This window comes from Anomaloglossus baeobatrachus, chromosome 3 (genome assembly GCF_048569485.1).
Source record: "Anomaloglossus baeobatrachus isolate aAnoBae1 chromosome 3, aAnoBae1.hap1, whole genome shotgun sequence".
Taxonomy (NCBI): Eukaryota; Metazoa; Chordata; class Amphibia; order Anura; family Aromobatidae; genus Anomaloglossus; species Anomaloglossus baeobatrachus.
Genome location: NC_134355.1, coordinates 78444826 through 78589004, shown reverse-complemented (window position 1 = coordinate 78589004; position 144179 = coordinate 78444826). Strand labels below are relative to the sequence as shown.

The following is a 144179-nucleotide window of genomic DNA, read 5'->3' as shown; positions in this document are numbered from 1 at the left end:
GTGTCTTGAGCCGTTTCACCATTAAAAAAAAAACAAAACACACATGGACCGTACAGATAGCACACATACATGCTATGTGTCACGAACGTGTCACACAGGCACGGACCTATTGACTTTAGCGGGTCCGTGTCTGCGTCATGCCGGCGAAACGCGGACATGTCCTCCGTGTTAACAAAACGCACACATACAAACCACACGGACACACGTTCCGTGTGGCTTTACGTGTGTGTATCAAAATTAGGGACAAAGCCCGGGAATATTTATGAACAGTAGAAGTACGTTATTCCCATTAACAAATTTTTATTAAAGATATAAAAACACACCATCAGTGTAAAAATAGACCATCAGGTCACAGTGAAATAAATACAGTGAACACATGCAGAGTATAAAATTCCAATTTCTGTGGGACCAGAGGGCTCAAGACTTAACTTGGAAACAGAGATACATTCAGGCAGCGCCACAAATAGGAAGTTTTGGATGCTTGCTGTCCATGAACGTCCAAATAAATGTAAGCCAGTGCTCTCCAGGCGTCCCCTTGTTTCTTGTAAAATCAAGGAATGGCAACTATTTCATTCAATTTAGCAGAAGTGAGCCATTAAATTCAAGATTTACATCAGTCTCCACCTCGACGCGTTTCCCCACATAATAAATATGTGGTTCATCAGGAGGCTACAAAACAGATAAGTTCTATCAGCAACAGGTTGGAAAGAATGTTCACCTAGATTGCACACTCATAAATTACATCACAAATAGGCATGTAAGATAACAGAACAACACAGTGATACAAGACGATAATACAATAGTACTTGCCCAGGGAGAAAGGGGTATTAGATGTGCAGATCCATGGCGCCCATCACACAGAATCCACGGCTAGTCAGACAATGCTGAAAATGTACTGCCATAGTCCAGAGAGGCGTCATGGAACTGCACAACAACAAGAGGTTTAAATAGCCCACGGTCTTCTGATCAGCTGTAGGCGGTCAAGGCAATCATGCTGATGCCGATATCGCCACATGTGCGCATGCCTGATAGAATGCGCACACCTGAGAAAAACCCAGGAGACTGAAATATTCTGGGGCGCCTCCGTCCGCATCACAACTGCGCCTGCCCAGAATCTCATTGGCAGCATGCATGTGCCGACGGAGGCCCTCATGTGCCAAAAAATAGGTGGATGTAAACAGAAGAACAGCGCATGTCTGAGGATCATGGAAATCGTGACGCCCATAGGAACGCCGCCGTCCACATCACCACTGCGCCTTCGCCAATCAACAGGCAGCGCGCACATGTGGACGGAGGCCTCAGGATGCCAAAGTTAAGAAAGGTAAATAGAAGCATAGCGCATGCGCAAAAACCAACGGAGCCTGCATATAGATATTAAGATAGTGCAGAAAACCGTATATATATGCGCAGGCGAAAGTAAAAAAGTACTTAGTGCTTCTTCCATGGATGCAATATTAGCCTTTAGCCCCCATTAATATAGATATACCCTTAATTATATTGATAACGATAATAGTGATTAGGGGGTCCCTTATTCGGGGAAAATATAGATTAGAAAGCTAATGAAGAGGACGCCACGACAAACATGACCCTCATTTATAACAATATATACCACATGGACGTCCATGATCATAAAAAGACGCCATGTCAGATCAAACCCCTAGTAGGCACAAAAAATACATAGGCATAGTATGGAATTTGATGAACAAACTGATAACATAGTGTTACATCAAGTACTGTCAAAGAAATTCAACAGAAATACAATCATTCCTAGTCAGACATATCCCCCACTAGGTGAGGGTAAATCTGTAACCAGGCTCCCATGGCAAGGACTGAGATGCATAGATATTCACCAACAATATGGTCCATTCCAAAAGGAAAGGAGGTTTGCAAAGTAAAGCAAATCAGGTTTAAACTAAACAAATTTTGACACCGCTACAAAGCTACGTGGGAAGGAAGCAACCAAAGGAGAGCTGTTCGTTCAGCCCCCCTGGGGTTAAAGATCCCATTTTGAATATCCAGGCAGATTCCTTCTGCAATAATGTCCTATCAAAATCCCCTCCTCTAAGGTTGGGTTTCACCACCTCCAAAATGGAAAATCGGATTTGGGCTATATCCCCCCCATGTATCATATTAATATGGCGGGAAATTGAGGTGTCTCGTTCATTCCTAATATCCGAAAGATGTTCACCTACCCGCCTCCGGAGTTCTCTTAGGGTCTTACCTATATAGTCAAGGGGACAAGTACAGGTAGCCCTATAGACAACTCCGGAGGTTTTACAGTTGCCAAAATCACGCAAAGGGAAAATCTTCCCTGTAGCTGCACTGATCACCCTCTTACATTGTTCCATAGATCCACAGTATTTACAATTCCCACAGCGAAACATCCCACAGATGCGTCTATCTAACCAAGTCCCCTGTGATCTAGGTCCCTGGTACATGCTATGTACTAGCTTGTCACCTAAGGTACGGCCCCGCCTGTAGGTGATGCTTGGAGACTTATTAATATGCTTCACCAGATCAGGGTCAGCCCTCAGAATCTTCCAGTGCTTTTTTATCACTGAGAAGACTCTTTCGGACTGTACATCATAAGTACCAATAATACGTGTGATGTTTTGGTCATTATCACGCACTCGGGGGACCATGATGTTATGCCTCTTGGTATTCTTAGCAAAGGCATAGGATTGCTGAATGATCTTTTTTGGGTAGCCACGGTCTAAAAATCGACCGAACAGGTCAGTGGCCTGTGCCTTAAAGTCTTCTTCCCTAGAGCAGTTTCTGCGTATTCGCAGAAACTGCCCTTTCGGAATACCCCTCTTAAGGGGAATGGGATGGTGGCTGTCCCATTTCAAAAGGGAATTGGTCGCTGTGGGTTTCCGGTGGGTCAATGTGTGAATCTTACCCCCCTCATCTTTTTGTATGACCAGATCCAAAAAGGTAATGGATGTCGGGTCACAGGTGTGGGTGAATCTCAGGCCTAGGGAATTGTTATTTAGGCCCTTCACAAATTTCTCAAACTCAAAAATAGACCCTGTCCAGAGGATGAGAATATCATCAATGTATCGGACCCATAGTCCGATACATTGATGAGGTTCCCCATCCTCTCCCCCAAAAACTACTGTTTCTTCCCACCAGCCCAGGTACAGGTTAGCATAACTGGGGGCACAAGGGCTCCCCATTGCTGTACCCCTGAGCTGGTGGAAATACTTAGTGTTAAATAAAAAATAATTATGATAGAGGGTAAAGGACAGGAGCTCTCTAACAAACCTATTATGCCTCACACAATCCACAGCCCTTGATCTCAGAAAAAAATCAACTGCCCTGAGTCCCAGGTCATGGGGAATGGAACTGTAGAGTGCCTCTACGTCAATGGAGGCCAGGATTGTATCCGGGCCCACATCAACGTCTTCAAGGATCTGCACATCTAATACCCCTTTCTCCCTGGGCAAGTACTATTGTATTATCGTCTTGTATCACTGTGTTGTTCTGTTATCTTACATGCCTATTTGTGATGTAATTTATGAGTGTGCAATCTAGGTGAACATTCTTTCCAACCTGTTGCTGATAGAACTTATCTGTTTTGTAGCCTCCTGATGAACCACATATTTATTATGTGGGGAAACGCGTCGAGGTGGAGACTGATGTAAATCTTGAATTTAATGGCTCACTTCTGCTAAATTGAATGAAATAGTTGCCATTCCTTGATTTTACAAGAAACAAGGGGACGCCTGGAGAGCACTGGCTTACATTTATTTGGACGTTCATGGACAGCAAGCATCCAAAACTTCCTATTTGTGGCGCTGCCTGAATGTATCTCTGTTTCCAAGTTAAGTCTTGAGCCCTCTGGTCCCACAGAAATTGGAATTTTATACTCTGCATGTGTTCACTGTATTTATTTCACTGTGACCTGATGGTCTATTTTTACACTGATGGTGTGTTTTTATATCTTTAATAAAAATTTGTTAATGGGAATAACGTACTTCTTCTGCTTTACGTGTGTGTGCCTGTTACCATAGGTTAACATTGGTGCACGTGTGCTCGTGCCGCCAAAGAGTCTCAAACACGTACCGGCAGCACGGATGTGTGTTGCAGGCCTTAAGCGGGCTTTACACGCTACGATATCGTTAATGAATTATCGTCGGGGTCACGGTGTTTGTGATGCACATCCGGCATCATTAACGATATCGCAGTGTGTGACACTTTTGAGCGACCTTAACGGATTGCAAAAGCGGTCAAAATCTTTGCCGCGGAGAGGTCATCCTGAAACAAAAAATTGTTTTCTGCTTATTAGCGATGTTGTTCCTCGTTTCTGCGGCACCACACATCACTGTGTGTGACACCGCTGGAGCGACGAACATCTCCTTACTTGCCTCCACCGGCAATGAGGAAGGAAGGAGGTGGGCGGGATGTTACGTGCCGCTCATCTCCGCCCCTCCCCTTCTATTGAATGCCTGCCATGTGACGTTGCTGTGACGCTGCATGAACCGCCCCCTTAGAAAGGAGGCGGTTCGCAAGCCAGAGTGACGTCGCAGGGCAGGTATGTGTGTGTGAAGCTGCCGTAGCGATAATGTTCGCTACGGCAGCGATCACACAATATTGCACGTACGACAAGGGTGGGTACTATCGCGCTCAACATCGCTAGCCGATGCTAGCGATGTCGCAGCGTGTAAAGCCCGCTATAGGGAGTCAGGATGTAGTTGTATTTCACACAAATATGACTCCCAAGTGAAAGATTGACGCAGACACGACAGGGTTACCATCAAATACCTTTATTCAGAATGATACAGGCAAGCTTAGCAGCTACAGGCACTCCGTCAATGCAAAGCTTAATGCTGTCACGCAGTGACTACTGGGGTTCCGCTAGGTACACGGGAACCCTTGGCAAGTGCCCCATTACACAGAGTATACGATACAACTGTGGCCTTGGCGCTAGGGAAAGGGGAGCAGGGTCACCTTCTAAAATTCACCTGAGGCTGATCCCAGCATTCCCTAACATTCCTATACGGGATCTTTCACTCCATTGCCGATTACGTGCCTATCACTGTCTTTCCCTTGACTTAGGGGTACTTCTCACATAGCGAGATCGCTGCTGAGTCACGGTTTTTGTGACGCACCAGAGACCTCATTAGCGATCTTGCTGTGTGTGACACTGAGCAGCGATCTGGCCCTTGCTGTGAGATCGCTGCTCGTTACACACAGTGCTGGTTCATTTGTTGGACATTGCTCTCCCGCTGTGAAGCACACATCGCTGTGTTTGACAGCGAGAGAGCAACGATCTGAATGTGCAGGGAGCCGGCTTCTGGCAGCTTGCGGTTGTCACGCTGTACTCTAAGATGTACAATAGCAGTACAGTGCAGTAATGTGGGACTGAGAGGATTCCTGAAACTATCTGAGAAGGTAGTTAGCTGGTAAACCACTAGGGGGCGTAAAAGTGGAGGAAACGTATGAGCAGGGAATTCCCTAGCAGAGGTAATACTAGTCAAGCCCACCAGATGGCAGTAGAATCGTCAGAAAGCGGTGTCACAACATGAGGTCTTGTAGGTACACAAGGGCAAAGTCTAAACGTAGTCAGAGGGAAGCAAATAGTCAGTAGCCAGTAAATCAGAGCCTAGAAGCGAGGGGGAGTGGGAAGACAAGACAGAATAGAGGTAAACAGATAAGGAACAAACAGGGAGACAGCGGGAGAGACACTGATGGAAACAGACAACAGAGGAGGTTAACAGATCAGGTGAACACGGAAGTCAGGAGGAGGCAGGGCAGACAACAGGTCACTCAAGAGCAGAACACAGCAGAGCCAGAAGTATCACTGGCGAAGTCCAAGACAAACAGTGCCCTAATAAAGCAGCCTGACCTCCAGAACGAGGCAGAAAGGATTAACCCCTAACGTGACTTGCATCAGAAGTGAAACTAAAAAAAAAGGCTCAGCTCCAGCTGAGCCAGGAGTCAATCATGACAGCGGTAAGCTGTAACCAAGGTAAATATCGGGTAACCAAGCGAAGCCCTTTGCTTGGTTACCTGATATTTACCTTGGTTACTAGCGTATGCCGCTCTCAGGCTGCCAGTGCTGGCTCCCTGCTTCCTGCACACGTAGCCGGAGTACACATCGGGTTTGCACAAGCGGTTTGCTTATTAACCCGATGTGTAATCTGGCTAGGAGTGCAGGGAGCCAGCGCTAAGCGGTGTGCACTGGTAACCAAGGTAAATATCGTTTTACCAAGCGAAGTGCTTTACTTGGTTACCCGATATTTACCTTAGTTACCAAGCGCAGCATCGCTTCCACGCGTCACTGCTGGCTGGGGACTGGTCACTGGTCACTGGTGAGATCTGCCTGATTGACAGCTCACCAGCGACCATGTAGCGACGCACCAGCGATCCTGACCAGGTCACTCGCTGGTGGGATCGCTGGAGCGTCGCTAAAGTGTGACGGTACCCTACGTCCTCTATAGTACACAAGGCAGTGGGAACACTAGTAAGACTGTAGATTAAAGACCCAGATAGGATTAGACAGACAGCTGTAAAATAAACAGCAATCATACAAGCCACTCTAAACGACAAGAGGTAATATTGAGGAACGGACCAGAGGTGCAAAACCAAAAAAGGACTAAGGAAGGAAAAAACTCAACACAGCTTTCACACAGTAAATGTTCTCTGAATGGCTTCCTGGTCCACAGCTCACAGGTTTCCTCTAGAGGCACGCTAAGCAGAAACTATCACCGGCAGTTACCTGGGCTAGGAGAGAGGTCTTTATAGCAGAGGTAATTAGAAATAGAGAACAACTGGCTATAGCTTTCATTCCGACTTCAGGAGATAAGAGGATCTACTTAACCCTAACAGCGTTGGATAAAGGAGAATCTGCACACCCAGCAGTATTAACCTGAGCAAGTGTGTATGAAGCCCTGGTCTATGATCTCTTGACACAAGAAATAGGAGGGACCACTCTCTGTCATGGTACCCTTGTGACAAATGCTTACACAATAATATTGGTACAGTTCATTTTGGTTATACATCAACAATAATAATGATAAGTTTTATTTCTATAGCGCCAACATATTCCGCAGCGCTTTTCAATTAAGAGGGGACATGTACAGACAATATGAGACAATACAAAATAACAAAATTAAGATACCAGGAGGAGTGAGGGCCCTGCTCGTAAGCTTACAGTCTATGAGGAAATAGGGGAGACACAAAAGGTGAATGGGGGGGAGAAAAGCTTGTCATATACGGTCCAGCCATCGATTTAATAGGGTATTCAAAAGCAGCTGCATGAACCCGTCGGTGAGAATTTATACAGGTACAGGGGATGAGAACTGGAAGTAAGTTTTTTGAAGGGCAGAAAGGGACTAGATTAGATCAGGGCGGGAAGTTGATAGGCTAGTCTAAAGAAATGCATTTTTAGGGCCCGCTTAAAGGTGTGGATGTTGGGAATTAATCGGATTTCTCTTGGTAGTGTGTTCCAGAGCATAGGCGCAGCTCGTGAGAAATCTTGAAGACGGGAGTGGGAGGTTCGAATTGTTGAGGATGTCAGTCTTAAGTCATTAGCAGAGCGGAGGGCACGGGTGGGGTGATAGACAGAGATGAGGGAGGAGATGTAGGGTGGTGCAGAACTGTGGAGAGCTTTGTAAGTGAGAGTGATAAGTTTATATTGGATTCTGTAACGGATAGGCAACCAGTGCAATGACTGGCAAACAGCAGAGGCATCAGTGAAGCGGTTGCAGAGGAAAATGATCCTGGCTGCGTAATTCAGAATGGATTGGAGAGGGGAGAGTTTAGTAACAGGGAGACCAATTAGTAAAGAGTTACAATAATCCAGGCGAGAATGAATGAGAGCGACAGTAAGAGTTTTTGCAGAGTCAACGGTAAGAAAAGGTCGAATTCTTGAGATGTTATTGAGGTGGAAGGGACAAGAACGAGCAAGTGAACGAATGTGGTGAGTGAAGGAAAGATCGGAGTCAAATATAACCCCAAAACAGCGGGCGTGCTGCTGGGGCGTAATGGTAGAGCCACACACAGAAATGGTAATATTGGGTTTCGGAAGGTTAGGAGAGGGAGGAAACAAAAGAAGTTCAGTTTTTGATAGGTTCAGTTTTAGATAGAGGGAGGACATGATGTTGGAGACAGTGGACTGACAATCGGTAGTATTTTGTAATAGTGCAGGGGTGATGTCAGGAGAAGATGTGTACAGTTGGGTGTCATCAGCATAGAGATGGTACTGGAAACCAAATCTGCTGATTGTTTGTCCAATAGAGGCTGTGTATAGAGAGAACAGGAGGGGGCCTAGGACTGAACCCTGAGGAACCCCGACTGTAAGGGGAAGAGGAGAGGAAGAGAATCCGGCAAAGGATACAGTGAATGAGCGGTCAGAGAGGTAAGAGGAGAACCAGGAAAGAACGGTGTCCTTGAGCCCAATAGAGCGGAGCATAGTGAGTAGGAACTGGTGATCCACAGTATCGAATGCAGCAGAGAGATCCAGGAGGATCAGCAGGGAGTAGTGACCATTAGATTTAGCTGTTAGTAAATCATTAGAGACTTTAGTAAGAGCAGTTTCAGTAGAATGTAAGGAGCGGAAACCGGATTGTAGAGGGTCAAGGAGAGAATTATTTGACAGATAGCGGATTAAACGGGAGTGGACCAGACGTTCCAGGAGTTTTGAGATGAATGGGAGATTAGAGACAGGTCTGTAGTTAGCGGCACAATTTTGGTCCAGGGATGGTTTTTTAAGTAATGGGTGTATGCTGGCATGTTTGAAGGAGGAGGGAAAAACACCAGAGGAGAGAGGGAGAGATTGAATATTTTAGTTAGGTGAGTGGTGACAGGTGGGGTGACAGATTTAAGGAGATGTGAGGGAATAGGGTCACTGGTGCAGGTAGTAGGGCGAGAAGATGCGAGGAGCCTGGTGACTTCTTCTTCTGTGACTGGATCAAAGAGTGAAAGTGAGCTAGATGAAGTGTAGGAGGGCAGACAATGTGTGGTGTTATGAGGCTGGGAGGAATTTCCTGGCGTATATGGTCAATTATTTCTTTAAAATAATTGGCCAGGTCATCTGCACTGATGTTGGTGGTTGGGGCCAGAACTCTTGGTCCTAGGAGGGAATGGAAAGTATCAAAGAGTCGTTTAGGATTGTTGGCTAGAGAGGTGATGAGGGTGTTAAAGTATGCTTGTTTGTAGAGGTGAAGGGCAGCATTGTATGTTTTGAGCATAAACTTATAATGGATGAAATCTTCGGCTAGATTGGATTTTCTCCACAGACGTTCAGCACACCTGGAACACCACTGGAGAAAGAGTGTTTGCAACGTGTGCCAGGGCTGCTGCCGTCTGCACCGAGTTGCTCTGTGTGTAGCAGGTGCAGCTTCATCTAGGACGCTCTGTAGGGTGTCATTATAATATTTTACAGCAGAGTCAGGACATGAGAGGGAGGATATTGGGGCCAGTGATGACTGCAACTTCTTCAGAAATTCCTGGTTGTTAATGGCATGTATATTCCTATATGGGAGGTAAATGGGGGTGTCCTGAGTGGGTTGACAGCTCTTGACCAAGAATGAAAGAAGGTTGTGGTCAGAGAGTGGGAGAGGGGAGTTAGTGAAATCATGCACGGAGCAGAGACGGGAGAAGACCAGGTCCAGCATATTCCCACCTTCATGTGTAGGAGAGTTAGTTAGTTGTGAAAGGCCAAGAGAGGAGGTTAGAGATAAAAGATGAGTGGCAGCTGGGGAGAGGGGATCATCAATAGGGATGTTAAAGTCCCCCATGACAAGAGTGGGGAGGTCACAAGCTAGGAAATGTGGAAGCCAGGTGGCGAAATGATCCAAGAACTGACTGGTTGGGCCTGGAGGGCGATACACAACTGCTACTTGCAGAGAGAAGGGTCTGTAAAGCCTGACAGTGTGGACCTCAAAAGTAGGGAAGATAAGTGATGGAACAGGAGGGATGACCTGAAAAGTGCAGTTTGGGGAAAGCAACAGACCAACACCTCCACCTGATCTGTTGTCAAGTCTAGGGGGTGTGTGAAAATTGTAGGCCACCATATGAGAGAGCAGCAGCTGCGGTGGTGTCTGACTGCTGAATCCAGGTCTCAATAAGAGCCAGGAGGTTGAGGGAATTGGAAAGGAAGAAGTCATGGATGAAGGAGAGTTTGTTACATACTGAGCGTGAGTTCCAAAGGGCACAGTTAAAAGAGACAGAAGGTATGCAAGGAATATTAATGAGATTTAGGGGGTTTCTGAGAATGCCAGGGAAGGAATTGAGCTTGCTATTATAAGAAGGTCTTAGATTAGGTGCAATATCTCCTGCTAAAAGGAGAAGAGAGAGAGTGAGCATGTGGTTAAGAGATTTATGAGAGTGTCTGTTACGTTGCATGGTGGGAGTGAATTGATCTGGATGGTTTATAATTTTGAAAAGAGCATGAGAGCAGTACATAGGAGAGGAGAGGAAAGGAGAGAAGGGCTGATATAGATGGAGTGCACTGGGTGTGTGAAAGAGCGGTAGAAATAAGGGATTGAAGCAGCAAGCATATAAATGGTACAAATACATAGGGTGGAAACATGTTGCAATACACAAAAATTTGGAACAAGTTTGTTTGTTAGTCTTACATGTCTTACCTGTCTCCTGCCCTGTACAACTGCCATGAATAACTGCAGTGCACTTATCAAAAATCAGCACTTATAAAATCTGCACAAATGCCCCCTGCCTAAATGCTTCCCCTTAGCTAGGTTTACTTATATAGGAAAGTTTGTGCTTAGATGTGGGTCAATTTAGCTCATTAATCAATCAGCTAACTTGAGACACAAAGAGGCAATGACTTGTAATAACAACAAACAGGCTTGCATACTAACAAGATCATAAAACTCATGAGCAAGTGAGATACATTTTCTACATCTAAGTACAAGCTTAGTTAGAACTAATGATATATCATTTCATTGCTATAAGCAGAAAGCGGAGTTAGAATTTAGCAGATGAGAGGAGATGAGATGATCATATATACCATTTCATTGCATTCCAATGCATTGAACTTGATGGTTAGACCAAAGAACAGTCTTTAAAGAGAACCTGTCATCTGATACAAGCTACACAAACAGTAAGCAGCAGGAATCAGAGCCTGGCAGAAAAAAGCCAGGTATGTTTTACCCCAAAACACTATTTTACACATAGTGGGCTCACATGGTGAGGTGCATCTACTAAGTCCATGGTCCAGGTGGGCACATGGGCCACAGGCATTGGTGCAGCAGGTCAGTGTCGCACGTGGGAGATATCCGGACCTTGGGCTTAGCGGATCCCCCTCACCATGATCCACAGGATACCTGAGACCCTGGCAAACCCTGTAATAACCTTGGCTAGTGAGCTGGCAGGTGATGGACGCTAGTCCCACTGTTGCATTAATAAAACACCAGGGCAAGGAAAGACAGACAGGAGAAAACAACAACAGACAGCTGCAGTCAGCAGCAAGAGAGCAGCTTACACAGAAACTTGCGAAGAGGGCTTGACCAGCTCCTTCCACCTCCAGGCCAAGCATCCAAATGAATCATAATAACCGGCACCCTCTACAGGAAGCAGAGGGTATATATAGTGATTTGGAGTGGTCCCAAACTGGAAACGCCTGAGGCCAGGAGTCAGAAGCTGCTGGAAAGCAAAACAGACATTAACCCTTAGACTGCTGAAAGACAGAAAATACATTTAATATTGAGAGTCTTGCATGAAAATGACTCTTTAACCCTGAATCGATCACTAGTCTCATAATGCAGAGAGACAGCCATGATAAAAGGTTGATGGATATTGCCATTATTTGAAGGTGATGGGCATGGTCACAGAGCGGCTGCACCTGACATAGACTGCTAGAAAGCTGCTGGCAGCAAAACTAACATTAACCCTTAATACACCAAAGAAATGGAAAACAGGTTTAATCATAAGAGTCTCAGAGCACTGTGAGACTCGGGACCTGAACCTATCACAAGTCTCTAAATACAGAGAGACGGCCATGACAGGAAAGCTACAAAACAACAGGGGAAAACTCAACAACCACACCAAGCAATAACCACAACTATCTCTAGAAAGTCCAGGACGCCACACCACACAGACCAATTATGACAAACTAAAGCTGGCATAGGTGGAAAGATGCAACCAGCATAAATACGAGGGGAGCAAATGTGATAGGCCTCCTCACAACATGTCATCAAAGGAGCACGCAAACCAGCAGAGATTAACTCTTGCTGGCCTGCCAATGAATCAGCACACAACAGTTCAACCCTCGAGTCTCCATGTAATGATCACAGATCACAGATACCAGAGAGTGTCAGAATCTGCAATCTGAGTCCAACGTCGCCATAACAGTCGATGAAATTTGTGCAAATCTCTGTGTGAGAGTAGGTCATAGGAAGCTGAATAAAATTATACCTTGACGTGCAATATGATAAACTGTTCCTGAGAAAGCCACATTTTTCAAATATGCAAATGAACTGAAAAAATCTCTGTGCCAGATTAATCTTCCAAAGAGATATTTTCAGCTCATTTGCATATAAGAAAAATGTGGATTTCTTGGGAATGTTCATCGGATTACAGAAATCAAGGTAACATACAGTGCCTACAAGTAGTATTCAACCCCCTGCAGATTTAGCAGGTTTGATAAGATGCAAATAAGTTAGAGCCTGCAAACTTCAAACAAGAGCAGGATTCATTAACAGATGCATAAATCTTACAAACCAACAAGTTATGTTGCTCAGTTAAATTTTAATACATTTTCAACATAAAAGTGTGGGTCAATTATTATTCAACCCCTAGGTTGAATATTTTGTGGAATAACCCTTGTTTGCAATTACAGCTAATAATCGTCTTTTATAAGACCTGATCAGGCCGGCACAGGTCTCTGGAGTTATCTTGGCCCACTCCTCCATGCAGATCTTCTCCAAGTTATCTAGATTCTTTGGGTGTCTCATGTGGACTTTAATCTTGAGCTCCTTCCACAAGTTTTCAATTGGGTTAAGGTCAGGAGACTGACTAGGCCACTGCAACACCTTGATTTTTTCCCTCTTGAACCAGGCCTTGGTTTTCTTGGCTGTGTGCTTTGGGTCGTTGTCTTGTTGGAAGATGAAATGACGACCCATCTTAAGATCCTTGATGGAGGAGCGGAGGTTCTTGGCCAAAATCTCCAGGTAGGCCGTGCTATCCATCTTCCCATGGATGCGGACCAGATGGCCAGGCCCCTTGGCTTAGAAACAGCCCCACAGCATGATGCTGCCACCACCATGCTTCACTGTAGGGATGGTATTCTTGGGGTCGTATGCAGTGCCATCCAGTCTCCAAACGTCACGTGTGTGGTTGGCACCAAAGATCTCGATCTTGGTCTCATCAGACCAGAGAACCTTGAACCAGTCAGTCTCAGAGTCCTCCAAGTGATCATGAGCAAACTGTAGACGAGCCTTGACATGACGCTTTGAAAGTAAAGGTACCTTACGGGCTCGTCTGGAACGGAGACCATTGCGGTGGAGTACGTTACTTATGGTATTGACTGAAACCAATGTCCCCACTGCCATGAGATCTTCCCGGAGCTCCTTCCTTGTTGTCCTTGGGTTAGCCTTGACTCTTCGGACAAGCCTGGCCTCGGCACGGGTGGAAACTTTCAAAGGCTGTCCAGGCCGTGGAAGGCTAACAGTAGTTCCATAAGCCTTCCACTTCCGGATGATGCTCCCAACAGTGGAGACAGGTAGGCCCAACTCCTTGGAAAGGGTTTTGTACCCCTTGCTAGCCTTGTGACCCTCCTCGATCTTGTCTCTGATGGCCTTGGAATGCTCCTTTGTCTTTCCCATGTTGACCAAGTATGAGTGCTGTTCACAAATTTGGGGAGGGTCTTAACTAGTCAGTAAAGGCTGGAAAAAGAGATAATTAATCCAAACATGTGAAGCTCATTGTTTTTTGTGCCTGAAATACTTCTTAATACTTTAGGGGAACCAAACAGAATTCTTGTGGTTTGAGGGGTTGAATAATAAATGACCCTCTGAATAAACTTTTCACAATTTAAAAAAAAAAAATAAAAAAAGAAATAACATTCTTTTTTGCTGCAGTGCATTTCACACTTCCAGGCTGATCTACAGTCCAAATGTCACAATGCCAAGTTAATTCCGAATGTGTAAACCTGCTAAATCTGCAGGGGGTTGAATACTACTTGTAGGCACTGTATGATTAAACTTTCCATGACCTGCCTGCCCATATATACAGATTAGGAGGGATGATACTACTGACAGATTCCCTTTAAACCGTGCCTGATTAAGTTTTAACATTCCTTTTAACATTCCTGAAACCCTCTATTTGTCATAATTTTTTCAGTTAGTTGCTCAAAGTTATCAACCTTGGACTAAAATTTTTATTTTTAATACATGATATTTAGAATTTCAACACCAGGAATGATATTAATCAAATCAAATAATAACAATAACAATAACAATAATAAAATATTATTATTATTATTAATAATATTTATACAGATTTTTTCCTGTAATTTATTAAAATACATTTTTATACATTGTATCATATTAAGCATGCACACCAAGCAAAATGATAAAAATTGCGGATAAATAGGACTACCTGAATGTTAAATCTGGGAATAATACAATACTACCACCTAGTGGTCAACAATCATCTTGCATATACTGTTGTGTAGCAGACTTCACCCCTGAAATGAACATATAGGGTCTCCCATAGGAGGGAGAAATTAGGCAGCGTATGCAGCCGGACGTGACAGCTGACAATCCGATGGACTGGTGGGGACACTGATGTTTGAAAACCAGGGTTGTCAACTTGACTTCTTATTTTTTCTTAACAAGTTTTCAAAAAATCAAGGACAGACAATATTTTTACAGACACACTGGAAAACCATAATAAATCATTATGATTATAAGTGATCCATGTCTACAGCCCATAGTTCTGATATGTAGACCTTAGCTGCCGTTCACTGTAGACTGTAAAATGATATTTCCAGTCCCAATAATTTGTATACGTTTGTACAATTTAAAAAAAATCATGGACGCCTTCAATTTTTTTTATGGTCAGGGCAAAAAAAAGGCCTTATTTTTATGGACTGTCCTGGAACTTCTAGACGACAGTTGACAACCCTGGTGAAAATACAACGTAACAAATGTTAGGGCTGGTGAGGTTCAGTGACTACAGTGTGGCGCCCTGGACTAGCCAGGTAGCCACAGACGAAACACACCCCCCCCCCCAGACAGTTACATTAGTCAGACAAAAACCCTTGTTGCCTCCCTCCAGGGTCTGATGTCCACACCAGGTGGGGCGGAGCCAGGCGGTTGGCCCCACCCACTGAGGAGTTCACAGGCCTGGAGGCGGGAAAAGCAGAGAGTAGAGTCTAGGAGGTGAAAGTGAAAGGTCACGTACTGCGAGTGTCTGGGTTGGAGCCCAGGCACTGACAGCAAGGTTGGCAGATGGTGGTGGCCGTCTGCAGGAGTTGGTGGAACTCTGCAAAGCCGTAAGGACCGGGGCTGGGCGGTGGCCCACCAGTACCGAACCGGGGAGCGGAGTGAAGCTAAGCACACACCAGCAGGGCCATCGGACCCCGACCAGGCTTGGAGCCGCCGTCAATAGTCAAATCCGAATGTGACAGGAACCCTAGGGGTTTCCTAACAGCCAAGTCCTGATTGAAGGCAACCGTCCGAACCGTGAGGATATACAGCCACCGCCACCGGCTAGAGATCCAAGGGCCAGCGCCTGCGGGCAAAACGGGCTCCTCCGGCACCGATACGCCAGGGAGCGGACTACCGTTGGGAAGCCAGCGGAGTCAACACAGTACATAAAGGTGCAGGGAAAGACAGCCACCATCACCTGTCCGGGGAAAGACACTGCAGCCGGCTGCGGACCTGTCCATTCAGCCGTTTGGTTTACCGGAGACTTTGTGCATTTGTTGCTGAGTGAGTACACCAGTGCCATCTGGCACCGCGCCGCGCTGTCCCTGCAACCCTGCACCTCACCAACCCTGCCTCCCCGTCACACCACCGGGCCCCGGGACCACCAACCCCTACCCACGGAGGGGGAAAACAACATCCCAGCTGCTCCCTACCATTGCTCCCGGGATCCCCGTCACCAGCAGCGGTGGTGCCCATCTTCACCACAATCCGTGGGTGGCGTCACGGACTAAATCCCCAAACAAACCACCCCCTTTTTACTAACGGGCGAGGAGCACCGCTCGAGTCCCCGGATCCGGCCCACCGCTCGAGCCACCGAGCAGCAGCCGCAGCGCCGGACCCGAGCGTTAGCGAGCGCAGCGCCCCGCCGCCCGCGACAACTGTACAAAAGCAGAAGTCAGGATGGGCAACAGATAACAAAACATGGTCTATATGTCATACGTTTAATGATAAACCTAACAAGTAATATAAACCCTTCCAAGAATACAGGGAAGAAATGGACCCCAATGCTCAGGCAATGGTGTAGCCTCCATTAGCAATAGGTTATGAACATATTTGAGGTACCAAAGCAGCAGATGGCAATTGTAGTCTGACAGGCCAAGGGCAGGGCAGGTGAATAACTTTCTCAAAAGTTTACAGTCAGTTGGTAATTGCAGGCGACACACAGTAAAATTTGGTAAGAAACAAGTCAGGTCAATATTAGAAAATTCATCCAGAAAAAGACTCCGATATCTCAGGCTCCGGTAAAATGGGCAGTGTCATTAAAAAGTTTGTGAATAACAGGGAATGGCTGGTATATAGGGACGAGTGTACCTGTGGAAGTTCTGGTTTTGGCTAGTACAGCCTGACTTTAACTAAAAGTTCGGTTTTGACTGGTCCCTGAACCCCATATAAGTCAAAGGCGGTCCCGAACTTTGGTGCTGTAAAAAGGCTGTAAAATTGGTCATAGAAAGGGCTGTGGGGCTGAAAAAAGAGGAAAAACGGAGGTAAGATACCGTGTTTCCTGGAAGATAACACTGCAGTCAGAATCTTTTCTGGTCTTGCCCATTAAACTTCATGAATATTCACTGCTTCCCCCGTCCACCCTCTGTGCCAGCATTTGTGATTTGTTACAGACTGCTGTACAAGCCCCCCACCCTCTGTGTCGGTGTCTATGATTGGTTGCAGACCATTTTGCTGTATTGTAGTGTAAATAGAAATAAATACAACCAGTGAGGGTAAAACAGACAACTAACCGTGGCTGGTTATAAAAAATAGAGGGGACCCCATGCCATTTTTTTTTTTTAAATTATGTAAATAAATCATTTACAAAAACGGAATGGAGTCCCCCCATTTTTGATAACCAGCCAAGATAAAGCGGACCGCTCGGGGCTGTTATTATCAGGATGGGAAGAGTCATGGTTACTGACGTATCCCAGCCTAAAAATACTAACCCATAGCTGCTCCAGAAGTGGCGTATCATATTAAATTCTGGCACTTTACCTGGCTCATCCCGAATGCTCTGGTGCAGTGGTATTAAACCCATATATTACCCTGACTGCCACCACACCAGGGCAATTGGGATGAGGCGGGTAAAGCTCCAGAATTGGTGCATCTAATATGATGTGCCACTTCTGAGGTGGCTGCGGCTAGCAGTTTTAGGCTGGGATGTGCTAATATCCATGGCTCTTCCCACCCTGATAATAACAGGTTCCAGCGGTCCACTATCTCTTGGCTGATTATAAAAAATGAAAAATGGGGGACCCCACGCCTTTTATTTGAATTATTTATTGAAATAATTTTAAAAAAAGGGCTTGGGATCCCCTCTATTTTTGATAACCAGCCACGGTAAAGCAGACCGCTGGTGCATGAAGCCTGTAGCTGCTCCTTTACCCATGCTGGCCATTCACAGTCATACGAATACTTGACATGGCTGTGATGGGGCCTGAAGTATCCACACCGGAAAAACTTGCTGATTGGCTGCTCTGAAGCCTTTCAAAAAGCTTTATTTGGGTGACAAAATCAAAGAGGAACCGGATGTATAGTTAAACGTCTGTGCTCAGGTCCGACACTTGAACACCCGGTGTTAGGTATGAACCCTGAGCTTTACAGTTTGGGTTCACTCAACCTTATTCCCAACACCTTTCCTCTTTCCTCAGTTGGGTTAGTGAGAGGTTATTCTTATTTAATATAATATTCTCCTTTTTTGTGCATGTGTTTTAAGTTTCCTCATCTTGGGTCTCCTTATATATCTGTTCATTTCCTATCTCATAGTTAAATGTGTGTAGAGACCTTCCGCTAATGGCTCAACTCCATCTCCTTTCAAAAAGTGGAAGGAGCTGGCCAGTTTCTGGAGCAAAAAAATAACAAAAATTAAAATTTTGTGTGTAGCTGAAAGTCAAGCAGTCTTACTGCTGATGAAACTGTGACGTCTCACCTTTCCTTTCTCTCTTGGTTAGCACAAACCATGCTCTGCACTGGATATAAGTTGACTTGTGCTTAGTGTAATGCTCGCCGCTAAAGATGGTACTGCGGCAAGCAAAAGTGGACCCACTGGACCACAGGGAGGACCCAGGCTTGCCCTTTAGTAGGAGGGGCTTGACTAAGCACCCACCATGAGGCGGATGCAAGGTACTACTCCCAGGGCAAGAACCGGGACTGTGGTAGATGACCCCTTGAGCAAGGACGGATACAGGTACAGACTGGTAGAGTCACTGATGTAGCAGGTAAAGCCAGGATGGTGAAGTCAGACACTACAGCCAAGATGGACGTGAAGAGACACTTGTGCTACAAGAAGCAGAGGGGTAGACACAAGGTTACACGGAGCAGGCAGGGGAAACAAAACATTGGCGGGGAACTCCTAGCAGACAAGGAGATCTGACAACTAGCTGCCTATGGCACAGAACCACTAACTAATATCATTGATCAGGCACCTCGTCTAGTGGGAGAATGCCTTAAGTACTCAGTGTCTCTCAGCAATAGGCTGAGAAGCACTTCCTGGGAATGATGTGCTGGCCCTTAAAGAAGAGGGCAGCGGTGCATGCGCAGCCCTAGGAGCACAGGCCCCAAGAGGGGGAAGGAAGGAGCACCCACGTGGAGGACCACGGGGAAGCCGGACAGCGTGATGAGACCCGGCTACGGCGGTAAGAGCACATCCCCTGCAGGGAGGGGAGTGAGGAGTGCAGGGATACTAGCGCTACACTTAGCCTGCTATTTTTTTTTACAGATCCAAGTACCTGAAAAACTTTTTTTTTTCTCCAGACAACTCTTTTATTCAGAGTACAAAGATGCCATGTCTGGAGACCTTTAGCCTATTGCCAACCTGATCATGCTTTGGAGCAATTTGGTGACAGATAGTGATACCCTCCTCCTGCTAACCATCCAGATACTGCAGCCATTGGTGGACATATAGCCGGTGCAGCTGCACAGGGGCCCAGAGGGGAGAGGGCCCCCCCTCACAACCAGGGTCTAACTGGCCTGGAAAGAAAGTGTGGGCTCTGGGTCCTCGGTAGGCCTGTGCTTGATATAGAGGAGCCCGCTGCCAATAACAGCGATTGGTTGAACGGACCTATGGGCTATGAAACGTCACTGCTATGCACCGACGAGCACTGACATCCCCATGCAGTGCATAGCAGTGATGTTTAATGGCCGCCGGCCTATCAAGGATCGTGCATGTTTCCAAGCGGAGTCTGATGGGCCAGCGGCCATTAAACATTAAAGCTATGTGCCTGGAAATGCATAGCAAAGATGTTTAATGACCACCACTGCTTACCATTGTGCCGTGGAGGCTGCAATGACTCGGCATCAGACTGCAGAAACTGTGAGTACACACTGAGGGACAGTGTGAGACAGAGAGCAACATGAGGTGGGTGGACCTCATGGAAAACAGGGGGCACAGCATTAAGAAGTGAAAGAACAGTATGAAGAAGGGGGAACAGTATAGAGAGGTAAGAACTTGGGGGCACAGTGTAGATAAATGGGAGCAGAGGGTGTACAGTATGGAGAAGTGGGAGCATAGGGGGCAGTATGGATAAGTGGGAGCATAGGGGGATCAGAATAGATAAGCGGGAGCATAGGCAGGTAGTCTGAATAAGTGGGAGCATAGGGGAACAGTGTGGATAAGTGGGTGCATAGGGGTACAGTATGGAGAAGTAGGAGCATAGAGGGGATTGTATGTAGAAGTGGGAGCATAGGGAGCAGTATGGATAAGTGGGAGCGCAGCAGTCGCCAGCAGGACACTGCGTGGACTTCTCTGTAGGGACCCTTCTGGCAACAGGTATGTCAGGTTCACTTTCATAGGAGTCGTGACGCCACTCTCGGCTTTGCGGTCAGGGCGATGGGGGACCGCCACTGCAGTTTAACGAGCGTCTGGGGCTGATGGTGTCTGCAGTCTGGTGTTATGACCTTACGAGAGTGAGGCTAGCCCCAGGGGCTCGGGTATATGTGTGTGGAACCACAGGTTGCAGAATAACTCAGTTGCAGTCCAGAAAGTCTTTTAACTTGTTTACTCACTTTTAGTTGGTTGGTGAGATACCCAGTCGATGCTGAGATTATACCAGGTGGAACCAGGAATTCCTACAGGCCGTTCTGAGGGTAGCTGTTAACTCGCCTTCCTTGCACTTCTTTTGTTTCGGATAACCCCTGATTTGCATTATCGTGGGATTCATCCAGGGAAAGTCGCTACTGCCTCTCCTTCCCTTTCTAGCCCATTTGCCGGCAGCGTGGACCAGGTAAGATGGCTTCTGGCCCTATCTCCTTATGTTGCTGCTGAGGCTCGAGCTCTGTATCTTTGGTGAGGAACCTCTAGTCCCCTCACCGGCAGGTTTAGCAGATGAGTAAATCGATGTCTGGCTCTAGGGACCTGTTCCCTGTGCGTGTCCAATCACCAGCAATCCCCGTATTCGACTGCATCTCTTCAGGTGTCTTTCAGGCTGACTTCGTGGTCACTGTACATCCCCGCTAACGGCTACCACACCTGCAGGGTCTGGCTAGCGTGGCTGTATGTCTGCTTCCTCCAGCAACTTCTGTACACTCCGCTCCAGACTAGCTTGCTCCTCCTCCTTTCCTTGCAGCCTCTGCACCTTAGATTCCAGGCCCTCCACTCCACCCCTTGCTGAGAATTGAAAGTTAACCCCTTCCAGAGGCTACCCAAGGGTCCCTTCTGAAGGTGTGGGAGACCTGGTTGCTATTCGTCTGTGTGTACACACCTCATTCTGGCCTTTTGGAATTTCCTGGAAGCACTGTCCCAGCATGGGTGTGTGACGCCCTGGGCAAGCCAGGGGTCACAGGTCATGACACCACCACACCCTACACCCCGGATAGATACACCAAAGCTACACAAAAATCCTTGTTGCCTTCCTCCAGGGGCTGATGTCCACACCAGGGGGTGGGCCAGGCGGTTGGCTCCGCCCACCGAGGAGTTCACAGCCCTGGAGGCGGGAAAACCAGGCAGAAGAGTTTAGGAAGAGTGAGAGTTAAGCTAGGGAAGTGAAGGAGTGAGGAGAACAGTTAGTGAAGTTGAAGTGAAGTGGTAAAGGAGCAAGAGAGAGGAGTAAAAGTTGAAGAGAAAGTGACAGTTGAGAAAGCCTGAAGTTGGTCCGGGTGTGTGCCCCGGACTGAGACAGCAAGGTCAGCAGATGGCGGTGACTGTCTGCAGGAGAGGCTGCTTGGAGGTTGCTGAAAGGACTGTGGACGGGTGGTGGCCCGGCCGTACCGGAGCGGTATACGAAGAGAAGCCAGCACCATTGGCAGGGGCCTTTCGGATCCCAACAAGGCTAGGAGTCGCCGTGAATTTGCCAAATCCGTCAGTGAAGGGGACCTCTGGGTCTCCCAACAACCAAGTCCCGATTGAAGGCAACAGTCCAACCGTTAGAGAGAGACACCACCACCGCCAAGGCACCAGTTTCTCAGGGCCAGCGCCTGCGGGCAAAGAGGGGCTCCTCCGGCACATATCCAAGCCGGGGAGCGGGTTACCGGTGGGAACCCATCGCTACCAACATAGACTTAGGTGCAGGAAAAGGGACCGTCACCGTCAACTACCGGGGAAAAGCAACAGCAGCCGTCCGTGGGAACCGTCTTTCCAGCCGTGTGTTTTACCGAGAACTGTGTCACCGTCTCAGGCTGAGTGAGTACCACAGTGCCGTGAGGCACAGCGCTGCCCCCGCGTCCCTGCACCCCACCAAGCCCTGCACCGACCCCGCCATCCCTCATCCCCCAACTCATCACTGGGCCCCGGGACAACCACCCCCTACCCACGGAGGGGAGAACTAACAACTTTGCTGCTCCCTGTCACCGCTCCCGGGATTCCCATACAGAGCAGCGGTGGTGTCCATACAATCACCACAACCGTGGGTGGCGTCACGGACAATAAACTATCCCAAAAACCAAACCCCTTTCACTCACGGGCGAGGAGCGCCGCTCGAGTCCCCGGGATCCGGCCCATCGCTCGAGCCACCGAGCAGCAGCAGGCCGCAGCGGCAGCCGGACCCGAGCAGTGGGAGAGCGCAGCGTCCCCTCCTCCGCCCGCGACAACTTGGCGTCACGAACAGGATCTTACCGCTCTGCCGTTGGGTAGAGGTGCGCCTTGTGACCGCCGGAGGTGTCCGGCCGGAAAATTCCAGAAGCCGCCATCTTTGGCGCGAAGAGTTCCCGCTTGAGCGTCTTCTCGAGTAGCAGAGGCGCGAAGGCCAAAACCCCGCCCCGATAGAGGAGGGGCTGGAAAGAGGCTAAGGGGGACGGAAACAAGATGTCTGCGCCTGACGGAGCCGCTGGAGGAGCGGTGGTCGCAGCCGCAGTGGCACCCGTGGATAGGAATGGGCCTGCCCAGGTCCCGGCCGTGCTGGCGGGAGGTGCCGCGGCCCCCGCTCTCGCTCAGGTGATGCCGTTCTCCTTGCCCTATGTGCCCGGAGCTACCTGGCTACCGCAGTATGACGGGAAACCTGATGCTTTACAGGTCTTCCGGAAAAAGCTTAATCCGCTTTTGGAATTCTACCCCCTGACTGATAAGCAAAGTGCTGCGGTAGTGCTGGGCCAGCTAACCGGCGCGGCTGAGCAGGAAGCGGAGACCTGGGCCGAGGGGGACCGGCTCTCTGTAGCCACCATCTTTGAGAAGCTAAAGACTGCCTTTGAGACCCGTACCGAAGCTGAGCTGAGTGAGGATGCAGTTTTACCAGTGCCGGCAACGGTCTGTGGATAGCATTCGGGACTACGCTTTACGTCTGCAAACCGCCCTTCGCACCCTAAAGCGGGTAGACACTAGAGATGAGCGAACCGGTCGCGGTTCGGCTCGAGGTCGGTTCGCCGAACGGGGGTCCCGTTCGAGTTCGGTTCGTCGAACGTTCGACGAACCGAACTAGAACCAATAGGCTATAATGGGAGGCAATCACAAACACATAAAAATGCATGATAAATGTACACAAACAGTTAATAAACATTGCCATAACACTTACCGGTCCTCGCGATCCCTTCTGCACTCTGTCTCCTGCCGCTATTCCATCCGATGATCGCTGAATCCTCCCGTGACCGGCACTGCCAGCAGAGATGCAGGACCTGTCGTGACGTCAAAATAGCCATGTGACCAGTCACGTGGCTATTATCTCATTGGCTACAGACTGGTCACATGACTATGACGCGTCATGTAGGACCTGCGAGTGCATCTCTCCGGTACACGGTGCACATATGTGTATCGCCGTGTACCGGCGACATGCTCTAGCACACGGTCGACTCCCAGTTCCGTTAGGGACCGACTGACACAGCCGGTCATTAACGGAGATCACCGTTGCCATAGCAACGCAGTTAGCGGTGACATCACCGCTAACCGCAGCTCCGAGAGCACCGTTGCTATGGTAATGCGTCTGTCAGCGTTACCGCTGTTACCGCTGACAGTCAGCACTGATCACTCACGGAGTGAAGGCTGCACACTGCTTCCCGATTGTAGTGAGGATTGTACTGAGGATGAGGTTCCCCAGCCCCAAGTGATGGGCTGGTGAACCTCATCCTCACTACAATCGTCACTACTACTACACTAGTGAGGATTGTACTGAGGATGAGGTTCCCCAGCCCCAAGTGATGGGCTGGTGAACCTCATCCTCACTACAATCGTCACTACTACTACACTAGAAAGAAAGAAGACAGAAGAGCAGGATCGTGGAGGGCTGACAGGGGGTAATAAAGATGGAGTCTCTAATGTGTCTGTGTATTTATTTCTATTAAAGTATTTTTTCTCTGTGTGGTGTCTTTTTTTTAACCCTTTATTGGAGATTCTTAATGGCCGGGTCAAACGTGCCTGACATTAAGAATCTCTGGCGTAATACTGGCTAGTAAAACAAAGCCAGTATTAACTCATGATTACCCAACAAGCCACCCGGCTCCAGGGCTGTTGGAAGAGTTGGATACAGCGCCAGATGATGGCGCTTCTATGAGAGCGCCATTTTCTGGGACGGCTGCGGACTGAAATCCACAGCAGAGGCGCCCAGAAACCTCGGGCTAACCTGTGCTGCGGATTCCAATCCCCAGCTGCCTAGTTGTACCCGGCTGGACACAAAAATGGGGTGAAGCCCACGTCATTTGTTTTTTAATTATTTCATGAAATAAGTGAAATAATTAAAAAAAACGGGCTTCCCTATATTTTTGGTTCCCAGCCGGGTACAAATAGGCAACTGGGGGTTGGAGGCAGCCCGTGGCTGCCTGCTGTACCTGGCTAGCATACAAAAATATGGCGAAGCCCATGTCATTTTTTTGGTGGGCAAAAAACGTCTGCATACAGTCCTGGATGGAGTATGCTGAGCCTTGTAGTTCTGCAGCTGCTGTCTGCTCTTCTCCATACAGACAGACAGCAGCTGCAGAACTACAAGGCTCAGCATACTCCATCCAGGACTGTATGCAGAAGTTTTTTGCCCCCTGAAAAAATTATGTGGGCTTCGCCATATTTTTGTATGCTAGCCAGGTACAGCAGGCAGGTACGGCTGCCCCCAACCCCCAGTTGCCTATTTGTACCCGGCTGGGAACCAAAAATAAAGGGAAGCCCTTTTTTTATTATTTCATGAATTTCATGAAATAATTAGAAAACAAATGACGTAGGCTTCGCCCCATTTTTGTGTCCAGCCAGGTACAACTAGGCAGCTGGGGATTGGAATCCGCAGCACAGGTTGGCCTAAGCTTTCTGGGCCCCACTGCTGCGAATTGCAGTCTGCAGCCGCCTCAGAAAATGGCACTTTCATAGAAGCGCCATCTTCTGGCGCTGTATCCAACTCTTCCAGCACCTGCCTGCTATACCTGGCTAGCATACAAAAATATGGCGAAGCTCACGTCCTTTTTTTGTAGTTTTTTGGCAAAAAAGGGCATGCCTAATCAGGAGAACTACTGTAGAGGAAGCTCTGCTCACTGGTATATAGGTGCTCAGAGGTAATAATAGATAAAATTAGTGAGTAACCTCGGCACTCTAAATCTCCCAGACTAAGTCAGTAAGTCACAACGGATAGTAATGCAAAATCACTCTTTATTGGTCCGTATTAAGAAAAACATTTTTTCATAAGCATATATGTTTTTGTCCAAAACAAGTTACAAATGACGTTTCGGCCTCAGCCTTCGTCAGATTGGACTTATCTGCTTGTAATCATGAAAAATGACAATAATCAGTATCACATAAGAGTGAGAGAACAATAACATAAACTCGAACAATGTAGAGGTACAATTGGGATGCAGCAAAAAAATTGCAACACAGCAAGAAATGAAACACATGATACAAATGTCATAATACAGTACAAGGACAATATAGTAATGACAAATATGGGGTCAGAGTAGGCTTAGACAGCTCTGGTACGAAAGAGATGTCAATCATAAAGTAACATGTGCAGTAGGTGTAGAGCTACAGTATGCATGGCAGAGCTAATGGGTAGACTGACCATAGAAAAAGAACGGAGAAAAAGTGGAGAAAAAGTGGAGAAAAAGTGGAGAAAAAATGGAGAAAAAGTGGAGAAAAAGTGGAGAAAAAGTGGAGAAAAAGTGGAGAGAAAATGGAGAAAAAAATGGAGAAAAAGTGGAGTAAAAGTGGAGAAAAAGTGGAGTAAAAATGGAGAAAAAGTGGAGAAAAAGTGGAGAAAAAAATGGAGAAAAAGTGGAGAAAAAGTGGAGAAAAAGTGGAGAAAAAAAGGATAAAAAGTGGAGAAAAAGTGGAGAAAAAATGGAGAAAAAGTGGAGAAAAAGTGGAGAAAAAAATGGAGAAAAAGTGGAGAAAAAGTGGAGAAAAAGTGGAGAAAAAGTGGAGAAAAAAATGGAGAAAAAGTGGAGAAAAAGTGTAGAAAAATGGAGAAAAAAATGGAGAAAAAGTGGAGAAAAAGTGGAGAAAAAGTGGAGAAAAAAATGGAGAAAAAGTGGAGAAAAAGTGGAGAAAAAGTGGAGAAAAAAGTGGAGAAAAAGTGGAGAAAAAGTGGAGAAAAAGTGGAGAAAAAAATGGAGAAAAAGTGGAGAAAAAGTGGAGAAAAAAATGGAGAAAAAGTGGAGAAAAAGTGGAGAAAAAGTGGAGAAAAAAAATGGAGAAAAAGTGGAGAAAAAGTGGAGAAAAAGTGGAGAAAAAGTGGAGAAAAAAATGGAGAAAAAATGGAGAAAAAGTAGAGAAAAAGTGGAGCACCCTTTGGTGCCTTTCATGTGGCACTAAGGGGTGCTTAGCTTTGTAGTTAGCCAAAAAAATGAAAAAAAAAATGACGTAGGGTTCCCCCTAGTTTTGTAGCCAGCTAGGGTAAAGCAGACGGCTGCAGCCTGCAGACCACAGCTGGCAACCTCACCTTGGCTGGTAATCCAAAACTGAGGGCACCCCACGGTGTTATTTTAAATTAAATAAATAATTAAAAAAAAAAAACACGTAGGGGTCCCCCAAAATTGGATCACCAGCCAAGGTAAAGCAGACAGCTGGGGCCTGATATTCTCAGACTAGGGAGGTCCATGGTTATTGGACTCTCCCCAGCCTAAAAATAGCAGGCCGCAGCCGCCCCAGAAGTGGCGCATCCATTAGATGCGCCAATCCTGGTGCTTCGCCCCAGCTCATCCCGCGCTCTGGTGCGGTGGCAAACGGGGTAATATATGGGGTTAATACCAGATGTGTAATGTCACCTGGCATCAAGCCCTGGGGTTGGTGAGGTCAGGCGTCTATCAGATACCCGACATCACCAACCCAGTCAGTAATAAAAAAATAGACGACAAACACATTTTTATTTGAAAAAACACTCCCCAAAACATTCCCTCTTTAACCAATTTATTAGAATGAAAAACAAATCCAGGTCTGCTGTAATCCAAGGGGTTGCCATGACGATCCACACTGTCCCAGTCAATGAAGAGCAGGATGTTCCCCATTGGCTGGGAGAGCAGTGCAGTGACCTGAGCTAACATCAATGGGTCAGCCCAGGTCACTGCAGGGCATGACAAGTGCTGCTGTCAGCAGCGAGGTACATTACCTGCGCTGATCTCCAGCACTGCTGACAGCCCGTGTCACTGAGTTCAATGACCGCCGCCTTCACACCAAGTATCGCGAGACGCCCGTGACGTCACCGCTAGTCAGTCTCGGGTCGGAAGCGAGAGAAGGTGATGTGACAAGCGGCGGCCATGGAGGACAGTGACAGCGCTGAGGTCGGGATGGCGGGACTTCATCACCGCAGGTAAGCCGAGCGGGACCATGTGTGTGTGTGTGTGTGTGTGTGTGTACGTGTGTACGTGTGTACATGCCGCGTGCAGGAGGGGGCGGAGTGAGCTGAGCGGGGAAGTGTCTGCTTCCTGCACGTAACTAGGATAAACATCGGGTTACTAACCAAAGCGCTTTGCTTGGATACCCGATGTTTATCTTGGTTACCAGCTTGTGGCAGGCTGCCAGCGATGGCTCCTGCACACTGTAGCTGTAAAAAGCCCTGCTTTTTGCTGCTAGAACCGTTCTCGAACGTATCTAGAACTATCGAGCTTTTGCAAAAAGCTCGAGTTCTAGTTCGATCTCGAACAACCCCCAAAATCACTCGAGCCTAGAACTGGAGAACCACGAACCGCGAACCGCGCTCAACTCTAGTAGACACTATCAATGAGGCGGACAGCAACAAGATGTTAGTAGAGCAATTTGTGCAGGGGATGAGGCCCTCTGAGGATCGCAAACAGCTCCGGCTGTGGGCCCTGGAACACCCTGATGTGGACTTTGCTGTGTTAAAGGAACGGGCCATTAAAGCACTGCAACCCCCAGCTTCAGAAATCTCGGAGCCAGCCCCGTGGCCAATTGAGACGGCCCTCGTCGTGGTGGCCCCTGCCCCACCAGCCTCTCCAATGCCTACAGCTCCCAGCAGCACAATGGAAGAGCTGGCAGCCCAGGTCCGCCACATGGACGGAGACCTCGCCAAGATTCTCGCTGCACTCCAACCTTTGACCAGATCCCGCTCGGGTAACTGGTTCAGGACTGGGGTCAAGGGGTGCTGCCTGTTTCCTAGAGGCAGCATCAGGGCCAGGTTACTTGGGTGGGAGAGAGCGGCAGCAGCAACCATTTTAATGTTCCGTAACGTTTAAGAAAAAGTGCCTCCCGCTGTGGGATGAAGTTATTATGCTTGTTATGTTTTTATCTTTTCAGAAAAATAAAACCGGTGTTGGACGGGCAGCCCGCGGACGGTCTGCATTTTGCTAAGGGGGAATGTGACGCCCTGGGCAAGCCAGGGGTCACAGGTCATGACACCACCACACCCTACACCCCGGATAGGTACACCAAAGCTACACAAAAATCCTTGTTGCCTTCCTCCAGGGGCTGATGTCCACACCAGGGGGTGGGGCAGGTGGTTGGCTATGCCCACCGAGGAGTTCACAGCCCTGGAGGCGGGAAAACCAGGCAGAAGAGTTTACGAAGAGTGAGAGTTAAGCTAGGGAAGTGAAGGAGTGAGGAGAACAGTTAGTGAAGTTGAAGTGAAGTGGTAAAGGAGCAAGAGAGAGGAGTAAAAGTGGAAGAGAAAGTGACAGTTGAGAAAGCCTGAAGTTGGTCCAGGTGTGTGCCCCGGACTGAGACAGCAAGGTCAGCAGACGGCGGTGACTGTCTGCAGGAGAGCCTGCTTGGAGGTTGCCGAAAGGACCGTGGACGGGTGGTGGCTCGGCGGTACCGGAGCGGTATACGAAGAGAAGCCAGCACCATTGGCAGGGGCCTTTCGGATCCCGGCAAGGCTAGGAGTCGCCGTGAATTTGCCAAATCCGTCAGTGAAGGGGACCTCTGGGTCTCCCAACAACCAAGTCCCGATTGAAGGCAACAGTCCAACCGTTAGAGAGAGACACCGCCACCGCCAAGGCACCAGTTTCTCAGGGCCAGCGCCTGCGGGCAAAGAAGGGCTCCTCCAGCACATATCCAAGCCGGGGAGCGGGTTACCGGTGGGAACCCATCACTACCAACATAGACTTAGGTGCAGGAAAAGGGACCGTCATCGTCAACTACCGGGGAAAAGCAACAGCAGCCGTCCGTGGGAACCGTCTTTCCAGCCGTGTGTTTTACCGAGAACTGTGTCACCGTCTCAGGCTGAGTGAGTACCACAGTGCCCCGCGTCCCTGCACCCCACCAAGCCCTGCACCGGCCCCGCCATCCCTCATCCCCCAACTCATCACTGGGCCCCGGGACAACCACCCCCTACCCACAGAGGGGAGAACTAACAACTTTGCTGCTCCCTGTCACCGCTCCCGGGATTCCCATACAGAGCAGCGGGGGTGTCCATACAATCACCACAACCGTGGGTGGCGTCATGGACAATAAACTATCCCAAAAACCAAACCCCTTTCACTCACGGGCGAGGAGCGCCGCTCGAGTCCCCGGGATCCGGCCCATCGCTCGAGCCACCGAGCAGCAGCAGGCCGCAGCAGCAGCGGCAGCCGGACCCGAGCAGTGGGAGAGCGCAGCGTCCCCTCCTCCGCCCGCGACAGGTGCAGTACCCAGTGGTGCCTGACCAGGTCAGGGGCGCCACAGGAGCATGGAGGTGATTGTATGGAGAAGTGGGAGCATAGGGGGAACAGTGTGGATAAGTGGAAGCATAGGGGATTAGTATGGAGAAATAGGAGAGCTAGGGGAATAGTATGGATAAGTGGGAGCATAGGGTAACAATATGGATATGTGGGAGCATAGGGGTAGCATAGAGGTAGCAGTATAGATAAATGGGAGTTTAGGTGGATTAGTATGGATAAGTGAGAGCATAGGGTGCCAGTATGGATAAGTGGGAGCATGGGGGAATATTATGGAGAAGTGGGAGCATAGAGGGATCAGTATAGATAAGTAGGAGCATAGGGGAACAGTATGGAGAAGTGGGAGAATACGGGGATCAGTATAGATAAGTGGGAGCATAGGGGGATTAGTATAGATAAGTGGGAGTATGGATAAGTGGGACCATAGGGGGAACAGTGTGGATAAGTGAAGCATAGGGGGTTAGTATGGAGAAATAGGAGAGCTATATGTTGAAGTGGGAGCAGCATAGGGGGTAAGTATGGAGAGGTAGATCTGTTTTCTGGTAACAACCTTACCATTGTTAAAGAAGCCTCTCATTATTTTTGTATTCACTAAATGTGTGTATGTACATGTAATGTGTGATAATATACTCCCCTATCGCTGCTCTCTCTGGTGTCCAGCACTGTGTGATAATATACTCCCCTATCGCTGCTCTCTCTGGTGTCCAGCGCTGCCTCCTCTTCTCAGTGACGTCGCTGTGCTATAGACTCTCCGGGACACGCTGCTCTGTATGTCCCCAAATTTACTTTTTGCCTTGGGGAGGAGGGGGGGGCACACACAATTCTTGCACAGGGGCCCTTTGTTCTCAGTGTCCGCCCCTGACTGCAGTCATTATTAACCAAGACAAAAAGGTTAGATGGCTGAGATCAGTTATCACCAATCCCAGCCTTAGCAAGAGTTGGGTATTGAAGCCGGCTCCAGCTACTTCCTGACACTTTCCGCCATAAATGTATGATAGGTGGTGCCAAGGAGTTAGGCCGCATTCACACATTTGTGTGACACATCCTAGTGCTGTACATTTTTTAAATGTAAACAGCACATGGACCCATACACTTTAATTTGTTCCATACACACATGCTTTTTAAAAACAGATGCATGTCTCTGGACCACGGGACTCAGAGCATGTCCTAATCTCATTTGTTTTGCCAATCAGAATTGGCCATTAAAGTTTATGAAGATTCATTATGCATGGTTGAAAAACAGAAGACAGATTATGTACTTCAGGCTTCTGTACATGTTTCAACCATTTATTAAAAGTCAATGGAGTAAAAAAAAAGTGCAGACGGTCTACCTGCTTCAGTTTTTAAAAATGGACACAACACAGAAAAAAAATCTATTTTATACAGATGCAAAAATGGAAATGGATGATGAATGTAGCCTTAAAAGTATATTTAATGTAACAAGGCTATCATTATATCCAACACAAATGCAGGACTCATCATTGAAGAGGAAAGACCTCCATTGCCCCATTCTGGCAGCCGGTCTCCATCTGAGGGTGCAGCACACCAGTCCTGCTCCAGGGTTTATGATATGGAGCGGCATAATGCATGGTTTCCAGACCCCTCTAGTCTCATTCCAGATACACTAACAAGTCAGTGTTACATTGATTTTGTCATGGAGGCAATCGTATAGCATTTTCTTCAAAATATCCCAAGAGCCTTTTTTCAAAATGACAACCCCATGCCACATGTTGCTGCCTCTAATGTGAGCAGGGTGTGTGGCCAAAATGTGCTACCATGGCCTGCAGCATTTCCACACTTGTCTCCTATTGAGCACATCTCACAAGATCTCCTTCTCTACTCCCCTCTCATCTCCTCTTCCCAACACCACATCCAAGACTTCTCCCGTGCCTCCCCCATACTCTGGAATGCTCTGCCACAACATATCAGACTCTCGCCTACCTTGACAAGCTTCAAAAGGAGCCTGAAGACCCACCTCTTTTGACAAGCCTAAAACCTGCCGTAACCCTCAGTCTGCTATAACGCCGCATAACCAGCTCTACCCTCACCTACTGTATCCTTACCTATCCCTTGTAAACTGTGAGCCCTCGCGGGCAGGATCCTCTCTCCTCCTGTACCAGTCTGTGCCTTGTATTATTTATGATTATGGTACTTGTCCCTATTACGTATACCACTTTCACATGTAAAGCGCCATGGAATAAATGGCGCTATAATAATAATAATCTATATATATAATTGCCTTATTCTGTCTGTCTGTCTGTCTTGCTCCAAAATTGTGTCCGCTGGCCTCGCCATGGCCCCGCCCCCCCACATGGATTGGCTGCTCGCCTCATCTCGGCTCCTCCCCCACACGGATTGGCCGCTCGCCTCGCCTCGGGTCCGCCCCCCCCGCACGGATTGGCCATGTCCTTACAGTGACAAACAGCGGATTGGCCGCTGGCCTTGCCATGGCCCCGCCCCCCCACGGATTGGCCGCTCGGCTTCACGGATTCGCCATGGCCCCGCCCCCCCGCACGGATTGGACGCTCGCCTCAGCTCCTCCCCTGCACGGATTGGCCGCTTGCCTCGGCTCGGCTCCGCCCCCCCCGCACGGATTGGCCGCTCGCCCAGGCTCCGCCCCCCCACACGGAATGGCCTCTTGCCCCGAGGTGAGCGCATCAAGATCCTGCAGCGGCGGACACACACACACACACACACATCAGATCACACTCACTCTCACACACACCTCACACACACATCAGATCGCATCCACGTCCTGCAGCGGCGGAACACACACACACGCACACACACACACATCAGATCACACTCACTCTCACACACACCTCACACACACATCAGATCGCAACCACGTCCTGCAGCGGCGGAACACACACACACACACACGCACACACATAAGAACAGACACACACACACATCAGATCAAACTCACTCTCACACACACCTCACACACACATCAGATCGCATCCACATACTCACAACATCCCGTGATATCGCTTGCTTCTCGGCAGCGATCCTGTGCGTGCAGTGATCTTCCAGGACCTGCCGGAGGATCACATGGCCGGAAGCATGTGGTATCTCCGGATGTTGTGATTGTGTCAGCGCGTATGTGCGATATCGTCAATGTGTGTGTGTGTGTGTGTCTGAGTGTATGCGGTCAGATGTGCGTGAGTGTGTTCTGATGTGTGAGTGTGTGTGTGAGTGTATGCGATCGGATGTGCGTGAGTGTGTTCTGATGTGTGAGTGTGTGTGCGTGAGTGTATGCGATCGGATCTGTGAGTGTCAGCAGAGGAGTATGGCGTGCAGCACAGCTGCTGGGACCGCACACCGGTGGGCACAGGGAGAAGTGGGGTGTGTGTGTGAGTGTATGCGATCAGATGTGTGCGTGTTTACTGTCTGATGTGTGACTGTGGAGCACGATGGGGGGTGCGCAGCATGGGGGATGGAGCACGATGGGGGGTGCGCAGCATGGGGGATGGAGCACGTTTGGGAGTGCGCAGCATGGGGGATGGAGCACGATGGGGAATGCGCAGCATGGGGGATGGAGCACAATGGGGAGTGCGCAGCATGGGGGATGGAGCACGATGGGGGGTGCGCAGCATGGGGGATGGAGCACGATGGGGGGGTGCGCAGCATGGGGGATGGAGCACGTTTGGGAGTGCGCAGCTTGGGGGATAGAGCATGATGGGGAGTGCGCAGCATGGGGGATGGAGCACGATGGGGAGTGCGCAGCATGGGGGATGGAGCACGTTTGGGAGTGCGCAGCATGGGGGATGGAGCACGATGGGGAATGCGCAGCATGGGGGATGGAGCACGATGGGGAGTACGCGGCATGGGGGATGGAGCACAAATGGGGAGTGGGGATGGAGCACGATGGGGGGTGCGCAGCATGGGGGATGGAGCACAATGGGGAGTGGGGATGGAGCACGATGGGGGGTGCACACCTCCCCCCAAAACACACACACACACTGCCACACACACACTGCACAAGACACCACACACACACTGGGAAACACAAACACTGCCCTACACAGACACCCACACACACAGACAACGCTGCACACACACAACACCCAACACACAAACACCGCGGCACACACAAATACACGCACATACCGCACAACACACACATTGCACAAAACATACCTCCCCCCAAAACACACACCCCACACCCACACAAACCGCGCAACACACATACACAACGATACAGACACACAGCGCTCCACAAATAACGACACACAACGCAACACACAAACACCGCTCTCACCCCCCGCCACACCCAGACAACACCCAGAACATGTACAGCCCCTACACAAACACTTGGTAACTACAGACAACAACATATATATATATATATATATATATATATATATATATATATAACAAAAATCATACATTAACTACACAATACGTAAATTCTAGAATACCCGATGCGTAGAATCGGGCCACCTTCTAGTTAATAATAATAATAAAAATAATATGGGATGTTATTGGTCGGTAATTGCAACGGTTGCTGCCAGTAGTGGATCTTGTTGATTTTCATGCCCAAGTGCATTTAGCATGGCAAAATAATTCTCAGACAACCATTAATAACCGCATTTATAGGAGCCAAGAAGTTTAAGTGCCCATATTGCTATGTATGGCTCTCATACCTTTTACTGAATAAATGAAGATGTTAATTTAGTTCCCATATTTTATATAATTTGTATATCATTATCATGTCTATTGAGGCTGCAATTTATGTAATTCCATGACTTTCCATTATCAGTATTTCAATTTCAGTGTTGATGAGTTTATATTGGCTATAGATGAACTCATATCTGTGTTGGAGGTTCCATTTGGTGCTTAAAAAAAAAAAAGTTTCAATGTATTAGTTTTCTGTAATGTGTCCAAACTTTGTCTTGCAGAGGGTTATCAGCTTATCCATGAACATATGGCATGGACAGGAAACATGCTATTAACTGATGAAGTGCAAGGGAAATAAAATAATGGCTTTATCTGTGATTCAGCAAGAATCAGCAATATGAGGGTATTTTAGTCTTAGAGGAAATGAAAATGACTTCAGCAGAATTTCAGGGGTTTTCTCACAAAAAAAACAACCCAGTAGTATAGGCAATGAATGCCTGATCGCACAGAACCTCTGTTTTTGTTAGCTGCAATCACAAACTAACAACGCGGCATGGTCAGCTCCATTTGTTACCTAGAGGAATAATGGAGATATAGCCTTTGGAAGCTAGGAAGAAAAAGGGCTGAGGATCCCCACTCTTGTGATTGGTAGAGCTAGAGGTCCCAGCAATCATCCAGTTATTATCTATCTTGTGCATAGGTTGTAGGTTAGACGGCGGTAGTCGTGGGTGAGTACTGCGTAGTCACATCTGTATCACACCCTGGCATGTTACAGGCAATACATGTTCCAGATTAAAATGAAACTGTCAACAGGTTTTTGCTATGTAATCTGAGGACAACATGCTGTAGGGGTTAAAAAACAAAAATCAACTGTGCTTCTCTTATCAGACTCTGTGATATTGTTTACTTAAACGAAAGGCTTTATCATTTGGTGATTATCATTGCTGTTACTAGTTGGTTCGTGCAATGTTGTCCAACACATCCCCTCCTCTGACTGACACCTCACTGTCAATGTACAATCTTTAATGAGAGCCTGGTGTGGGCGAGGACAGTTCTCTCATCTCTGCTGCTTTGCTAAATCTAAAACCTCTGATTATATCAGAACGGCTGGAACCAGTAATCTAAGTGATACCTCGTCGGATTCCAAATCTCTTTGCCTACATTATGCTGCTATCAGATGATATAGAAAAAACCTACTGACAGATTCCCTTTAACTGTGCGGGGTACTGTACACTTACCGATTAACTTCTGCTTTCAGCCTCCTTGGTCTCAGGTAGTTCACCACACACAAATCAGGCGACACTTGGTTTCATTTTATATAAAAACTATTACTCGATAACAACAATATTGTTCTCTGGAAACACATTCACCACAGGTCCATACACTTCAATGGTTCAGTTTCAAGTAACAACCACAATACACTTCACTGGTTTAGTTTCACTCACAGAGTTCTCACCACCTTCAGAGCCCCTTTTCTCTCGCACCAGTAGCTCCACATCCTGTACTCCTTCACTAGGAGTCAGTTCAGGTACCTCACTGGCAACCTTTCTTGACCCTTTTGCCCCAACGTCTCACAGTTACTGTGCTAAAGAAGTGTGACGACTCTACTACGCTGAATGTAGTTTATTCACTAACACTACCAGCCTTCACTCTCTCGGTCTCGGGCTCCCTGTCTCTCTCTCCTGGCAACTCCTTGTCTCATACTACTATATGGAAGAGGGCTTTTGGCTGTCTCCTTATCACCATCTCTGAGCCTTATGCTCCAGATGTCCAAAAGCCCTCACACCCAGGGGTTTGAGATTTCTCCCCTACTGACACTGGGCACACCTTGCCATACTCAGCTCTCTCTGACCTAGCTCCAACTACTTCTAAGATGGAATCTCTCCTCTATACACAGGAGCTAACTGCTCCCCTGTGGGCTACACCCTCAGTTAAAGAGGTTGTCCAACCACAAAATCTACCCCCAAAATTTAAGCTAATCTGTGTTGTATTGTCATCTAAAACCTCCCTATATATTTTTTTGTTTCTAACTTTTGTTCCTTTTGAATTATCACTTTATTCTCTACTCTCACTTTGTTTACCTGTGGCTTAACCAAACTTGACACCTACCTGTGCTTGTTTGCCAAACTTCACAGTTAAGGCCCCTTTACACACTGAGACTTTCAGCGATCCCACCAGCGATTCCAACCTGGCCGGGATCGCTACAAAGTCTCTGGTGAGTCTCTGGTGAGCTTTCAAACAGGCAAACCTGGCCAACGACGCAACACGGATCCGGACCTGCAGAACGACCTAGCTAGTCAAACACTGGAAACGAGTGATGTGTCACAATATCTGTCAATCACTATTCTCTGTCAGTCGGTCTCTCCCTCTCGGTCTCTATTCTCTCTCTGTCGGTCAGTCACTATCTCTGTCCCTCTCTCACAGTCTGTCGGTCATTTTCCCCTCCTCTCTCATACTCACCGATCCCCGATCCCCTTCGCGGCGCTGCACGGCATTCACACTGCTGCGGCGGCTTTTACTATTTTGAAAAAGCCGGCCGCTCATTAGGAGCGGCGGTGTCTGCTGCAGCTCCGGTCACCTTCATGCAGCACAGCTGGAAGTGACGCTGGAGGTCCGTGGATTACGCCGGACAAGGAGGGCTTTTTGGGGCTTATTAAATTGGTGATGAGGGAATGTGTTTGTGTTTTTTATTTCTAATAAATGATTTTTTCGGGTGTGTGTGTTTATTTACTGTAATTTACAGATTAATCATGGAAGGTTTCTCGGGGAGACGCCTGACATGATTAATCTAGGACTTATTGGCAGCTATGGGCTGCCAATAACTCCTTATTACCCCGATTTGCCAACGCACCAGGGCAAATCGGGAAGAGCCGGGTACAGTTCCAGAACTGTCGCATCTAATGTATGCGGCAATTCTGGGCGGCTGCTGACTGATATTGTTAGGCTGGGGGGCTCCCCATAACGTGGAGCTCCCCATCCTGAGAATACCAGAATTCAGCCGTATGGCTTTATCTGGCTGGTATTAAAATTGGGGGGGACCGCACGCCGTTTTTTTAAATTATTTAATTATTTATTTCACTGCACAGTATAGACACGCCCACCGGCTGCTGTGATTGGGTGCAGTGAGACACCTGTCCCTCAGCGTGGGGGCGTGTCTCACTGCAACCAATCATAGGCGCCTGTGGGCGGGGAAAGTAGGGAATACGAAATTGTTTAATGAGCGGCCGGCTTTTTCAAAAGAGGAAAAGCCGCCGCAGCAGTGTGAATTCCGTGCAGTGCCGCGCCGGGGATCGGGGATTGGTGAGTATGAGAGAGGAGGGGAAACTGACCGACAGACTGTGAGAGAGGGACAGAGATAGTGACGGACCGACAGAGAGAGAATAGAGACCGAGAGGGAGAGACCGACTGACAGAGAATAGTGATTGACAGATATTGTGACACATCACTCGTTTCCAGTGTTTTAAGTCCCCTTTAGTATGAAGTAAATGGTGTGCACTCTGCCCTAATGGGGAGGAAGGGTTGAGGTGCTAGTGAGGGGACCGAGGTCCGAGTTACAATATATATGGATCACTGCACTCTCATAGATTTGAAAAGAGTATCAACAGATTCGTTTTTGTGCCAAAATTTTTTTTTTTTTTATTAATAAATATTTTTTCATATATTTGATTAATTAGTAGATAGACTAAGTGAAATGGAACGTTTCGGCCCAGTGACGGGCCTTCTTCACGCCAATACACACTCAGTTATTGCGAGGTGGTTTATTCAGGTTCTGTGCATGCAGAAAAAGAAAGGGGTTTTTTTGGGGGGTTGTTTATAGAGGAACACCACTTCAATTCATTAACTCTTGCATTGGGAGTCCAAAAGAACAAGTCCTCGTCGGTATTTATATAAGGATTCACGAAATGAATATTTTGAGTTTCTAGAAACCAGGCTATCACACGATTATGTGGACACACCTGGGCTAGTTTTATAACTTGCAAACCCTAGCCACAGTCTGGGAAGACGGCAATGAGAGGAACTTATCACCCATTACTTGTTACACCAGGAAAGTCCAGTTCAATACAAGTCCCATTGTGTTACTAATAACCTTCCACATTATGCGACTCCTGATGCACACCACTGTTTTAAGGGTTTGCAAGTTATAAAACTAGTGAACGCTGTCTCCATGTGGATTTTGCAGAGGCTGGGCACGCTCTGAACAACACAGGGAGCCCCAACTACATGCTGGTATATAGTTTTAAACTTATTTGGACCAGGACATGCCAATTGCAACCTGCGGGGACTCTAGTCCATTTATCTACACGGACACTGAAAAGGAAAAAGCTTGCTGAAGGGGAATTATGAATAGGCATGTTTTTAATAGGTGACATCATCATTCACCTTGAAAATACAGCCTTGTCCCGAATGAGATGACAAAAATTGGTAAAATATTTCTATAACGGGAATTCTCTGTTCGGTAATATCCACGCTAATATTTTGTGGAACTCTGTGTTACCTGGCAATTCTTGGAGACTAAAGATACGACAGCACCAGAGGAGACTATAATAGTCATTTGTACAATCTGAAGATCATTCGTTTGATGTACTCTGTTTGGGGAGATTACAAAAACTATGTCTGTATTCACTGTATGATTGGAGGATAATGTATAAATTAATTGTATTTCTCTATACTACTTTTTGATGACCCCTGAAGAACCTTCTATTTGAAGGGGAAACGCGTCGGGTCGATTAGGGGTAGAAGGTTGACAGCCTCCTCACTAATATAGGAAGTGGCAGTATATACAGAATTATATCTCAGTGCAGAACCGACTAATTTAGGGTAAAAAAAGTGCTGCTTTTAGGGATCTTGACTGTAGGACCCTTGACTATTGGACTGTTTAGGGATATACTTGTATACTGCGCCTTACTGACATTTGTTCTTGCTCCTTAATTGGGGTAACACATAGGACTAGAATAATAAGGGGGATATATGTTGGAATCTTTGTATGGCACCAATTAATATTTTCTATATAATGTGGAAGTGTTTTTAAATGCTTTTGTTAATAAAACTGATATTTTTTATATTAAGGAGTTTTTAGTCTGTGAACCAGTTTTGAGCTCTCCTTGTATTACATTTTTCGTGACAAGTTATAAAACTAGCCCAGGTGTTCATATACAAGGGCGAAATAGGCTCCTACGATAACATTAATAAGATTACATGTTTCATGATTATTCTTGATGGCTCAACTTACCTGCATCTTACTCCAACTACGACCATACTGAACATTTTAGTATACAAGGGACCACGAGATAAGCATAATCGTGTGATAGCCTGGTTTCTAGAAACTCAAAATATTCATTTCGTGAATCCTTATATAAATACCGACGAGGACTTGTTCTTTTTGACTCCCAATGCAAGAGTTAATGAATTGAAGTGGTGTTCCTCTATAAACAACCCCCCCAAAAAAACCCCTTTCTTTTTCTGCATGCACAGAACCTGAATAAACCACCTCGCAATAACTGAGTGTGTATTGGCGTGAAGAAGGCCCGTCACTGGGCCGAAACGTTCCATTTCACTTAGTCTATCTACTAATTAATCAAATATATGAAAAAATATTTATTAATAAAAAAAAAAAAAAAAACTTTTTGGGCACAAAAGCGAATCTGTTAAGTCCCCTTTACACACTGAGACTTTGCTGCACAGCGGGAAACAAAGGACCAAAGAATGGTCCTGAACGATTTGTAGCGATCAGCAACTTCACAGCAGGGGCCAGGTCGCTGATGTGTTTCACACACTTCAATGTCGCTGGGGAGGTCGCTATTACGTCACAAAACCGGTGACGTTACAGCGATGTCGTTTGAGATGTTGCAGTGTGTAAAGCCACCTTTAGAGTTGGCACTGCTAGGCCTAGGTGTCCAATCCCACCCTCTGCACACTAATTGGCTGGCAGTAATCTGCCCCAGCACTGACCTCTATCATCACCATACCTTACCCCTTAGTAGAAAAAGAAGGAGAATTTCCAGCGCCAGGAAGGAAAATTAAAAAATCCTTTTTTATGAAATAAATATAATATAAAAATCCAGCAGGTACAGCATGATGTCAAGAAACCAACAGAACAACGCGTTTCGACGCTCAGGTCTTAATCATGTTCGGAACATGATTAAGACCTGAGCGTCGAAACGCGTTGTTCTGTTGGTTTCTTGACATCATGCTGTACCTGCTGGATTTTTATATTATATTTATTTAATAAAAAAGGATTTTTTAATTTTCCTTCCTGGCGCTGGAAATTCTCCTTCTTTTTCTACTATTGACTGGTTGCCATACCATTCTCCGTGCGCAGGATTTGGATTACCAGCAGTACGGATCAGTGAGCTGCACTACACCCTTTCTTTGTATACCTTACCCCTTAGGTTGCTTTCACACTACGTTTTTTTAACATGCCTCATGAACGTTTTTTTGCTACAAAAGCAGATCCTGTTTTTGCAAAGAGAAACGCATATGTGACGCCCTGGACTGGCCAGGTAGTCACAGGTGGACCCCCGCATTACAACTGTCCCCTAAAAAGAAGTCATCAGCCAACCACAAAAACCCTAGTCACCTCCCTCAGTGCGTGATAGACACACCAAGGGGCGGAGCCAGGCGGTTGGCCACACCCACCGAGGAGTTCTGAGGGCCTGAGTCAGGAAACAGAGTGAGTTCAGTTTTAGTGACAGGAGTGAAGGAGTGAGGAGGAAGCAGGCCTGTGCCCAGGCCTGTGACAGACTGTCAAGTGTGAGGGTCGTAGCCTGAACACCTTGGCTAGGAGGCAAGCGGTGGCCTCAGCCTGCAGGAGCCGGGAAGACTGCTCGGTGGAACCGTGGTGGACCGGGACAGGGTAGTGGCCCGCCGGTACCAACCCAGGGAACCGACTTGGAAACCGGAGCACACAGGGGGGTACTCAGACCCTGAAATGAGGTCGTCAAGAATCCACTGGACTGAGTTAATTAACTGATGGTAGTCTGGACTATAGGTCCTTTCCCACCCAAGTCCTGACTGAAGACAACAGCCCACCGAGGGGGATAGAAAGCCACCGAACAGGCAGAGAGATCCCACGGGCCAGCGTCTGTGGGCAAACAGGCTCTCTCGACATATACACAGCCGGGGAGCGGACTCCCGTCGCTGAAGCGCAGGCAGTCTACATCTACACAACACGGTGCAGGAGAAAGGCAGAGATCACCACCCGGGTGGGGGACCCGACCGTAGCCGGCTGCGGGCACCGACCACCATCAACTTGGTTTACCAGTGACTTGTGTGTGTCAATAACAGTGAGTATAACAGTGCCTTCCGGCCGCGCATATCGCCCTGCACCGCCCAGCTACTCCCCAACGGGTCCCGGGGGCCATCATCCCTGCCCACGGAGGGGTTTACATCTGTCTGCACTACCATCTTCCCCGGGTGACCCGCAACTGCAGAGGTGGTGTTTACCTTCACCACATCCCGTGGGTGGCGTCACGAAGTCAAGCGCGGCTCCGGCCGTGCACCTACCTAACCCCCCACCGAAAGCGCCAGCATCCCCTTTCAGAGCAACGTGATCCCGGGTCCAGAGGCGCACGAGCCACCCACCAAACGAGCCCGGATCCGAGCGGCTCGGCTGCGGCCGAGCGCGAGGCAGTACACATGCAAACGCATGTGTTATTTTACAGGATCCTGTGACTTGGAAGTTTATGGGCGGGCATTGGAGTCATGTGATCGGGAGTGAGGGGAACTGAACATGACAGACTGGAAATTCAGATGCAGCTGGGAGCAAAAGAGAGAGAAGAGAGAGAGGAGAGAAGAGGAGAGAGCAGAGAGAAGAGGAGACAGAAGAGAGAAGAGAAGAGAGCAGAGAGAAGAGAGCAGAGAGAAGAGGAGAGAGCAGAGAGAAGAGGAGAGAGCAGAGAGAAGAGGAGAGAGCAGAGAGAAGAGAGGAAAAGAGAGGAGAGGAGAGGAGAGAGAGGGGAGAGATGGGAGAGAGAGATAGAAGAGAGGAAAAGAGAGGAGAGAGGAGAGAGGAGAAGAGAGGACAGAGGCGAAGAGAGGAGAGAGGAGGAGAGAGGAGAGGGAAGAGAGGAGAGAAAAGACAGGAGAGGAAAGAGAAAAGAGGAGAGAGGGAGAGAAGAGAGAAGAGAGGGGGGTGAGAGAGAGAGAGAGAGAGAGAGAGGAGAGAGAGAAAGAGAGAGACTGTGATCACGCCAGGCTGGTTTCTGGTCAAGCAGGATCCTGTCTATCAGCATACCACCGTTCACATGCGTTTGCGTGCTGTTTAGTCAGGATCCAGCGACTTGCAGTATTTAGACGCAGCTCAAAAACGCTACAAGTAGCGTTTTTGATAAAAGTAAAAAAGCTGCAAGTCGCTGGATCCTGATTAAACCACACGCAAACGCATGTTACTGCAAGTCCATTGCAAATGCATTGAAATGAAAACGCATTTGCACTGGATCTGTTTTTGCGTTAAAAAAATGTTCAGGACGCATGTTAAAAAACGTAGTGTGAAAGCAGCCTTATAGATAAATGAATACTGTGGAATGAAAGCTATATAAAGCACCTAATGTTAGTCTATAGCAGATTCATACATGTGTGTAGGGTGTATATTTATATGCATACGTATCCATGTATATATATATATACACTGTATATATATTTACAGTATATTTTTTATTATTTTAACCCTAGAACGCGCAAGCAATTCAATCTACCATAGAAAACAAATGACCTCGCAGGCCTGCGAGGCCCCAGGTATGCGTTCTAGGGTTAATTGCTGAATATCTGGCTCAGTTCTATCTGTACTTATTGGTCTATTCAGCAAAAGAAAGGAACAGAAAAAAATAATTTTATATATCTATATATACTATGTGTGTGTATATATATATATATATATATATATATATATATATACTCTCCTCCCAACGTGCACTCTCTTCTCCCCCCGTGGTCTCTCTTCTTCCCCGTATACTCTCTTCTCCACAAGTGCACTCTCTTCTCCACCCGTGCACACGCTTCTCCCCTAGTGCACCCTTCTCCCCCTGTAGTCTCTCTTCTCCACCCCCGTGGTTTTTCCGTTCCACCCTTGTGCACTCTCTTCTTCACCGCCATGCACTCTCTTCTCCCCCTTGCACTCTCTCTTCACCAACCCCATGCTCTCTCTTCACTACTCCCATGCTCTCTCTTCTCCCATTATGCTGTCTCTTCTGCCCCGTGGTCTCTATTCTCCCCGCGTGGTCTCTCATCTCCCCCATGCTCTCTATTCTCCACCCCCGTGCATGTTCTTATTCCCCTGTGCATTCTCTTCTCAGCAGTGCACTCATTCTCCCCCGTGCACTCTCTTCTTCTCCTGTAGTCTCTGCTCTCCCCCCGCAATCTCTCTTCCCCTCCCGAGGTCTCTCTTCTCACCCCCCGCTGTCTTTCTTCTCACCCCTCGCTGTCTCTCTTCTCACCCCCCGCTGTGTCTCTTCTCACCCCCGCTGTCTCTCTTCTCACCCTGAAGTCTCTCTCCTCCCCCTGAGGTCTCTCTTCTCCACCTGCGGTCTCTCTTCTCCCTCCGCGGTCTCTCTTCTCCTCCCGCGGTTTCTCTCTTCTCCATCCGCGGTTTCTCTTCCCCTCCCGAGGTCTCTCTTCTCCGCCCATGGTCTCTCTTCTCACCCCCCGCTGTCTCTCTTTTCACCCTCCAATGTCTCTCTTCTCACCCCCCGCTGTCTCTCTTCTCACCTCCCGCTGTCTCTCTTCTCACCCCCGCTGTCTCTCTTCTTACCCCCGCTGTCTCTCTTCTCACCTTGAGGTCTCTCTCCTCCCCCTGAGGTCTCTCTTCTCCCCCTGTGGTCTCTCTTCTCCCTCCACAATCTCTCTTCTCCCCTGTGGTCTCTCTTCCCCTCCCGAGGTCTCTCTTCTCCCCCCGTGGTCTCTCTTCTCACCCCCCGCTGTCTCTCTTCTCACCACCCGCTGTCTCTCTTCTCACCACCCGCTGTCTCTCTTCTCACCCCCCGCTGTCTCTCTTCTCACCCCCCGTCTCTCTTCTCCCCCTGCGGTCTCTCTTCTCCCCCTGCGGTCTCTCTTCTCCCTCCGCGGTCTCTCTCTTCTCCCTCTGCGCTCTCTCTCTTCTCCCTCCGCGCTCTCTCTCTTCTCCCTCCGCACTCTCTCTCTTCTCCCTCCGCGGTCTCTCTCTTCTTCCTCCGTGGTCTGTCTCTTCTCACTCCGCGGTCTCCCTCTTCTCCCCCTGTGCTCTGTCTTCTCTCCCTGCAGTTTCTTTTCTCCCCCTGTGCTCTCTCTTCTTCCCCGTGCTCTCTCTTCTTCCCCATGCTCTCTCTTCTCCCCTGTGCTCTCTACTCCCCCTGCTCTCTATTCTCTCCCCTGAGCTCTCTTCTCCCCACCCCCTGCCCTCACCCCCTGCACTGTCTTCTCCTGTTTGCGCTGTGATGAGAGCAGCGACTGGACGGTTTGCGGGATGCAGGAGATCAGCGGCGCCCGCAAGTGATGCTGCTGCTGGATTGTTACTATTGATAAACCCACAGCAGTCAGGGCGCTGAGCTTATCACACAGCGCAGGGGGAGAAGACAGCACACAGACAGCTGCTCACAGGGGGTGAGGGAGAAAGAGAACAGCATGTGGGGAGGGTGCTGGGGAGGACGAGTGGGAGAGGGGGGCTGCATCGCATTGTACCTGGTCCCTAACTCAGCGTGCCTGCGCTGAGTTAGGCAGCAGGGCGGCAAGATGAAGTTGTCTGTGATGCCTGTCAACAGGGTGAGGGATAAGCTCCTGCCCTGTTGACATGACATCACAGGAAGTAGCAAAATCCCAGCAGGAGCGGTCACATGACTACTCTGAGCCAGGGAGAGGGTCTGACAGCAGTTAGGTAGTTGGACCTACATGCCCCTGTGTAGTCCAATAGTGAAATAAAAAAAAAAATAAGCCGGATAACAGGTCTAGAAAGGAGTTAAAGGGGTTATCTGTTACTATCAGCACTACCTAAACTGTCCACTAGATGGCATTTCCCACAAACATTATTATTTTCAACATCTCATACTCTATACATCAAAATATACATGAATATGATTGTGGCCTCTGGGGGTATAAATTCGGCCACCTCATCACAAAGTAACAACTTGCAAAGGAATATCCTTCATTATCAAGGTCTTCGTGGGTTAGAACATAATGTGGCCAGAAAAGTTGTTTCGAGTCTCAACAGAAAATTAAAGGGAACCTGTCATCAGGATATTAGTCTACTAACTAAAGTCATGTCTTTAAAGGCATCTTAATGCTTATTAATTCAATTCTTCTTTAATTGGAAATTGTAGAGAAATCCAGCCTTGAAGTATTAATTGCGATTGTAGGAGGTGGACACAGCACTTCCAGTTTTCATGCTTCTCTACTTATTTCCGGACACTCTTCGACAGACAAGTAACTCTTCTTTCATTGATCACCTCCGCTGCCCGAGATTCCGAGGTCGTCATTACAAGGGGTCGTTTCATCAAAGTAAATTCTGAGAGTCGGACTTTAAGTTTGCACATGCACTGCCCCCTCTGACAAGATGACCATGGGCAATGATGGCACCTATGCACAATCTCAGGCACTGGAGCAGTGGCATAACTTGAAGTTCATGGGCCCCGAACCAAAAGCTCCAACAGGGCCCCCAATTATTGCATGTCTTTAATAGCATTGATCTTTTCATATAGGCATGTACATCGGCAGATCCAGTATTTTGAGGATCTTGTTGCCGTGGTTATTATTCTGGCCTGTCTTGGCATTTATCTATATGTTTGTCACTGTCTGTTTTTTATTTGGGTTACTATTAGGTGACCTTGTTAAATGGTGATTAATAAACGTTACATTTTAGGCATCATGAAGAGGGACCTGTCCATCAGAGACTGGAGGTCGGATGTAGGCGGCAGGAAAATAGGGAGAGAGGCAAGAGAGCTAAAAATTCAGTGTCCGCCCATTGCACTTGCGATTATAACTTCAAGACTGGCTTTCTCTACAATTTCCAAACAAAACAAACAAGTAAATTATGGATTTAATTGTCACGTTGGTCTTTTTAGAGACCAGTGACAATCTTTGGATAGGAGCCTCTCATCTGCCTCTTTACATTTAAAGGGGTTTAGTTTCTTTTTATACTGAAATGCTTAAATGTCAGTTTTTGTCTTGCAGCTTTTCCAAGCTGAGGGATCAGCATTGCTTACTAAGTAGTCACGCCCTTCAGGTTTAAATAGTGGGGTTTCCCAGCAATCCCTGCTGAAGATACAAAGTCATTTGGTTTTTGGCCGTTTTGGAGGAAAGTTCTGCTGTGGAAGATTCCTGCTCTCAGGTGTTATCCTTTTGTTACTTTTTCCCCCCTGTTTGTCTTACCCTACCTTGTGTCTGGTTGGTGCAGCGGTGAGGTCTAGTGTACCTCATCTGCTCTCCACTAGTCAGGGTACCTATAGGGCTTCTTAGTGTCTCAGACTCCTGTTCAGCGACAGTTGCGGAGACTATATAGGGATTGGCTTGGAGAGTAGGGACAGCTGCAGGTGAGGATAGGAGGTGTCCCACCATTCCTTCTCACTAATTCCAGGGCCTCCTGTTGTTTTTGTGTCCACCGGTGTCCCCTATTTTAACTGCATTTTTACGCGTCAGATGCATGTAGGTCTGAACGTTCCCCGCCACGCTTGTATTACCCGTAACGTGTGACATTAATAAGCATTAAAGGGGTTTTACACACAAGCTTTTAGTTACAGTTCTAATATCCTGATGACAGTTTGCCTTAAAATGTTTGTGCAATATACAGACAGTCCGTTCCTTTCAATAGCCATTGATGTGATATAGTGCTTCATTTCCCCTGTGATAGATGCGTTACCTCTATGGATAAGAAATAAGGACAATGAAACTACATGAATTCATTTCCACAAAATTTATTATGCTACTTTTCAAAAGTGCATTAAAATGAACCAAAAGCATATATTTTGTGTCTTGTACTTTGCAAATATGGTATATTTCTTATTTATTTAAGATTTGTATTTATTTATTATTTCCTGTCCACAGTTGTGAGAATTATTCATTAACATCCAGTAGTTTAGTAAAGAATGTGGCCTCTATCTTTGGTTGTCCGAGTTTATTTTCCGATTTTGGAAACTGTCTGAATGGCTTTAATCCACTCTTTCCGCTCCTCCGCTGATGCAGCCTGCACAAAGTAATGCACTTCAGATGCTGTGATGATTTCAAAAAGGTTTCCATCCACGTCTTGCCTTTTTGCTATAAAAAGTCATAAATATAAGATGTGTCATCCAAGCTAACAGATAATATAATGCATCATATCACTTAAAGGGCTTCTCCTCTTTCAGCAAACTTCAGTTAAGTGAAGAAAAAAACAACAAAATTTCCTTTACTTCCCCTCACTGGGTCCATGGGTTGCATGGCTGCAGTGGTGATGGCATGCTGCAGCCAACCACTGAGCTCAGCGGCTCATGGTGTCTATATTGGAGAATAAATACCGTAAATCTAAACTGGGCTTTTTTTTACCTCTATCTGAGCCTGAAGTTTGCTGAATGAAGACATCTTAATTCAAAAATAGTCTTAAATAATACCATAGCTGTAGGAATAAGTCTATATAAATTGACAAATACTTGCAATGTCTGAGCCACTATGAAGGACATTGCCTCATTATAATGTTAGTGTACCGCCACGGTGTTGGTCGGGCTGCTCGGATCCGGGATCGTGGTGGCTCGAGGGACCCAGACCCGAGTTGGCGGACACTTTGATCCGTAAAAGGAGGTATTTACAGGGGAGACGTTCGTGACGCCACCTGTTGGTTGCGGTAATGGGAGTACCGCCACTGCTGTTAGGAGTACCGGGGCAGATGGAATTAAGCAGCCAGATGTTAGTCCCTCCACAGGTAGGGAAAGCCCCGGGCTCAGGGTGCTTGGTGGGTATTTGGGAGCGCAGGGTGCCAGAGTACTCACTGTGGGTAGTCGTGGTGCTGGATGAGGATTATAAAGTAGACACTCACACTGAAGGTAAACCAAATCCTCTTTGTACCACATTCACTGCGTGGAGCCCGTCCAGGTGTCCACTTCCACCGGTGTCACTTAGTAATCAGGAGCCCACCTCCATGCACAATTTAGTTGTCTGTTTGTGGTCCCTTGGCTTGAAGCTGTTGGGGCCTCGCTCACTATGTGTAGTGTAGCTGAGCTCTTGATGGCTGGCACTTGGGATTTCAGTGGGCTGCTTTACTGGAAAATCCTATCCCCCGTGGTGTGCTGATGCCTTTAATCTCTGAGCTCTTAGGGAAGTTCGTGAAGATACTCTCCCTCCCAGGTTAATTATCAGTACGTTGAATCGGTTCCTGACCTAGGGTCCTGTACCCCGTCGTGCTCGGTAGTTCTTTTGGGTTTTCTGATGCCGAAAGTCCTCCTAGACTATGTCCGTCGCGCCTTTTTCCAATGTCACTACTACCGGTCCCCGACTCCTCTGGTCCCGGCCCACCATCTGCGACCCAACCTTGGTCTACCTCCCAGGAGCTTAATCTCCCTAGCTCCTCTCTCTTTGAGGGCTCTCACTCGACTCCTCTATTTCCTCCCACCAGTTTGCCTGACCCCTAGGTGGGTGGCCCTTTTCCAGCTAGACCAACCCAATGGTGTGTCTGGCAGGTGTGAGGTGTTGATTGGGATTTGTGGTACTGATGGTAGTGACACCAGTTTCTTAGGAACTTGGAACCATGGGGGGTAGGTCCTGCACCCTGAGTGACAGGATGCAGTTCCCTGTGGCACCCTGATATACTCAGGGGCGCCACATTAGTACGAGGGGTTGCTGATAAGTTTTTGGCTTTACCCAGAAAGAAACAAGATAGGGTGGTGAAACTTCACATTTATTCCACATACTCTCCACTGATGTCAACACACTTCGTACATCAGTATTCCAAGTTCTGTAAGCCTAGCAAAAATAAAGATTTTGGTTGTGCCTCAAGCCAGGCATTCGTAGCAGCCATGGCATCAGAAATGGTATGAAATTTGGTACCCTTGAGGTGTTTCGTCAGGTTTGGAAACAGATGATAGTCGGAAGGAGCTAGATCTGGTGAATAAGGTGGGTGGTCAACCAGCTGGAAGCCCAGCTCTGCCAGTTTTGCTGTGGTCGCTTGTGCAGTGTGAGCGGAGGCGTTGTCTTGCAGGAACCAGACTCCTTTGGACAGCTTGCTGCACCTTTTCGTCTTCAGACTTGCCTTCAATTGGTCCAAAAGTTCAATGTAATAACTTGCATTGATGGTGGAACCCTTTTGAAGGTAGTCCACTACCAGTTTGCCCTCCTTATCCCAGAACACAAACGCCATCACCGTAGTGGCTGATTTTTGCACCCTGAACTTCTTAGGATAAGTAGAACCATTGTGCCTCCACTCTTTTGACTGCTCCTTGTTTTCAAGGTCATACAAATAAATCCAAGTCTTATCCATAGTGACCAGTCAATCCAGGAAGTTCTTATCAGTCCAAAAACGCTGACAAATGGACCGAAAAGTTTTCACTCGCTGCTTCACTGAACTGTTGTGAAACATTTGGGGACCCACTTTGCAGATTGCTTCCTCATGACCAAATGTTCATGGATAATGACACAAACATGTTCACGAGAAATCCCCATGATGTCTGCTATTGCTTTAGCTGAAATTTGTCGATTCCCCAGTGTGAGGTTATGCACAGCATCGACGATCTCCAAACAACAACCACTCTCGGTCGTCCAGGACATTCCTCATCATTGTTGCCGAAATGGCTCATTTTAAATTTGGCAACCCAGTTCTTAACTGTGGAATATGAAGGGCATTGATCCCCCAATGAATATTCTTCACAGACATTCCTTGCAGAAACAAGAATTTTATCATTCCTCTGCTCTCAGTTGCTGAGGATATCGCATTAGACTCCGCCATTTTGTTTTCCCACGTGCGTAGAACACTATTACCATAAGCAACAAACACACAATTTTGAAAACATATATTAAACACATAAGGCTTTCATGTGATGTAACATTCATTATCATAGAAACAAAACAAGATCACAAAGCCAAAGATCTATCAGCAGCCCATTGTATCAGGAATTAACTTTCTTGTGGAGGGACTATTCCAGTAATACACATATGTAGTGCCCCTGAATACATCAGGGTGCTACAGGGAACTGCATCCTTTTCCCACGGTGCAGGACCTACCCCCACCCATAGTTCCAAGTTCCCAGAAACCGGTGTCACCTCCATCAGCACAACAAATCGCAACCAGCAACTCACATCATGACCTGTCGGACACACCAGTGGGTTGGTCTAGCTGGAATAGGGCCACCCACCTAGGGGTCAGGCAGACTGGTCTTAGGGACGAAGTTTGTCTAGTGAGAGCCTTCAAAGTGAGAGGAGCTGGAGTGTTAGCTCCCGGGGAGCTAGACGAACCGAGGTTGGGTCGCAGACAGTGGTCCGGGACCAGAGGAGTCAGGGACCGGTAGCAGTGACATTGGATAAGGGTGTGACGGACATAGTCTTGGAGGACTTTTGGCACCAGAAATCCCAAAAGAACTGACTGGTACCGAGCACGACGGGGTACAGGACCCTAGGTCAGGAGCCGATTCAACGTCCTGACAATTGACCTGCAGAGGAAGGGAACCTTTAGGGTCCTTCCCAGAGAGCTCAGAGACTGAGGGCATCAGCACACCGCAGGGGACAGGGTTTTCCAGAGAAAGCAACCCACTAAAGTCCCAAGTGCCGGCCCTTGGAAGCAAGTCTTCACTTAAAAACTGAAGAACGGGACCTTACAGCTTCAAGCTATAGGGACCCACACGGACACAAAACTGTGCACTGAGGCAGGCTCCGGATTACTATGTGACACCGGTGGGACCGAGTACTTGGACGGGCTCCCCACAGTGGCAGCGACAGACAGAGAATTTGGTTTACCTACAGCGTGTGTGTCTCCTTTATAAACCTCATTCAGCACCACGACTACCGACAGTGAGTACCCTGGTCCCCTGCACCCTGCTCTCCCAAATAGCTACCAACACCCTGAGCCCGGGGCCTTCCTTACCTGTGGAGGGACTAACATCTGGCTGCTTCACTCCATCTGCCTCGGTACTCCTTACAGCAGCAGCGGTACTCCCATTACCGCAACCCACAGGTGGCGTCACAAACTTATCCCCTGTAAATACCTCCTTTATACGGATTAATGTGTCTGCCAAGCCGTGTCCAGATGACCCCCTCGAGCCACAATCCCGAATCCGAGCAGCCCGATTAACACCGGGGTGGCACACATACTCCAGTACCGAGGCACTGTCCGGCTTCCCTTCCAATGCCAGTCTCTATCTGGTTCCTTCATCCCTGGTACTTTTATTATTTCGCTACAATCTTGGTTAAGAGTATTAGAAGTACATGTGTGTACAGTCCTGAATATTTTGGAACTGTTACAATATTTCAGATATAATTCCAGCAAACTTGGAATTTTTCTGGGTGAAAGAGAGTGTGAGTTATGTAAACTTTGCCCCAAAGTGGATGATTCACTTAGTTTTTGGTTGGAGCTTTCACTGGCAGAACTCAAACGCCTCTATGATACCAACAGCATTGGCAAGTAAAATGTATACTGAAAAGCTTTGAGCTTGTCCATCAGGTTAGCAGGTAATCCTACTCTTGGTCTTGGGCCATGTGCACACGTTGAATATTTGGGGAGTTTTTTACCTCAGTATTTGTAAGGCCTCTTGTGATGACATTACAGACGATCAGGAGGCCTGGATGCTTTGAGAGCTGTGTTGAAGCCCTGCTGAGACTGATGGAGTCACTGGCAGAGGTAGCTTCTATTTTTTATTACATGTGGTCAATGGTCATATTCTATTTTTGGCTCTCAAGTTTTGCATTCAACTCTTATGGAAATTACGGTGGCAATTTACCATAGAGATTTCCAATATCTTACTATGTCAAAGCACTTCAGACCTGATCTTAGACAGCATCTACTAACATGAGCTATCCATCATAACATCTCATCAGACACTTACCTTCTTCCACAGCAGTCACAACACAGCCTCGCAAATGTATAGATCCCAATGGATCTTCATTCCCCTGTAAAAAAAAAATGACATGGCTTACTGGGAAAATTGCTATTTGTCTTACACTAAAGTTGTTTCTGGAAGTGGTATCACCAGGCAAATGCACCATAGGGGCATCAGTTAGGTGTCCTTATGCCCAATACCTATGGAGATGTGACCTACTGCAAGGTTCCCCATTGTCACAATCATAGTAACATTACTATATAAGTGACCTTGTGATTTATTTGTTTTTGCATTGTGACCCCAATAAACCTGGAAGTTATCTTTATGGGGCATTTTAGCATTGCATTATTGGTTTACACTAATTGTCCCTATAGCTGAAGCTGACATATTGCTTGCCCCCTGAAGATGCTGGGCAGTTCACAACCCCTAAAGGAAACCTGTTTCTTGCTAAAACAATATTTACTTGCAGATATAATGTTAATCTGCAGATAAATAGTATTAAAATGCTGCCTGGTCACCTTACTAAAAGTGCGGCTTTCAGTCATATAGGTGTGCACAGAGCGCTTAAAGTTATCACTCACTACTAGTGATGAGCGAGCATGCTTGTCACTACTCGGTACTCGCACGAGTATCACTGTACTCGGGCTGCTCGGCGGGGACCGAGTAATCTCGCGATACTCGTGCTTTACTCGTGGTCTTCATTTCTGCATGTTGGCGCTCTTTTGAGAGCCAGCCCTCATGCAGGGATTGGCTGGCAGACCACTGCAATGCCACAGCCCTGTTAGTTGTGGAATTGCAGTGATTGGCCGGCCTGCACAGCGTCACCGAGCCTTTATATAGGCCGGCGCGCTGTGCTCTGCTCACAGCTATTCTGACAGTGAGTGTAGGGAGAGTGTCGCTGATTCAGGGAAAGCTTTGCGGCCCTTTATAGTTAGTTCCGGAGCAGGGCTGCAAACAGTGTGACCAGAAGTCCTTCTCAGGACTATTCTAGTTGTATACAGGCAGGCAGGGTATAGCCAGGTCGGAGTACAGTAGCAGAGTCCTTCTCAGGACTATTGTTGCTATATACAGGCAGGGTATAGCCAGGTCGGAATACAGGCTAGTGACCAAAAGAGTCCTTGTCAGGACTATTGTAGCAGTATACAGGCAGGCAGGCAGGCAGGGTATAGCCAGGTCGGAATACAGGCTAGTGACCAGAAGAGTCCTTGTCAGGACTATTGTAGCAGTATACAGGCAGGCAGGCAGGGTATATATAGCCATTCCTAGTGGTGACCGTATACCAGCCTTCATCATATCTGGGGCTGGTGTACACAGTGTAAAACAGTCCAGATAGTGTCAGACTTCTCAGTAATTGTCGCTCCTAAAAACCAGTTAGGTTCTTATTGCGTCCGTGCTTGCATTTAAAAACAGCACGTGTGTGGCAGTCGGTGGCAGGGTACAGGTGCGCGTTTTGCACAAACTATTATATAACGCACAAGTCTAGTGTATAATACACGTCAGTCAGCAGTGTCTGATAGTGTCAGACTTCTCAGTAATTGTCGCTCCTAAAAACCAGTTAGGTTCTTATTGCGTCCGTGCTTGCATTTAAAAACAGCACGTGTGTGGCAGTCGGTGGCAGGGTACAGGTGCGCGTTTTGCACAAACTATTATATAACGCACAAGTCTAGTGTATAATACACGTCAGTCAGCAGTGTCTGATAGTGTCAGACTTCTCAGTAATTGTCGCTCCTAAAAACCAGTTAGGTTCTTATTGCGTCCGTGCTTGCATTTAAAAACAGCACGTGTGTGGCAGTCGGTGGCAGGGTACAGGTGCGCGTTTTGCACAAACTATTATATAACGCACAAGTCTAGTGTATAATACACGTCAGTCAGCAGTGTCTGATAGTGTCAGACTTCTCAGTAATTGTCGCTCCTAAAAACCAGTTAGGTTCTTATTGCGTCCGTGCTTGCATTTAAAAACAGCACGTGTGTGGCAGTCGGTGGCAGGGTACAGGTGCGCGTTTTGCACAAACTATTATATAACGCACAAGTCTAGTGTATAATACACGTCAGTCAGCAGTGTCTGATAGTGTCAGACTTCTCAGTAATTGTCGCTCCTAAAAACCAGTTAGGTTCTTATTGCGTCCGTGCTTGCATTTAAAAACAGCACGTGTGTGGCAGTCGGTGGCAGGGTACAGGTGCGCGTTTTGCACAAACTATTATATAACGCACAAGTCTAGTGTATAATACACGTCAGTCAGCAGTGTCTGATAGTGTCAGACTTCTCAGTAATTGTCGCTCCTAAAAACCAGTTAGGTTCTTATTGCGTCCGTGCTTGCATTTAAAAACAGCACGTGTGTGGCAGTCGGTGGCAGGGTACAGGTGCGCGTTTTGCACAAACTATTATATAACGCACAAGTCTAGTGTATAATACACGTCAGTCAGCAGTGTCTGATAGTGTCAGACTTCTCAGTAATTGTCGCTCCTAAAAACCAGTTAGGTTCTTATTGCGTCCGTGCTTGCATTTATAAACAGCACGTGTGTGGCAGTCGGTGGCAGCGTCAGGCTCCACGTTGTCCCTGGATAGAGACGTGCATGAGGGCCTCAAAACATTGTTCCCATTGCAAAGGAGTGGGTCTCCTGTCGTTGTAATGTCCATTCTGCAAAGAATGGGCGAAAAAATTTACCACTGGGGGTATACCTGAAACAAAGGCCTAAGTATTGCAATTTGTAACGGTCATCATCATGGAGGCGCATGAGGAGAAGGAGGAGCAGTCCAGCGATTAGCCAAACTCCAGAAGTGTGTACCCATGGGTGAGTGGAGGTACATGGCAAACTTTAAATTCCGCTCTCATTTGCTGGTGGTGTGGTGAAGTCTGGCCCAATCCAACCCTTGTTCATCTTGATCAGAGTCAGCTTGTCAGCATTTTCAGTTGACAGGCGGGTGCGTTTATCTGTAATGATTCCACCTGCGGCACTAAAAACACGCTCTGACAAAACGCTAGCAGCAGGGCAGGCCAGGCCTTCCAAGGCGTAGAGAGCCAATTCATGCCACGTGTCCAGCTTGGATACCCAATAATTGTAAGGCACAGAGGAATGTCGGAGTACAGTTGTTCGATCTGCAAGGTACTCCTTCAGCATCTGGGCAAACTTAGGATTTCTTGTGGCACTACCCCGCACCTCAGGGGCTGTGGTACGTGAGGGGCTGAGAAAACTGTCACACATCTTAAAGACTGTTCCCCTACCTCTGGCGGATTGGACTTGTGCCTCTCTCGGCTGTACGCCTCGGTTGTCCACTGATTCATGACCTATGCCGCTAGCGTTTTGTGAGGGGAATGCTTTGCCTACTTCCGTGACTATGGCCTTCTGGAACTGCTGCATTTTGCCTGACCTCTCCGCCTCGGGAATAAGAGACATAAAGTTCTCCTTTTAGCGTGGGTCTAACAGTGTTACCAACCAGTAATGATTGTCGGCCAAGATGTTCTTAACGCGAGGGTCACGAGACAGGCAGCTTACCATAAAGTCAGCCATGTGTGCCAGACTCTTAACAGCCATCACTTCAGTATCCTGACCGACACGATGACTGAACATGCTGTCCTCCTCCTCCTCATCATCTACCCTGTCCTCTGGCCAGCCACGCTGAACCGAGGATATGACTGCATGTCATATCCTCAATTTGGCCAGAGAGTTGCTCCATGTCTTCATCCTCCTCCTCGTCATAGTCCTCCACTGCACGTTGTGATGAGACGAGGCTGGGCTGTGTGTTATCATCACCCACACCCACTACTGTTTCTTGCTGAAACTCATCGCGCTCCGCCTGCAATGCATCATGTTTGTTTTCTGAGCAGAGACCATTTTAGAAGGCAGAGAAGCGGTATGGTGACGCTAATAATGTCGTCATCGCCGCTCACCATCTTGTTGTAGTCCTCAAAGTTTTGGCGGATGGTGCATAGGTCGGACATCCATCTCCACTCCTCAGGTGTTATGTGTGGAGTTTGACCCATTTCCCGACGGCTTAGGTGATGCAGGTACTCAACAACTGCCCTCTTCTGCTCACATATCCTGACCAACATGTGCAGAGTTGAATTCCAACGCGTGGGGACATCACACACCAGTCTGTGTGCCGGAAGATGCAAACGGCGTCTTAAGGCGGCAAGGCCGGCTGAAGCAGTAGGTGACTTTCGAAAATGTGCAGACAGGCGGCGAACTTTTACCAGCAGATCAGACAGCTCTGACTATGACTTTAGAAACCGCTGAACCTCGAGGTTGAGCACATGGGCCAAGCATGGAACATGTGTCAGCTGGCCTCGCCTCAAAGCCGCCACCAGGTTCCGGCCATTGTCACACACCACCTTTCCTGGCTTTAGGTTCAGAGTTGTGAGCCAGTGATCTGCCTGCTGTTTCAGAGCTGTCCACACCTCTTCTGCATTGTGGGGTTTGTCACCTATGCAGATTAGCTTCAGCACTGCCTGTTGCCGCTTCGCCGAGGCAGTGCTGCAGTGCTTCTGTGTCGCCCTGGACAAGCCAGGGGCCACAGAGCACAACACTTAAACACCCCACACTCCCTGCAGGCATATCATAGTCAAAACACAAAATCCTTGTTGCCTTCCCCAGGGGCTGTTGTCCACACCAGGGTGTGGAGCCAGGCGGTTGGTCTCCACCCACCGAGGAGGAGGGAAAACACAGGCAGTGAGAGTTAAGCTAAGGAAGTGGAAGGAGGAAAGTAGTAGAGAGGAGAAAAGTGACAGCAAAGAGCCTGAAGTTGGTCCGGGTGTGTGGCCTGGACAGGACAGCAAGGTTGGCAGGATGTGGTGACCGTCTGCAGTGGAGGCCGATTGGAGTCTGCCGTAAGGACCGTGGACGGGTGGTGACCCGGCCGTACCGGACCGGTATACAAAGCGAAGCCAGCACCATTGGCAGAGGACTTTCGGATCCCGGCAAGGCTTGGTGTCGCCGTGAATTTGCCAAATCCGTTATTGAAGGGGACCTCAGGGTTTCCAAACAGCCAAGTCCAGATAGAAGGCAACCGTACAACCGTGAAGGGGAGACACAGCCACCGGCAAGGGCAACCGTCTCCCAGGGCCAGCGCCTGTGGGCAAAAGGGGCTCCTCCGGCCCATATCCAGGTCAGGGAGCGGGTTACCGTTGGGAAACCATCACTACCAACACTTAACTTCGGTGCAGGGAGAGACAGTCATCACTAACCTGCAGGGAGGAACAACCGCAGCCGTCCGAGTGACCTGTCCATCCAGCCACTTGTTTTACCCTGAACTGTGTCATCATCATTGGGCTGAGTGAGTACCTCCGTGCCGTGCGGCACAGCGCTGCCCCTGCGACCATGCACTTCATCAGGCCCCGCAACCCGCCTGTCATCCATCTCTACCCCATCACCAGGCCCCGGGACAACCAACCCCCCTACCCACGTAGGGGAGAAATAACAACAAAGCTGCTCCCTGTCACAGGCTCCCGGGATCCCCGTCCAGAGCAGCGGTGGTGTCCACACAATCACCACAACCGTGGGTGTCGTCACGGACAATATCCCCAAAACCCAAACCACCCCTTTTCACTCACGGGCGAGTAGCGCCGCTCGAGTCCCCGGGATCCGGCCATCGCTCGAGCCAACGAGCAGCAGCAGCCGTAGAGCTGCGTCAGCCGGACCCGAGCAGTGGGAGAGCGCACCGTCCCCTCCTCCGCCAGCGACACTTACAGCTTGGGACTGGTGTGGAGGGTAAAGTGGATCAGGATGCGCAGGAGGAGGAGGAGGCTGAGGAGCATGACATTCCGGAGCTGTAGAGTGTGTGTGAAACCCTGACTGAGGTAGGGCCTGCAAAACTTGGTGTGTGAAGGACGTATTCCGTCCCTCGCTCAGACTGGGTCCCAGCTTGCACAATATTAACCCAGTGTGACGTCAACGAGATGTAGCGGCCTTGCCCACATGCACTTGTCCACGTGTCTGTGGTTAGGTGGACTTTGGCTGAAACAGCGTTGTTCCGGGCACGTGTGATGTTTTGTGACACGTGGTTAGTTATGCAATGCGGGGACGGCACACAGGGAGAAATAGTGGCGGCTGTGGACCGAGTAACGTGGGACAGCTGCCACCATCAGTTCGCGGAATGCTTCTGTCTCAACCAGCCTAAAAGGCAACATTTCCAGCGCAAGCAGTCGCGAAATGTTAGCATTTAGAACTGTGGCATGTGGGGTGTTGGCAGTGTATTTGCGCCTGCGCTCAAAGGTTTGCTGAATGGATAACTGAACGTTGCGCTGGGACAAGGACGTGCTTGATGATGGTGTTCTTTCTGCGTAGGCAACTGCAGGTGCAGGAGTGGAGGAGGCTTGTTCGCAGGCAGCATGGACAGGGGATTGGCTCGCATGCACAACCAGCGAAGACGTAGCAGTGACATCAGCAAGCACTGCTCCTCGACTCTGTTGTACTTCCCACAAAGTCGGGTGCTTGGCTGACATGTGCCTGATCATGCTGGTGGTGGTCAGGCTGCTAGTTTTGGTACCCCTGCTGATGCTGGCATGGCAGGTGTTGCAAATGGCCTTTTTAGAATCATCTGGAGCCAACTTAAAAAACTGCCAGTGTCAGAGTTCCTGGTTTTCCAGTTTTCTTTTGAAAGAGCTTGCCCTTTGTTAACATGGAGTTTTCTGTTATGTTGCCCTACTTCCTGTCCATCTGTTTAAAAGCCGCCCCTAAAGCTTAGTCCAGTGCCTGAGTATACTGCTTCCTGTGTGCTCCTGCCCTGCTGCTTTTGGTTCCTGATTGTTATTCGGATCCTCTTGGAAAACAACCGACACCGACTCTGGACTTCATCTGGTATCATCTAGCTGTACCTGGACTCCGTTTGCCGTCTTTGGTCGGAACTTCTGCCCGGTTCCTTCCGTTTAATACCACTCTGGACTCACATCACGTACAGACATTTTTCGACTTACCTATTGCCCTTTTGTGTCCCGGCTGCTGCGCATTTAGGGCTTCTGGGGTGATTGCCAGACAGTCCCTGTATAGGGGTTTGCTGTTGGTGGTCTCCCTGGGGGAGTCCGGTGCGCGGTACCGGGAATTCCCTTTCGCTCAGTCCCTGGAAGGTATTTCCTGTATTTATGTTCTACTGTGTTTTTGTTCCGTTTATGTACATATTTGCTGGTTGCATATTATAAATGTCTTGCACCAAGAACTCGTCTCTGGTTGTCATTGCCCTAACGCAATCGAAATCCTCAATACATACAATAGTATTACAGCCAGACTCGGGAAGACCTAACATTTGTACAGGCACCTTGTGTCGTGTTGTTCCGGGGAACAGTTGACTGACGTCTGCCTGGGGCCACCACTCTGCTTCTTACTGCCTGTTGTGATGCTACGCCTCCCTCCCCCTGTGCACTGCTGTCCTCGCTCTGCATATCCTCCTGCCAGGTTGGGTCAGTTACTGGATCATCCACCACGTCGTCTTCCTCTTCCGCACCCTGCTCCTCCTCCTGACTTCCTGACAATTGTGTCTCATCATCGGCCACCCCTTGTTGAGACACGTTGCCAACTTCGTGAGAACGTGGCTGCTCAAATATTTGTGCATCTGTACATACAATCTCGTCATGGCCCACTTCAACAGGAGCTGGCGAGAGGCCAGAATTTGTGAATGGAAACGTGAACGAACAGCTATTCCGAGTGTCCAAGTGTGGGATCAGTAATGTCCGTGGACGTGTACTCGGCCTGGTGGTAGGAAGGAGGATCAGGTTCTGAAATGTGCGGTGCAGTATCACGGCTACTGACACTTGACCGTGTGGAAGACAGAGTGTTTGTGGTGGTGCCAATCTGACTGGAAGCATTATCCGCTATCCAACTAACAACCTGTTGACACTGGTCTTGGTTCAAGAGGGGTGTACTGCTGCGGTCCCCAAGAATTTGGGACAGGACGTGCGAGCGACTAGATGTGGCCCTTTGTTGTGGCGAAATTAGAGCTTGCACACAACCTCGGTGTCTGCCTGCACCACCATCACGTCCACTTCCTTGTTCGTTGACAACGCCCTTGCGCATTTTGCAATGCTGTGCTGATGTGTATTCACTAGACTTGTGTGTTATATCCAAGTTTGTGCAAAACTCACACAAATGCAGCGGAAAGCTGCCACCAACAGGCACACACGTGCGGTTTTTAAATGCAAGCACGGAGGCACTAAGAACCTAACAGGTCTCTATCCAGGGACAACGTAGAGCCTCCCAATGTTTGGCTTCCCTGCCTAAGGGCTATACTATAATACACCCACTTCCTTCCAATGGGCACTTCAGGTTTACAGGCCTTCATGCACGTCTCTATCCAGGGACAACGTGGAGCCTCCCAATGTTTGGCTTCCCTGCCTAAGGGCTATACTATAATACACCCACTTCCTTCCAATGGGCACTTCAGGTTTACAGGCCTTCATGCACGTCTCTATCCAGGGACAACGTGGAGCCTCCCAATGTTTGGCTTCCCTGCCTAAGGGCTATACTATAATACACCCACTTCCTTCCAATGGGCACTTCAGGTTTACAGGCCTTCATGCACGTCTCTATCCAGGGACAACGTGGAGCCTCCCAATGTTTGGCTTCCCTGCCTAAGGGCTATACTATAATACACCCACTTCCTTCCAATGGGCACTTCAGGTTTACAGGCCTTCATGCACGTCTCTATCCAGGGACAACGTGGAGCCTCCCAATGTTTGGCTTCCCTGCCTAAGGGCTATACTATAATACACCCACTTCCTTCCAATGGGCACTTCAGGTTTACAGGCCTTCATGCACGTCTCTATCCAGGGACAACGTGGAGCCTCCCAATGTTTGGCTTCCCTGCCTAAGGGCTATACTATAATACACCCACTTCCTTCCAATGGGCACTTCAGGTTTACAGGCCTTCATGCACGTCTCTATCCAGGGACAACGTGGAGCCTCCCAATGTTTGGCTTCCCTGCCTAAGGGCTATACTATAATACACCCACTTCCTTCCAATGGGCACTTCAGGTTTACAGGCCTTCATGCACGTCTCTATCCAGGGACAACGTGGAGCCTCCCAATGTTTGGCTTCCCTGCCTAAGGGCTATACTATAATACACCCACTTCCTTCCAATGGGCACTTCAGGTTTACAGGCCTTCATGCACGTCTCTATCCAGGGACAACGTGGAGCCTCCCAATGTTTGGCTTCCCTGCCTAAGGGCTATACTATAATACACCCACTTCCTTCCAATGGGCACTTCAGGTTTACAGGCCTTCATGCACGTCTCTATCCAGGGACAACGTGGAGCCTCCCAATGTTTGGCTTCCCTGCCTAAGGGCTATACTATAATACACCCACTTCCTTCCAATGGGCACTTCAGGTTTACAGGCCTTCATGCACGTCTCTATCCAGGGACAACGTGGAGCCTCCCAATGTTTGGCTTCCCTGCCTAAGGGCTATACTATAATACACCCACTTCCTTCCAATGGGCACTTCAGGTTTACAGGCCTTCATGCACGTCTCTATCCAGGGACAACGTGGAGCCTCCCAATGTTTGGCTTCCCTGCCTAAGGGCTATACTATAATACACCCACTTCCTTCCAATGGGCACTTCAGGTTTACAGGCCCTCATGCACGTCTGTATGCAGGGGCATTGGTGAACCTCACAATTTAGGACTGCCCTGGCAAAGGAAAATACTACAAAGACTCACTTCCTCAAAATGGGCACATTAGACTCAAGAGGCCTTCATGTACGTCTCTTCTCAGGGACATCGGAGTGCCACACAATGTTTTCACGTAAAATCTTTCATGTATTGATCTCAAAAAGTAACATACACCAGCTCTATCTCACTATTGGGTATGTGCCCTTAACATTTCCGCCATGAAAAATCATTTTGGGGTCATTTTGGAAGGTTTTCTGGTGAGTCCGTAAAAATGGCGTAAAACGCGGACAAAATTGTTCACAGCTGTGACTTTTGAGTGATAAATGCTTCAAGGGGTCTTCCCCATGCTGTTGCCATGTCATTTGAGCACTCTTCTGAGACTTTTGTGACATTTTTAGGGTTTCTCCATGCTGCCGGGAGGTCATTTCACAAAAATACTCGGGTCTCCCATAGGATAACATTGGGCTCGTTGCTCGGGCCGAGTACACGAGTATCTTGGGAGGCTCGGCCCGAGCTTCGAGCACCCGAGCTTTTTAGTACTCGCTCATCACTACTCACTACTGTTAACTACTGCTGTAATCACTCTATGGGACTTTGATTGATAGCCCACTATGCACAGATGCACTGTTGAAAAGCGAGCTGTCAATCAAAGTTTTGGGGAAAGATTACAGCTAAAGTAAACAGTATAGTGACTGATAACTAACTGCTCCATGCACACTCCCATGACTGAAAGCCAGCAGCTATTGGCAGGATATAAGTTAATTTGTCACAGTAGTTGCACCTTCAGAAAGGGGGCCAGGCAGCATTTTAACTCTTTTTACCTGCAGAGTGACCCAGTGTCTGCTTGTATATAGTAATTTTTTCACATGGCAGGTTCCCTCCAACCTCCTAATACTCCATTATGGATATAGCCATTATATGTCAAGAACTTTGGAGGGAGCTCAGCAGCAAAGCGAGATCCACACAGGGCAGATGCCGGCTATATTATAGCCGTCATCTGCCTTTAACAACAGCAATCGGCAATTGACAGTGGCATTTAAGCCCCATGTTCCAGCCGATACTTTAGTTTGGGTGACCATCAACTTCATTATCATGCAATCTCATAGGAATAGGGAAACGATAGGCTCCTATGACAGCTGGGGGACGGTCATATAACATCCAGCTTGTGGCTGAGTGTATAGAAGACAGTAATTTTTACTATATACACAGTGATACTTTGGTATTGGTGTATATAGTAGAAGCAAAAAGTTAATCACAGATTAAGGCCCTCTAAGGCAACTAACAATGTAAAAAAGTAATGAAAAAAAAGTTTAAAAAAAAATGTAAATAAGAAGTTATAAAAATTTGAATCACCCCATTGTTTCAAAGTTAACAATACAGAAATGTAAAAAAAAACCCAAAACATATGTGGAAACATTGTGACCACAAAAGTCGGATCTATGAAAATATAAAATTTATTTAACTAGATCTGTAAAAACTGTAAAGAGAAAATTTCACTTCACTCGAAGGGTTTTTATTTTCCAGAACACTGTATGATAAAAAGGATGATGTCATTAAAAATGAAAAAGAAAAGTCACAATAATAAAGCCTTCATATGCCTTTGACAGCGGGTAAATAAAATTTATGGCACTTGGAAGAAGAGTAGGGAAAATAAAAGAGTAAAAATAAAATTAAAAAAAAAAAAATGACTTGGTCCTTAAAGGAGATCTGCGAGCAGGTTTTTGCTATATAATCTGTAGACGGCGTTAACACAAATAGATTAGACAACTAGATATGCTTCTTTCACCACACTGTGTGCAGTTGTTTAACTCCAATATTTGTTTTAGCTTCAGAAGATTATCATTGCCATGCTAGGTGGTCAGCTAGGCTGGCATTCTCCCTGCTATGATTAGCATCTCACTGGCAACGAACATTATCAATAGAGGGCCTGGTGGGGGCAGGGGCAGCTTTCTCAGCTCTGCTGCATTGATAAATCGAAAAACTCTGATTGGTTTAGAACCGCTGCACCCAGTAAAGTAAGTGATATATCTTTGGATTCAGAATCTATGCCTATATCATGCTGCTCTCAGAAGAGTTAGTAAAAACCTGCTGACAGATTCCCTTTAAGGCTTAAAAAATAATAAAAGATTCTCTAGAATTATTTTATAGGGAATGCAAATATTTACTAAAATGTACAGTACATGATGTTACTAGAGCGGCACTAAAAGGTAGAAAGTGTGAAGATAGTTCATCCAAAACTAGATTCTAGAGTTTTAATGTCATTATCATCATAGAATTAATGCATATTTCAATACACATACCATTTTTGAAGGGTGTTTGTGTTACTAAGTATTTTTACATATGTCAGTGTCTCGTGAAGAGTGGGACTTATGTAAATGTGTCCCATAATACATATCTGGTAAGCTTTGTAGGTGTCCCTGGCCTAAACAGGGGGCTTATGTCTCACAAATGGGAATTCTTATATGGGAAGGTATGCTTTCCAATGTCATCCTAACCACTGAATGAAAAAAAAAATAAAATATATATATATACAGTCCCTACAAGTAGTATTCAACCCCCTGCAGATTTAGCAGGTTTACACTTTCTGAATTAACTTGGCATTGTGACATTTGGACTGTAGATCAGCCTGGAAGTGTGAAATGCACTGCAGCAAAAAAGAATGTTATTTCTTTTTTTTTTTTTTTTAAATTGTGAAAAGTTTATTCAGAGGGTCATTTATTATTCAACCCCTCAAACCACAAGAATTCTGTTTGGTTCCCCTAAAGTATTAAGAAGTATTTCAGGCACAAAGAACAATGAGCTTCACATGTTTGGATTAATTATCTCTTTTTCCAGCCTTTTCTGACTAATTAAGACCCTCTCCAAACTTGTGAACAGCACTCATACATGGTCAACATGGGAAAGACAAAGGAGCATTCCAAGGCCATCAGAGACAAGATCGTGGAGGGTCACAAGGCTGGCAAGGGGTACAAAACCCTTTCCAAGGAGTTGGGCCTACCTGTCTCCACTGTTGGGAGCATCATCCGGAAGTGGAAGGCTTATGGAACTACTGTTAGCCTTCCACGGCCTGGACAGCCTTTGAAAGTTTCCTCCCGTGCCGAGGCCAGGCTTGTCCGAAGAGTCAAGGCTAACCCAAGGACAACAAGGAAGGAGCTCCGGAAAGATCTCATGGCAGTGGGGACATTGGTTTCAGTCAATACCATAAGTAACGTACTTCACCGCAATGGTCTCCGTTCCAGACGAGCCCGTAAGGTACCTTTACTTTCAAAGCGTCATATCAAGGCTCGTCTACAGTTTGCTCATGATCACTTGGAGGACTCTGAGACAGACTGGTTCAAGGTTCTCTGGTCTGATGAGACCAAGATCGAGATCTTTGGTGCCAACCACACACGTGACGTTTGGAGACTGGATGGCACTGCATACGACCCCAAGAATACCATCCCTACAGTCAAGCATGGTGGTGGGAGCATCATGCTGTGGGGCTGTTTCTCAGCCAAGGGGCCTGGCTATCTAATCCGCATCCATGGGAAGATGGATAGCACGGCCTACCTGTAGATTTTGGCCAAGAACCTCCGCTCCTCCATCAAGGATCTTAAGATGGGTCGTCATTTCATCTTCCAACAAGACAACGACCCAAAGCACACAGCCAAGAAAACCAAGGCCTGGTTCAAGAGGGAAAAAATCAAGGTGTTGCAGTGGCCTAGTCAGTCTCCTGACCTTAACCCAATTGAAAACTTGTGGAAGGAGCTCAAGATTAAAGTCCACATGAGACACCCAAAGAACCTAGATAACTTGGAGAAGATCTGCATGGAGGAGTGGGCCAAGATAACTCCAGAGACCTGTGCCGGCCTGATCAGGTCTTATAAAAGACGATTATTAGCTGTAATTGCAAACAAGTGTTATTCCACAAAATATTAAACCTAGGGGTTGAATAATAATTGACCCACACTTTTATGTTGAAAATGTATTAAAAATTTAACTGAGCAACATAACTTGTTGCTTTGTAAGATTTATGCATCTGTTAATAAATCCTGCTCTTGTTTGAAGTTTGCAGGCTCTAACTTATTTGCCTCTTATCAAACCTGCTAAATCTGCAGGGGGTTGAATACTACTTGTAGGCACTGTATATATATATATATATATATATATATATATATATATATATATATATATATACACACACACCTATATATAGCTATATATAGATACATCTATATATATATATATACATACACACACATCGATGTGCATATATATATGTATGTATATATCTATATATATAATTGCCTTATTCTGTCTGTCTGTCTTGCTCCAAAATTCTGTCGTTACCGCGACAAGCTTCTCATTGGCCGCCTCGCCTCGGCTCCGCCCCTCGCACGGATTGGCCTCTCGCCCCGGCCCCCTGCACGCATTGGCAACTCGGCCACGCCCCGCCCCCCTCACGCATTGCACGCCTGCCCTGGCCCCGCACGCATTCCCCGAACCGACATGGAGCCCCGAGTCCCAGATGAGTGCTGTAACCCCGGGAGCCCACACCAGCGTACGCCAGCAACCCAGCCGACACATACTCTCGCATTGCTGGGGTTTCCGGCGTACGCTGGTGTGGGCTCCCGTGCTTGCGAGGGGGCGGGGTACTCTGGTAACCATGGTTCACATCGGGTAATATTGTGTAGCATGGTTACCAGCGTACACCGGCTCCCAGTACACATGTGCAGAAGAGAGAAGACAGAAGAAAGAAGACCCCCGATCATACTCACCAGAAGCCGACTGGGAGTCGGTGAGCACATCAAGGTCCTGCAGCGGCGGAACACACACACACGCACACACATAAGAACAGACACACACACACACATCAGATCACACTCACTCTCACACACACCTCACACACACATCAGATCGCATCCACACACTCACAACATCCAGTGATATCGCTTGCTTCTCGGCGGCGATACTGTGCGTACAGTGACCTTCCAGGACCTGCCGGAGGATCACATGGCCGGAAGCATGTGGTATCTCCGGATGTTGTGAGTTTGTGAGCGTGTATGTGCGATATCGTCAATGTGTGTGTGCGTGTATGCGATCGTGTGTGTGCGTGAATGTGATCGGGTGTGTGGGTGTATGCGTGTATGCGATCGGGTGTGTGCGTGTATGCGATTGGGTGTGTGCGTGTATGCGATCGGATGTGTGCGTGTCGGTAGAAGGCAGAGGAGCACGGCGTGCAGCACAGCTGCTGGGACCGCCCACCGGAGGGCACAGGCAGAAGTGGGGTGTGAGTGTATGCGATCAGTTGTGTGCGTGTATACTGTCTGATGTGTGACTGTGCAGCATGGGGGATAGAGCACAATGGGGAGTGCGCAGCATGGGGGATGGAGCATGATGGGGAGTGCGCAGCATGGGGGATGGAACACGATGGGGAGTGCGCAGCATGGGGGATGGAGCACGATGGGGAGTGCGCAGCATGGGGGATGGAGCACGATGGGGGGTGCGCAGCATGGGGGATGGAGCACGATGGGGGGTGCGCAGCATGGGGGATGGAGCACGATAGGGAGTGCGCAGCATGGGGGATGGAGCACGATGGGGGGTGCGCAGCATGGGGGATGGAGCACGATGGGGGTGCACACCTCCCCCCCAAAACACACACACACACACTGCCACAAGCGCACTGCACAAAACACCACACACACACTGGGAACCACAAACACCGCCCTACACAGACACCCACACACATAGACAATGCCACACACACAACACCCAACACACAAACACCGCAGCATACACAAATATACGCACATACCGCACAACACACATGTGTCGCCCTGGACAAGACAGGGGCCACAGAGAACAACACCAACACACCCCACACTCCCTGCAGGCACATCAAGGTCAGACACAAAACCCTTGTTGCCTTCCTCCAGGGGCTGATGTCCACACCAGGGGGTGGAGCCAGGCGGTTGGTCTCCACCCACCGAGGAGTTCACAATCCTGGAGGCGGGAAAACCAGGCAGTTGAGCTCAGGCAGAGCTAGAGAGCAGTTTGAGGAGTGGAGAGATAGAGTTTGGAGAGGAGAGAGAGCAGTTGAGTAGTGAAAGTGGAAAGAGAAAAGTAACAGCAAAACAGCCTGAAGTTGGTCCGGGTGTGTGGCCCGGACAGATCAGCAAGGTTGGCGGACGGTGGTGACCGTCTGCAGGAGTGGCCGATTGGAGTATACCGTAAGGACCGTGGACGGGTGGTGGCCCGGCGGTACCGGACCGGTACACAAAGAGAAGCCAGCACCAGTGGCAGGGGCCTTTCGGACCCCGGCAAGGCTAGGAGTCGCCGTGAAGTTGCCGAATCCGTTAGTGAAGGGGACCTCCGGGTTTCCAAACAGTCAAGTCCCGATAGAAGGCAACAGTCCAACCCAGTGAGAGAGACACCGCCACCGCCAAGGCAACCGTTTCTCAGGGCCAGCGCCTGCGGGCAAAAGGGGCTCCCCCGGCTCACATCCAAGTCGGGGAGCGGGTTACCGGTGGGAACCCATCGAAACCGTAAGACAGCGTAGGTGCAGGGAAAAGACAGTCACCGCTAACCTGCAGGGAACTACAACACCGCAGCCGTCCGAGGGACCCGTCCATACAGCCGCTTGTTTTACCGTAAACTGTGTCATCATCATTGGGCTGAGTGAGTACCTCCATGCTGTGCGGCACAGCGCTGCCCCTGCGACCCTGCACCTCAACAGGCCCCGCAACCCGCCTGTCAACAACCCTTACCCCATCACCGGGGCCCGGGACAACCAACCCCCTACCCACGGAGGGGAGAACTAACAACCAAGCTGCTCCCTGTCACCGCTCCCGGGATCCCCATCCAGAGCAGCGGTGGTGTCACCAAAATCACCACAACCGTGGGTGGCGTCACGGACAATATTCCCAAAACCAAACCACCCCTTTTCACTCACGGGCGAGGAGCGCCGCTCGAGTCCCCGGGATCCGGCCCATCGCTCGAGCCACCAAGCAGCAGCAGCCACAGAGCCGCAGCAGCCGGACCCGAGCAGTGGGAGAGCGCAGCGTCCCCTCCTCCGCCCGCGACAACTTGGCGTCACGAACAGGATCTTACCGCTCTGCCGTTGGGTAGAGGTGCGCCTTGTTACCGCCGGAGGTGTCCGGCCGGGAAATTTGAAAAGCCGCCATCTTGGGCGCGAAGAGTTCCCGCTCGAGCGTCTCCTCGAGTAGTGGAGGCGCGAAGGCCAAGACCCCGCCCCGATAGAGGAGGGGCCGGAAAGAAACTAAGGGGGACGGAAACAAGATGTCTGCGCCCAACGAAACCGCCGGAGTAGCGGCGGACGCAGCCGCGGAAGCACCCGTAAATGGGAATGGGCCTGCCCAGGTCCCGGCCGCACTGGCGGGAGGCGCCGCGTCCCCAGTTCTTGCTCTGGTGATGCCGTTCTCTTTGCCGTATGTGCCCGGAGCTGCCTGGCTACCGCAGTACGATGGGAAACCTGATGCCTTGCAGGTTTTCCGGAAAAAACTTAGTCCGCTGCTAGAATTGTACCCCCTGACTGATAAGCAGCGTGCAGCGCTAGTGCTGGGGCAGCTAACCGGCGCGACTGAGCAAGAGGCGGAGACCTGGGCCGAGGGGGACCGGTCCTCTGTAGCCACCATCTTTGAAAAGCTGCAGACTGCATTTGAGACCCGTACCGAGGCAGAGTTGCGGATGCAGTTCTATCAATGCCAGCAACGGCCCGCAGATAGCATCTGGGACTATGCTCTGCGCCTGCAAACCGCACTCCGCACACTGAAGCGGGTGGACACCATCAGCAGTGTGGACAGTAACAAAATGCTCAGTGAGCAGTTCGTGCAGGAGATGAGGTCCTCTGAGGACCGTAAGCAGCTTCGGCTGTGGGCCCTAGAACATCCTGACGTGGACTTTGCTGTATTAAAAGAACGGGCCATCAAAGCTCTGCAACCCCCTGCATTGGAAGCTCCTGAGCCAACCCTGTGGCCAGTTGAGACTGCTCCTGTTATGGTGGCTCCTACCAGACCGACACCTCCAGTGCCTGCAGCCCCAAGCGGGGCAATGGAGGAGCTCGCTGCTCGAGTTCGCCGCATGGACGGGGACCTTGCTAAGATTCTCGCCGCACTCCAGCCTCCAACCAGATCTCAGGCACCGGTGGAGATGCAGCTCGCCGACAGCCCGGAGGACGTCCCCTGGATGCAGCGGAGAAGGGCCAATGGCTCGCGGAACGGGGCCCCAATCTGTTACAAGTGCAGCAAACCTGGCCACTACGCCCGACGGTGTCCGTTAAACGAGCAACCCCTGGGGCCACGGGCCAATCCTCAGGAGTAGAACCCCATGGCCCCCCAGACTGGCGGGACCGGTACATCGGGGCCCGGCCTATCATCCCCGTGGCTGTGGATGGGTTACCGGTGATGGCTCTCCTGGACACTGGATCACAGGTAACCACTAAACCATACACACTGTATCAACGGTATTGGGGGAAAGACGAGCTGGCTCCCCCAGATGCTAGTATAACACTGATTGCTGCTGATGGACTCCCATTGACCCAAGTGGGATACAAACAAGTGGCCATGACTGTGGGGCGAGCTGAACTGCAACACCAGGGTATGATTGTGATAATGAATGAACCCAGTGATCATAACCCGAAGATAGTGCTAGGAACCAATGTGATGGAGCACTGTATGAGTGATGTGCTGACCCTACTGCAGCAGCTGGCTGCCACGGCGGCGGGGAGTCGACAGAGAGCTGTGCAGCATGAGATCCGAGCCTTGATGTACCGCCAGCATGTGAACTCGACAGGAAGAGAGATTGGTGGGGTGAGAGTGATGGATGTTGCCCCGTTGATTGTGCCCCCTAGGAGCGAGATGATGATTTGGTGTAGGGCAGCAGTAGGGCCCCAGGGACGTGACTACCATGCCATGATAGAGCCCATGCCCCCCGAGCACTAGCCCACAGTAATGGCCGCCCGAGGGGTGGTAGATGTAAAGAAGGGGAGAGTGCCTGTGAGGGTAATGAACTGCGGGGAGGAAGAAGTCAGGCTTCCCCGGTATGCTACACTTGCCAAGTTGCTCACTCTGGATCCCCACACCATCCGCGAGGCAGTTCCCCCAACCTCACCACCGACTGCCAGCACTCACCCGCCCCAAGGGGAGTTAGATGAGTGGCACCAACAGCTACATGTAGGCACTATCACACAGAAGGGGTATACCGGGTGGTACGGGAGTATGAACAAGTTTTTAGCAAACACCCCCTAGACTTTGGGCAGATTAAAGGGGTCCAACACCATATCCCCACCGGTGAACATCCCCCTATCAAAGAGAGGTACAGGCCTATTCCCCCTGCACACTACCAATGTGCCAAGGACATGTTGAGGAACATGAGAGAGGCAGGGCTCATCAGGGACAGTTGTAGTCCCTGGACCGCCCCGTTGGTACTGGTTAAGAAGAAGGACGGCACCATGCGGATGTGTGTGGATTACCGGAAGATTAACCAGGTAACGCATAAAGATGCTTACCCACTGCCCCGTATTGAAGAGTCTTTGGCCGCACTGAGAACTGCAAATTACTTCTCTACCCTTGACCTCACCAGTGGGTACTGGCAAGTGGCTGTGGCACCGGAGGACCGGGAGAAAACTGCCTTCACCACCCCAATGGGGCTCTGTGAATTCAATAGTATGCCGTTCGGGCTGTGCAACGCCCCTGGAACCTTCCAACGGCTGATGGAGTGCTGTCTGGGGCATCTAAACTTCGAGACCGTCCTGTTATACTTGGATGATGTGATTGTGTACTCCCAGACGTATGAAGCCCACTTGGAGCACCTGGCCGAGGTGTTCGCGTCCCTTGCCAAATACGGGATGAAGTTGAAGCCCTCCAAGTGTCACCTGCTGAAACCCAGAGTGCAGTACCTGGGGCATGTGGTGGGTTCAGAAGGTGTCGCCCCCGACCCCGAGAAGATCACTGCCATCCAAGACTGGCTGAGACCAACCACAGTGAGGGAAGTAAGGCAGTTTCTGGGTCTGGTGGGGTACTACCGACGCTTCATCAAGGGGTACACGAAGATGGCTGCCCCCATGCAAGACCTCCTCGTGGGACAGACCAAAGGTGGTAGACCCATCGGAGCCCCACTGGTGTGGGAAGAGAGGCATGAGGAATCCTTCCATCAACTGAAAGCGGCCTTGACCGGAGAGGAGATCCTGGCGTACCCCGATTACAGCAACCCATTCATCCTCTACACCGATGCCAGCAATGTGGGCTTGGGGGCAGTCTTCTCCCAGGTCCAAGATGGGAAGGAAAAAGTGATTGCTTATGCTAGCCGAAAGCTCCGACCGACTGAAAGGAATCCTGAGAACTACAGCTCTTTCAAGCTCGAGCTCCTGGCGCTGGTGTGGGCTATCACCGAGCGGTTCCGCCATTACCTGGCCGCAGCAAAGTTCACCGCTTTCACGGATAATAATCCGCTGACCCACCTGGACACGGCCAAGTTGGGCGCGTTGGAACAGCGGTGGGTGGCCAGGCTAGCCAACTACGATTTCACCATCAAATATAGGGCCGGCCGTGCCAACGTGAATGCTGATGCACTCTCTCGGATGCCCCACTTGTCAGAAGAAGGGTGTGAGGATGATGACCTCGAAGAGATTGAGTTGCCTGCATTTCACCAGCCACCAACTGAGAAGGTGCATATCCACCAACAACGGGTGAACCTGGACCCGCTGCCCAGTCAGGAGTGGCAGGAAGCTCAAAACCAGGCGCCCGCTGTCCGCCTAGTCAAGATCCTGGTGGAGCAAGGCGCTGCTGGAATAGACCCTGCCGTCCCAGCTGAAGCCCAACGCCTGTGGCGAGAACGAACCCGGCTGTATCTACACCAGGGGAAGTTGTACTGTGAGCTGAATAACCCGAAGACTCATGAGAAAATCCGCCAGTTCGTGATTCCCCAAGCTAATGTGCCCACCGTTCTGCAAGCGTACCATGATGGTGCCGGACACTTCGGATGGAAGAAGCTGGAGATGCTGTTGAGAGAGCGGTTCTATTGGAGTGGGATGCGGGAGTCTGTAGAGGCCTGGTGCCGAGAGTGCGGTCCTTGCACGCTGAGAAGGAAGGACGAGGCTAGCCAGAAGGCGCCCCTACACCCGATCGTTACACATCAGCCGCTGGAGCTGGTCGCCCTGGACCATGTAAAGCTCACCCCCAGCCGAAGTGGGTACACCTACGCTCTGACCATAGTAGACCACTATTCAAGGTTCATGGTGGTTGTCCCAGTCAAAGACCTAACTGGTCGTAATGCCGCTAGAGCGTTCCAGGCTTATTTCTGCCGACCACATGGATACCCTGAGAAGGTGCTTACTGACCAAGGCCCGGCCTTTGAAGCGGAGGTGTTCCATGAGTTTTGCCAGGTGTACGGCTGCAAGAAGATCCGGACCACCCCTTACCATGCCCAGACCAACGGCATGTGTGAGAAGATGAACCACTTGGTCCTGGGACTCCTCAAGACATTGCCGCTGGAAGAGCGGAACCTGCGGCCGGAGAAGCTACCCGACTTGGTCGATATGTACAACAATATCCCTTCCAGCTCAACGAAGTGCACCCCAGCATACCTGATGAGGGCTCGCCCCTGTCGGCTACCGGTGGATCTGGACATGGGATTGGAGACCCCAGAAGCACTCCCTTCGACAGCTGAATGGGAAACTCGGCAGAGGGTGCAATACCGACAGATTCAAGAATATGTCGAGAAGAACTTGAGTCGGAGTCGGGAACAGCAAGAGCAGCGCTTCAACCAGAAGGCGTCTGCTGGCCCTTTCCAGCCTGGAGATGTAGTGCTGAAGCGGAAGAGGAGAACCCACAAGCTGGATGATCAATGGGAACAAACCATACATCATACAGCCCACAGGATGGGAAGATGGGAAGGCCTACCAGATCAGTCGTGACCAAGGGGGCACTTTGGCCACGGTCTCCCAGGACCATCTAAAAAGGTGCCCACCAGCCTTGAGGGCAGCGGCTGAAGTTCCGGTTCCTCCACCAGCGGAGAAGGCAAAAGAGGTAATCCACACCGTGATGAGTGACTTCCCAGCGGACTGGCCAACACAGAACGGCGCGGTGATTCTTCCAGTGATACTGTTCCCACAACCCGTGGATGAAGAAGTGATGGAGGTGGTCAACCGTGAGCCAGAGCCAGTGCCAGTGCCCAGGGATGAACCTGTGCCCAGCTCCCCTATGCCTCCGCCTGCCCCACACGATAACAGGGAAGAGAGACTGATTGTTCCCTCTTCCCCACTGCCTGTCACCACTGACACCGGACCCCGGAGGTCCACTCGCCCCAACCTAGGTAGACCCCCACTTAGGTACAGGGAAACTACTATTTAGAGGGGGGGGGGGGTGAACATTGTGTGTTTAAAGGACTGTTTAAAAGTTTAAAAGTTGAAAGTTTTTGAAAGTTTTAAAGATGAGAATGATAAGCGAATGAAACCGTGGAAAGTCACCTGATTTGCTGCTGATTTGGAACCGGTCGTAGCCGGCAACTGGTCCCCGTTGGGACCCTCTTTACAAGTTCACATAGGAACTCCTATGAACAGGCCCGAGAACTTGCAGGGCAACCACAAACTTAGTGGCTTGTAAATAAAAATGTTGTTGCAGCTTCCACCGTAACCACCTCCGGAGAGGCAGATTGGAGGGAGGGCCCGCAGTGGAGCAGGCTGGGGCCCAGCCACCACCGGAACCGGTGGCTACCCTCTGGGGGTTCCAGGGGCTCCCCGTGGACGTGGGTCCCCTGGAAAGGACAGAACCTGCTCGGGCAACTTGTGCAGGACTGGGGTCAAGGGGTGCTGCCCATTTGCTTAGGGGCAGCATCAGGGCCAGGTTGCTTGGGTGGGTGAGAGCGGAAGCCGTAACCGTTACCGTAACGTTTAAGTAAGAGTACCTCCCGATGTGGGAAAATGTTATTTTAATTGTAAGTCTGTTACCGTTTTACCTTTTCATATTTTTACAGTTGGTGAAAATAAAACCAGTGTTGGACGGGCAGCCCGAGGACGGTCTGCATTAAACTAAGGGGGAATGTGTCGCCCTGGAAAAGCCAGGGGCCACAGAGAACAACACCAACACACCCCACTCTCCCTGCAGGCACATCAAGGTCAGACACAAAACCCTTGTTGCCTTCCTCCAGGGGCTGATGTCCACACCAGGGGGTGGAGCCAGGCGGTTGGTCTCCACCCACCCAGGAGTTCACATTCCTGGAGGCGGGAAAACCAGGCAGTTGAGCTCAGGCAGAGCTAGAGAGCAGTTTGAGGAGTGGAGAGATAGAGTTTAGAGAGGAGAGAGAGCAGTTGAGTAGTGAAAGTGGAAAGAGAAAAGTGACAGCAAAACAGCCTGAAGTTGGTCCGGGTGTGTGGCCCGGACAGATCAGCAAGGTTGGCGGACAGTGGTGACCGTCTGCAGGAGTGGCCGATTGGAGTATACCGTAAGGACCGTGGACGGGTGGTGGCCCGGCGGTACCGGACCGGTACACAAAGAGAAGCCAGCACCAGTGGCAGGGGCCTTTCGGACCCCAGCAAGGCTAGGAGTCGCCGTGAAGTTGCCGAATCCGTTAGTGAAGGGGACCTCCGGGTTTCCAAACAGTCAAGTCCCGATAGAAGGCAACAGTCCAACCCAGTGAGAGATAGTAGTGGTTATACCTGGCTCACTGTGTGAATCGTAGGTGCTCAGAGGAAAAAAGCATACAGTAAAAGAGAAAAACTCTGGCACACTGAATGAAAATACGAAAAATAGAGATGCTTTTGATTCTTCAAACGTATATTTATTTGTGCATGGATCAAAACAATTTCTCAAATTTCATCCAACGTTTCGACCGCGTGTTTTACGGTCTTTAACAAGGATGGAATATTATCTAAATGCAAGATAGGTGATATATGACAAATATTCGTCACAACGAATCAATGGGTAGATATGCTTGAGATCCTTATGCATCAAATTTTGATAAGTAGTTGATAATGAGATCCACTTTGATAAATGAGGTACCATGTGAGTCTGAATGAAGATATGCGGGATATTCTTATACACTCTGTCTTAGCAGCCGCTATAGAAGGAATTAACGGTTCTGTAGAGGATATTCTCCTTTTTCTTAGTCTGGTATAAATGAACAACCAGATCAATGGGTGATATAAGAGAGACACGTCTCTGAAAGGCTATAATGAGAACCTGCTTACAAGATACTGTTGATTTAATGGGGAACACAGCAAAGCTGTAGTGATGTGGGTCTTGTAATTGGTGATTCAGGGTGAAGGCCCTCAGGATGATGTACCTTTTCAACCCAGTGAGAGAGACACCGCCACCGCCAAGGCAACCGTTTCTCAGGGCCAGCGCCTGCGGGCAAAAGGGGCTCCTCCGGCTCACATCCAAGTCGGGGAGCGGGTTACCGGTGGGAACCCATCGAAACCGTAAGACAGCGTGGGTGCAGGGAAAAGACAGTCACCGCTAACCTGCAGGGAACTACAACACCGCAGCCGTCCGAGGGACCCGTCCATCCAGCCGCTTGTTTTACCGTGAACTGTGTCATCATCATTGGGCTGAGTGAGTACCTCCGTGCCGTGCGGCACAGCGCTGCGCCTGCGACCCTGCACCTCAACAGGCCCCGCAACCCGTCTGTCATCAACCCTTACCCCATCACCGGGCCCCGCGACAACCAACCCCCTACCCACGGAGGGGAGAACTAACAACCAAGCTGCTCCCTGTCACCGCTCCCGGGATCCCCGTCCAGAGCAGCGGTGGTGTCACCAAAATCACCACAACCGTGGGTGGCGTCACGGACAATATTCCCAAAACCAAACCACTCCTTTTCACTCACGGGCGAGGAGCGCCGCTCGAGTCCCCGGGATCCGGCCCATCGCTCGAGCCACCGAGCAGCAGCAGCCGCAGAGCCGCGGCAGACGGACCCGAGCAGTGGGAGAGCGCAGCGTCCCCTCCTCCGCCCGCGACACACACACATTGCACAAAACATACCTCCCCCCAAAACACACACACGCACCCCACACCCACACAAACCACGCAACATACACAGCACCACACACAGACAACACTGCAGACACACAGCGCTCCACAAACAACGCAACACACACACAGCGCTCCACACAAACAACACCGCTCTCACACACCCCCACCCAGACAACACCCAGAACATTTACAGCCCCTACACAAACACTTGGCAACTACACACAACAACAGCTATATATATAACAAAAATCATACATTAACTACACAATAAATTCTAGAATACCCGATGCGTTATAATCGGGCCACCTTCTAGTATATATATATATATATATATATATATATATATATATATATATATATATAGCCAACATGTGAAAACTGCTCTTACTGAGGCTGGGTCATAGTAGTGCAGATAGGCAGGGTCTTCTCTAAGGACGAATTTCCGTACTTTCCAGTTTTTCCTTCTGTGCCCCTGTGAATATTTAATAAATAAAAGTTAAAATAACAGTGGAACTGAAAATGTAGTCACATAATTATTGGTAATAGCCAAACCAAGCATCTCTGTTCACGATAAAAGTACTAAAAATAAAAATAACAAATGCACAACCAGCAACTTTTTAATAGTTTCCAAGAAGGGAAAGACAAATATTTCTGGATTATGTAATTAAAGGGATTCTGTCACTCCCAAAACTGAAATGTATTTATTTATACTTAGTAAATTTGATCTACAGAAAATAATTTTAATAACATGTATAAATAATGGGCTTCGGTGCGCCATTGTCACGCCCCCGGTGTTCCGGCACCGTTCCATACCCACTGATCCGGTCCCCATGCTCACCGGCCGCGGCTCCCGCTCCTGCTTCCCTGCGGCCCCCGTGCTTCCTGCTCGGCGGTCCCCCAGGCTTTCTGTGTGACGCCCTGGGCAAGCCAGGGGTCACAGGTCACAACACCACACGCACCCCACACTCCCTGCAGGTACACCAAGCTAACCCAAAATCCTTGTTGCCTTCCTCCAGGGGCTGATGTGTACACCAGGGGGTGGGCCAGGCGGTTGGCTCCGCCCACCGAGGAGTACCCAGCCCTGGAGGCGGGAGAACCAGGCAGTTAAGCTAGGGAAGTGGAGGAGTAAGGAGTTAAGAAAAGTTAGAGGAAGTAGAAGGAAGTGAAGTAGAGTGGAGCAAAGGAGGAAAGCTGAAGTGACAGAAAAGTGAGAGTAGTAAAGCCTGAAGTTGGTCCGGGTTTGTGCCCCGGACTGTGACAGCAAGGTCAGCAGACGGCGGTGATAGTCTGCAGGGGGACTGCTCGGAGGTTGCTGGAAGGACCGCGGACGGGTAGTGACCCGGCGGTACCGGAGCAGTATACGAAGAACAGTCAGCACCAGGGCAGGGGCCTTTCGGATCCCGGCAAGGCTAGGAGTCGCCATAATTTGCCAAATCCGTCAGTGAAGGGGACGTCTATCTCCTAACAACCAAGTCCCGATTGAAGGCAATAGTCCGACCGTGAAGGGGAGACACCGCCACCGCCAGGGCACCAGTTTCCCAGGGCCAGCGCCTGCGGGCAAGTGTAGAGCTCCTTCGGCCCAGCTTGAAGCCGAGGAGTGGGTAACCGGTGGGAACCCATCGCTACCAAAAGAGACTTTCATAGGTGCAGGGAAGAGACCGTCACCGCTAACTGCAGGGAACATCAGCACCGTGAACCGTCCGAGGGACCCGTCCAACCAGCCGTTTGTTTACCGAGAACTGTGTCATGTTTACTGGCTGAGTGAGTACCTCCGTGCCGAGCGGCACAGCGCTGCCCCTGCACCCCTGCACCTCCACAGGCCTCATCCCCGCCTGTCCACCATCCCAATCCCATCACCGGGCCCCGGGAGCACCACAACCCCTACCCACGGAGGGCACATCAACAACTGGCTGCTCCATACCATCACTCCCGGGCTTCCCATACAGAGCAGCGGTGGTGTTAACAAATCATCACAACCGTGGGTGGCGTCACGGACAATAAACTATCCCAAAACACCAATTCCCCTTTTCTCTCACGGGCGAGGAGCGCCGCTCGAGTCCCCGGGATCCGGCCCATCGCTCGAGCCACCGAGCAGCGGCAGGCCACAGCAGCCGCGGCAGCCGGACCCGAGCAGCAGAGGGAGAGCGCGGCGTCCCCTCCTCCGCCCGCGACAACTTGGCGTCACGAACAGGATCTTACCGCTCTGCCGTTGGGTAGAGGTGCGCCTTGTGACCGCCGGAGGTAACCGGCTGAAAAATTTCAGAAGTCGCCATCTTTGGCGCGAAAAGTTCCCGCTCGAGCGTCTTCTCGAGTAGCAGAGGCGTGAAGGCCAAAACCCCGCCCCAATAGAGGAGGGGCCGGAAAGAGGCTAAGGGGGATGGAAACAAGATGTCTGCGCCCGACGGAGCCGCTGGAGGAGCGGTGGTCGTAGCCGCATGTAACTAGCGCTGTAGCGTGCAGGGACGCCAGGACTCTGCTGAAACACGTTCCTGGATCCAGAAGCAAGATGTACCAGAAGCTCCAGGCCCAAGTCCACTTCATGCTGGCGAAGTGGACGTCGGAGATGAAGGGCCTGGCCGCAACCGTTTGGGCATCCGAAGTGGAGGTGGTCTCAGAGGAGCGGGTAAGCGACCCACGCCCCTATGTCCCCGAGGGATCGGTCGATACGGCTGAGGGGCCCGGCCTGCTGCCGTCCACCACGCTACCTCCCTCACTGCCCATACCTGCGGCCAACGCCCCGACCGACCCGTTACCCCTGCCACCGGTAGCGGAGCCCGCAGCATCTGTGGGAGAGGGCCCAGACCTGCGGCCCCCGGGCCTTACCTTTACCACCAACCTGGCACCCGTCCCGGCTTCCATCCCAGCCGCGACGGAGATGATGACGGCCCTGGCAGTCCGCCCGGCCACAGCGGAGGCAATCCTCGATCAAACGCCAACACCGCAAGTCACGTTGACCGCTCCCAGGCACCGGGCCTCGGCTGAGGCACGGCGGGGATGTAGCTGCCAGGAGGCAGAGCAGGCCATGTCACAGCGGGGTCCCTCATTGCTGAAGGTGCCGGATGTAGCCAACACGGAGGGACTCCAGCTGGGCCCGTCCCCCACACAGGCTGACCCAGAGCAGGTCACTGATTGGTGGAGCCCACGGCAGTATGAGAGGCCGGTCGTAGCCGGCGCCGAGGGCACCCAGGTGGGCCTGGCTCCTGAGCGGGAGTTGCGGATGTGCATGCCCGCATTTATGTGAGAAAGAGTGGCAGCAGGATGCCGTTGCACCGTCCCCATTGGGACCACCAGTGTGTGTGTTTTGAGTTTGAAAAATGAAGAATTGATTACCGAAGCTTCACCTGATTAGCATGTGATTTGGAAACCGGCCGTTGCCGGCACCGTTGTCTCCGTGGGGACCGTTTGAAAAGTTTGCATAGGAACTCCTATGGACAAGCCCGTGAACTTGCAGGGCAACCACAAACGTTAAGTGGCATGTAAATAAGTTATGTTACCGTTACCGTTTCCGCAATTGCCGCCTCCGGAGAGGCAGGTTGGAGGGAGGGCCCACAGCAGAGCAGGCTGGGGCCCAGCCACCACAGGTACCGGTGGCTACCCTCTGGAGGGGAAGGACAGATCCCGCTCGGGTAACTTGTGCTGGACTGGGGTCAAGGGGTGCTGCCTGGGTTTTAGGGTTTTAGGGGCAGCATCGGGGCCAGGTTGCTTGGGTGGGAGAGAGCAGGCAGCATCGGGGCCAGGTTGCTTGGGTGGGAGAGAGCAGAAACCGTAACCGTACACTGTTTGCAACGTTTAAGAAATGTGCCTCCCGATGTGGGATGATGTCATAATTTGTATATATGTTACCGTTTTTTCATATCTTTTTCAGAAAAACAAAAAGGAAAATAAAACCGTGTTGGACGGGCAGCCCGAGGACGGTCTGCGTTTTGCTAAGGGGGAATGTGACGCCCTGGGCAAGCCAGGGGTCACAGGTCACAACACCACACGCACCCCACACTCCCTGCAGGTACACCAAGCTAACCCAAAATCCTTGTTGCCTTCCTCCAGGGGCTGATGTCCACACCAGGGGGTGGGCCAGGCGGTTGGCTCCGCCCACCGAGGAGTACACAGCCCTGGAGGCGGGAGAACCAGGCAGTTAAGCTAGGGAAGTGGAGGAGTAAGGAGTTAAGAAAAGTTAGAGGAAGTAGAAGGAAGTGAAGTAGAGTGGAGCAAAGGAGGAAAGCTGAAGTGACAGAAAAGTGAGAGTAGTAAAGCCTGAAGTTGGTCCGGGTGTGTGCCCCGGACTGTGACAGCAAGGTCAGCAGACGGCGGTGATAGTCTGCAGGGGGACTGCTCGGAGGTTACTGGAAGGACCGCGGACGGGTAGTGACCTGGCGGTACCGGAGCAGTATACGAAGAACAGTCAGCACCAGGGCAGGGGCCTTTCGGATCCCGGCAAGGCTAGGAGTCGCCATAATTTGCCAAATCCGTCAGTGAAGGGGACGTCTGTCTCCTAACAACCAAGTCCCGATTGAAGGCAACAGTCCGACCGTGAAGGGGAGACACCGCCACCGCCAGGGCACCAGTTTCCCAGGGCCAGCGCCTGCGGGCAAGTGTAGAGCTCCTTCGGCCCAGCTTGAAGCCGAGGAGTGGGTAACCGGTGGGAACCCATCGCTACCAAACGAGACTTTCATAGGTGCAGGGAAGAGACCGTCACCGCTAACTGCATGGAACATCAGCACCGTGAACCGTCCGAGGGACCCGTCCAACCAGCCGTTTGTTTACCGAGAACTGTGTCATGTTTACTGGCTGAGTGAGTACCTCCGTGCCGAGCGGCACAGTGCTGCCCCTGCGCCCCTGCACCTCCACAGGCTCCATCCCCGCCTGTCCACCATCCCAATCCCATCACCGGGCCCCGGGAGCACCACAACCCCTACCCACGGAGGGCACATCAACAACTGGCTGCGCCATACCATCACTCCCGGGCTTCCCATACAGAGCAGCGGTGGTGTTAACAAATCATCACAACCGTGGGTGGCGTCACGGACAATAAACTATCCCAAAACACCAATTCCCCTTTTCTCTCACGGGCGAGGAGCGCCGCTCGAGTCCCCGGGATCCGGCCCATCGCTCGAGCCACCGAGCAGCGGCAGGCCGCAGCAGCCGCGGCAGCCGGACCCGAGCAGCAGAGGGAGAGCGCGGCGTCCCCTCCTCCACCCGCGATATCTGCGACTCGGGACTCTGGCTCCTCTGCGTCCTGTCCCCGGCCTCCTGTGCTTGCCTCTGGGTCCGGGCTTCGCGCATGCGCATTAGGGCGCGGGCACGCTCATTCACCTTTTCTTAAAGGGCCAGCATCCCTGGATCAGGAGATGGCTGATTGCAGGTGCAGGGTATAAAAGACTTCCTGTTACATACGGGCGGTGCTTGTTCAACAAGTTCTCACAACTTAGTATCTTGTGATTGTGTTCAAGTCCTCTGTGTCCTGTTCCTAGATTAATCCTGTCTCTGTCCTCAGAACCTGACGCCCGGTGTGTGCCACAGCTGGTCCAGCTCCCTGGAGATTCCCCGGTGTCCGTTAGCAGTGGACCTCTCCATCGTCCCTCTGCTTCACTTCACCACCGGCTCCGGATTACATCTGAAGTCTCCAGCCTGCACTCGTCATTGGTTCCGGACTCCGCCTGCTGTCTTCACCCGGCTCCAGTTATCCGTTCCGATTCCCTCCGGTCCGAAGACATCACGGGACTGGCCTCAGTATTCCCTCTGGACTTTCCGAGGACGCTCCCGGTATCCCGCCTGTGTTCCGGCTACTGTGCATCTAGGTCCTCTGGGATGCTCGCCAGAGAGTCCCTGTATAGGGGTTCGTTCCTGGTGGCCTCCCTGGGGGAGTCCGGTGCATGGTCCCGTGGGTCCACTCCTGGACTGAACGTAACAAACATTGACGTGGCCAGGATCTCGATCAACTGTTCTGCCCCCTTAATTACCATTGTGCACTCTTCTCCTTATGGTGATTGTTATCTCCAGCCCTGTACATACTGACACTGCAGGGGACAAGCGTATGTGGGCACTGGTGGACATATGAAGAAAAGGGCCCCTGTGCAAGAACAATGTATGGCCTCCTTTCAGCCCAAGAGCTCATCAAAATGAACAATTCCACCTGCTTTGGAGGTAGTAATGGGCCTCCTCACCTCTTGGGCCCCTGTGCGGTAGCACAGGTTACACCAATGATATATCTGCCCCTGTGTGCAGGGGCTGAGGTCTTACCCAATTGATGTGCAGCATGAGAACACTCAGTGTCACTGTGTGTGTTTGCGCTTGGCTCCAGTTCGTCAGGGTGCAGGGTGTAAATGCCCACATCTTCATCTCCTGTGAAAACAGCTGATCTTCGAGGGTGCCGTGTGTCAGACCTCGGCCGATCAGACATTGATGACCTATCCTAAGGATAGGTGTTATGGTGACTCTTGGATAGCAGGAAACCGGGGCCCCTAAGCTTTTCCACAAGCTACTCGCATCCCGAGTCTTATGGATACCTCTAATGGTGGGGATGCCTGAGTCTCCTTCCTGGCCCTGCTCCTGACCAGTCTTGATCTAATTCCAGGGAGGGATGGGACAGGAATGTAATGAAAATCTCAGATCTAGACAGACTAGGGAAAACCAAAACTTCATCAGACAGAGCGCACACACATACAGTAGGTAAAGACAATAAGAGATACAGGCGGAAACACAAGCGTTGAAGTAAGCTACAAAATAACAAGGGTAAACTTCCACAACTGCAACAAGCAAATAGCACATTTTTTACCAGAAAATCTGGGACAGCACACCTCACAGATCAACATAGAAACTATAGATAGCAAGACAAGCCAACGCACTCAGCTAGGACCACAGTTTTCTTGTAGTGTGCTACGGTGTCCGGAGTCAATCCCTCACCCACGACTACCGCCCCACGCCACACTACACATGCGCCCAGTCCCTGCAGTGTCATTGAATACAGGCTGGGGATTTAGATCAGGATAAAGAGAGCCCTGTCAAGCACCAAAAGACAAGGGGCCCAAAAGATGGTAATTTAGGGGGCAGAATAGTCCACCGAGCTCTGAGTCTTCCCATTTAAGCATGTAATTAAGCATTTTTTCTTAACAATGAATCCTGTAAAATCTACAATGCTAGTATGATTATTCTAGGTGCTAAGTCTCGTATATGAATGTTTAAATAGTACAATTTAAAGTTTTGAGGTGATAGACTCCCTATAAGCGACTGTTAGGTGGACCTTGATTGGATCCATTACTTTTGCTAATTTATACCAAGAACATGTGCTCTACTGATGAACTTTTCTTACAAACATTGGGCACAAGTAGTAATACAAGGTACAGGGAAGTAGGTGCAGGGGGAAATAAACACCAGGTCCGTCTACTCTAGTTGGGGTCATCAGCCTTTGTCATGCATAACAGTTGGTTTTGTGGGTCATGTTTAGATCTTACTTGCATATTAGTCTATAGTTGTCTCTACTTTGGACAATCACTTTTCGTAAAGCAGTTTCTAACAATATGCTGATCACAGATTATCTCATAGCTTGGACCCCTAGGAATGAGCTGTAATTTGTGGCAAATTCCAGCAACAATTGTTCAAGCTCTTTACAGCACCACTATAAATGAAATAAAGCATTACACATTGTGAGCCCTGAAGTGAAACATTCTGTGGTCTGACTGTCATGCCTTGGCTCGGAGTTGATCCAGCAGTCTCCTGTGCTGTGGTCCGCTTACTCTGTGCTGAGCCAAAGTTCGGTCATTGTCCTGGTTCTGAACACTTTAAGTTCATTGCCTTTCTGCCATCAGGTGTTTCCAATGCTGTAATTCAGTCTGCCCTATCACCCGGTGATTGTGACTGGTTAAAGGTTTCCCGGGCTTGCATTTCTCCCTAATGATATTTCTGAAGTGGACCATCTTTGGAATTTTAGCCTGTCTCCCTAGTGCTTTCCTGGAAAACTGTTACTTTTCATCTACCTTATTATTTACACTGCCTTTTCCCCCTGACTCTTAAAGGGAACCAAGCAGCAGGATTTTCATATATAAAGTAAAGCCAGTGCTATACTGGCTCTAAGATGCTGAATGTAAGCATACAGTAGCTTTTGTTCTGAGATTGGATGTTTTATTTCAGAAATATGTGCAAGTAAAGTTCCAGCAATGCACTAGTATTTCATTGACATGTGCAACAGAAAGGGAATTTGTGGATCGAGTCTTGCTACCTATTTCCGCCCCCGTCTGCCTGCCTGTGCCAGAATTAACGTCCATGCCAGACAGGCAGACAAGGGCGGGAGTACATAGAAAGATCCGACCCAAATATTCCCTTTCTGTTGCACCTGTCAATCAAATAGCTGTGCATTGCTGGAACGTTACTTACACATATTTCTAAAATAAAACATCCAATCTCTGAACAAAAGCTATGCTTACATTCAGCATCCTAGCACCAGTATAACACTGGCTTTACTTTATATATGAAAATCCCGTTGGTTGGTTCCCTTTAAGAGGTACATGATACCCTCAGTAACAGCTTAGGAAGCAAAGGTACCAGTGGTCATCTTAGACATCTAGTTAGGGTTGTTTCCGTCTGCCCAGGGGCCTTTAGGGACTGTGAAGCTGGCACCCTTAGTCTGTACAAAAATCAGACTGGTCAGATGAAGTAGTTTTAAATTGGACCTTGGATTACTTCATGTTCCACGTGTGCAATATAGGGTGCATAACACTGACATACAGTCATCTGCATGAGCCGTATTTTCAGTTTGACTGCTATCCGACAAAACATCGGATCACACTTGGACCAATGTTATTCAATGAAGCAGTGTACATGTCCATTTTGTTTCCTGAGACCAAGTGGTTCAAGTAAAAAAATAAATAAATAAATAACTGGACTGCACTCTGATGACATCCGACGAGTGCAGTCTGATTTTAATTAACTGGCAGAATGGAAAAGATGGAGAAACTTCTTTTTTACTTCTCAGGATCAGAGAAAAACAGATCCCACTCTGATCAAACTCGGATCAGTCTGATCACCATTTTTCTCAAATGGAGAATATGATCATGTGAATCCATCCGGACAGTGAGCCCTGAATGGAAGATTTTCTTGTGTTATCTTAGAAATGCTTAATTGGTTATTAAACCTAGATTTTTCTAAATCAGATGTCACATGGTGGGGTTTTTTTTTTTGCATAGTGTGTAAATAAAAGGTCCTGGACAATTAAAGCTGATGCCTGAAAAGTGATCTTTTCACAAATTGCATACAAAATATGAGCTTTGAAAATGAAGACTCTTGGAAGACATGGGCAGATATCTTATTTACAACCTGGCTGTAGACCAAAATGTGTATCATTGGCCACACTAATTCACCTAGATCTAATATATTAAGCTGGGTGTAAAGGAATTCACACCGTCGCATGTACAATCACAAACTTTTGCACAGACGCTCCATTTGACTCAGGGAACGTCATAGACTATGTTTGGAGGAGAAATTTGAACCCCGCGCTTTACAGTTATTCGCCAAAAAACCTGCCTCCATTAAAGTAAATGGAGCCGGGAGTCACAGTGCAGCCAAAACATCAGATGAATGTGCAGCCACGCCCTTAAATGGAATGTTGGCATGTGACGATGCAGCCAGGGAAAGAGCCAGACACAGAGAAAGAGGCAGACACAGGGAAAAGAGGCAGACACCGGGACAGAGACAGACAGGAACATATAGGGAAAGAGGGAGAGAGACAGACAGGGAAAGAGAGAGACATACAGACAGGGAAAGAGGCAGACAGACAAAGAGATAGAGAGACAGACAGAGACTGGGAGAGAAACAGAGACAGTTACTATCCCGGAAAACGCCAGGTGCTACAGCTAGTTATTGATAAATTTGATTATCTCTACATATATAAGGGTATATACACATGTGACGCCCTGGCAAAACCAGGTAATCACAAATAGGCTCCCGCATAACACTTTCCCTCACTAGGAAACACACAGCCAACCTAGAAACCCTAGTCAACCCCCTTAGGGAAAGATAGACACACAAGTGGGCGTGACCAGGCGGTTGGGACATGCCCACCCAGGAATCTAGACAGCCCGGGGTGAGAAAACAAACAGAAAGTGCTTATAGCTCAGTTTGGAGAGGAGTGTGGGCTGGAGCTAAGTGTAGCTCCAGCAGGAACTTCAAGTTGGATGGTACCAGGGTAGGAGCCCTGGTGCCACTGGCTAGGAGGCAGACGGTGGTCTCCGTCAGCAGGAAACGGAAAATGGCTTGGCGGAACCGAGGTGGACCGGGACAGGGTTGTAGCCCGCCGATACCGACACGGGGAACCGACCCGAAAACCGTAGCACAAAGAGGGGTACTCGGACCCTGAAGCCAGAATCGGAAACAAGCGGACTAGTTAATTCACCAATTGAGGCCAGGACTAGAGGTCCTGTCCCACCCAAAGTCCCTCATAGAAAACAACAGCCCACCGATAGGGATAAGAGGTCACCACCAGGGCCCATAGATCTCACGGGCCTTAGGCCACATCCAGCCGGGAGCGGACTCCTAAGTTTCAAGCTAGGAAGTCCATCTTACACAAAGCAGTGCAGAGAAAAGGATAGAGACCACCAGCCGGGTGGGGGACCCAAATGCAACCGGCCGCGGCACCGGCCACCATCACCTTGGTTTACCAGAGACTTGTGTGGTTTATTAACAGTGAGTACACAAACACTCCCTGCAGTTCGCTATACCCTACACTAAGTCACCAGGTCCCGGGGCCTCCATCCTTACCCACGGAGGGGTTAACAACTGGCTGCACAACATCCCCCCCGGGTGTCCTGCAACACCAGCGGTGGTGTGCCACTTCACCACACACTGTGGGTGTTGTCACGAACTTACTACAGCCTAGCCCGTACATCTACGTCCCCCCATTTATTCGGCGTGTCCGCGAGACCCCCGGGTCCGGAGGCCCTCGAGCCACCACCCCAGCAGGCCCAGATCCGAGCAGCGCCGGCTGCTGGCACGGGGGCGGCACACACACATTTAGTATTTGCATATTTTTTTTGCTGCAAAAAAACAGAGTGCTGGAAGAAATAACACTCAAAGAACTGAAATGCTGCAGATTTGGGAAAAACCCTTTAAAGGTTCAAATCTGCAAGGAAAAATTAGGCAGCGTGTGCACGAGATTTATAAAATTGTATTCACCTTACTAGTGCTGTAAAATGCCACATAGGATACGGGGAAAAAACGCGACAAAAATGCAATTGAGAATGAGCCCTTATTTGTGTTTATCTAGAGTGCCAGGAGAGCTGGGGTCTCAGATGAGCTCATTTACTTGCTATATAATTCTGCTCTATTTGCACAAGGCTCTATGTTATTGATGTCTTCTGTGTTGGGAGGTGTAATTTGCATTCCTTTAATATTAAATTTACATATTAAACAGAGGCAGACACAGTATAAATAGCATTTCAAAATGTCACACAAAGAGGAAGTGAATATGTGTGACCGCAGAGGGTCCCTCACCTCCCACTCAGGAAACGCTCGCATGTTTAGCAATATCTGTGAAACCATTTGTCACTTTTGGCATTAGTTAAACCACATTCTGGTTATTAGTGAACTGCTGAAGGTAATGCAATCCTTTCTGTAAAACTGAATTAAAATTGCTGGTATTTTCTGTACATTTTTACTACATTACTAGATCACTTATATGTAGGGGCAGCTCAGTGCTTTGGAGTGCTTTGGGGTCCTGGATTTAAATCCCACCAAGGCGATATCTGCAAGGAGTTTACTGGTTGCTCCGTTGTCCTCCTACACTCCAAAGACATTCCGATAGAGAATTTAGATTGTGAGCCCCTATGGGGACAGTGACGGTAATCTTTATACAGCGCTTTGGAGTATAATGGTAATATATATGTACTGCCTCGCGCTCGGCTTCAGCCAAGCCGCTCGGATGCGGGCTCGTTGGTGGGTGGCTCGAGCGCCTCCGGACCCGGGGTCACTTCGCTCTGAAAGGGTGCTGGCGCTACTTATGGGGGTGGTAGGTAAGTGTACGGCCGGAACCGTGTTTGAGTTCGTGACGCCACCCATGGGATTTGGTGAAAGTGTAGACACCACCGCTGCGGTTACGGGGCACCCGGGGGGAGATGGTGATGCAGCAAGATGTTAACTCGTCCGTGGGCAGGGATGATGGCCCCAGGACCCGTTAGGGAGAGTAGTCGGGCGGTGCAGGGTGGTGCGCTGCCGAACGGTACTGTTGTACTCACTGTTATTGACACACACAAGTCTCTGGTAAACAAAGTTGATGGTGGTCGGTGCCCGCAGCCAGCTGCGTCTGGTCCCCCACCCGGTTCGGTGGTCTTTGCCTTTCTCCTGCACCGTGTAGTGTATGTGTAGACTGCCTACGCTTCAGCGATGGGAGTCCGCTCCCCGGCTTTGTATATGTTGGAGGAGCCCTTTTGCCCACAGACGCTGGCCCGTGGGATCTCTCTGCCTGTGCGGTGGCTTTCTAACCCCCTCGGTGGGCTGTTGTCTTCAGTCGGGACTTGGGTGGGAAAGGACCTATAGTCCAGACCGCAATCAGTGAATTAACTCAGTCCAGTGTATTCTGGACATCGTTTCAGGGTCTGAGTACCCCCCTGTGTGCTCCGGTTTCCGAGTCGGTTCCCTGGGTCGGTCCTGGCGGGCCACTACCCTGTCCCAGTCCACCACGGTTCCACCGAGCCGTCTTCCCGGCTCCTGCAGGCAGAAGCCTCCGTATGCCTCCTAGCCAAAGGTGCCCGGGCTCCAACCCTGGCACCTGTCAGTCTGTTACAGGCCTGTCCTCCTCCACTGCACTCTCAAACTCAACTCCAAACTGAACTCTTTCTTTTTCCTGCCTCAGGCTCTCTGAACTCCTCGGTGGGCGTGCCAACCACCTGGCTCTGCCCCCCTGGTGTGTCCATCAAGCACTGAGGGAGGTGACTAGGGTTTAAAGGGAACCTGTCAGCAGAAATTTTGCACTAAACCTAAAAGATTCCCCTTCTGCAGGTCCTGGGCTGCATTCTAAAATGGTTCCTATTGTTATTGTGCCCCCTTTTAGACCAAAATAAATACTTTATAAAGTGTTACCTTTTTGTATGCAAATCTTGTTATTTGTACACGGGGGCGGGCTGTCTGGTGTCCGTTATTCTGCCTCCTGCCACTTTACGCCGTCCCCGATCGCTCAATTTCATACCTGAGGACGCCGCCCAGTGCTCCCGAGGTCTCGCGCATGCGCCGTGCCACTCTCACGGGAGTGAGCACTGTGCACAGTGTGACCGCTGGTGACGTGTTGCGCAGGCGTGAGATTATGGGCGGCGCTGTAATTGTCATCAGCAAGTACCCGCCCATAATCTCGTGCCCGCGCTTTCCCCTCTGCCTCCACCGTTCTGCGCAAGCGCTGGCCAGATGAACCCACGTCACCTCTTACCCATCTTGCGGGAGCTCAGCCCGGGTTCCTAACTGCTGAGGGGGACATCCTAGGAAAAGGACACGCTCTCTCTCTTCAAACACTGGTGGTGGTCCCTTACTTGCTTGGGATTGACTGGAGCCCATCATGGCGGTGACCAGTACTATACTACTGGGCTGGCAACTGAAGCTGTGAGTAAAAGACACCTTGAACCCGCAAAGATTGTCTCGGCTTGTCCCTACCGGCGTTGCCGCCCAGCGCTTTGGCGCCAAAGGCCACAACATCCCCCTCCGTCATCCACCTGTGGGGAGCGACACCATCCCAGCTGCCATAACACCTGCTCTGATGAGGAATTATGCAGCGGCGGCTAATCCCTGGCCGCATACCACAGGTGGCGTCATGACAAACACTCCCAATCACCCCGCTTTCCCTCCATTTACTGTACACCTCGGGGCAACGGAACTGGGCAAGGCCACCCGTGACATCGTCTGACCCGATCCTCAACGGCCCGGCAACGGGTAGGTTAACCACCTGCCCCGTGGGGCGCTAAAACTGCGTCCCAGCCATTGCCTACCAGCGCTACCGTAATACCCCACAGGTTCTTTAGATCATTTATCTGTTAGCACAGTCACTGAGGTGCGATGATTTCCTATTCATCAGGGTTCTTGCATAGCTGTGATTATTAACAAGTACATAGCATAATTCAGGACATAAGTCCCCCAAAACGTGTAGTTGTAAGTGTGGTAGTTTTACAAAAAGCTGTCCTTTGTAGGAACTTTAGGCATGCGTGGATTAGCCATTACTGCAAGATAAATAGTACTCTCCAGTGTTCATCTCTGCTACGAGACATCAGTGCCAAGAAGTAGGATGACTTGATTTGGCAATTATAAGTATGATACTTTTACACACATTATATGGCCAAAGATATATGGACATTGGGCCATCGTATCCATATGTGAATGTGGAATTGTTATGAACGTGAACACTCTCACACATGGGTAACAGAAAAAGGAAATTCCTACTACAGGGAGATGGCGCACTCAACTGATCACCGTACAGACTATAAAGACCATAGCCGCACAACTCAAAACACCACCTTAGATCTGATTCCCGAAAAGGCCGTCGATGAGTTTCTCATACCACCTGAAGGACCAGAGGGGTGGCTGCAAAACACTACCAACAATGGGAGAGGAAGATGTGCAGGACCATAAAAAAAAACCCAGAGTGAGAAAACTGAATCATGTTCATATAAGATAGAGGGAAAGCTATAGAGCTACAAATAAGCAGATAAGTAAAACCTCCCAGAAATCTAAAAGAAGTGTAACAAATAGTTGCTGGAAAGGCAAACAAACCGACTCGCTGCAGGAACTAAACTGGTGCTTACCCAATAAGGTAAACCCTTAAGCTGAAGGGCTAGAACTCCCTGGAACACTTAGCGTTATAGCTATGAAGAAAGTGCAATGAAATGTCAAAATCTAAAACTAAATCCAGAATGTGATAGGGCAGATCAAAATAGGAAAATGAGAAATATCTGGAGAGGCGTCAACCAAGAAGGGAGAACAAAGACAATTGGAACCAGGGCCGGCGCCAGCACCCGGCAAACCCGGTCAAATGCCGGGGCCCTGAGCTGCCGGGGGGGTGCCCACTCGCGGTGGCAGGAGTGGCGCACCGCTACTCAGGGGGGCCCGGTGGCCACGCTGTCACCGCCCCCCTCCCCCCGCCAAGGATCACGCTTTCAATTGTATCGGCATCGCAGGTGCCGATACAATTGAGAGCAATGATAAGAGAGTGAGCGGCGCGCTCCCTCTCTCTTCATTCTCCCCGCTGTAACTGTCGGCGTTCTGGCAGCTCTGCAGCAGAGTGCGGTGACGTCATCACTGCGCGCCTGCTGAGAGGTCAGAGCAAGCGACAGCAATGCGAGCCGAGGAGACTGGATCAGCGGGGGGAACGAGAAGAAGTGAGTAGTAATCACTGTATACTACATGAGGGTGCCTACTGCTCTCTGGCTCTGCACTGTGCTGTATACAGGCTGTGCTATATTATATAGCACAGCCTGTATATAGCACAGTGCAGAGCCACATAGCAATAGGCAGCCTCATGTAGCATACAGCTTGTATATAGCGTATATACAAGCTGTATGCTACATGAGGGTGTCTATTGCTATCTGGCTCTGCACTATGCTATATACAGGCTGTGATATATACAAGCTGTATACTACATGAGGGTGCCTACTGCTATCTGGCTCTGCACTGTGTTATATAAAGGCTGTGATATATACAAGCTGTATACTACATGAGGGTGCCTATTGCTATCTGGCTCTGCACTGTGCTATATTCAGGCTGTGCTACAGTATATACAAGCTGTATGCTACATGAGGGTGCCTATTGCTATCTGGCTCTACACTGTGCTATATACAGGCTGTGCTATATACAAGCTGTATGCTACATGAGGGTGCCTATTGCTATCTGGCTCTACACTGTGCTATATACAGGCTGTGCTATATACAAGATGTATACTACATGAGGCTGCCTTATGCTATCTGGCTCTGCACTGTGCTGTCTGGGTCTGCACATTACTATATAGGGCTGTGTACTACATAAGGATACCTAATGCTATCTGGCTCTGCACTGTGCTATATAGGTGCTGTGTACTACATGAGGGTGCCTAATGCTATCTGGCTCTGCACTGTGCTATATAGGTGCTGTGTACTACATGAGGGTGCCTAATGCTATCTGGCTCTGCACTGTGGTATATAAGGGCTGTATACTACATGAGGGTGCCTAATGCTATCTGGGTCTGTATTGTGCTATATGTGGGCTGTATACTACATGAGGGTGCCTATTGCTATCTGGGTCTGCATTGTGCTATATGAGGGCTGTATACTACATGAAGGTGCCTAATGCTATATGGGTCTGCATTGTGCTATATGGGGGCTGCTTAATGTTATATGGGGGCTGCATAGTGCATATGGGGGCTACATAATACTATATGGAGGACAATGGGGGCTTCATAACACAATATGGGGGCTGCATACTACTATACCCCCAGAGTTGTATGTCCCCTCCACCCAGGTGCTGTATACCCCCTCAGAGCTGTATGTTCCCTCCACCCTGGTGCTGTATACCTCCTCAGAGCTGTATGATCCCCCACCACAGTGCTGTATACCCCCCAGAGCCGTATGTCCCCCACCACCCCAGAGTTGTATACCCCCAGAGCTGCATGTCACCCCCCCACCTCACAGCTGTTTGTCCCCCCACCTCAGAGTCACTGCCCTCCTCTAGAGCTGTATGCTCCCCATTGCTGTATACCTCTTTCCCCAGTAATATGTATTCCCCCCAGTAATGTGTATGTCCCCAGCCTGTCTTGTGATGTACAGTCAGGGCCAGAAATATTTGGACAGTGACACAAGTTTTGTTAGTTTAGCTGTTTACAAAAACATGTTCAGAAATACAATTATATATATAATATGGGCTGAAAGTGCACACTCCCAGCTGCAATATGAGAGTTTTCACATCCAAATCGGAGAAAGGGTTTAGGAATCATAGCTCTGTAATGCATAGCCTCCTCTTTTTCAAGGGACCAAAAGTAATTGGACAAGGGACTCTAAGGGCTGCAATTAACTCTGAAGGCGTCTCCCTCGTTAACCTGTAATCAATGAAGTAGTTAAAAGGTCTGGGGTTGATTACAGGTGTGTGGTTTTGCATTTGGAAGCTGTTGCTGTGACCAGACAACATGCGGTCTAAGGAACTCTCAATTGAGGTGAAGCAGAACATCCTGAGGCTGAAAAAAAAGAAAAAATCCATCAGAGAGATAGCAGACATGCTTGGAGTAGGAAAATCAACAGTTGGGTATATTCTGACAAAAAAGGAATTGACTGGTGAGCTTGGGAACTCAAAAAGGCCTGGGCGTCCACGGATGACAACAGTGGTGGATGATCACCGCATACTTTCTTTGGTGAAGAAGAACCCGTTCACAACATCAACTGAAGTCCAGAACACTCTCAGTGAAGTAGGTGTATCTGTCTCTAAGTCAACAGTAAAGAGAAGACTCCATGAAAGTAAATACAAAGGGTTCACATCTAGATGCAAACCATTCATCAATTCCAAAAATAGACAGGCCAGAGTTAAATTTGCTGAAAAACACCTCATGAAGCCAGCTCAGTTCTGGAAAAGTATTCTATGGACAGATGAGACAAAGATCAACCTGTACCAGAATGATGGGAAGAAAAAAGTTTGGAGAAGAAAGGGAATGGCACATGATCCAAGGCACACCACATCCTCTGTAAAAAATGGTGGAGGCAACGTGATGGCATGGGCATGCATGGCTTTCAATGGCACTGGGTCACTTGTGTTTATTGATGACATAACAGCAGACAAGAGTAGCCGGATGAATTCTGAAGTGTACCGGGATATACTTTCAGCCCAGATTCAGCCAAATGCCGCAAAGTTGATCGGACGGCGCTTCATAGTACAGATGGACAATGACCCCAAGCATACAGCCAAAGCTACCCAGGAGTTCATGAGTGCAAAAAAGTGGAACATTCTGCAATGGCCAAGTCAATCACCAGATCTTAACCCAATTGAGCATGCATTTCACTTGCTCAAATCCAGACTTAAGACGGAAAGACCCACAAACAAGCAAGACATGAAGGCTGCGGCTGTAAAGGCCTGGAAAAGCATTAAGAAGGAGGAAACCCAGCGTTTGGTGATGTCCATGGGTTCCAGACTTAAGGCAGTGATTGCCTCCAAAGGATTCACAACAAAATATTGAAAATAAAAATATTTTGTTTGGGTTTGGTTTATTTGTCCAATTACTTTTGACCTCCTAAAATGTGGAGTGTTTGTAAAGAAATGTGTACAATTCCTACAATTTCTATCAGATATTTTTGTTCAAACCTTCAAATTAAACGTTACAATCTGCACTTTAATTCTGTTGTAGACATTTCATTTCAAATCCAATGTGGTGGCATGCAGAGCCCAACTCGCGAAAATTGTGTCACTGTCCAAATATGTCTGGACCTAACTGTATATACAGCAGTGTTAGTGTGCTCTATGTGTGGCCATGTCTGTTAGACAAGCCGGGAGGTGAATGAGGCTGTTGCTGGATTCCCTATATTAGAAATATATATACAGTATAAATATATAAAAATAATGTGTCTGTGTGTGCATGTATGATGTGTATCTATGTATGTCAGTGTATGTGACTGTGTATAGATTTATGTCTATTTATGTGTTTTTGTGAATTTCTCTTTAAATAAGTATGTGTACGTGTGCCTGTATGTGTATGTATCTGTGCATGTCTATGTGTGGATGGGGCCCACTGAGACTCTTTCGCCCAGGGCCTACAAAAACCTGGAGCTGGCCCTTATTGGAACCATCAGCATTTAGACAGAGAAGAAAATGCAATAGCCTAGGAGACAGAGGAAACAAGCATGTAACAACAGGTGACGAGATCAAATTCCCAAACTGAGCCATGACAGGAACATCTCACTCTATGGACTTTACTTCAGTTGGACACTCTATTGGGAAGTAGGAAGGATCTGTGTCCATAAAGCTAAATAATACTGTTTAGGTGGGACACTGATGTTGGGAGCTGACGCCCGGCATACCACTCATCCCATCGATGTTTCATGGTGTTAATATCAAGATAAGTCAAGTTCCTCAACATCAAATAACTGAAATAGTAAAGTGTTGTCCTCAATCTATTAACACTAAGGTGGTGACTAGGCTGCTGTTAAGATGAGATGGGCAATCAAAGCTATCATGTGCTTCATATACCCAAAGAAACAATATGTACTGCAATAAAATACTGACCTGCTTTAATAAACATCCTTGCTTCACAATTATTCCTCGAAATTGCTCTTTGATGATTGCATCGTCATCACTAGAGTTGTCTTCACAGAAAAATCCACTATCTGGCTGCAAAAAGGAAGCCACGAAGATACTAAGAGTCTAGTTTCAGTTTATACTTTGAAAAAATGTCATAGAATGAATACACTGAATAACTGTTCTCAGTAACTCATGATCACATTACTAATACATTAACCCTTATGAAGCCAATAATATATTATATATCAGTAACATTTTAGTACAATCTCAGTGAGTCGCTTGTACATCAGTAGCCACCAAGACTGATGGAAGGTCTGACCTACAAAATTGGTCAACTACGCAATGTCATAATGTATTATATACCCAGTAAAAGTGTAACTCATGCACTATAACTGTTCAGCTGAAGCCCAGCGCATTCGCATAGTCCCTTGATTCTATTATTCAAGCCAGCATCCTAGGTAATGTGCATGCACTCGTACAGCTTAGTGTGAATAAGACAATTTTGTCAGACTCCAAGGAAGTGCCAAGAGTGTTCTGGGTCAACCCATCAAACTACTTGATGATTACTTGTATATGGCACAGGTCAACGGTGAAATAAGGGTGCATTTAGGGTATGTTCGCGTTTTACTTACAAAGTAGTACAAGGCCTCAGTAGTATCAAGGAACGTTGTTTCTGCCAATCCTTCTGCCGCACTTTTTGACACGTCTCCAGCAGGCTGAAGGTGACCTTCATTGAGTAAGGCAGAAGCCAAGACAAGTCCTTCTTGGCGGTTTCTGACTGATTTACTAGCTTCTAACCAATCAATGACACAAGTACCTGTAATGACCAGAAAAATAGACACAATCAAACCAAACGCCCATATGACATACTGCTGACATAGTGATAGGAAATGTAGATTGCGAACTCCAATGGACACATGGATGATGATGTCTATAAAATGAGTAAAATACATAAATAACATAAACATGAGGCCATGATGATATCAGACTACATAATCCAGATACTTATGTTCCCACTGAAAACACATAAATAATTGGCCGAGCATGCATGTGTATTTGGAGAGTCAGCAGGAAAATCTGTCGGACAAACTAATGCTCGACTGACAGCTGCAGTTACTAATGTATATGGCCACCTTGTATTGTTTGTATGTTGGGCATAAATGCACCTAAGATGCTGAGACAGGAACCTGAATTAGATGCATCCATAGCATTTCAGATCCGGATCCGCGGTGGCTCGAGGAGATTTCCAAACCCGAGGGTCGGGGTCGCGTGGCCACTCAGAAAAAATGGGGTTATTTACAGGGGATTGTAAGGACAGTTCGTGACACCACCCATGATGCGTGGTAAGATGAAGTACTACTGCTGCAATGGGGAGTACCCGGTGGCGATGGTGTGGCAGCCAGATGTTTAACCCCTCCACGGGTAGGGGGGATGCCCCGAGACTTGATGAGTGCGACGGGGAGGTGCCGTTGGGACGATAAGGGGTCGTTTGTGTACTCAGTCCAATAACACTAACATTGACAACTGTGGTAAACCAAAGTTCTGGACACCGCTGCCGCTTGGAGAGAGCATGCCTGGATCCCGTGCCCGTTGGTGTCGCCTGTTAGTCTATGGCCTTTACCTTGGCACCTAGTTTCTCTTGTTGGTCCCTTGAGTATAAAACTGGTCGGGTCCCGCTCACCAGTGTGGCTAACTGGGTGAGCTTGCTCTCAGGGTTCACGCTTGGGATTTTCTGGACCATGTGAGTGGAAAGTCCTATCCCCCTTGTTGCGCTAGTACCCCGATTTTGGAGCGGATGGAGAACGGATCTTGAAGGCTCCGTCCTCGTCGGGTAAATTGTCAGGACGCCTGATGCTACTCCTTGACCTAGGGTCCACATACCCAGTCGTGCCCTGGTCCCTGCCTGGTGATGGCACAAGGCCGCCGGCTGTCCTCCTCGACAGTCCATGCCTCTTGTCATGATCCCCTGCGACCGGGGTCCAGCTTCTGCCAGGTCCAGACTAACGTCTGCCACCTAGTAGTCTCAAGGAGCCCAGCTCCTAACCTGTGACCTCTCCTCTTGAGAGTCACTCTCCACTGACTCCCGTGACCTCTCCTCTTGAGAGTCACTGCTCAACTAACTGTCTCCTGACACTCCTGACCCTCCCTTAACCAACCCCTCAAGTGGGCGATCCTATTCCACTCAGGCCGTCCACTGGTGGGTCTGGTGGATGTGGTGCAGAGTGTTCCTAGGATTTTGATTAGCTGTTCTTGGCAATACCAATGTTTAGGGACCCCTAACCAAGGAGGAGATGGATATTGCACAGAAAGGCAAATTGCACAATACCCTGTGACGTCCTGATAGGGCAGGGCGTCACACATGCACCATACTCAATGTTAGAACACACGTGGTCAAAATTGTTGGTACCTCTCGTTTAATGAAAGAAAAACCCACAATGTTGACAGAAATAACTTGAATCTGACAAAAGTAATAATAAATAAAAAATCTATGAAAATGAACAAATGAAAGTCAGACATTGCTGCTTTTCAGCTTCCACAGAATGTTTAAAAAAATAAAACTCATGAAATCGGCCTGGACAGAAATGATGTCCTTATATATACAGTACAATACAATACAATACAGTATAAGAAATCCTTAACTTAACATTTTGTTGCACAACCTTTTGAGGCAATCACTGCAATGAAACAATTCCTGTAACTGTCAATGAGACTCCTGTACCTCTCTACAGGTATTTTGGCCATTCCTCAAGAGAATGCTCCAGTTGTCTGATGTTTGAAGGTCGCCTTTTCCAGAAGCAATATTTCAGCTCTTTCCAAAGATGCACAATAGGATTTAAGTCAGGGCTCATAGAAGGCCACTTCAAAATAGTCCAATGTTTTCCTCTTAGCCGTTCTGGGGTGTTTTTAGCTGTGCATTTTGGGTCATTATCCTGTTGCAAGACCCGTGACCTGCGACTGAGACCAAGCTTTGTGACGCTGGGCAGCACATTTCTCTCTAGAATCCCCTGATAGTCTTGAGATTTCATTGTACTCTGCACAGATTCAAGAAACCCTGTGCCAGATGCAGCAAAGCAGCTCCAGAACATAACAGAGCCTCCACCGCCATGTTTCACAGTAGGGACAGTGTTCTTTTCTTGATACGCTTAATTTTCCATCTGTGAATATAGAGCTTATGTGCCTTGCCAAAAAAGTTCCATCTTTGTCTCATCTGTCCATAGGACATTCTCCCAGAAGCTTTGTGGCTTGTCAACATGTAATTTGGCAAATTCTAGTCTTGCTTTTTATGATTTTTTTCAACAATGGAGTCCTCCTTGGTCATCTCCCATGAAGTCTACTTTGGCTAAAAACAACGAAAGACGGTGTGATCTGACACTGGAGTTCCTTGATCTTGAAGTTCACCTTTAATCTCTGTAGAAGTTTTTCTGGGCTCTTTTGTTACTAATCATGCTGTCCGTCTCTTTGATTTGTCATCAATTATCCTCCTGCGGCCACGTCCAGGGAGGTTGGCTTCAGTCCCATGAATCTTAAATTTCTGAATAATATGTGCAACTGTAGTCACAGGAACATCAAGCTGCTTGGAGATGGTCTTATAACCTTAATCCTTTAACATGCTTGTCTATAATTTTCTTTCTAATCTCCTGAGACAACTCTTTCCTTTGCTTCCTCTGATCCATATTGAGTATAGTACACACCATGTCACCAAACAGCACAGTGACTATCTGTAGCCCTACAGTGCTGGCCAAAGGTATTGGCACTTTTTGGGAAAAGCCATCAACATAGAGTTTACAGGAAAAAAAAGAGGCATTCAAAGAAAAGAACACGGGCCCTACAGTCAAACATGGCGGAGGTTCACTGATGTTTTGGGGTTGCTTTCCTGCCTCTGGCACTGGACTGCTTGACCGTGTGCATGGCATTATAAAGTCTGAAGACTACCAACAAATTTTGCATCATAATGTAGGGCCCAGTGTGAGAAAGCTGGGTCTCCCTCAGAGGTCATGGGTCTTCCAGCAGGACAATGACCCAAAACACACTTCAAAAAGCACTAGAAAATGGTTTGATAGAAAGCACTGGAGACTACTAAAGTGGCCAGCAATGAGTCCAGACCTGAATCCCATAGAACACCTGTGGAGAGATCTCAAAATGGCAGTTTGGAGAAGGCACCCTTCAATTCTCAGGGACCTGGAGCAGTTTGCCAAAGAAGAATGGTCTAAAATTCCAGGAGAGCATTTTAAGAATCTCATTGATGGTTACCGGAAGCGGTTGTTCGCAGTTATTTTGGCTAAAGGTTGTGCAACCAAGTATTAGGCTAAGGGTGCCAATACTTTTGTCTGGCCCATTTTTTGAGTTTTGTGTGAAATGATCAATGATTTGATTTTTGTTTCATTCTATTTTGTGTTTTTTCATTGCAAGCAAAATAAATGAAGTTAATAATAACAAAGAATTTGTGATTGCAATCATTTTCAAGAAGAAACTGAGTATTATTTGACAGAATTGCAGGGGTGCCAATACTTTTGGCCAGCACTGTATATACAGGCCCACTGACTGATTACAAGATTGTAGACACCTGTGATGCTAATTAGTGGACACACCTTGATTTAACATGTCCCTTTTATCACATTATTTTCAGGGGTACCATCATTTCTGTCCAGGCCTATTTCATGAGGTTTTTTTTGTTTTTTTTTTAAATTCTGTGGAAGCAGAAAAGCAATGTCTGACTTTCATTTGGTCATTTTCATAGATTTTTGTATTTATTATTACTTTTGTCAGATTCAAGTTATTTCTGTGACCATTGTGGGTTTTTCCTTCATTAAACGAGGGGTACCAACAATTTTGACAGTGTGTATATTAAATTAAGCTCTTCAAACAATACAATCTGATACATTTGCCTCAGATCTAAGGAGAATGTGCATCTTATACATAAGACTTACCAGTAAAACAATGATTAAACACTTTTTTATCCTTCTCCAACTTAATTTCTCTAATTCCTTTGTCAGGATCTTTCATGGCGATATATAACTCACTGCAAAGAGGAAGATGGTTATGGTTAGAAAAGAAAATTTAATAACCCTTCTTGTTCTTCCACCACCAAAAAAATAAAATTCTATATGTGACGCCCTGGCAAAACCAGGTAGTCACAAATAGGCCCCTGCACAACACCATCCCCCACTTATGAAACATTCAGCCAACCTAGAAACCTTAGTCACCCCCCCTTAGGGAAAGACAGACACACCAGTGGGTGGAACCAGGCGATTGGACACGCCCACCCAGGGGTCTAGACAGTCCAGGGCGGGAAAACAAGCAGTGAAGTTTTGTAGTTCAAGTTGGGAGGAGTGTGGGCTGGAGCTAGGTGTAGCTCCAGCAGAGGAGGTTCAAGTTGAACGGTGCAAGGGTCGAAGCCCTAGTACTTTGGCAAGGAGGCAGACGGTGGTCTCCGTCAGCAGGAGATGGGAAGACGGCTCAGCAGAACCGAGGTGGACCGGGACAGGGTTGTAGCCCGCCGATACCGACACGGGGAACCGACCCGGAAACCGTAGCACAAAGGGGGTACTCGAACCCTGAAGCCAGGACCAGAAACAAGCGGACTGGTTAATTCACCGATTGAGGCCAGGATTATAGGTCCTGTCCCACCCAAAGTCCCTCATAGAAGACAACAGCCCACCGATAGGGATAGGAGGCCACTGCCAGGGTCCATAGATCCCACGGGCCAGCGTCTGCTGGCACGGCTCCTTAGGCCACATCAAGCAGGGAGCGGACTCCTGAGTTTTACACTAGGCAGTCCATCTACACAAAAGACAGTGCAGAGGAACAGGACAGAGACCACCAGCCCGGGTGGGGGAACGGAATGCAACCGGCCGCGGCGGCCGGCCATCAGCACCTTGGTTAAAAGACTCGTGTGGTTTATTGACTGTGAGTACTCAAATATCTCTTTGCTGTCGCTTTACCCTGCACAAAGTCACTAGGCCCCGGGCAACCATCCCTACCCACAGAGGGGTTAACAACTGGCTACCGTAACATCTCCGCCGGGTGCCCCACAACAGCAGCGGTGGTGTCCCACTTCACCATACACCGTGGGTGGCATCACGAACTTACTACAGCCTAGCCCATACATCTACGTCCCCCTTTTTTATTCGGCATGTCCGCGAGACCCCCGAGTCGGGAGACCCTTGAGCCACCACCGCAGAAGGCCCGGATCCGAGCAGCGCCGGCTGCTGGCACGGGGGCGGCACATATATATATATATATATATATATATACAAAATGAAAGGATCCCCTCGCTTCCAGGCAGCTGGGTAGTGTCCACACAGGCATAAGGTTTCTTAGTGCAAACAGGAAAGTTTATTAGACTTCATAAACTCTCAGCATAATGGACAACAAAACAACCTTTCCTTCGGCATAAAGGCAACAAACAGAATATAAACAGTTCATAATGTAGCATGGGCTCACCCACTAAGTACAAGCCCAAGTCTTAGGGGTGCTTTACACGCTGCAATAGCACCTGCCCCCGTCGTATGTACGACATTTAGTGATCACTGCCGTAGCAAACATTATCGCTACGGCAGCATCACACGCACATATCTTGTGTGTGACATTGCTCTGGTCGCCGAACAATCCCTCCTTTAAGGGGGAGGTGCATTTGGTGTCATAGCGACATCACGGTGGCGTCACTAAGCAGCCGGCCAATAGCAGAGGAGGGGTGGAGATGAGCAGGGCAAACATCCCGCCCACCTCCTTCCTTTCTCATTGCCGGTGGACGCAGTTAAGGAGATGTTTCTCGTTCCAGCGGTGTCAGACTTAGTGATGTGTGCTGCTGCAGGAAGACAAACAACATCGTACCTGCAGCAGCATCGATATTATGGAAATGAACGACGTGTCAACGAGAAACGATTTTGCACGTTTTTGCGCTCGTTGATCGTCGCTCATTTGTGTCACACACTGCGATGTCGCTACCGGCGCCAGATGTCACTAACGACGTGATCCCGACGATATATCGGCAGCGATGTTGCAGCATGTAAAACACCCCTTAGATTCTCTGGAAAAGACAGAACAACACCAGAGGTCTCTCTAACTGTACTCACACACCCTTCTGAGGTAGCGCTTTTAACAGGACCTGGACTACCTGGAAAACCTGGGCTGGGGGTATCGGAGTAGTTAGTCCCCTTACCCTTCTGGCTGCTCCTAAAACCCAGACCCAAAATCCGAGCCCATTAAAACGCTATCAGCACCATGCATGCTGGAGCCTACTTTTCCCGGATCCTACATCACTGAGGCTAGCCACACCGTGCCAGCTTGGCACCTTACAACATATGTATTATATATATATATATATATATATATATATATATACACATACACACACATATATATATATATATATATATATATATATATACTGTACAGACCAAAAGTTTGGACACGCCTTCTCATTCAAAGAGTTTTCTTTATTTTCAGGACCCTGAAAATTGTAGATTCACATTGAAGGCATCAAAACTATGAATTAAAACGTGGAATGAAATACTTAAAAAAGTGTGAAACAACTGGAAATATGTTTTATATTCTAGGTTCTTTAAAGTAGCCACCTTTTGCTTTCATTACTACTTTGCACACTCTTAGATTTCTCTTGATGAGCTTCAAGAGGTAGTCACCAGAAATGGTTTTCCAACAGTCTTGAAGGAGTTCCCAGAGATGCTTAGCACATGTTGGCCCTTTTGCCTTCACTCTGCGGTCCAGCTCACCCCAAACCATCTCGATTGGGTTCAGGTCTGGTGACTGTGGAGACCAGGTCATCTGGCGTAGCACCCCATCACTCTCCTTCTTGGTCAAATAGCCCTTACACAGCCTGGAGGTGTGTTTGGGGTCATTGTCCTGTTGAAAAATAAATGATGGAATAGCACACCGCTGCAAGATGCTGTGGTAGCCATGCTGGTTCTGTATGCCTTCAATTTTGAATAAATCCCCAACAGTGTCACCAGCAAAGCACCCCCACACCATCACACCTCCTCCTCCATGCTTCACGGCGGGAACCAGCCATGTAGAGTCCATCCGTTCACTTTTTCTACAAAGACACGGTGGTTGGATCCAAAGTTCTCAAGTTTGGACTCATCAGACCAAAACACAGGTTTCCACTGGTCTAATGTCCATTCCTAGTGTTCTTTAGCCCAAACAAGTCTCTTCTGCTTGTTGCCTGTCCTTAGCAGTGGTTTCCTAGCAGCTAGTTTACCATGAAGGCCTGCTGCACAAAGTCTCCTCTTAACAGTTGTTCTAGAGATGAGAAGGTGTGTCCAAACTTTTGGTCTGTACTGGATGTATGTATGTATAATATATGTATATACCCACCTTCACAACTAATATTGTTTAATCACTCAAGTGGAAGATCTGAGGAGCCCCAGGTAAATGAAGCAGTGGTACACCATGCACACTGCTACTCCATTCAATCTTTTGAAACTGCCAAAGCCAAGCTGAGAGCAGAGTTCAGTTATCTTGTTGAGCCCATTAAAAAGTAATGGAGCTGCAATTTGCATGATCGCCCATCACTCCACTCACAAAGGGTTTGCTGGATTGGTGGGGATTTCATCAATCACTCGAACCCCAGCAATTGGGAAGTTAATTTCTCCTATCCCATATATGAGGAATAACTGAAAACTGGAGAAATACCCCTTAAATCCTTTTCACTGCAAATATAATAACTAGTATCTGTACAGGTATTGGATAAAAAGCCATTAACATGGTGCACCTACAGTACATTATTTATGTAACACACTCATTCGTACACTTTGTATACAGTCATGGCCAAAAGTTTTGAGAATGCTACAAATATTAATTTTTACAAAGTCTACTGCTTAAGTTTTTCTAATGGCAATTTGTATATACTGCAGAATGTCATAAAGAGTGATCAGCTTAACAGCAATTACTTGCAAAATCAATATTGGCTAAGAAAATGAACTTCAACCCCCAAAACACATTTCAACATCATTGCATTCCTACCTTAAAAGGAGCAGCTAACATTGTTTTAGTGATTGTTCCATTAACACAGGTGTGGGTGTTGATGAGGACAGGGCTGGCGATCAATCAGTCATGATTAAGTAAGAATGACACCACTGGACACTTTAAAAGGAGGCTGGTGCTTGGTATCATTGTTTCTCTTCAGTTAACCATGGTTATCTCTAAAGAAACACGTGCAACCATCATTGCTCTGCACAAAAATGGCCTAACAGGGAAGAGTATCGCAGCTACAAAGATTGCACCTCAGTCAACAATCTATCGCATCATCAAAAACTTCAAGGAGAGAGCTTCCATTGTTGCCAAAAAGGCTCCTGGGCGCCCAAGAAGGACCAGCAAACGCCAGGACCGTATCTTAAAACTGTTTCAGCTGCGGGATCGGACTACCAGCAGTGCCGAGCTATCTCAGCAATGGCAGCAGGCTGGTGTGAGTGCTTCTGCACGCACTGTGAGGCGGAGACTGCTTGAGCAAGGCCTGGTTTCAAGGAGGGCAGCAAAGAAGCCACTTCTCTCCAGAAAAAACATCAGGGACCGACTGATGTTCTGCAAAAGGTACAGGGAGTGGACTGCTGAGGACTGGGGTAAAGTCATTTTCTCAGATGAATCCCCTTTTCGATTGTTTGGGACATCTGGAAAACAGCTTATTAGGAGAAGAAGAGGTGAGCGCTACCACCAGTCTTGTCTCATGCCAACTGTTAAGCATCCTGAAATGATTCATGTGTGGGGTTGCTTCTCAGCCAAGGGAATTGGCTCACTCACAGTCTTGCCTAAAAACACAGCCATGAGTAAAGAATGGTACCAGAATGTCCTCCAAGAGCAACTTCTCCCAACTGTCCAAGAGCAGTTTGGCGCCCAACAATGCCTTTTCCAGCATGATGGAGCACCTTGCCATAAAGAAAAGGTGATCACTAAATGGCTCATGGAACAAAACAGAGATTTTGGGTCCATGGCCTGGAAACTCCCCAGATCTTAATCCCATTGAGAACTTGTGGGCAATCATCAAGAGACGGGTGGACAAACAAAAACCAACACATTCTGGCAAAATGCAAGCATTGCTTTTGCAAGAATGGACAGCTATCAGTCAGGATTTGATCCAGAAGTTGATTGAAAGCATGCCAGGGAAAATTGCAGAGGTCCAGAAGAAGAAGGGTCAACACTGCAAATATTGACTTGCTGCATTAACTCATTCTAACTGTCAATATAACCTTTTGGTACTCATAAAATGATTGCAATTATATTTCTGTATGTGATGTAAACATCAGACAAACACAATTAAAAACCAGAGGGCAACAGATTATGTGAAAATATAATTTTGGTGTCATTCTCAAAACTTTTTGCCATGACTGTACTATGCAACTACCATACATGGGGCACTACAGTAAGAGACCTCGGCTGAACAGGTCATGCTCATGTAATGCCCTGGAAAACCAGGTAGTCACACAGGTTAGGCCCCCGCATAACACCCATCCCACACGGGGTTAAATCAGCCGACCTGAAACCCTAGTCACCCACCTCAGGGAAGGACAGATACACCAGTGGGCAGGACCAGGTGGTTAGGAAACACCCACCTAGGGGTCTGGAGAGCCCGGGGCGGGAAAACAGTCAGTTTGAGTGTGGAGTGGAGCAGAGTGGATTGAGGTGCTAACTGACAGGCGTCGGGGTTGGAGCCCTGACGTTCTGGCTAGGCGGCAGACGGTAGTCAGGGTCTGTAGGAGATGGGAAGACGGCTGCTGGAGATCCGGGGTGGACCGGGACAGGGTTGGAGCCCGCCGGTACCGACACCGGAGACCTGACCCGGAAACCGTGAGCACAGAGGGGGTACTCGGACCCTGAAGCCAGGACCAGCACAGACGGCCCGGCTAATTAACCGATTGAGGGCAGGATTTTAAGTCCTGTCCCAACCTAAGTCCCGAAAAGTAGACAACCACCCACCAAGGGGGATAGGGCAACCGCCAGGGCCCGTAGATCCCAAGGGTCAGCGTCAGACAGGCACGGCTCCCAACCAAAAGACCGGGAGCTGACTCCCGTGTTTCAAACTGGGAAGTCCTACCTACAACACACTAAGTGCAGAGGAGAGAGACTTTGACTACCAACCCGGGTGTGGGACCAGATACACCCGTCTGCAGGCAGACGGCCACCATCCCCTTGGTTTACCAAAAGAACGTTGTGTTTATTGACTCCACACATCACTGCAACCTCATCCAGCACCAGGACAACCGAACTGTAAGTGTGCTGACCCCTGCAACCCTGCACAACACTAGACCCCGGTACATCCATCCTACCCACGGAGGGGTTAAAGGGAACCTGTCAGCAGAAATGTCCCCTAAAACCTAACAGATTCCCCCTCTGCAGCTCCTGGGCTGCATTCTATAAAGGTCCCTGTTATGATTGTGCCCACTTTCTGACCGAAAAAAAGTGTTTATAAAGTTGTACCTTTTTGGCTTCTGATTCTGTAAATCCGTCACGGGGGCGGGCTGCCTGATGGCCGTTATTCTGCCCCCTGGTCCTGTATGCCGCCCCCATCGCTGATTTCAATACTTCTGGACGCCGCCCACTGCTCCAGCCATCCCCGCGCATGCCCAGTGCCCATCTCTCGGGGATGAGCACTGTGCCCAGCGTCACCGCTGGTGACGTGCACGCAGGGTTAAGATTATGGGCGGTGCTGTGATGTTTATTCCTAAGCAACCGCCCATAATCGCGGGACCGCGCTTTCCCCCTCGGCCTGCTTCTTTCTGCGCAAGCGCGCTGCTGCTGACCTCACTTCGCCTCCTTCCCATCTTGCCCCGAGGCAGGAAATAGATGGGAAGAGCGCGGAGCAGTGACTACACCGAAAGCGCGGTCCCGCGATTATGGGCGGTTGCTTAGGAATAAACATCACAGCACCGCCCATAATCTTAACCCTGCGTGCACGTCACAAGCGGTGACACTGGGCACAGTGCTCATCCCCGAGAGATGGGCACTGGGCATGCGCGGGGATGGCTGGAGCAGTGGGCGGCGTCCAGAAGTATTGAAATCAGCGATGGGGGCGGCATACAGGACCAGGGGGCAGAATAACGGCCATCAGGCAGCCCGCCCCCGTGACGGATTTACAGAATCAGAAGCCAAAAAGGTACAACTTTATAAACACTTTTTTTCGGTCAGAAAGTGGGCACAATCATAACAGGGACCTTTATAGAATGCAGCCCAGGAGCTGCAGAGGGGGAATCTGTTAGGTTTTAGGGGACATTTCTGCTGACAGGTTCCCTTTAACATCGAGCTGCCAGCCCAATGTCCCCGGGAGCCCCGCAACGGCAGCGGTGGTGCTACATCTCACCAAACAACCGTGGGTGGCGTCACAGACATTTTACAACCAATCCAGTATAAATACGTCCCCCCCTTTCAATCGGAGTGTCTGCGCAACCTCTGGGTCCGGAGGATCCCTCGAGCCGTACCGTAGATCTGGATCCGAGCAGCACCGGCTGCTGGCACGGGGGCGGCACACTCGCTATATCTGTACTCCTAGACAACCCATCAAATGCAATTAAGCAAGAAAAAGGGGACAGGTTGAAGGTAGAAATATTTTTAATAAAGACTAATATTTTGCTTAATTTCTCACTATAGGTACATTGGGGCGAAAAAAAATAATAAAATGCTATTTCAGAGATGTACATAGCCTTCTAATCCAGATATTGATTTTGGGGCAAGTACAGACTGATAGATGTTGGGTTAAAATCGTCACATTTTACGTGATTTTAGGAAAGAAAAAATTGCTTGTTCTTTCTCAGACACATTTTTCTGACACCTCACAAATTTCTGTTTCACATGATTGATCATTTCACACGGTTGAGGCTGCAAGTTTCAACGTTCATTTCTGTGAACTTCAAATTTCCCATACATGGTTACAAAATGGAAAGGACTCAATATGTAACCTTCATATCACAGAAATGACCGGTCCGGTATTATATGAAATGTTTAGCATCTACACTATTTATAAAATATTTGATCTGTGTGGGATATCGAACTTCTGGGATCTGCACTCAACTGAGTAAGGGTACCCTAACTGCAAATTTTGAAGGAGAGGAGTCACACAGATTAAATATCATCTGTAATCTGTGGGTATACATGATAGTAGGGGGGCATTTAGCTAGGCAGACCCACATTAAATGGCCATGTAGAAAATGAATCTGGCACTCATACGATGCAAATAGAAAACGTTTTGGTCTGTTAATTGGACCTTCATCAGATGGATTGCCAAATTACAAGACCCCCAATATATAGCTACAATATGAGGTCCCTTCCAACTCTACCATTCTATGATTCTATTACATCAATGGAAATCTTCAAGCGGAAACTGGATAAACATATAGCTGGGATGATTTAGGAAAACCTGCACTTGCAGGGGGATGGACCCGATGGCCCTTGAGGTCCCTTCCAACTCCACCATTCTATGAGTATATGAATATATGAATAGGGTAGAAGTGCAAAGAATATGCTACCCCATTCATATTGAGCTATGCACTGGGGTCTTTTTCTTTTGCAATCTATCTGATGAAAGTCTAACAGCAGACCAAAATGTTACATTTGTTGGCTTGCATTTCCTAACAAATCACGTTTTTTACTTGCATCATACGAGTGCCAGATTCAACTTCTACATTGTGAATTGGGTGGTATCCTACAGAGTGACGTTTAGGTCCATCTATTAAGCACATTAAATGACCCCCAATTCGCTACATGAAAGTTCATTGACACTTAATAGACTATTTAGACAAGCTGACCATGCTTCCACATGCGCAGAGTGATCGTCAATACAAACTTTCTGTGCAACATCGCTGTTCTCAACAGCATATGCTTGTTAAAACAGGGCTATGTGGTAGAAAGAATGAAGATATTTAGGTAAGCTTAAAAATTACTTCATCCAATGAATGAGCAGTTTGTTCATTTGGAAAGTGATTATCAGAATGTTTAAATAGGCTGATTATCATGAATACTCATTCCCAATAATCAGCCAATAGAAGAGCACCTTAAGAATACACAAGGCATCTGTTGAAATGAATGGGTTGTTAGGTAAAGCCAGACAAGACAAGTGAGAGGAGAAGGATATTCATACAATAAAGTTTAAGGTTGTGAACGAGGGGACCCACTGTATTAACTCAGATTTTCTAAAAGATTATAAGAACATAGATTTGTAAGATAGACTCACAGGGTGGGCATCATTAAAGAGGTTTTCCACTACTAATAAGCCCACCTTTCATTTGTCCTAACTTGTCCTAACTAACACTTTCCTTATATACTTCTACTACCTACCCTGCTCCAGTAAGATTATCTCTCTTAGGAGCGTATATTCCTATGTTGATGTTTTAGCATTGATCCTTCATGTCCGGAATTGGACAAACTGAGCAGGGCGTGTCACTGGTGGGGGGGGCACTTCTCTGTGAGTGACAGCAGTCTGGGCGGTCATGCCCAGATTACACTTCACTCTTCTCTCAGTCTGCTTTACAGTGCGGTGCTTTGATGCGACAAGTACTGCTATGAGCATGTAGTGCGATGTGATATACTGTCTAATGATTGGCATATTGCAGTGCTTGTCACATCAAAGCAACACACCGTAAAGCAGGCTGAGAGGAGAGTCAGAACTGACTGGGGCATGTGCCCCCAGACTGCTGTCACTCACAGATAGGCAGCCCTGCCCCCGTCAGTGAAATGCCCTGCTCAGCTTGTCTGATTCCAATCTCCATACCGGTAAGATCAAAGCTAATACATCAACATAGGAATATACATGCCACAAAGAAATAAGCTTACAGGAGCAGGGTAAGTACCAGAAATGTATTGTGAAAGTGTTAGTTAGGAATAGTTAGAACAAATAAAAGGGGGTCATGGTAGTGGAAAACCCCTCTAACTGTGAGCCCAGAAGTGTTTGTCTTGTGTGTAATAATTTAATGTAATCAGACTCATCTTTACCAAACCAAGGTGTTCAGATTCACCATTGTATTTCTTATGCATTTATTGTGTACTTACCCCAAATTAATTGTGTCTGGTAATCTGATTGACTTTCGGGTGGATTTCCTTGCAAACTTTTGACCATCCGCAATACATTTTGCTGCTCTTTTTAAGTCTTTTACCCAAGCGTCACGCTCTTCGTGGTGAGACGCTTGGAAGTAGTGATCCTGCTGTTTAGCGGTTGTAAGCTTAAACACAAACTATGATAGGGAAGATCAAAATGTTATCTTAAGTGTATTCAAGTATTTTGTCAATTCACATTTGTAATAATTTGTTGGACACAAGAAACTGAGTTAATTAACAAGTTCTTAATAAAGGTATCTAATGAACGTGCTAAATCGGACTATTCTTTTCAAGCACTTCAAGTGCATCACAATCCAAAAGGTACATGAACGAGCTATCCAGCCAGTATGTGAGCCAGTATGGAGACTATGAGAATAGTGACTCCCTTATCCAACACTCACCATCCTTTTGCTGAATTCTTGACAGTGATTTGTGATAACTGCTCCTTTTAGCGGTATCATCCCCTTTGGGCTGTTGTCACTTTTCTTCTTGTAGTATTCTATTCCATCTTCCAGCAGTGTCACCCACATTGGCTTCCATTTATTAAACATGACCTGAAATGTGAGATGAGAGAAATCAAATATCTAAACATTAAGGCCCCAAATCATTAAGACTGGCGTTGTATACTCCAGTCTTAATGAAGATGGCCTCTAGAGATGAGGTCCCCAACCTTTCTGACCTTGAGAGCAACATTCAACTCTGAAAGAGGGTCAACAGCCATATCAAGCTCCTGTCCACCTCACAGTAGTGACACCCAGAGCCCCCTTTACCTGGAGGCAGAAAACATGTTTCAGGTAATTTTGCTAGCACAGTGGCTCAGTGGTTAGCATTGCAGTCTTGCAGCACTGGGGTCCTGGGTTCAAATCCCACCAAGGACACCATCTGCAAGGAGTTTGTATGTTCTCCCCGTGTTTGTGTGGGTTTCCTCCAGGTACTCCAGTTTCCTCCCAAACTCCAAAGACATACTGAAAGGGACTCTAGATTGTGAGCCCCAATGGGGACAGTATTGCCAATGTATGTAAAACACTGTGGAATTAATAGCGCTATATAAATGAATATATATGTGTCGCCCAGGGTTATGGGGGTACTTGGTCCCAGGCGGTGTACTGCTAGGGAAATGTCACCTGGTGGCCGTTGCCTGGTTCCGTGCGCTGGATGCTTTTTAAAAAGGGGTATATTTACAGGGGAATTTAAATGAAAGTTTATACGTGACGCCACCTGTGGTGTGTGGCCAGGTAGGGGGCCGCCGCTGCAGGGTTCTTTTCACCGGGGGTCGATGTTGATTGCAGCCAAGATGGAGTCACTACCCTGTTGTGAATACATTTGAATTGGATTCCAGTTTGGGGCTCCCTCTTGTGGTCAGTGCTGGTAGTGCAGTTGACTTGCTAAAAGGGAACCAGACAGCTGAGTAGGATTTGCAATCAGGCCATTTGGTTTGGGCCTATATAACTGTGTAGCTTCCTTTTATTCCTTGCCAGTGCTCAATTGTATTTCCTGTGTGCTAAGGACTAGAGATGAGCGATGTTCGAGGCTTGAGGTTCACCAATTTCATGTTCCAGTGATTTTGGGGGGTGTTCAAGACGTTCGACGAACTCGAGCTTTTTGCTAAAAGCTCGACAGTTCGAGTTACATTCGAGAACGATTCGAGCACCAAAAACGCGGCTTTTCACAGTAAGGCTATGTACACACATTGCTGTCTGCATGCGTCCTGCGTCCCCAGCACAATTTCTTCTCTTTCCTATTCACCGATAACGGGCGCCTCGCTGAACGCTGTCACAAATCTGCGGCGTCTTTTCCTCTTTTGAAAATGGCTGCCGCTTCATTATTCAATAAGTTATTCCGTGCTTTCCACGCACACCGGCTCCCATGATTGGTTGCAGTCTGACACGCCCCCACGATGAGTGACAGCTGTATCACTGCAACCAATCACAGCCGCCGGCGGGCGGGTCTATATCGTGCAGAAAAATAATTAAATAAATAATAAAAAAAAAAAGCGGTTCCCCCCATATTTGATACCAGCCAGGATAAAGCCACACGGCTGGAGGCTGGTATTGTCAGGATGGAGAGCGCCACATTATGGGGAGCCCACCACCCTAACAATATCACCCAGCAGCTGCCCGGAATTGCCGCATATCTCTCTCTCTCCCTCCCTCTCTCGACAGGAGTCTCCACAGAAGTGTGTAGTTTTTTGGGTTGTTTTTTTTGCACTGATGCATCAGCTGATTGTATAAAAGCCATTTTCTGGGGTGGTTGCGGACTGTCTGTATGGAGGAGAGCAGACAGCAGCTGCAGAACTACAAGGCTCAGCATGCTCTATTCACTAGTGTATGCAGGGGAGTAGACAGCAGCTGCAGAACAACAAGGCTCAGCATGCTCCATTCACTAGTGTATGCAGGAGAGCAGACAGCAGCTGCAGAACTTCAAGGCTCAGCATACTCCATCCAGGACTGTATGCAGGAGTTTTTTGCCCCCCCCCCCCAAAAAAATGACGTGGGCTTCGCCATATTTTTGTATGCTAGCCAGGTATAGCAGGCAGGTACGGCTGCCCCCAAGCTGCCTATTTGTACCCAGCTGGGAACTAAAAAAATAGGGAAGCCCTTTTTTTAATTACTTCATGAATTTCATCAAATAATTAAAAAAAAAAATCGACAGGCTTCATCCCATTTTTGTGTACAGCCAGGTACAACTATGCAGCTGTAAATTGGAATCCGCAGCACAGGTTGGCCCGAGCTTTCTGGGCGCCTCTGCTGCGAATTGCAGTCCGCAGCCGCCCCAGAAAATGGCGCTTTCATAGAAGCGCCATCATCTGGCGCTGTATCCAACTCTTCCAGCAGCCCTGAAGCCGGGTGGCTTGCTGGGTAATAATGAGTTAATACTAGCTTTGTTTTACTAGCTAGTATTAAGCCAGAGATTATTAATGTCAGGCAAGTTTGACCCAGCCATTAAGAATCTCCAATAAAGGGTTAAAAAAAAAAGACACCACAGATAGAAAAAATACTTTAATAGAAATAAATACACAGACACACTTAAAAACTCCATGTTTATTACTGCCTCTCATCCCTCCACGATCCTGCTCTTCTGTCTTCTTTCTCCTTCAACCCATGCAGCTCTGCTACATCAGACAGCACTGCATGTGAGGAAGACGCTGCAGCTCCCCATGCAGTCTAACCACTCAGTGAGAGTGAGCATAGGCTGCGTGCTGTAAGCGGTGTCATCGCCGCTGACAGGCGGGTTACCATAGCAACGGTGCTCCGATCATGTGATTCCCGGTGCCGCTATTTACCGGCTGTGACAGCTAGTCCCTGCATGTGGGCTTACTCTGTAAAGAGCGCACACATTCAGGAACGGGGAGTTAACCATGTGCCAGAGCATTTTGCCGGTACACGGACATGCTGGAATGATCACCGTGTACCGGAGGGATGCACTGACAGGACCTAGCAATGACGTCTAGCCATGTGACCAGACTGTAGCCAATGAGATAATAGACACGTGACTGGTCACATGCTATTTTGACGTCACGATAGGTCCTATCATCTGTGCTGGTTACCGGGAGGACGCAGCGATCATCGGAAGGAAAAGCGGTGGGAGACAGAGTGCAGGACGCGTCGCGGGGACCTGTAAGTGTTATGGAAATGTTTATTAACTGCATGTGTACATGTATAATGTGTTTTTATGTCTTTGTGTTTGCCTCCCATTGTTTTCAATGGGGTTCGAGAGGTTCGTTGAACGGTTCGTCAAACGGTTCTCGAACGGGGCCTCCGTTCGACGAACCGAACCGAACTCGAGTCTTCAGAGGCTCGCTCATCTCTACTAAGGACATCCTGAAACCAGCCCTTTTCTCTGTGTCTACCAGAACTCCTCTCAGATAAGTTGGTTCTTGTACCTTTGCTTATGGTTTTCACTTTCTTGTTATTTTGCCTGTGTGGAGTTCTTGGTGGAATTGGATTATTACCTGCTGGGAGTATCTGTGTACCTTGCTCCATGTTCTGTTATTTATTGTGTTGTCATGCTGGTACAATATTCAGTCCCCTCTCTATATCAGTGTTTTTCTTGGATCCCAGTAACACCAGAGTACTGCTATAGCAGAGGAGAGCCTGTTTAGGCTCAGTATTTTTCCATGTCAGGCGGGCTGGTATTTATTGTGGTTTTTACGTCTGCAGACAGTGCTCTTTCCCATCCATTCCTATATAGCTAATTTGGGCCTCCTCTTTGCTGAATCTGTTCTCTAGCTACGTAATGTGTTTTCCTACATCCTCGTAATCTTTACATGTGGGGGGCTATCTATATCTTTGGGGACTACTCCGAGGCAGATTAGCTTTTCTATATTTCTCTCTGTTAGAATATTTAGTTCTCTGGCTGTATCGAGACGACTAGGTCATCGTAGGCTCGTCCCACAGCTACTTCTAGTTGTGTCTCAGTAATAGGTCTGCAGTCCGTTAAGTTTCCAGCCACTCTGGTTATTTTCTGGGTTCCGAGTTATTGCTCTTTTTCTGATCCTCCTCGGTCACTGGATCACAACACTCCCTACAGGTGGAGTGGTTGCCCTGGGAGGGTGGGCGGCTGGCTGGTAGAGGGCCGTGGACGCCGGAACACGGGACGGAGTCACCGGTAAATTATGGAAACAAGGCAAGAGCTCTGATTCAAGTGTGTTTACTCACTGCTTAGGAGATTACCCGAGTGTGTCCTGGTTCACTGCTAGTAAATCTCTGGTTATCCAGTGCAAGTTCCAGGCGGTTACCGGTGGCAGAGTAAATGTCCTGTTTGTCCTTCGACTGGCAGAAGGAACCTAGGCCAAGCTCTAGCTCACAGGCCCCAGGCTCCACAGCAGAAAGGTGAGCTTTGTCTCATCCCTCCAGCACTGGTGCTTTCCTGCACCCAGTCTGGTCTCAGGGGACGTCCCTCTAGAAAGCTCACTATGTGTCATGGCTACCTCCTCTTATACCCCATGTGGCACCCGCCCCCTAGTGGTTGTCCTGGTGACTGGGAAGTCCCATGCTACTGGACGGCTAACTCTCCCTGCCCACCCCAGTCCACTCCCCCTGTGGGGAAGGCACCTAACTGCATGTGAAATGTGTGTGCTGGTGTGAGCACCGGCAATCCACCTGTCACTTAGGCTGCTTTCACATATCAGTTTTTTGGCATCAGGCACGATCCGGCGAAAAAACTGATGCGATGGATCCGGTGAAAAAACGGATCAGTTGCATCAGTTTTTTCCATAAGTTCCCTCAGCTTTTTGATGGATCAGTTATAAGACTGAGCATGCTCAGTTCAAAAAAATGGATGTGGCGGCCGTATCCGTTTTTTGCCGCATTACGCCGGATCCGGCGTCCACAGGCTTCCATTATGTCACGCTCCCCAGCTCCCGTGCCATGCTCCACGGCTTACCTAACCGCCGCCTTCTGGGAAGGACTTTCCGGTCGTATTAAGGACGAGCTGGCCGGCCGCGATGTTCCTTCCACCCTGGATGCCCTGATCGCACTAGCCACCCGTGTGGACCTCCGTTTTCAGGAACGATCCAAAGAGGTGTCCCGCGAGAGATGTCCGATACGGCATTCCTCTCCTCCGCAGAAGCCCGCCGTACCTCAGTCGGCGTCGTCTGGCGTCTCTGTCCACGAGCCCATGCAGATTGACCATTTGCGGCAGTCCGAACAACGCCGAGCAGAACAGCTCACCAAGGGCCTCTGCTTCTACTGCGGAGAGGGCACATACCTGCTACATTCCTGTCCAGATAGGTCGGGAAACTCCAAAGCCTAGGGTTGGTAGGAGAGGCCACCCTAGGTACTGGGACTCTCTCAGACCCGGTTACGTGGACTGTTCAAGTGACAGCGGGAGAGACACGGTTCACGGCAGAGGCGTACCTCGATTCTGGGGCAGCAGGCAATTTCATCCCGCAGGCTACGGTGGACAAGTACCAGGTGCCTGTTACTCCACTCGACAAACCCCTCGTGATCGCCTCTGTAGACGGGAGACCCCTCTCTGACACCATCTCGTGGATCACCAAGCCTGTAGTACTACGTATCGGTGCCCTGCACACCGAGAAAATCACTCTCTACGTCCTCCCGCACATGTCTCATCAAATCCTGCTGGACTCCCCTGGTTACGGACACACGAACCGTCGGTCAGCTGGCGTGCTGGCAAAATTACCCGATGGAGCTCCTCTTGCCACGAGAACTGCCTGAAGTCCATACAGCCCATCCAACGACCTCCGATCCCGGAGTCCCTACCAGGACTGCCTTCGGCCTATTGGTCCTTCGCGGACGTTTTCGATAAAAAAGAGTCAGAGGTACTGCCGCCACATCGTCCTTACGACTGTGCCATCGACCTACTCCCGGGAACCATACCACCTCGAGGACGGATATATCCTTTGTCCCCTGCTGAAACAAGGGCCATGTCTGCCTACATCACTGAGAACCTGGCAAGGGGATTCATCCGGAGATCCTCCTCTCCTGCTGGAGCAGGCTTCTTCTTCGTTAAGAAGAAAGAGGGCGACCTGCGCCCCTGCATTGACTACCGGGGATTGAACCAAATCACCGTAAATAATAATAAATACCCCCTGCCGCTCATCCCCGAATTGTTTGATCGGCTTAGAGGAGCTCGTGTGTTTACCAAGTTGGATCTTCGTGGTGCCTACAACCTGGTCCGCATCCGCTCGGGGGACGAATGGAAGACCGCATTTAACACTCACGATGGGCACTACGAGTATTGTGTGATGCCCTTCGGCCTGTGTAACGCACCGGCAGTCTTTCAAGAACTAGTGAACGACGTGTTCCGGGACCTTCTCTACGTCTGTGTGGTGGTATATTTGGATGACATCCTGGTCTTCTCTCCGGACCTCCAGACCCACAGAGAGAACGTGCAGCTGGTACTACAAAGGCTTAGAGAGAATTGCCTGTACGCCAAGTACGAGAAGTGTGTCTTCGAGCAGTCTTCTCTTCCCTTCCTGGGTTACATAATCTCCGATACCGGCCTGCAGATGGACCCGGAGAAGGTCTCTTCCATTCTCAACTGGCCCCCTCCTTCCGGACTGAAGGCAATTCAACATTTTCTTGGCTTTGCAAACTATTACCGTCAGTTCATCCCTCACTTCTCTGCCCTGACTGCTCCTCTCTCTGCCTTGACCAAGAAGGGGGCTAAATCGAAGGACTGGTCACCTGCGGCTGACGCCGCGTTTGGCTCCCTGAAGCGGGCATTTGCTTCCTCTCCTGTGCTCCACCGTCCTGAGTTAAACCGACAGTTCACCTTGGAGGTGGATGCCTCCTCCTCTGGGGCCGGGGCAGTGCTCATGCAGAAGTCCTCCACCGGGAAGATGGTCACTTACGGTTTCTTCTCCAAGAGCTTCTCGGCGCCTGAACGCAACTACACCATCAGTGACCAAGTACTATTAGCAGTCAAACTGGCTCTGGAGGAATGGCGCTACCTTCTGGAGGGAGCAGTGTACCCCATGATCATTTACATGGACCACAAGAACCTGGAATACCTGCGGTCTGCTCAGCAACTGAACCCACGACAAGCCAGGTGGTCCTTGTTCTTTGCCAGGTTCGATTTTCAACTCCATTTTCGGCCCGCGGATAAGAATGTGCGAGCAGATGCCTTGTCCAGGTCATTCGTGCCCATGGAACAGGAGGAGGAGACATCCCAGCCCATCATCTGCCCAAGTAAAGTCATTCCGGTGGCTCCTGTCACTCTGGCCCAGATACCGCCCGGGAAGACCTATGTCTCTGAAACCGACAGACAAAAAGTCTTGCACTGGGGCCATGCCTCGAAAATAGCCGGCCATGATGGTCAGAAGAGAACATGGAGTACAATTGTACGTCACTATTGGTGGCCATCCCTTCGCACGGACGTCGCGTCTTTTGTCTCAGCCTGCTCCTCTTGTGCCCGGAACAAGACACCCAAACACCTGCCATATGGTCGTCTTCTGCCGCTACCAATTCCCTCCGTTCCGTGGCAACACATTGGAATGGACTTTATTACAGACTTGCCCTTGTCCTCCGGACACACGGCCATATAGGTCGTGGTGGACCGTTTCTCCAAGATGGCTCATTTCTTCCCTATAGCTGGACTGCCCTCTGCCCAGGAGCTCGCTGATGCCTACTTACAGCACATCTTCCGGTTGCATGGCTTTCCCTCACACATTGTGTCCGACAGAGGAACTCAGTTTACCTCGCGCTTCTGGAGGGCTCTCTGCAAACATCTGGGAATGGCTCTGGACTTTTCTTCGGCCTACCACCCTCAGTCGAATGGCCAAGTGGAACGAGTCAATCAGATCCTGACCTCCTTCTTGCGTCACTACGTTAACACGCATCACGACGATTGGGCCACACTCCTTCCTTGGGCTGAATTCTCCCATAACCATCACGTCAGTGAGTCCTCCTCCAGCTCTCCCTTCCATGTCGTTTACAGACTTCAGCCTTCCGTCCCATTACCTGTATCTTCTTCCTCGGATGTCCCTGCTGCTGATACCGTAGTCCGTGACTTTTCAACAATTTGGGACTCTGTCAAGACGTCCCTTGGACGCGCTTCCCTGCGGATGAAGAGGCACACGGACAAGAGGCGTCTGGATCCTCCGTGTTTCTCTTCTGGAGATCTGGTCTGGCTTGCTTCCAAATATGTCCGATTGACGCTACCATCGTACAAGCTGGGTCCTCGATACATCGGGCCATTTAAAGTCATCGGCAAGATCAATGAGGTCTCCTACAAGCTGCAGCTCCCGGCCACGATGAGGATACCCAACTCCTTCCACGTCTCCCTGCTCAAGCCGGTTGTCCTTGGTCCTTTCTCCGCTGATGCCAGTTCTGCTCCTCCTCCTATTGCTGACGATGACATCTATGCGGTAAGGGATATCGTGGCCATGAAGACCGTGCGGGGCCGACAGTTCTTCCTGGTAGACTGGGCTGGGTATGGTCCTGAGGATAGGTCCTGGGAACCGCGGGAGAATGTGGGTACTCCCCTGATACGTGCCTTCCTGTCCCGGTTGCGGGGAGGGGGGCGTGGGGGAGGGGGTACTGTCACACTCCCCAGCTCCCGTGCCACGCTCCCCTGCCACGCTCCCCGGCTCTCCTGCCACGCTTCCCCGCTCCCGTGTCACGCTCCCCGGCTCCCGTGCCACGCTTCCCCGCTCCCGTGCCACGCTCCCCGGTCCCCCGCTCCACAGCCTCCATGCTCCCTCACCTGCGTCCTCCAGGCAACCCGGTCCCCGCTCCCGGCGCCCGTCTGCGACGCTGAGCCAGCCCGGCACTCCTGCCTCCGGTGCACCGCTTCCTGCTCTGGATTCTGGCACCTGGGCCTCGCGCATGCGCATTAGGGCGCGCGCGCGGTCATTGACCCTCTTTTAAAGGGCCAGTGTCCTCCAACAGGATATTGAAGACTCAGGTACAGGGTATATAGGGGGTTCCTTTCCAAGTGGATGGGGCCTGTTCTTCGTGTTTGCTAAGCTAGGAGTCAGGTCCCCCTGTGCCTTGTCCCGTACTCACCTATCTCTCTTGTAGAGCCGCTCCTGTCTCGCCAACCGGTCCTGATGGTTCCAGAACCCCGAACGGTGACTGTCCGCCATCTCATCAGTCCCTACCGTCTCCGATCCCTGGATCCGTGTGGTGACCGACCTCCTCGCTCAGCTGGTTCCGGACTCTGCCTGACATCATCCCGGCCTCCGAACCTGAGCTCCGTCACCCGGACTACCTTCAGAGACTCCGTGGTCCCAGGGACTTCTTCACTCCACTCCTCTGAATGGACTGTCCTGCTACCCGTAGTGCTCCGGTGGGGTGCTCAGTCCAGTGGATCCACCTCCTGGGCCTACGCATCCTCCTGGTCCTAACACATTATAAAACATGCCGTATGGTGCTGGATCCGGCACAATACGGTGTTTCACCGGAGACGAAAAAGGTTCCCCTTAGCGTACCATTCGGCCTCCGGACAAGCAAATTTTGCCGTATCCGGCGAAAGCTGGATGGAACGCAAGGCCATCCGGCACAATCCGGTGCTAATTGAAGTCTACGGGGGAAAAAGGATCCGGGGGCAACAGACGCCGGATGTGTTTTTTCAGGTTTTTGCTGGATTGTGCCTGATGGCAAAAATATGATGTGTGAAAGCAGCCTTACCCCAGATAGATACTGCTCCTTAACTCAGTTGCAGTACCCTGTAGCGACTAGAGCTTCAGGGGTGCTATATATATGGAGTAGAACTATAGTTCCATTTGTCTGGCACCATTATTAATAACTTTTGTATACTCACTTGCACACCTTAACTGCAATATAATATCTGTCTTAAAATAAAAGGGACACGTGGGGTTCTTTCCCCTTCTTGCACTATACCCCACCATCGGTTATATATTTGTAATTTTATGTATCCCGGACCACGACTTTGAATAAACTATTTAAATTGCATACTTCCTTGTTGTTCATTTGGGTACTATACTTCATTGGTATTATAGCAAAACTCAAAGACTCCTTTCTTTCTGGGTATTTAAAACATGTTATACAGGGTGTATTGTAGTCCCTCCTTTTAATGTTTAGCAGCCCTTCACCTAGTGCATAGGCTTTATGAGTCTAGGTGTCACACTACCTAACAATTTTAACAGAATGTGTATGAGGCCCTCCTTTATGTCTAATACAGGGTGTATCATAGTCCCTCGTCCTTCTAATTTTTGACAGTTCTTGCATTGTCCGAATAGGCATTATGAATTTCAGAGTCCCTCTTTCATGAATTAAACATGATGTGTCTGACCATGTCACACACACCACATGCCCAGATAAGGTAGTAAAATGTTAAAATTACATTTACCGGTGACTACCTGTGGGTGTAGTTTTATTTCCCCCTCCACTATGTTATCTACTGTAGTCAGAGGCGACGGGGAAATATGGTGAGAGATGAATTGGTTATTAATGGGTCGAGTAGGCATTTTTTTTTTCTTGTTTTAATTTTGCCTTATAGACAAGTCACTATACAGGAAATAATCTTTCCTAACATTTTTTCCTGTAAAATCAAAATTATCTTTGCTTTTGTATATTTTATTGTCAGTCAATAAAATTGGAATATGGTAATAAACCCTGCCTATATGCCTATGATCCTAAACTATCGCTCCTCCACCAGCTATGTCTATACTAAATGCAGGTAGCAGCAGTTTTACTAGAAAAAAAGGACAGTAATAAGCCGACTTTTGGTTTCAGGTTGAAGCAGCAGTATAAGTATTGAAGGACTGTATAACAATAAATCCTGACTATACACCTCTAATCCTAAACTAGACCTAGCTATTTCTACACTAAATGCAGGTAGCAGTGGTTTTACTAAAGAAAGGACAGTATGTAGCCCTGAAACGGACTTTTGGTTTTAGGTTGCAGCAGCGCTATAAGTATAGAAGGACTGCAAGGCAATAAACCCTGCCTATATGCCTGCTCTAATCTAAGTTTTCCCTTCTAGATCAACTTTCTCTGAGTTGCAGTGTGATGAGCATTGTGCCCCTTGGGTCTTATATGAGACCTGATGACAAAGCGGCTAGCCAATCACAGTAATGCCAGTAGCCAATATAGTTACGGCATTACCATGTATGACATACAATCCCTGCATTTAGATTGTCTAAAAGCTGCAAAACATGCGTGGCGGCTCTCTCATGGCGCTCAAGCACCCGCAATACTCGATCAAGTAACAAGCATACACGAGCACCCCAATGCTAGAGTATTAAGCAATGGTGAGCATATTCACACACCACTATCACGCTTCACTTTTAATTAGCATACAATGTAAGGGCTCATTCATACAACCGTATAAATCGGACCGAGATCAGACCGCAATGTTTGGACTGGCTGCAGCTCTCACAACCTGAGCGTGACAGCTTCATACATTTCTATGCAGCTGTCACGCTTGGGACTAGAGACATGCGACCAGTCCGAGTATTGCGGTCCCATCTTGGGCTGATTTATAGTTGTATGAATGCGCCCTAAGAGTGATGAATATATGAGAGGTTTCTATGTTTTTTGCCACTACCCCCTTTACTTGTATTTGTTAACATAGAGATTTTCACTTTTATAGAAGACTTAAGCGGGCTTTACACGCTGCGATCTTGCTAGCGAGATTGCAGGCGATCGTACCCGCCCCCGTCGGTTGTGTGACACGGGCATATCGCTGCCCATCGCGCACAACCTCGCTTAACCCCGTCACATGGACTTACCTGTCCTGCGACGTCACTCTGGCCTGCGAACCGCCTCCTTTCTAAGGGGGCGGGTCATGCGGTGTCACAGCGACGTCACACGGCAGCCATCCAATAGAAGTGGAGGGGCGGAGATGAGCGGGACGTAAACATCCCGCCTACCTCCTTCCTTCCGCATAGCCAGTGGAGGCAGGAAAGGAGATGTTCCTCGCTCCTGCGGTGTCACACATAGCGATGTGTGCTGCCGCAGGAACGGGGAACAACATCGCTAATTAGAAGAGAACGATTTTTTTGTTTTAGGACGACCTCTCCGCGGCAAACGATTTTTGCCGCTTTTGCGATCGTTTTAGGTTGCACATGACTGTTAAGCAGGCTTTACACGCTACAACAAATCTAACGATGTGTCACGTCGTGACGCACATCCGGCATCATTAGTGTTGTTGTAGCATGTGACACCTACGTGCGATTGCGATTGAACGTAAAACTGTTCATCGTATACACGTCGTTCATTTCCTTAAAATTGTACGTCGGGCTGTTCAATGTTCCCGAGGCAGCACACATCACAGTGTGTGACACCCCGGGAACGATAAACAGATCTTACCTGCGTCCCGCGGCTCCCGCTGGCAATGCGGAAGGAAGGAGGTGGGCGGGATGTTTACGTCACGCTCATCTCCGCCCCTTCGCTTCTATTGGCCGGCTGCCGCGTGACGTCGCTGTGACGCCAAACGTCCCTCCCACTCCAGGAAGTGGATGTTCGCCGCCCACATCGAGGTCATATGGAAGGGTAAGTACGTGTGACGGCAAATAATCGTTTGTGCAACACAGTCAACAAATTGAACGTGCCGCACATACGATGGGGGTGGGTATGATCGCATACGATATCATATGTGATATCGTAAGGTGTAAAGCAGGCTTTACACGTTACGATCTCGTTAATGACACCGGATGTGCGTCACAAACAACGTGACCCCAACGATAAATCATTAACGACATCGTAGCGTGTAAAGCTCGCTTTAGACTGGGTTCATCACATAGAATGAGCCTGTATGGTGCAGATGTTTTTCCCTAAAATAACTTAGAGAACAGTAAAAAGGAAGTTAAAAGAGGAAACTCAAACAAAAATGTTAACAGCTTTACAGGGCTAATGTGTAAAATCCATGACCTAAATGTGTACGTTTAGGTAAACCAAATTAAATGACCCGATCACCCCTGGCTTAAAGGAAATCTGGCACCAGGTTTTATTCACTTGCAAGCACTCCCCAACCTTTGGTTCTACATAGGTGAGCTTATTAGTTTATTCCATTCTGTCCTTAATTTTAAGGCTACTATTGGCTTTCTACACCTTTTTTGGCCCTCCTGGTCTTTCTCATATAGGTCCATTCAATACAGTATTTACATCGGTTGGGTGCTTTATATTGCAGTAGTATAGACTTGTATTGTAAACTGCTGTTTACTTTTCTGCTGGAATGTGTGCCTCCTGTATGTTTGTCTGTGCAACACGCTGTCACCTACACCATTCTTAATAAAGGTTTTTCACTGCTTTGTTATATGATAGTCAGATCGCATTTTTTTCTCTGTTTATATTCTGATTCAGTGATTAGTCCCAGTTCATTACTGCTTGCATGTCACCTTGGTAGTGTCGCGGGCGGGGAGGAGGGTGTCAGCACTGCGCTCACCCCTCTGCTCGGGTCCGGCTGCTCAGTGGTGGCTCGAGCGGTGGGCCGGATCCCGGGGGGTCTTGAGCGGCGCTCCTCGGCCGTGATTGAAAGGGGATTGGGTTTTGGGATATAGTTTATTGTCCGTGATTTGTTGACACCACCGCTGCTCTGTATGGGGATCCCGGGAATGATGGTATGGAGCAGCAAGTTGTTGTGTTGCCCCTCCGTGGGTAGGGGTTGGTGATCCCGGGGCCCAGTGATGTGGTGGGAGATGCAGGGCTTGGTGGGCGCAGGGACGCGGGGGCAGCGCTGTGTCTTGCGGCACTGTGGTACTCACTCAGCCTGAGACGATGACACAGTTCTCGGTAAAACACACGGCTGGAAAGACGGTTCCCACGGACGGCTGCACTTGCTTTTCCCCAGTAGTTGACGGTGACGGTCCCTTTGTCCTGCACCTAAGATGATGATGGTTGCAATGGGCTCCCACCGGTAACCTGCTCCCCGGCTTGGATATGGGCCGGAGGAGCCCTACTTTGCCCGCAGGCGCTGGCCCTGAGAAACTGGTGCGGTGGCGGTGTCTCTCCGTTATGGTCGGACTGTTGCCTTCTATCGGGACTTGGTTGTTGGGAGACAGTCGTCCCCTTCACTGACGGATTTGCAAATTATGGCGACTCCTAGCCTTGCCGGGATCCGAAAGGCCCCTGACCTAGTGCTGACTGTTCCTTGTACACTGCTCCAGACCGCCGGGTCACCACCCGTCCACGGTCCTTCCAGTAACCTCCGAGCAGTCACCCCTGTGGACAATCACCTCCGTCTGCTGACCTTGCTGTCTCTCAGCCCGGGGCACACACCTGGACCAACTTCAGGCTTTACAAACTGTCACTTTTTACTTTACTTCAGCTTTTCTCCTAAGCTCCACTACTACTTCACTTCCTTCCTTTCACTTTCACCTCCTAAACTGAACTGCCTGGTTCTCCCGCCTCCAGGGCTGTGAACTCCTTGGTGGGCGGAGCCAACCGCCTGGCCCACCCCCTGGTGTGGACATCAGCCCCTGGAGGAAGGCAACAAGGATTTTTGGTTAGCTTGGTGTTCCTAACTGGGGTGTAGGGTGTGGTGGTGTGATGACCTGTGACCCCTGGCTTGCCCAGGGCGTCACAGTAGTATATATGCCTACATTGATATTCAACTACAATCATGCGATGGGTTTGGTTGTTGATTTTTATTGACTGTACATTGGGCTACAGATACTCACTGTGCTATTTGGTGAAATGGTGTATACAACACTCAATATGGATCAGAGGAAGCGAAGGAAAGAGTTGTCTCAGGAGATTATAAAGAAAATTATACACAAGCATGTTAAAGGTGAAGGTTAAATGACCATCTCCAAGCAGCTTGATGTTCCTGTGACTACAGTTGCACATATTATTCAGAAATTTAAGATACATGGGACTGTTGCCAACCTCCCTGGGCGTGGCTGCAGGAGGAAAATTGCTGACAAATCAAAGAGACCGATAATGCGAATGGGACAAAAGAGCCCAGAAAAATGTCTAAAGAGATTAAAGGTGAACTTCAAGCTCAAGGAATATCAGTGTCAGATCGCACCATCCGTAATTGTTTGAGCCAAAGTGGACTTCATGGGAGACGACCAAGAAGGACACCATTGTTGAAAAAAACATAAAAAAGCCATATTGGAATTTTACAAACTACATGTTTACAAGCCTCAAAGCTTCTGGGAGAAAGTCCTATGGACAGATCAGACAAAAATGGAACTTTTTTGCAAGGCACATCAGCTCTATGTTTACAGGCAGAAAAATAAAGAATATCAAAAAAAGAACATTGTCCCTACTGTGAAACATGGAGGAGGCTTCAGGGTTTCTTGAATTTGTGCAGGGTACAATGAAATCTCAAGACTATCAAGGGATTCTAGAGAGTAATGTGCTGCCCGTGTCAGAAAGCTTGGTCTCAGTCGCAGGTCATGGGTCTTTCAACAGGATAATGACTCAAACCACACAGTTAAAAACACCCAAGAATGGCTAAGAGGAAAACATTGGACTATTCTGAAGTGACCTTCTATGAGTCCTGACCTAAATCCTATTGAGCATCTTTGAAAAGAGCTGAAACATCCCATCTGGAAAAGGCAACTTTCAAACACAAGACAACGGGAGCAGTTTTCTCTTGAGGAGTTGCCAAAATACCTGTCGAGAAGTGCAGAAATCTCATTGACAGTAACAGGAATCATTTGATTGCGGTGATTGCCTCAAAAGGTTGTGCAACAAAGTATTAAGTTAAGAGTACCATCATTTCTGTCCTATTTCATGAGTTTAATTTTTTTTTTAAATTCTGTGGAAGCTGAAAATTAGCAATGTCTGACTTTCATTTGTTCATTTTCATAGATTTTTTATTTATTATTACTTTTGATAGATTCAACTTATTTCTGTGACCATTGTGGGTTTTTCTTTCATTAAACGAGGGGTACCAACAATTTTGACCATGTGTGTAGCTTTGGACCGTTATATCCTACACTTTCAGCATTTTTACCCTTGGTAGACTATCTTATTTTTTTAACAAAGAATTTTTGCAGTCACTTTTAAACTTTATCCTCTTCAGCCAACATATCACCTATATATAGTGTTTTAAAACAAGCAAATCAGTTTTAAAAATCAATTTATTCTAATTTTTTATTGCAGATTTTTTTTATTCTGTTTTTTTGTGATTGAAGCATAGATAATTGTCTTGAGATGTTCAGTAACTTTTATGATAGATAGTTTTTTTTCTTAGGTATACTTTGATCTCAGTAGAGATCACTGTGCTTCGATGAGTTGAGCTGTAATTATCACTTATTGTTAGCCATATTAAAACACCACTTTCAGCGCTGGAGTGGTTCTTTTAATCTAATGTCCCTTCCTGTACATTTATACTTATCCTCCACCATCTTCATTCTTTTTCGACGCCACTCTGATCCAAAAGTACCACCTTGTGACCATAACTTCTGACTGGCCGGAAGTCAGAAGTTACATCGAAAGCTCTATATAAAAGTCTATAATGGCCAGAATGAGGCGCTCATAGACTTGCATTGCAAAGTGACCTTCAGCGCCCTCCTCGAAACACTGAAGCAGCCGGCAGGTCACAAACAGCAGGAGACCCCGACCAGCGTGACCCCGATAACAGATGAAAATGCCGGAGGGTGAGTATAACTGTAGTGGGAAGGGACTTAGATTTAAAGCAGCACTCCAGCAGCACTCCAGTGTAGTGGTGTTTTAAGTGCTATCTACAGTGCCTTGCGAAAGTATTCGGTCCGCTTGAATTTTTCAACCTTTTCCCACATTTCAGGCTTCAAACATAAAGATAAAAATTTTAATGTTATGGTGAAGAATCAACAACAAGTGGGACACAATTGTGAAGTTGAATGAAATTTATTGCTTATTTTAAATGTTTGCTAAAAAAAATAATAAACTGAAAATTGGGCGTGCAATATTATTCATCCCCTTTACTTTTAGTGCAACAAACTCACTCCAGAAGTTTATTGAGGATCTCTGAAAGATCCAATGTTGTCCTAAATCACTGATGATGATAAATATAAGCCACCTGTTTGTAATCAAGTCTCTGTATAAATGCACCTGCTCTGTGATAGACTCAGTGTATTGTTTAAAGCACAGAGAGCATCATGAAGACCAAGGAACACAACAGGCAGGTCCGTGATACTGTTGTGGATTTGGTTACAAAAAGATTTCCACAACTTTAAACATCCCAAGAAACACTGTGCAAGCGATCATATTGAAATGGAAAGAGTATCATATCACTGCAAATCTACCAAGACCCGGCCGTCCCTCAAAAATGTAATCTCAAACAAGGAGAAGACTAATCAGAGATGCAGCCAGAGATCTACTGCAGAGATCTACAGGACAACAATCAGTCGTACACTGCACAAATCTGGCCTTTATGGAAGAGTGGCAAAAAGAAAGCCATTTATCAAAGATATCCATAAAAAGTGTTGTTTAAAGTTTGCCACAAGCCACCTGGGAGACACACCAAACGTGGAAGTAGGTGCTCTGGTCAAATGAAACCAAAATCGAACTTTTTGGGCACAATGTCAAACGATATGCTTGGCATAAAAGCAACACAGCTCATCATCCTGAACACACCATCCCCACTGTCAAACATGGTGGTGGCAGCATCATGGTTTGGGTCTGCTTTTCTTTAGCAGGGACAGGGAAGGTGGTTAAAATTGATGGGAAGATGGATGGAGCCAAATACAGGACCATTCTTGAAGAAAACCTGTTGGAGCCTGCAAAAGACCTGAGACTGGGGCGGAGATTTGTCTTTCAACAAGACAATGATTCAAAGCATAAATCAAAATCTACAATGGAATGGATCACAAATAAACGTATCCAGGTGTTAGAATGGCCAAGTGAAAGTCCAGACCTGAATCCAATCAAGAATCTGTGGAAAGAGCTGAAAACTGCTGTTCACAAACGCTCTCCATCCAACCTCACTCAGGCTCCAGCTGTTTACAAAGGAAGAATGGGCAAGAATTGCAGCCTCTTGATGTGCAAAACTGATAGAGACATACCCCAAGCGACTGCAGCTGTAATCGCAGGAAAACGTGGTGCTACAAAGTATTAACTTAAAGGGGATGAATAATATTGCATGCCCCAATTTTCAGTTTATTGTTTTTTATAAAAGTTTAAAATAAGCAACAAATTTCGTTTAACTTCATAATTGTGTACCACTTGTTGATTCTTCACCATAAAATTTAAAGTTTTTATCTTTATGTTTGAAGCCTGAAATGTGGGAAGAGGTTGAAAAGGCACTGTATATAGAGGTATCTACTGTCATTCTATGGTTGCCTGTTGATAATGAGATGGCTGCTAAAAAAAAAGATCTGTATAGAACAAACAGTGTCAGTGAGAGGGGCAAGATTTTATGTTCTTTTAATAGTGTGATGAAAAATTAAAAAAGGCAACACAAAAAAATATATATGAAAAAAAAAATTGTGATCATTTTCGGATCTCACTTTCCCTTTAACATGGTTGACCAACACATAAAATGTACTGCATAAATATCTATTTTTAAACCATAACATGTGACGTTTCCCTTTGAGTCCCAGCACTCAATGGGGATTTTCAAGTCAGATGTCATCAGAAGGAAGGCCTGTCATTCACTTTCCAGCAGTGAGGATCAGCCCCCCACACCCCCGGAACTGGATGTCATTGGGGGCAGCGCTGTGGTCACTTGCCACATCTTCTTTCAGTGCCACCTCTGATGACATCCGGAATCAACAGCAGTGAAAGCCGCCGGGAGAAGGGACATCAGCTTCCTTCACCCAACTGTAACTATGAAGGTTTCATTTTACCGTGGACAGAGCTATTTGCTTTTGATCCTTTTTGTATATGTTTTTGGAGAGCTGGTTGAATAATCAACATCAATGCATTTTAAGTGTTTTTTTTTTTTTATGGAATTTAGCAAAAGTGATTAATAATGATTTATTTTATGCATGTGATAATTTTCTATGTTTTTTTATTTTACATAATTAAGCATTTGAAATGGGAAAATAGCTCATTGTGTGTTCATTTTATACATATTTTTTGTCATTTAATTTATTCATTTTTTTTTATCCTAGTAAGGGATATATTTTTTTTTTATTTTATTTTTTATCCTTCTAGGGTTTATGTCATGGTAATTGCTTGATTGCATATATAATATAGTGCAAAATTTCTATCCTGGTTAACCAAACTCTAGGACAATACTCCTAAAGGAAACCAGACATTCTGCCCGATCCGCGTGCTATTGGATTTAGGGAGCATGTGTGGACAGAATTAGGAGGGAGAAGGTTTTGAATAGCATTTAGAAGGTGGGAACAGGGGAGAGTTAGGTTAGTGAGTTAAGATGAAGAGATGTGTTTTCATTGCACGCTTAAAAACGTGGGGGTTGGATATTAGTTGCTTACCTTGGGGTAGTGCATTCCAGAAAACTGGAGCAGCACAAGAAAAATCCTGGAGACGAGGTGTGGGGATCAGATAATGGATGATGTTAGTCTAAAATCATTTGCAGAACGGAGGGGGGTGGTAGGCTGATAGACAGAGATGATGGATGAGATATAAAGTGGTGCAGAATTGTGGAGAGCTTTGTGTGTGAGAGATATGAGTTTGTATTTTATTCTGTAGCTGATAGGCAACCAGTGCAGTGACTGGCACAAGGTGGAGGCATCGGTGAAGCGGCTGGACAGAAACTTGACCCTGGCTGCTGCGTTCAGGATGGATTGGAGAGGAGAAAGTTTGGATAGAGGGTGACTGATCAGTAAAGAGTTGCAATAGTCCAGGCGAAAATGAATAAAAGCAACAGTAAAGGCCCCATTACACGCAACGACGTATCTAACGATATATCGCCGGGGTCACGGATTCCGTGACGCACATCCGGCATCGTTAGCGACGTCGTTGCGTGTGACACCAACGAGCGACCGTTAATGATAGAAAATACTCACCAAATCGTCCATCGTTGACATGTCGTTCATTTTCAAAAAATTGTTGATTGTTGAGGATGCAGGTTGTTTGTCGTTCCTGAGGCAGCACACATCGCTACGTGTGACACCTCAGGAACGATGAACTACAGCTTACCTGCGGCCGCCAGCAATGAGGAAGGAAGGAGGTGGGCGGGATGTTACGGCCGCTCATCTCCACCCCTCCGCTTCTATTGGGTGGCTGCTTAGTGACGCAGCTGTGACGCCGCACCAACCGCCCCCTTAGAAAGGAGGTGGTTCGCCGGCCACAGCGACATCGCTAGGCAGGTAAGTCCGTGTGATGGCTCTGAACGATATTGTGCGCCACGGGCAGCGATTTGCCCATTGCGCACAAACGACGGGGGCGAGTACGCTCGCTAGTGATATCGCCAGCGATATCGCTGCGTGTGACGGGGCCTTAAGGGTATTTGCAGTATCAAAGGTGAGAAATGGTCAGATTCTGGAGATGTTTTTAAAATGCAGGTTACATGGGCGAGTGAGTAATTGTTTTTGGGGGAGGAAGGAAAGTTCTGGGATTTAAAAATGAAAATGCAAAAACGGAAATTGTTCGCAAAGGGATGAAACGTTAACGGGAACCAACCCATACGAGCTGGACTAGAGGGTCCCCGGCAGCTTTTCCTTGCCCGCTCTCCTTGAGTGACAGATCTCCCTCTGTGTGTGTGTGTGTGTATGGAGAGCTGTCAGTCACTGGCAGTGGTGGGAAAAAACCAGAGACCAGCCTTGCCGACTATTCTCCGATGAGGCTTGGTCCTAAGTTAAAGTGTTCTTCTTGAAACTCCACAGAGTTTCATAGTCAACCAAAGCTGCCTGAAATCATACAGCCAATGTCTGATCTTTGCTGCCTGTGGATCGGACAGAATGTATTCACTATTCGTTTCCGTTTAACCCATGCTATCCTGCTATTATCAGCATATCTTTGAAGTATTCTTGAAAGTCTGGTGCTCATCACCGATCTGTCTGCTGACTCTAATTTTATAGAGATAGGTTTCTATATTTTCTATGTCAATCCTACTGAGAACAGCTTGTTGGCAATCGATATGTAAAAAATTGGCTCTTAAATCGTTCTCTTGTGGCCCCTTTATCTAATAGACAATGAAAGTATACCCCCAAAAAAATGTAGTCCCATTTTAGAGAACCTTCATGTTAAAAAGCCCCCCAAAAAACACAAGGCTATGTAATTAATGATGCTGGTAACTAGGACTCCTTTACATTATGTATAAAGTTACTTACTTTCTTCACAAGATAGCCATCTCGAATTTTTTGCGGCTCTCTCTCCATCTTCTCCTCCTCGTCAGAAAATGTGAAATGAAAATTTCCGAGGTTGTGACAGAAATAAAATGTTGGTCATTGACTATCTGTTTCCGTGCAGGTTTAGTAACTGTTCAGTGACCAATCACACCCTGGGCTGTTTCCTCATTTAACAGTTACATAGGGGAAGCAATGTCAGAGCACTGGGTTTTTGCTGTAACCAAAATGTCATCTTACCAATGACGAATAAACTGTGGCACAGTGATATTTGTGAACAACTTTTGAAAATGGGAAAAAGAAGACGATGTCTTGGTGCTGTATGACTAAGGTTTATGTAAAGGTCTATAAATATATGATGTGAACTCCTCCATCCAACCCAAAATTTATTAAAAAAAATTGCCATTGTCTCTAGTCAAAAACAGTCAGGATCCACATGTATCTCTCCTGCCCCCGATACACCGCTACCCAGGAGTCACTAGAACTGGGCACTAGGATAAAAGCTCATTTCACTAGGTAACATATTATTGGCCTTTTCCCTTTATAATGTTCATTGTTTCTTAAAGGAGTTTTACCAAATTAGAACGTTATCCTCCATCTATTAAAGAAGATTTTCTGATCTTAGGGGATCAGACTTCTGGGACCCCACTGATCCTGAAAACAAAGTTCTAAAGAGCCCTGTCAGAATAGAGGGGAGGTCGAGCATGTGCACCTCTTCTCCATTCATGCTCAATGGATACATCGAAAATAGCCAAACTGTAATGCAGGTAGCGACGTCCCCGCTACTGTCCTGCCCACCTCCCTCGCAGGGACGTGGGTACACTCATTCTACTGGACGCTCAGCGATGGCTGACCCATTCCCGGGCCATGTTGCTGGCTCCAAGCCCTGTGCAAGCCGCACAGGCCCCCTGGGAGCACCCAGAGGGTGCACAAGCACCTATTTTTAAAAGGCCAGCGCGTTCTAACCCAGATGTGCCTCTCAGTCTATGGCTGACAGCCACTAGGTGTTTAAGGAACCTTCCCCTTACGGGAGGTATTTGGGCAACGTAGTGAATACGTTCCTAGTTGTCAGGTCCCTTGTGCTGCTGCTTGAGTGCTGTGTGCCATATTGCTAACACCAATATGTGTTCCAGTACCTGTTGTATCCGCTGGTGCACCCATCTGTCCCAGCTGCATGTGCAGTAACCACTGCTGCACCAATCTGTACCAGCTGTACCTGACGAACCGTCTGCTGCAGCCATCCATTCCAGCCAAGCCTGAGGCATCAGTTGTCCCAACTGCAACTGTATTATAGCTGAGAGCGTCAGTGTCTATACCCCAGGGGCCTGCTGTGGCAGCACCGTGTCTCTCTGAGTGATACCTGGTTGCTGACGGAAGCCAAATTCACCCCCAGCCTCAGAGGCTCTGCTGAATAACCATACCAAAGTCACGCCCCTCAGGTTTATTGTGGCCCAGTGGGACCACTCCCCGCTCGCATACAAACATGGCACTCAGCTAGTCTTTTACACTCCTATTAACAATAGCATGCTCGACCTCCACTCCATTCATACTGAGTTCTTCGTAGACTCATTCTTGGGATCGTTGGCGCTCCCTGCAGTCTGACCCCCAGTGATCCGGAAGTCATACCTTACCTTGCCATAAAAATATCATTTTTTTGTTAGTGGTATGAATTTCACTGCTGTCCCGTTGAATTTGATGTTTTTCTTTTGTTCCTGCACCTCTCAATTCCTGAGATATGGCCCCCCCTTCCCAAAGTATAAACTGAGTCCTTTTAGGCAATGGGCATGTGTGGCGCCCCTGAGGCTTCCGTCGCCACAGGTCATTGCACCCCATCAGCGGTGTGATGCCCCATTCTGGGAGAGGAAGAGAGTGAACTCCGGTCCCCTGGTAAATCCACACTACACCCATTGCTAGGGACACACAGGACCAGGGAAAGTGGCAGGCAACCCTCCCATGCTGCATGCTGAGAGGGGCTGTAAGACCCATCCCTGCTCCCATAGGGTGGTAGCTTAGCAACTGGGGAGGTGGGAGGAGCCACCAGAGAGCAGATAGAGAAAGGAAGGTCAAGTTAGTTTCAGTTTACCTCAGGGAGTGAGAGAAGCAGCATGTAGTTGGAGGAGAAGAACGAGAGAAAGGAGGGAGGAGGAGGCCTGCTGAGGCAGGCAAGGAGGAGAAAGAAGAGAAGGAAAGAAAGGGTCGCAGGGCCGCGGGTAGTCCTGTATGGTACCACGAGCAGTCCTTGTTGGGTACCGCTGCCGAGGGCCCAGAGGCGCTACGGGTAGCTGCAGGCTGCGGTGGCCTGGTCCACAGTGACATCGGTGGAGTGATCAGCTGCGACAGGGGACGGTCCCTAGAAACTGGAGGAGCGAAAAGACAGTCTCCAGACAGTAAAAACCGAGGCCCAGGGAATTGCAAGCTCCCAGGGCCAGAACCCAGAGCAGACCTTCAGAAAAGGGGTAATCAGCCGACAGGTGACCCCCCAGCCTGGAGGCTGTAATGGAGGCCAAGCCAAGTCCATCTACCTAAGGCAAGGCTAGTGAAGACAGCAGAAAAAGAGACACTAAAGAGAGGGAACCGGATTTCACACTCTGAATCAACCAGAAGACGGAGGTCCCTGACAGCGGTCCCAGCAGTCCAAGGGTTCTGCCTGCCCTGACAAGAACTGTGAGTAAAAGAACTTGAACTGCACCTCTGAAGTTGCCTCAGTTATTTCATCTGCATAGACACTTACAAGCACCAACCGTGCCCCGGGCATTGCTCCACCTGTGGGGAGCAGTACTACCATTGCTGCTATAACATCATCCCGGAGGCCTCACACAGCAGCGGCGGCTTATTAGCCGCATACCACAGGTGGCGTCACGAACACAAACTTTAACTTAAGCCACATATTCTACTGACACCCACCAGGGCCACGGAGCCGGGCCCAGCCACCACTGACTACCACCGGACTAGTCCAGCCCGGCACCGGGTGTCCCACAGCCCTGGGGTGGGCGAGTCAACTTTGGCGTCACGAACAGGATTTCGTGCCCGGTCTAACCGGGTACTGTGCGCCTGAAGAACCGTGTGACAGACTGTGTACTTTACTGAGAAACCACCGCCATTAGCGCTGCTGAGAGCGGGAAGAAGGGGGGCGTGCAAGAAGAAAGGGCGCGAAGAGAAGCCCCGCCCCCTTGTCCAAGAAAAGCGCGCGAAGCGGTGCCCGCCATAGAAGGCGGAGGAAGAAAAGATGGCGCGTGAAGAAGCTAAAAGGATGGACGCCGAGCAACGAGCGGCCAGAGGAGGAGTGGCCGAGCCGGGACACGCACCTCAGAACCGGGTTGTGTCCTGCGTCCTGGAGAGCGGAGAAGATCCAGCCGCCGCCGCAGAGCCGGGTAAAGAGAGTGACACCCCCAGCCGGCGGAGCCCGGATTGCCCGGTGGGGTTCCTGCCCGGTCCTCCTGCAGGCGCGCGTGCCACGACCGCAGCTCCGATACCAGCACCCTGCAGCAAGACAGCGACCACCAGAACACCGGAGATGCAACTGAGGGGTGAGTCATTTAATGCCCCTGCCGGCGCGAGAGCCCCAACCCCCGCTGCCATGCCCGCGGTCCCTGGAGAGACGCCCGACACGGCGACGCCGATCCGGGCCGCAGCTACGCCAGGCGCGGCCCGCCAAGACAAGGAGGCAGCCCCAGAAGAGCCAGAGTGGCGCCGTATGGCTGGTAACCCCCTGCAAGCCAGCAGCCTCGCGCCAGCCAGTAACCCTATGCAAGCCAGCAGCACTACCTCAGAGCAGGCCGAGGCCGCAGCATCTTGCAGCAGGCCTGCTACAGCCACGCAGGAGACGCAGACTGTGCTGACCGCTGTCTACCTGCTGCCAGGTGGGGAGCCGGAGAAGAATCCCTACATGTAAAGAAGTAAGGAGTTGCTGAACTGTATATAGCCCCTGTCTGCCCCTTATTCTTTTCGAAGATGACACCCTTTCCTGCTGTACTGCCCCTGATTCTTTGTGAAGACGTCACCCCCCCCATGTTATGTGCTACCGGGCCACTGAACTGGAATGTGGGCCCCGGTGAATGTTTAGGTGTCCTGACATACCAGGCCACTGGACTTAGTGGCTGGTGTGTGGTGTATGTGTTTTATGTCCTACCAGGCCATTGGACTTAATGGCTGGTATGTTGTTGATCTGTCTGATGCAACCAGGCCATTGGACTTAATGGCTGGTAGAAGATGTTACTTCGTTTGTTTGAAACGAACTGACGGGCTACTGGACTTGTAGTAGCCAAAAATGTAATTAGTTGCACCTGTTGTGCCCCCTACCAGAATTATGGGGGATTTGCCAAACCGTGCAATGGACTGGAAGTGCACACTTAGAGTTTTCTTTATAAGAAGTTCGCAACGTTCACTGATATGTGCCTCCCATAAAGGGAAGAAATGTTTTATTGTTTTATGTTTTGCATAACAAAAATTTTGCAGTTTCTCCACATGTTTTTGTTGTTTTTCAGCCCGAGGACGTGCTGGGATTTGCTGTGGGGGAGTGTGGCGCCCCTGAGGCTTCCGTCGCCACAGGTCATTGCACCCCATCAGCGGTGTGATGCCCCATTCTGGGAGAGGAAGAGAGTGAACTCCGGTCCCCTGGTAAATCCACACTACACCCATTGCTAGGGACACACAGGACCAGGGAAAGTGGCAGGCAACCCTCCCATGCTGCATGCTGAGAGGGGCTGTAAGACCCATCCCTGCTCCCATAGGGTGGTAGCTTAGCAACTGGGGAGGTGGGAGGAGCCACCAGAGAGCAGATAGAGAAAGGAAGGTCAAGTTAGTTTCAGTTTACCTCAGGGAGTGAGAGAAGCAGCATGTAGTTGGAGGAGAAGAACGAGAGAAAGGAGGGAGGAGGAGGCCTGCTGAGGCAGGCAAGGAGGAGAAAGAAGAGAAGGAAAGAAAGGGTCGCAGGGCCGCGGGTAGTCCTGTATGGTACCACGAGCAGTCCTTGTTGGGTACCGCTGCCGAGGGCCCAGAGGCGCTACGGGTAGCTGCAGGCTGCGGTGGCCTGGTCCACAGTGACATCGGTGGAGTGATCAGCTGCGACAGGGGACGGTCCCTAGAAAATGGAGGAGCGAAAAGACAGTCTCCAGACAGTAAAAACCGAGGCCCAGGGAATTGCAAGCTCCCAGGGCCAGAACCCAGAGCAGACCTTCAGAAAAGGGGTAATCAGCCGACAGGTGACCCCCCAGCCTGGAGGCTGTAATGGAGGCCAAGCCAAGTCCATCTACCTAAGGCAAGGCTAGTGAAGACAGCAGAAAAAGAGACACTAAAGAGAGGGAACCGGATTTCACACTCTGAATCAACCAGAAGACGGAGGTCCCTGACAGCGGTCCCAGCAGTCCAAGGGTTCTGCCTGCCCTGACAAGAACTGTGAGTAAAAGAACTTGAACTGCACCTCTGAAGTTGCCTCAGTTATTTCATCTGCATAGACACTTACAAGCACCAACCGTGCCCCGGGCATTGCTCCACCTGTGGGGAGCAGTACTACCATTGCTGCTATAACATCATCCCGGAGGCCTCACACAGCAGCGGCGGCTTATTAGCCGCATACCACAGGTGGCGTCACGAACACAAACTTTAACTTAAGCCACATATTCTACTGACACCCACCAGGGCCACGGAGCCGGGCCCAGCCACCACTGACTACCACCGGACTAGTCCAGCCCGGCACCGGGTGTCCCACAGCCCTGGGGTGGGCGAGTCACATGGTCTCCAAGAAGACACCCACAGAGAAGAGGATGATGACCTTGCCAATTGGCTAAAACGACTAGAATTACATACAGGGAAAAGAGGTCGTACCTCAGGTATTAAAAAATAGTGAAAAAGAAAACATCAGATTTAGGAGAACAGCTAGATTTATAATAGGTAAAAAAAAATGACATATCTCTGGAGAGTGACTGGCCCCTTTTAACACCACCTTTTCTATTTTAAAATTGATAACAACTTAGAAAAGAATAAGGCTTACAGCACCACTTCAGCATTTTGTTTTTTTTGTTGCATTGCTGGAGTGGTGCTTTAATCTAAAGGGTACTTTACACGCTGCGACATCTCTAACGATATATCGTCGGGGTCACGGTATTTGTGACACACATCCGGCGTCGTTAGCATATAACACCTCTGAGCGACCTAAAACGATCGCAAAAGAGATAAAAATCATTGGTACTGGAGAGGTCGCTCCAACACCAAAAATCGTTGACAGGTGAGTAGCGAGGTTGTTTGACGTTCCTGCGGCAGCACACATCGCTATATGTGACACCGTAGGAACAAGGAAACTCACCGTACCTGCATCCCGCCGTCAATGAGGAAGGAAGGAGGTGGGCGGGATGTTACGGCCGCTCATCTCCGCCCCTCCTCTGCTATTGGGCGGCCACTTAGCGACGTCACTATGACACCGAACGAACTGCCCCCTTAGAAAGGAGGCCTTTTGCTGGCCAGAGCGACGTTGCTAGGCAGGTAAGTATGTGTGACGGGTGTTAGCGACGTTGCGCGACACAGGCAGCGATTTGCCCGTGTCACAAAACCGACAGGGGCGGGTACGCTCGCTAGCGATATCGGTAACAATATCGCTGCATATAAAGTACACTTAAGTCCCCTGCCCCTGTACTATACTCACCTTCCGGCGGCTTCATCTTCTACAGTTAGGTCCAGAAATATTTGGACAGTGACACAAGTTTTGTTATTTTAGCTGTTTACAAAAACATGTTCAGAAATACAATTATATATATAATATGGGCTGAAAGTGCACACTCCCAGCTGCAATATGAGAGTTTTCACATCCAAATCGGAGAAAGGGTTTAGGAATCATAGCTCTGTAATGCATAGCCTCCTCTTTTTCAAGGGACCAAAAGTAATTGGACAAGGGACTCTAAGGGCTGCAATTAACTCTGAAGGCGTCTCCCTCGTTAACCTGTAATCAATGAAGTAGTTAAAAGGTCTGGGGTTGATTACAGGTGTGTGGTTTTTCATTTGGAAGCTGTTGCTAGACTAGACAACTAGACAACATGCGGTCTAAGGAACTCTCAATTGAGGTGAAGCAGAACATCCTGAGGCTGAAAAAAAAGAAAACATCCATCAGAGAGATATCAGACATGCTTGGAGTAGCAAAATCAACAGTCGGGTACATTCTGAGAAGAAAGGAATTGACTGGTGAGCTTGGGAACTCAAAAAGGCCTGGGCGTCCACGGATGACAACAGTGGTGGATGATCGCCGCATACTTTCTTTGGTGAAGAAGAACCCGTTCACAACATCAACTGAAGTCCAGAACACTCTCAGTGAAGTAGGTCTCTAAGTCAACAGTAAAGAGAAGACTCCATGAAAGTAAATACAAAGGGTTCACATCTAGATGCAAACCATTCATCAATTCCAAAAATAGACAGGCCAGAGTTAAATTTGCTGAAAAACACCTCATGAAGCCAGCTCAGTTCTGGAAAAGTATTCTATGGACAGATGAGACAAAGATCAACCTGTACCAGAATGATGGGAAGAAAAAAGTTTGGAGAAGAAAGGGAACGGCACATGATCCAAGGCACACCACATCCTCTGTAAAACATGGTGAAGGCAACGTGATGGCATGGGCATGCATGGCTTTCAATGGCACTGGGTCACTTGTGTTTATTGATGACATAACAGCAGACAAGAGTAGCCGGATGAATTCTGAAGTGTACCGGGATATACTTTCAGCCCAGATTCAGCCAAATGCCGCAAAGTTGATCGGACGGCGCTTCATAGTACAGTTGGACAATGACCCCAAGCATACAGCCAAAGCTACCCAGGAGTTCATGAGTGCAAAAAAGTGGAACATTCTGCAATGGCCAAGTCAATCACCAGATCTTAACCCAATTGAGCATGCATTTCACTTGCTCAAATCCAGACTTAAGACGGAAAGACCCACAAACAAGCAAGACCTGAAGGCTGTGGCTGTAAAGCCCTGGCAAAGCATTACGAAGGAGGAAACCCAGCGTTTGGTGATGTCCATGGGTTCCAGACTTAAGGCAGTGATTGCCTCCAAAGGATTCGCAACAAAATATTGAAAATAAAAATATTTTGTTTGGGTTTGGTTTATTTGTCCAATTACTTTTGACCTCCTAAAATGTGGAGTGTTTGTAAAGAAATGTGTACAATTCCTACAATTTCTATCAGATATTTTTGTTCAAACCTTCAAATTAAACGTTACAATCTGCACTTGAATTCTGTTGTAGAGGTTTCATTTCAAATCCAATGTGGTAGCATGCAGAGCCCAACTCGCGAAAATTGTGTCACTGTCCAAATATTTCTGGACCTAACTGTATCACCGTCACTCTGGTTGGTCTTGGTGATTTGTGACCTCCCGGCAACCCCAGTGTTTCATGCAGTGCGCCGAAAGTCACAACTCAATACAAGTCGTCCATCTCTACTTATCTATGTAATAGTGGCCAGCTAAACATCTTCAAATTAGCAAATAATTTTGATTCAAGTATCGAGGATTCGTTTTTTGAAAGCTGTCTATGTGGTTAATCAAGAAAAAAGTCCCTACTCACAGTGCTCCTCAGCTGGTCTCTGTCTTGCTTCAATGACGACATACTGACACATGGCCACTACAGCCAATCAATGATGATGTACTGGCACTTTACCGCTGCAGTCAATCAATGATGACATGACACAACCACTACAGTAAAATAATTATGACCTACCGACATATGACAACTGCAGTCAATGATGACATACTAACATCTGATCACTAAACTCAATGTGTCATGCTCGGGCAAGGAAACGCCCAGTGCAACACTGAGATTACAACGGGGATGGAAAGGAAGAGGAAGGCCATAATGATAGAATATGGGGAATGGATCACCTCCTGACACTAACCTGTGTCTGAACCCTAAGGTCCTCTAAGTCACGATACGAGTCCTTCCCCTCGTCGCCATCACGTGTCTAGTCCCTAACTTTCCCTCCACACACCTTAAAATAGTGTCAAGGCCAGTGACTGCTGTAGACTTCATCACTACTGTAATATGACACAGGAGAAAAAAGACAGAAAGTAGGACACAGAGGAAGACAGAAAGGGGGACAAAGACAAAAGGATATACACTAACTATTGCAGCCAAACACCAGGGCTGCAGGGACTTGCTTCTTCCACAATGGTCAGTTCAAAATGATGAGATTATATAACCAGCATCAGGTGATGGAACATGTGACTATTTAAAGGGAAGGGGAGTGGTCAGAAACCGGCTGCACCTGAGATTAAACTGACAAGGAACTACCAGCAAAGAAAGAGTCATTAACCCTTGCAGCACCAAAAGAAAGCAAATATGTTAAAAACCCAGAGTCTCACAAGGCAATACGATATTTAGATACTCAACCTGTCACACGTCTTCCAGGGATGCCAAACTCTCGTGACACAATGATGATGTACCAAAAATGGTGGAGTGTGGATGCCATTACGTCCTGCATGTGACTTTTATGGCTAGTGATTGACTGCAGTGGTCACATCGTGGAATAGCGCATTATAAGTGCAGTGATGTAAACAGAGACCAGCAGCACAGGATTTACAAGGTGACTATAGGCTTATATGTTGTTTTAACCCAAATGTTTTCTAGACAACTCCTTCATGGATATTAGCTTAACTAATGTTCTGTTTGTATAACAAAGAGCTGTTCTATCATCATAAAAGGAAAAGTACTAAACATATAATTAGCAGAAACCACTAAAATAAACATATTGCTCAGACAATACATTATCAGCTAGTGTACTGTTACTGACTCATAGGAAACTGAGTAGCTGACAGCCATTACACACGGTCACGCCGCTTCTGTATTTGGATACAGACTGCATTTTGTTCTATATTAATTGACTCTAAATATAGCACAAATATTGCAAAAATGTAAACGATCTGTACTTTAAAGTCTCCATTTCCCATTTCTTAGAGTTCCTTTTACTTGTTTGCTGTAACTGGAGTCATCTCAAAGCGGTTTTCTGACCATAAAAATCAATGGAAAATATGTATGATGTGAAGGAACAACCTCCAAGTTCAGAGAAGATGCCAAATGTTTTCATGTTTTCTTTGTTATCAGCTATTGCAAACATCCCTTTTTATTAATTTTACTATTTTTGAGGATTGTGCCTTTTAAAAATGTGGAAAGGTATCTTGTGTTAAAGTTACCTGAAATCTGATGCATGCTGCCCAATATACACACACTTAGGCAGAGACCTGTCAATCCAGAGCAGTGGGCAGGTTGAAGCTGCTGGGGACCCACCCATGGATTGGGCAGCATGTCTTTTTAGATTTCCACAGGCCGGTGCAAAACACAGTCAGGCCTGGGTCCTGCTCTGCCCCCCCCCCCCTTTATTTTTGGGCCTGCTGGCACATAGCGAGGCGAGTCACTAAAGTTAGGGTCCATCCTAATTGAGAGCACCTTGTCATGGTGGGATGGCCTTTACACTCTTTGATCAATTAGTGTTGATAAAGTACCCAATGTTTTTACATTTATTTTCAACTACTTTTTTAAATACTGCAAAGTCTTTTAATTGTTTTTAATCAGGTTTTGTCACTTTAAGACATGGTTGACGATCAGCGAATAAGCTGCGGCTCCGCCAAAATGGCACTGAGGAAAATCAGCCTTGGTTGGTAAGGGTTGCCACTGTTCATTCCAGCATCACATAAAGGCACAATCATGCAAGAACAGTGTGTTACTCACATGGACCTAAAACATACCTTATATAAAATACCGTATTTTTTGTTTTATAAGACGCACTGGATAATAAGACGCACCCCAAATTTAGAGATAAAAAAAGGTAAAAAAATAAGGCGTCCATCCTATACTGCGGTGTTGTTTTACCTGAAGGGGCGGAAGCGGTGGTTGAGCGGGGTCACAGAAGGCAGATGCTGTGCTGGCAGCGGCGGCAGGTCTGTGCTGGCAGCGGCAGCGGCAGGTCTGTGCTGGCAGCGGCAGCGGTGGGTCTGTGCTGGCAGCGGCAGCGGTGGGTCTGTGCTGGCAGCGGCGGCAGGTCTGTGCTGGCAGCGGCAGCGGTGGGTCTGTGCTGGCAGCGGCAGCGGTGGGTCTGTGCTGGCAGCGGCGGCGGGACTGTGCTGGCAGCGGCGGCGAGTTAGTGCTGGCAGCGTAAACTGCGGTGGTTGTGTGATGGAGCAGGCCGGTGTGGCAAGTATCCCAGATGCTCTCTCGGTGGTCTGGGCTTCATAGAAATGGCGCCCGTAGTGGCGCGTGCGCAGATGGAGCTCTCATCCAAGAGCTCCATCTGTGCACATGCTTACTCTGGGCCCCATCATTTGCAGCCCGGACCACGGACAGATCATCTGGGACACTCGCCGCACGGCCACCACAGTCCACACAGCCAGCTGGCCGCCCACACAGAGTGGCAGTCAGCAGGCCGCCCGATCACCCGCA

General features: G+C 48.4%; 1 protein-coding gene across 1 annotated transcript; it reads right to left on the bottom strand.

Moving 5' to 3' along the window:
- Positions 1-47350: 47350 nt before the first annotated feature.
- On the bottom strand, positions 47351-132845 carry PLEK (pleckstrin). The gene is made up of 9 exons (XM_075338057.1): positions 132759-132845; positions 111613-111765; positions 111167-111348; positions 101104-101195; positions 96808-96992; positions 96161-96265; positions 77355-77438; positions 52409-52472; positions 47351-47663 (listed from the first exon to the last, which is right to left on the bottom strand). Exons 1-9 carry the CDS (start codon positions 132804-132806, stop codon positions 47524-47526), a joined length of 1053 nt encoding a protein of 350 aa, XP_075194172.1. The 5' UTR covers positions 132807-132845; the 3' UTR covers positions 47351-47523.
- Positions 132846-144179: the final 11334 nt, after the last annotated feature.

What these genes read in the sequence shown, in the direction of transcription:
- PLEK (XM_075338057.1), bottom strand. Translation starts at nt 132,806, where the DNA reads ATGGAGAGAGAGCCGCAAAAAATTCGAGATGGCTATCTTGTGAAGAAA. An exon ending in ATGGCTATCTTGTGAAGAAA is followed by an intron (nt 111,766 to 132,758) that starts GTAAGTAACTTT and finishes CTCACATTTCAG; the next exon opens with GTCATGTTTAATAAATGGAA. An exon ending in CTGAGGCCTTGTACTACTTT is followed by an intron (nt 96,266 to 96,807) that starts GTAAGTAAAACG and finishes TCCTTTTTGCAG; the next exon opens with CCAGATAGTGGATTTTTCTG.